The 115,731-nt window shown below is 46.0% G+C and overlaps 6 protein-coding genes and 1 non-coding gene across 17 annotated transcripts; 4 read left to right on the top strand and 3 right to left on the bottom strand.

The window, feature by feature from the left end:
• Window positions 1-31,878: 31,878 nt before the first annotated feature.
• LOC104368998 (prolactin-releasing peptide receptor-like) lies at window positions 31,879-36,304 on the bottom strand. 2 transcript variants are annotated; one of them, XM_032993129.2, is made up of 2 exons: window positions 36,155-36,304; window positions 31,879-35,124 (listed from the first exon to the last, which is right to left on the bottom strand). In XM_032993129.2, the coding sequence occupies exon 2, from the start codon at window positions 35,054-35,056 to the stop codon at window positions 33,965-33,967; it is 1,092 nt and encodes a 363-aa protein (XP_032849020.2). In that variant the 5' UTR covers window positions 35,057-35,124; window positions 36,155-36,304; the 3' UTR covers window positions 31,879-33,964. The 2 variants fall into 2 exon arrangements, with proteins under 2 accessions (XP_032849020.2, XP_032849019.2); XM_032993128.2 differs by having other exon boundaries at window positions 35,901-36,304.
• A 2,042-nt stretch (window positions 36,305-38,346) lies between these two features.
• Window positions 38,347-58,150, top strand: LOC104358173 (protein-L-isoaspartate(D-aspartate) O-methyltransferase). Of its 6 annotated transcripts, none has more exons than XM_032993110.2 (9): window positions 38,347-38,645; window positions 52,466-52,601; window positions 53,463-53,567; window positions 54,852-54,883; window positions 55,355-55,459; window positions 56,120-56,240; window positions 56,875-56,960; window positions 57,178-57,347; window positions 57,643-58,150. In XM_032993110.2, the coding sequence occupies exons 1-9, from the start codon at window positions 38,577-38,579 to the stop codon at window positions 57,653-57,655; spliced, it is 837 nt and encodes a 278-aa protein (XP_032849001.1). In that variant the 5' UTR covers window positions 38,347-38,576; the 3' UTR covers window positions 57,656-58,150. The 6 variants fall into 6 exon arrangements, with proteins under 6 accessions (XP_032849001.1, XP_032849000.1, XP_032849007.1 ...); XM_032993109.2 differs by having other exon boundaries at window positions 38,348-38,645; window positions 52,463-52,601; XM_032993116.2 differs by lacking the exon at window positions 38,347-38,645 and adding an exon at window positions 51,779-51,866.
• On the bottom strand, window positions 45,471-51,682 carry CCDC32 (coiled-coil domain containing 32). Of its 3 annotated transcripts, none has more exons than XM_042784624.1 (4): window positions 51,570-51,682; window positions 51,021-51,270; window positions 48,638-48,794; window positions 45,471-46,802 (listed from the first exon to the last, which is right to left on the bottom strand). In XM_042784624.1, the coding sequence occupies exons 2-4, from the start codon at window positions 51,259-51,261 to the stop codon at window positions 46,664-46,666; spliced, it is 537 nt and encodes a 178-aa protein (XP_042640558.1). In that variant the 5' UTR covers window positions 51,262-51,270; window positions 51,570-51,682; the 3' UTR covers window positions 45,471-46,663. The 3 variants fall into 3 exon arrangements, with proteins under 3 accessions (XP_042640558.1, XP_042640557.1, XP_042640556.1); XM_042784623.1 differs by having other exon boundaries at window positions 51,544-51,612; XM_042784622.1 differs by lacking the exon at window positions 51,570-51,682 and adding an exon at window positions 51,364-51,508.
• A 100-nt stretch (window positions 58,151-58,250) lies between the features above and the next one.
• On the top strand, window positions 58,251-63,716 carry RPUSD2 (RNA pseudouridine synthase domain containing 2). The gene is made up of 3 exons (XM_042784620.1): window positions 58,251-58,907; window positions 60,149-60,445; window positions 61,156-63,716. The coding sequence occupies exons 1-3, from the start codon at window positions 58,452-58,454 to the stop codon at window positions 61,945-61,947; spliced, it is 1,545 nt and encodes a 514-aa protein (XP_042640554.1). The 5' UTR covers window positions 58,251-58,451; the 3' UTR covers window positions 61,948-63,716.
• A 2,018-nt stretch (window positions 63,717-65,734) lies between these two features.
• On the bottom strand, window positions 65,735-65,816 carry TRNAS-GCU. The gene has a single exon. It is a non-coding gene; the product is annotated as a tRNA-Ser (tRNA).
• A 440-nt stretch (window positions 65,817-66,256) lies between these two features.
• KNL1 (kinetochore scaffold 1) lies at window positions 66,257-93,746 on the top strand. 2 transcript variants are annotated; one of them, XR_006164673.1, is made up of 27 exons: window positions 66,257-66,341; window positions 68,989-69,058; window positions 69,475-69,514; window positions 69,809-69,868; window positions 71,394-71,455; window positions 71,978-72,033; window positions 72,502-72,541; window positions 73,630-73,667; window positions 74,009-74,061; window positions 75,505-80,763; window positions 81,507-81,651; window positions 82,664-82,731; window positions 82,855-82,953; window positions 85,528-85,643; window positions 86,200-86,290; window positions 87,757-87,873; window positions 88,502-88,589; window positions 89,347-89,415; window positions 89,830-89,869; window positions 89,983-90,084; window positions 90,533-90,633; window positions 90,927-90,995; window positions 91,141-91,250; window positions 91,834-91,952; window positions 92,292-92,414; window positions 92,525-92,691; window positions 93,132-93,746. XR_006164673.1 is itself a non-coding variant. In XM_042785477.1 (26 exons), the coding sequence occupies exons 2-26, from the start codon at window positions 69,024-69,026 to the stop codon at window positions 92,628-92,630; spliced, it is 7,206 nt and encodes a 2,401-aa protein (XP_042641411.1). In that variant the 5' UTR covers window positions 66,257-66,341; window positions 68,989-69,023; the 3' UTR covers window positions 92,631-93,746. The 2 variants fall into 2 exon arrangements, 1 of the variants encoding a protein (XP_042641411.1); XM_042785477.1 differs by having other exon boundaries at window positions 92,525-93,746.
• A 5,171-nt stretch (window positions 93,747-98,917) lies between these two features.
• Window positions 98,918-109,937, top strand: RAD51 (RAD51 recombinase). 2 transcript variants are annotated; one of them, XM_042785658.1, is made up of 10 exons: window positions 98,918-99,002; window positions 99,952-100,063; window positions 100,540-100,677; window positions 101,658-101,775; window positions 102,301-102,392; window positions 103,274-103,368; window positions 107,214-107,327; window positions 108,094-108,223; window positions 108,439-108,560; window positions 108,839-109,937. In XM_042785658.1, the coding sequence occupies exons 2-10, from the start codon at window positions 99,977-99,979 to the stop codon at window positions 108,960-108,962; spliced, it is 1,020 nt and encodes a 339-aa protein (XP_042641592.1). In that variant the 5' UTR covers window positions 98,918-99,002; window positions 99,952-99,976; the 3' UTR covers window positions 108,963-109,937. The 2 variants fall into 2 exon arrangements, with proteins under 2 accessions (XP_042641592.1, XP_042641593.1); XM_042785659.1 differs by having other exon boundaries at window positions 98,919-99,022; window positions 99,951-100,063.
• Window positions 109,938-115,731: the final 5,794 nt, after the last annotated feature.

The raw sequence follows: 115,731 nt of genomic DNA on the forward strand, positions 1-115,731 counted from the left end.
GCCTCTGCAGCCCCCAGCCCTACAAACGACAGCTCAGAAATGGGCTTGGCTCTCCTTGTGCCTGAAACTTGCAGTTTCTGTCTGTCCCCAGCGATTGTGGTGATAATGCAGGAATGCTTGGTGCTGGAAGAGCTGGAGAGATCTCATGTTCTCCAGCCAAAGGCACCAGATACCAGCTGAGAATCTGATTTTATTTACTAAAACTGATGCCAACGGTGGGGTGGTCTGAGTTTTAATTAAGCCTGACCTTCAGGTCTCTCTAAGTAGACTTAAGCTGGTTAGACATTACTATCTTTGCTTCTGTGAAGCTGAGGGAACATTTCCTGCTTGTTTAGTGATTTGAGTTTTAATTAAATGTTTGTTTCTCAGTAGTTTTAAAGGTTTGTGCCACTTGCTTATCTGCTGCAGCTTCTGTTCTCTATATTAAATTTTTTGTCTCTTGTTCCCTTAATCTAATTTATTGCACACAGAAGGATTTTGCTTTTCTTTGTCTGTCTCTTACTCCTGTACTGGATGTCACTGATCACCTTCTTTAAACAAAAGCAAATGGCTTCCCCGCCTCCTTTTACCCTCCTATGAGGAGGGTTTTAACGCAGGCAAAAGTTTGTCCCATGCCTGGCAAAAATGTACGGAGTGTGAAAAAGTCTCCTTAAAGCTGAAGCAGGGGGCATTTTGTCATGTACCTCTAAACCTTATTTCTCTTACTTCATGGAGGTTGCAGACTGTCTTTGATTTTCTTATCGCTTTGCTGCAAGTCATCAAATACGAAAAATCAATGAGGTTTCCATTAGCAGAACTACATTTTATCCATGGCCAATAATACAATTTCCTGAGAATGCTTTTGGCCAAGTAGGAAGAAAAAGAAGTAATCTCCCTCAGCAGCTGTATCATTTCTTTCTTTTGTCAGGTGTTTCTCTGGTGTGGAATAAATCAGAAGCAAATTCCACAGCTGACAGCAACTGCTGGAGATGAGGGACCCAAAGCAGGATTCAGCCCTCCTCTGTGGGGACCTGGAGAGCGGGGAAAGGGGTAACGTCTCTGAAAGCAGGGAGGAGGGGATTTCACAGCAGCTCAAGTACAAATGAGGATGAAACCATGAAGTCATAAACTGTTTCAGTTTAATCTAAATGTTTAACACTTCTGCTTTCTGATCTGTTCCAGTTTGGCAGCTCCTTTCTCTACCCTTCTGTCTCCACACTTGCAGCCACCCAGCAGAATAAAAAGGTAATCTTTTCTCTTTTGAATTATTACATTTTATTAAGGCTCATGTCCACGTGTTTATTCCTCCTTCCCTGGTAACTCTTGGACCTCCACATCCACCAAAGTTGAGAGGAGAATTTATTTTACTGCATCCTTTCATTGCTAACAGCTCTCATGGTTTTAACACGGTATTGCAGAAAGGAATTGAGTGCTTTGCTCTCAATTCTGTGAGTGCTGGTGATGAACAGGGGACCCAGTGATTTCTGTTTCCCTTGAATCGGCACCTGCGCAATGCCCAGAGCCACGGGTGCTTGCCCACTGTGATGTGGAGCGATGCTTTTTGCACAAAGGTCCCTTTAGTCCCCCAGATGCCGAAACTGTCCCCTGCTCGTGTTCTTCTATCAGAGGAGAATTCAGCACTTTTCACCTCCTGGCCATTTGCATCACCCTAAGGCAGCTGAGGCACCTTAACAGTTGATTTTATCCTAGTGCTTGGCTGCTAATTGCAGGGAAACTTTCCCAGGTGTTTTACAGATGCTTTAATCACTTGTTTAGGAAATACAGTGATCAGAGAAGGCAATGGATGAAGAGTCTGGCAGGGAAAAATCTCTGGTAAGGTCAAGTTCCTCAAGTTCACGTTGCCAAATACCTGGCTCATGATGTTAATTTGCGGGTAGAGAGTCACACTTGGTGCACGACCAGTCCCGGGCTGCTTGCTGGCAACAGTTGTGCCTGACTCCAGGCAGAAATACATTTCTATATTGTGTTATATTATTATATCTGTTATGAGGAATACATGGATTTAACAGCGTGAGGTTTTGTGCTGGAGAGAGGATAGGGGCATAAAATCCTTCTTCTCAGGGATTTAATGGTCTAGCATCAGAAGGTAACTGTCCATCACTGCTCAGTGTATTGTCTTCCACCCTGTCCTCTGTGTCTCTGTCCAGTTCGCTGACATCTCTTTTTGCTGAGAGGATAAAAGTCCTAACAGCAAGCAAGCAACATTTTCCAGAGCCAATCACCAGCTTCCTAAATTGTTTTAACTCTCCATTATAGGATGCAATTGCAAAGAATTCCATATTTATACAGGCATGCATTTATGCTGTGCTAATTTCAATGACATCTCTCTGCTTTAGAAGTTCACTGCAGTCAGACGGTTTATCTACATATAAACATATTGTTGCCCTGCACAAAGAACTAAAAATAGGCAATTGCAACCTGTCATGATTTTTTTTTTTTTAATTAATTTCCCAGGGTTTCTTTTAGTTTATCTGTTACACCTGAGATGGATTTACTTCCTCACAGGAAAGTCTGGTTAGGGTGATCCTTCTGTGGAACGAGGCTCATGCATGCCGATCCTTAATGACCAGGGGAAAACACCTCAATTTCTGCAGTGCTGGCAGTACTGTCACGCTGAGCGCTCCCCTCAGGAATGACCACTGGCACGCAGAAAAACCTCTGCATGTGGGAGGGAAGGTTCCCATTTCCTGGTGATTAACCAGCATGTAGGGCATTTCTGAGTGGCCTGGGAAATCCATCCCTGTTCTGTCTCTGTGTTGTTTAAACGACTGCAGCGAGCATGCTGGACTACAGCAGTGGAGAAGAGGAGAGCCATTTGATTTGGGGCATTCGGAGCTGCTGGTTTGGTGTTCCCCTTTGGACGAGGGAGCGGGACAGGTCAGGATCCTTTGCTGTTTCAAAAATCTTATTTTATGTGTCATCTTGTTTACCGATTCCAATGTTACGCCTGCAAAGCTTCATTTCAGTGTACCTAAAACCCAAGGGGTTGGCTTTTTTCAGTGCAACGCTGGGAATGGGAATTGAAGCTTCAGCATGCTGAAGAAATTACTTTAACCTGGATGATTTGGGAGGGTGCATCAGCCACCAGCAGCAGAGCCAGCTCTGGTGATGAAGAGCTCTCGCTGGGCTAAAATTTGGCATCTGCAACCTGCTGTCTGGATTTCCAAACCGGGGTCACTGCAGCCAGCTACTTGCAGAAAATAAAGGGGTTTAAGCATGTTCCCTCTGGTCTCCACCCTGAGTCCAGAATGCATGTCAGATTTTTTCCTCTTTCCCATGGGGCTTTTCCTGTTGCTTTTTCAAAAATAACTAACTTTCTTGCCAGGCACTGGTGCTGAAGTAAATGCATTAACACTGCCAGTCGCCTTGCTGGCTGGTAGCCATGACCCCGTATCTAGCAGGAATAAAGCTTTCTGAACCATGGCAGGAGTAAGCAGTGCTGTGGACAGATACTTTAATGCCTGCAGTAGGCATAAAAACAGTTTTGCTTCAGCTCCTCTTTGTTTTCAGCCTTCTTTATGACAGAGGAGAATCACCACAGACCGTGTCTCTGTCTTACCTGCATTTCTTTTTCACACCAAAGCATGAGCATCCTTGTGATGTTTCTTTCATCACAGACAGGATTCTGCAAGAGCCAAAAGAAAATGTCTCCAATGGATCTCTTACATGTAACGAGGCTGAGATATTTTGGTGGAATTGATACTCCATATGTACCTGCTCAGGGCTTATCAGTAGTGTCTTATTGTTGAGGGTCTGAGCTGTGCTAGAAGAGCTCTTATAATAAGAAACTCCCACATTGTTTTTGAGGACTCGCACTAGAGCCTCTTGGTGGGGGTTGCCTGTGGCTTTAGAGGTGCTTGTTCAGTTGCACCCACTGGGAGCAGGGAGTGGAGCTCAGGTCAAACTGAGCAGGGTGCTTTTCCTAAGATTTTGGTGCCAGATGAAAGAAGCTTCATGAGATGGGTCTTCAATGAGATTTTTTGCCTTTGGGGTGCTTCTGAGCAGAGCACAGAAAGAGTTCTTGGATCAAAACCTAGCTAGAACCCCATGGCCAAGGACTGAGAAGTAAATAGAAAGGGTTTGTAAAAGCTTTTGAAAGCCTTGAACTAAGGCACTGTAATAATGCACCGAGCTATTAAAACGAAACTGTAGCGTCCCCCTTTTCTGGTTCACACAGATAAAATGCTCAGCCCTCCACATAACAGGGTGTGCATGAGCTGTGTGGGGTTTTCTATCCTGCAGTGGCAACTTTAGTTTAAAGCCTTCTTTACCACCTTGGCAAGCCTACCCTTTCTACCGTTTACCTACCCTTTCTACTGTTTTCTTTCTGCAGATTGATGTAAAAAATTTTATCACACGTCTGCTTTTATGTGCAAGGCTTAAATAGTGTCTGCATGCAACAGCAAGATGAAAATCTGGAGAGAACCACAGTGGTTTTTATTTGTGTGCTTCAGGCATGGCTTTGCTCTTTAACAGCACTATTTTCTGTGTTCTCTGTTGGTGAAAATGCATCCAAAAAGGCTGGTCCTGTGCCCAGGGGATGTCCACCCCTGAAATGAGGTAAACACCCCTGCCTGGTTTTTTGGTTAATTCATGCAGAGCATGCCTTGTCCTCTTGCAGTGCAGGGCCAAAGGGCAGAAAAGCAGCTAAAGACAAAAATGTTGAGTTAAAAAGGTGCTGGAATGGCACTTTGACATTGGACTGCTGTTCTCTCAAAGACCAGGCATCCTTCCTGGTTTGCTTTTGCTGAGATTGGGGTGCTTGGGGGAAAAAGAGAGCTGGAGATGGGTTTGAAAAATCATCTAGAGCTGACAGCGGTGCCTGTTGGGGTGGCCTGTGGAAGCCTCCGGGCCGGAGCTGGGGTTTCTTCATGGCTCTACGTACACACACATGCCCCAGCCACCGTGTGAGGCACGGAGGGGTTTATTCAGGGAAGAGGGGAAAAAAAAAATATACGGTCATCAAGTGAAAACATCACAGAGGATTTTAGAGCCCTTTTGTGGGTAAGGATGTCAGCAAAGACTTGCCAAGGTGGAAGGACTCTGACATCACCGTCAGACCCACAGAGGTCCCAGAAAAGGACAGTGAAGCCAGAGTCGAGGGCACTGTGAAAGGTTGTGGGCAAGGGTAGGATATTCAAAGCCTTCCTTTTTGAAGTCCGCATTTGCTAGGTCTTTTTTTTTTTTCTTCCCCTTGCAGGATTACAACTGAAAAGACGCCTCATCTAATTTCCCAGGCAGGCAGCAAGGTGGGGAGCACGGACCCGAGCCCCCGCCGTGCCAGAGCCTGCTGCTGCGGGAGCTGGGGAAGCCACGCGATGCTTGGAGCAGAACTGGTTTTCATGGTCGTTCTCAGTTTTTAAATGAGATTTTATGAAAGAGATTGACGTTTCTCTGGCCACCAAGAGACAGCTGCCTTTTGGGGAGCCCCTGGAAAGTCTGTGTTTCCTGCCACCAGCCCCGCTTCCTTGCCCCCTCATTGCCATCAAGGTTGTCTTTTCATTAAGGAGAGGGAGATCTCATTCAGGCCCATGCCAGCTGGGCTTGGCATTGTCTGAGTGCCCCAGCTCACGTTGTGGCTTCCAGTGTCAAAAGAGTCACTGGATGAGGCTCTTTCACACGCATAAACCAAGTAAAGGAGGAAGGGTTGGATGAAAAGCAACGTGCCCAAGCGATGGCCCCCCCACACCCCTCAGCTATTATTGCAGCTATTTTACATTTGAATGAGAACTTTCTCCTTTTGCAGCCCACATCCTTCTAGGGCTTGAATTGGCAAGTGGAGCTGTTAAAAATCTCCAGTCTTGAGACCTGACAAAAGATGGTTGCTATGGAAATAATGGAAGTTGCATCGTGAGCAAAATATCTTCAGGCCCAGAGCCAGTAGGAAGGAGGAGGGGACACCTTGTCGGTCACGCAACTTCTGCGGGAGCCTACATGCCTCCACGAGATTTTCCTCAGATAGCCTTATTCTTGGCAATTTGTCCTTTGGCTCAAAAGAGCCACAAATGGAGAAATCGGAAATATCAACTGGATGGAAAAGACTTGTACAAACCTCATCTGCTCTTTCTCCAGCGCTTGTGCCACCAAATTAAGCAAAGTTGCCCTGCGTCCTGATTTATTCCTCTGTATAGGTTTGAATCAGTTGATTTATTCAAAAGCAGCTCTGTTCAGGTTAACAAAAATTTTGTCTAGCAATACTCCAATTCTTCGATAAATTATCTGAAGAAACTGCAAAATGAGGACAAAGTCATGGCTAAAGCTCTTGCCTGCTGTTGTATGGTGTCCACCCACTGAGTTTGGCACTAGACCAAGCCATGAGGTGTTGACCTTGCTTTCTCTTTTCATAGTGCAAAGCTTAAAAATAGGCAATGAGTTCAAACAAAGAAACCAAATATATGTCTTGTGTCTGGGAGTGACTATCCAAGAAAATCAAACGTGCCAAAGTCAGTTCAAGTGCTTGGATTTCCAGCAGCAACCACTGGATGATCAGAAAACTGGATAATAGACTGTGGGTCCAAGGGTGGCAGATATGGGCTTCCCATTTATGGTAACACCCATATATTTGTGGGGATTTGAAGTCAAGATAAAAGAAAACTGTATTTTAGGATTGTGTATTTTAGAGGGAACTTGGTCTTCCCCAGGTTACAATGAATAAGAAATTACAATCCTGGTTTCAAGTGAGGTGTAAATTTGGGACCTGAGAATGACGTGCAGCTCCTAGACCGGATCTCAGAAAACTGTTTTAATCTGAAGAATTTAATCACTCTGAACCAGCACATTTTCATCAAGGCTGAATTAACTGCAAGACTCAGGTAATGGCAATTTGGAAACTGGGAATAAGCCATTGCCAACATGCAAAGAGAGGGGTCAGGTGGCTCTGGGATTAATAGTGTGTTTATGGGTTGTTTTACTACATCAGCTCCCAAATGTGTGATAATAGGGGGAAAAAAAGATACTATCTGGTGCCCCTGATCCCTCATTCCCCCCCACACAAGGAATTAGAGGGTTTGGCTTTGCCACATGTAATTGCAAGGCAGCCTGAAAACACATCTGTGGAGATGTGGCTTTGAGGGACATGACTCTGCCTGTGATGTTTAGTTGGAGGGGTCACATCCTTCCATGGCCTTGGGGAGGTCAAAGGTGGAAAAGGGTTCTTATGTCCCCTGGGATGTGTTTCCTGAAGGTGGAGGGGGAACAGGAATTGGGGCTCCAGCTGTGATGGAAAATGCAGGGTAGCACGAAGCCACACCTCTCCTTGATGTCAGAAAGAGATCAACAAAGGACCCTTGAAGATGCTGAAGGAGAGGAGAGGTCTGAGGTCTGGGAGAGAGAAACTTCCCTGGTAAGATCATACAGAGGAGAGGGAATTCACGTCGTTGCACATGCACAGATCCTGTGTACCTCAAGGTAGGCACGTTAAACTGTGCTTTTTTTGGCCATCTGCTAGAGGAATAGCCAACTCTCAGCAAGAAAGGGAGGGTGGGTTTGTTTAGAGGGAAAAAAAAAAAAGGTCCCAATGGTTAAAATCATGTCCACTGTTCCTTGCAGCTTTTTTGACTGGCTTGCTGACCATCAGCAATTAGCGCTTGGGTATCAAAGGCAAAATGAGGCCATTGGCAAAGAGCAAGAGTGTTAAAGCTTCGGCTTTCTCCAGCTCAGTGGCAGGAGCAGAGCCTGGAGCCTTCAGTGGGGTGGGCCCACGCAGGAGAGCCGGCTGCCGACCGCGGTTGGCCACGAACAATACCAGGAGCTGATGGGGACATGTCCTGCTTCCCAGGAAGCGCTGCCTGGAGAGGTTGCTCCTAATTATCTTCTCGCTTGCAGCAGGAGAGATCAGCGCAGCCCCGTGCGAGGCACTTGGTGCACCGACTCCTGCATGTCCCTTGGCAAAGGGCCTTCAATCCACGCTGGGAAGGGATGTTGGAGAACTGGCACTGGGCAGGTCGGGCTTGGTGCATCCCGGGGATCCGGTCTGAGCCAACTCCTCAAGTCAAGTCTGGATTTTTTTCAAGGTCTTCAAATAAATTGGTAAGCCATCGAAGTGGCTTTTAAGCAACAAACTTCCACTTGGACTCTTGAAATTAAGGTGGACTAGGGGAACTAATGCAGGACAGACACCTTCTTGGCTGTCCACCATCTGGTTGCTTCACCAGCACCACATGTGCTTTGTCCTCGCTAGGGACCCGCTCCCTCAAACAGCTTGGGCAGATTTTGGCCAAGAGCTCTGCTGATGGTGAAGCAGAGAGCGCCGCAGCCAGCTCGCGCACAGGCGGGCCCCTCTCTTGAATTCGCCTGTGGAAAACACCGACTTTTTCTCATTTCAGCAGATATGACCCCGGCGCACACACGGAAGAGATTTGAGAGCAAAGATGTCATTTTTACAACCTGAACGGAGTCCCAGTTTTGCAGAACGAAACGATCGTCGTGTTGGGGTCTCCAGGCACAGCTCCAACCCGAAGCACGGTGTGTTCTCCCTCGATGGGAATTACCCATCGCCTTGTGCATCCCAGCAGGAGTTACCACCAGCTGCAGTGAAGTAGGACGTGTTGCTAGAGCTTCCTCTCAAAGACAGACCGATAAAGTGGTTAAAGAAGAGAAAATATCCACATACAGCTGGAGGGAGGGAGGAGAGGGAGAAAGAGCATCATACTGAAAATCTGCTTTCTCAGGTTTTTCCATCAGCGTCCAGCGGCTGGTTGGCTTCTCCCAGCTTTTCTCCAAGTTGTGTGTGAAAAAAGCAAATGGGTCCCTGGGGGTCTGTGGCATCGTGTCCCCAGCACCCAGGGTGCCCAGCGTTCCTGTCTGGGGTATTTAATAGTGCCCCAGGAAGCATTTTGTAGGGGCAGTCCCGTGTGAGGGGTAAGAAATGCTCTGCCACCCTCCTTAACTCCTGTGTTTTCTCATCTCCTTAGTGCACATTAGAAGAATAGGCAGGAGGGTGATTTTTTCCATCCCTCCAAACTTCCTCAGCACTGCCAGTGAATGCTTTATATTAGAGCAAATGACTTCAGTATGCACTGATGGCGTCACAGGCTATTAAAAAGAGTAATAGAGAAGCAACCGTGGGAAAAGGGCTGTAATATTTTTGAGGCTCCCGGTGAGATCGCAGCTCGGATGAGTGCCTGCAGCTGGGGGGGGAGGTTCTGCTGCACCAAAAGCTCTTTTTATTTATTTTTTTCCCCCTTTGTGACTGCAACGTGGACAGGACTGTGGAGCTGTGCAGCTCTGCTCCGTGGAGATGCTTTGCATGCTTCAGTGCTGCGGCCCAGGGTTGCAACACAGAAATGTCTGTGCCTGGCATGAAGGGCCCCATGGCTCAGTGCAGGGTGACTCCAGCCAAGAGCTCCCTGCAGGCTCCCAGACCTGCCTTTCTCCGGAAAGTAAAGCCTATAAATCATTGCAGATCACTCCTGGTGTCCAGCACATCCGCCCGTTGCTGTTGGATTTTTATGCTTCATCATCAGCCACGGGCAGGTGCTGCCTGTGTGGCTCCTTTGGTGATGAACGAGCCAAAAAATCTCTATTTGCCCTTAAACTGCAGGCCAGGTCTGCGGAGCTTATCGGTCAGCTGTGTCTGATGGAGCTGAAAGGGCAGCCCTGCAAAGCTGGAGCAGCACCCAAGTTTTCACAGTTCTGCCAGAGTATTAGCAGACATTTAAGGAAGCCCAGGTTATTTCAGCTCTAAATCAGATCTGCTCCAAGGAGGTTGCAGGAAGCCACGGCGTTATGACACCCAGCGCTTCTGTGTGTGTTTTGGCTGCAGTGTAACAAGGAAAACAAAAAATTTAATGCAGATACAGGAAAAGTATTTGGCAAATAAAGCAAAACAGTGCTTGGAGCTATTTGCGCCTGCTGAAACGCGTGCTTAAAAACCACACGTGAGCAAACCTCATGCTTGTAGGGCCTGACAGCTCTTCTGGGGGCTGCATGGGGTGTTGTGAGCACCACCAGCAGCAAGACACCCTCCCGGACACCCCAGATCCCCCTCGGGGCTCTCCCGGGCTGGAGGCTGGTTGCAACCTCTGTGCAGCAGTACCAGCACGGGCAGGGGATGCTCTTTGCCCCCAGAGGTGCCACAAGGGAGGTAAAAGCCTCCCAGCTGCAGCAGAGGTGGATGGGGTGATGGATGTTAGCTGGCCAGGGGTGAGGAGCTTGTTTCAGACCCCAAGAGCACAAACTGATGGTTTCTGCCCTGCCTCATCAATGCCCAGCAGGAAAATCAGGGGATCTGCATGCGAGAGGGCGATGCCTGCCTGGGTGTTAGAGGTGGCTGTGCATAACGGTGCTCTGTGAGAAATTCCAGGGTGGAGAAAATGGAAATAAGACCAGGTTGCCTTTGTGTTGTGCCATCGTATTGCACCTGTGCGAAAAGCTCTGGTTAAAAGCATTGTAAGATTCTCCCAAATGGCATTTTTCTGCTCCAAGTTGGTACAGATGGGTGTAGCATGTCAAAGGACATCCCAGGGACTGTGTTGGTGCCGACCCTGTTTGGGTCTCTTTTGTACAAATTTATGTGCTTTGTGTAATTTGTGTATTTGTGCGCTTTTGCAGCCAAGAGGGCAGCTCACACCAAATATCGGAGGGGGAATAAGCCCTGGAGCAATTTTTGCGTTGCTCCTGCAGCATTTGAACCTCTTGTGCACGCAAGTCCTGCGCGCCCTGTAACAGGCAGAGGGACCGCGGTGTGCGCTGCCTGGTCGGGGCCTCCAAGGGTGTCCTTGGCAGGGTTGGGAACCAGAATGAAATCCCTTCTCATGTAGTAGGTGGGAATCTCCGGCCTCAGTTACATCCGACCTCCTCCTGCGGTCAGGGAATTTTCCAGGTCTGTTTTGCACTTGCCCATAAAGACATACGAGGTGGCTTCCTTTTCTTCTGGAAAAAAAAACCCCACAGCTTTGGTCTTTAAAATTTACCAACAGCCTTTTGCTCTGCAGACCCAAAGCACAGAATTATAAACTGCATCTTCTGTTTCCTTTTAGTGAAGCTTGATGCAATTTTGTGCCAAGAAGCTCAACGATTTTGCTTTATACCTCTCTGAAGCACCAACAGGAGCTACGGGAACCTTGCTGTGCTACAAGAGAAACTAAAAGTAAAGCACCGGCAGCGTTTATTTGCAAGCTGCAGAGCTCTTCAGCAAGGATGGGCTACCAGCGTGGGGAACGGGACCTTTCAGCACCTCCCGGGAGCTGTGCAGCATCGCAGCCGTGCTGGGCCACCTTGGTAAGTGGTATTTGCTGGTGGGAGCTCAGGTGGTGGAAAAAAACAGGAAACAACAGGACGCTTTGGAGCTTAAATGCATCCTTCTGCCCTCTTAAAAATGCTGGGGGTGTATTTCCCCCCACCCCCCATCCAACACGTGGGGGTCTGTGGCTTGGAAATCAGCTCACAGCAACTAGCAAAATCATGTTTATTGCTGTATCTCTGCTGGGGAGCATCAGGTGAGGAGGAAAATAGGGCTGCTAAAACCACAACCACGCACAGGCGGCTGAAGAAAACCCTGCTGAGGCTGTGATTGTTTGACAGACTTTTAAGATGCCAGAATAATAGTGAGGAGTGAAGGATAAATAGCTAAATAGCACGGCTGGGTATGGGCTCTGCCTTCCTGACCACAACAGAGCAGGATTGAGGCAATTCAGGCTCATTTGCAAAACAGCAGCTAAGCCAGGGGAAGGGCCGGGCAGGGGGAAAACAGCAAAAGCTTGGAATTGAAAACTTGAAAACATAATAAATGCACTTAAATATCTGGACCCCCACAGTCCTTGCTCGTCCCACCACCTCCGTCCTGCTTCCTGGCCCTCGTTAGCAAGTCCAAAGGGGTGTTAAGCTGATTAGAGACCTGTGAGCTGCCTGCCTGGCCTTTGGGGAGAATCAAGTTGTTCTCTACGATTGCAAGGCCGGGGGGTGATTTGGGGTGGGGGGCTTGTCACAAAGCTCACGACATGCTTGCTGGCAAGGAGGTGGGGACGGGCCGCAAAAGCATCTGGTTTATAGAAAAATCCCTCTTCTCACCAGGCAGGGGGGTGAATTTTTGTTGCCCTTCCCCACTGCGTGCTCACAAAGAGCGGCAGCGCTGCCGGGCGGCTGCTGTTCCCGCTCCCGGGAGCCAGGCTGGAGCTGGGACCGGCTCCAGTAGCAAATTCCCGGCGATAACAGGACGATTCTCCAAAGGCACAAAGTCTCCGCAAAGCACCGCGTCCGCCCCAAGTGCTCAGCACCGCACCAGATGCTTCCCCAAAGCAGCTCTGCAGGAATCCCCCCGGCCTTGGAAACTTCAGACAATTCCTTAAACTAATTTTTAAAAGAAAAAAAAAAAAAAGTCCTGCAATCGCGAGACCAAGCCCTGCATCTGATTTTAATGCCTGTTGGAACAGTTGCAAGCATTTCCCGGAGCGGTTGGGGGCACCTGCTGTTCCCTGGGGCTGTTCCCTGGCGGGGTGCAGCGTGGTCCCCACGCTGGGTGTGATGTTCCCCCCACGCCCCGAGGCTCCTCTCGGCCCGGCGGTTCGGCACCGAGCGGCTTTCTGGCGCGGTTTGTGTCGGTGTCTCGGTGCAGCCGAGCTGCTGCAGCGGCTCTTGGAGAGCAGAGCAGCCTCCTGGGCTCCCACATTGCAGTTGAGCATCCTTTCTTTTTTTCCCTTTCTCGTTTCCCCTTTCTTGTTCCCTTCACTTTTCTTTACTCTCTCTTTTATCTTACTTTTTTCTCTCTTTTTCCTTTTTTCTTTCCCCTTTCTCTCCTTTCCCTTTTTTTTCTTTCTTTTTTCCATTTCTTTCATTTTTCTTCTTTTTTCCCTTTAGTTTCTTTTTCTTCCTCCCTTCTTTCTTTTTCCCCCTCCTTTCTTTCTTTTTTCCCCCTACTTTTTTGTTTTGTTTTGTTTTTTCCCTTTTACCAGCAAAAATTATCACTAACTGCTGAAGGCCAAACCTCCCTCCTGCTTCACAATACCAAGTTCTTCACCCTGAAGCCATTTTGCAGCCTGCTTTGTGTGAATTTGGGAGCTGCCCATCTCAGGTGTTGCTTTTTACCCTATTTAAGTCCACCCCACCCCCCCCATTTCTCAGCGATATTACACCCTCCACAAGTCCCCATCTCCCGCAGGAGTTGAGCTGCTTCTACCCCTCCTTGAGTGCCTCCTCAAACCTGCAGTTTTCAGATTTTTCCCTTGAGTATTTTTGAGGCGACAGTGAAGACCTGAAGCGCCGCGCTGGGGGTTGCATAAACAACTTGTGTGCCAGAGGTCCTGCTGTTGAAGGTTAAACTTTTAGAACAACGTGGCAATATTATGCTTCAGTCTACAAAGATGTTCTTTGTGTATGGTGAAGCCAAAAGCATCCCTAATCCACAGAACAAGTAGATAGCCAACTTTGAGCAAGGACATCCTGGAGCCGTTAGACCTTGCCGGGGGCACATCACTGCCTTGGTGAGCTGAATCAAGGCCCCGGTATCCTTCGCTGAACTCCCCTCCTCCTAACATTGAAAATTATGCCTACAGGTCAAGAACACCCTTGCCCAGGTGAAGACCCTTCCCCGGAGCATGCACGGTAGTAAAAGCATCATGTCAGCAGTATTCGAATCGTATGCAAATAATGAACCAATCATCGTAGAGAGGATGGACCTGGCAAGTTATTAACCCTGCAAATTTTGTGTGTAAATACAGCGCGGGATCTCGTTCAGTGTGCTTGGTCGGTGGGATCACCGAGCCCCCGGGGCCACGAGCCGCCCGTCGCCCAGCACTGCGGCCCCAGTCCCGGCTACTGCCCCTCGCCGGGGCACCACAGCCTCACCGGGGTTGTTGCGGGTTTTACCAGGGCTACTGCATGTTTTATTAGGGCTAGTGCATGTTTTTGGGTCTGCTGCATGTTTTATCAGGGCTATGGCACGTTTTACTTGGACTGCTGTGTGTTTTATCAGGGCTACTGCATGTTTTATCAGGACTAGTGCATGTTTTTGGGTCAGCTGCGTGTTTTATCGGGACTATTCTATGTTTTATCAGGGCTAGTGCATGTTTTATAAGGGCTACTGCATGTTTTCTGGTCTGCTGCATGTTTTATCAGGGTTATTACATGTTTTATCAGGGCTGCTGTGTGTTTTATCAGGGCTGCTTCATGCTTTCCTGGGTTGCTTCATGTGTCACCAGGTCACTGCATGTTTTACTGCCATCGCTGCATAGTTTGCTGCATCTGCTTTGTGTTTTATCAGAATTATTGCACATCTTGCCGGAGCTGCCAAATGCTTTACCAGGGCTCTTGCATGTTTTAGTGAGGTTGCAGTGTGTTTTACCAGGTTGCTGCATGTTTTACTGGGACCACTACATGTTTTGGTGGGCTGCCACACGTTTTATCAGTTATTCCAGGTTTTGCAAAAGCTGCAGCACGTTTTACTGCGGTCAGTGCCTGTTTTGCTGGGGCTGCTGTGTATCTTGTTGCACATCTTGCAGAGCTGCTGTGTGTTTACTGCATGTTGCTGGCTTTGCTTTATGTTTTACCAGCTCATCACATGCTTTGCCAGGTTCACCACATGTTTTAGCAGGACCACTGCAGATTTTTCTAGGGTCTCCACACATTTTACCAGATTGCTGCCTTTTTTTTTTTTTTTTTTTTTTTTTTTTTTTAACCTTCCCATTGCAATTTTTGCCTAATTGCTGCATGTTTTCCCAGGTCAGGGCATTTTTCCCAGGCAGTTTCCCACGGATGCTGTGCACACCATCCCTGCAACCTCTCTGCTCTCCCCGTTTGGATCTGCCTGGCTGCAAAGGGGTTTAAGGCAAACATGGTCCCCTCCCATTGGCCCTGAATTGCCAAATACCATGCTGAATGGCAAATTATAGCATTATTTTTTCCAAGGGAGAGCGGAACACAGCGGTCTCAGCCGGGGGGGGGGAGGGAAGAGGCCTCAGCCAGATGCTCCCTCGGATACACGCAGCAGCCCCAGAGGGCTCAGCAAAATTTCCCAGCCCACAGGGATTGCTGGCAGGAAGCAGTCTGGCAGACAACATGTTTAGAGGAGAGACTAATGTCTGAAAGCCACTGAACCATTTAATTGCCAATAAATACAGCTCACGTGTAAATAATTATGGAGACCCAGAAGCTGTGTCGTCTTTGGTGAAAGGAAGGAGCTGGCAGCCTGAAAACTCCCTGTGGCAAGTGTATAAATTAAGATTTCTTGTTAATATAGGAGGAACAAACCCACCCAGATATCTCTGGGTGTTGCTTCGGGCTTGGGGTGGCCCCAGAGGGTGATGGTTCCTGCCAGGGTAAGAGAGGCCAGGCTGTGCCCTTGGCTGAGTTTGAGGGTAAATCTTAAAAATACATCCATTTGCCACATCAAGCTTTGTCCAGGCTCTTGTTGCAGCCCAGCGTGATCTCTGCAATACCCATTTTTGCCATGTTTTTGGGGATAAAGAACTGCAAGGATCTTAGTCCAAACCTTTGGACCTTTATCAGCATCATGTACATGCTGGCAGCAAGTGCAGACTGTCCCTTCAGAGCCCCGATAAAGCCTGCAGCGAACCTTCGTCCTCCTTATCAAAATACTGATATCTTCACTGCTGGGTTCTCTCATGCTGCTATCGTGTTTCTTTTTCAAATCCTCCCTTTTCAGGATGTTTAAGAAAACATCACCAGCGCTGGGCTTGCTGGCGAGCAGACCCCACTGCCTGTCACGTCCAGGCTGCTCTTGCATCAATCTTGTTCATCTTTTAGTTTAAATTTACCCTGCTTGGGGCTAGATGCAAGCAAACAAGCTGAATTTTGGCAAGTTTGGGGGCTAGATGCCTTTTTTCTAGTCTGAGTGTCTCAGCACAGGACCATAAGTGGCCAGGCACCTTATCCACTTCGTGGCATCTCGTGTGTTTGAGTTCATGTGCCTCATTTCCATGATGATCATTTTTATTAAGTGCTTCCCTCCAGCCAACTGATTTCTTAATTTCAGACACACCAGAGATTAGGAGATTTGCAGCTGGATTGTATTTTTTGGGTTTTTTTGGTCAGCCGTGGGAATTGGCAGAGCTGCCAAATTCTCATCCAGATTTTAGTCACAGATCTGAGGTCTGCATGGCAGCGGGTCAGCGCACCCCAAGTTTGGACCCGATCTTGTCTCTCCCCAATCCATTACAATTAACCAAATGCTCCGGGGTGGGATTTGGAGGGTTTTCCAACCTGTGTGCTGCAGCCAGGTGGGATGTTGCATCCATCGCTGAGCAAAACGTTCACAATCGTTACCACTCTCGGGGGGTCCTCGGGACTCCGGGGGATGTTTGCAGGATCAGGCTCAGTATCAGCGAGTGATGCATGCGGGATGGGGCTGGTGCCACACTTGCAGCAGCAAAGCTCTCACCCCCCTGAAAATGTCCCACAAGTGCAACTGGACCATTCTGTGCACAGTGTCTTTTCTGGAACATCAGGTTTTCTTTAAAGGTTTTCCTTTAAAGCAGCTGTATGTTTCACGAATTTAATTTCAGTTGACTATGTGATGACACAGAGCTTTTTCTCCATTAGTCACCTCATTCCTATCTCTCTCATTAGGCTTTGACCTGGTTTACCACATGGCTCCGGTTTCCTTTTATTCCAGCACTGGAGCTCACAGGAAAATACTGGCACGTTGCTGCTGAAAAACAGCTAGTGAGGAGTCACCATCCATCACCTCAAAATTCAGCCTTGGACCTATTTGTGTTCAGTAGATAAGTGCTGTATTATACCTCTGCTAAAAAAACCAAACCAAAACAAAACAAAAAAAACAACACCAAAACCACATCATCGTCTTTGTGCTGCAACATTATGTGCAAGGAGTGGGGGCTTCAAAAGCAGTCTGCAGCAAGCTGGTGGGATAGCTGGGAAGGCTGGGACCGATGCTGGGAGGCAAAACGTCTCTTTGCATCTCCCTGAGCAGAGAGATTGAAACCAGAGACCTGGGGCAGGGAAACGGTGGATATTGGAGAGCTGAGCTTCACCCTGTCTCCACCATAGGGACATCTCTTCATTTTAGATCCGTGCTCAACCCTCAGTCATCCTAACCGGAGGTTTCAGGGGAACAGGACTATCCCTCCCAGAAGAGGAATGGATTTTGCTGAATTTTGGGTGGTTACAAGAGACAGATACAGCTGAACGGGCTCTCCACGGTCTTTTAATGGCTGAGAGAAGGAGTGGGCACCTCCAGAGCACAACATCTGGGCAGGTTTAGACACCCAGGGCTGAGGCTATTTCCAACCAGGTATACGAAAGCTCAGAGCCAAGCACCTACGCCAGAGGGGCTGAATTTTGGAGAGGGGTATCTCAGGCTGCGTAAGTACGAGGTCTGTAGCGTGGTTATTGCCGTGTAACCACAGCAGCGCTTGGAGCAGTGCCAGAAGACCTCCCTGCCACTGCGTTTTGCCTCCTGAAGTTGTCCTGGTGCCGTTCTTGGACGAGGAGGGGTGTCACCAGAAAGAGCCCCCCCCCGTGCCACCTCCGAAGAAGCCACGTCAGTCCAGCAATTTGGCTTTTCCCCCCGGGGTTGGTGGGTTCCTATGGCAACAGAGAGCCGCTTCGACCTTTATGACAGTGAAAGAGCGCTCGCACTCATTTTCTGAAATTAGTGCCAGTCACCCCGCACGCTGCGGTGCCGCTTGCGTGTCATCAACATGATTAAACTAATCAGCAGCCAGTCCGTTGGCTGGAGCAATCCAGAGGCTGAAGCAGTTACCTCCTGCCTGGGGCCTTGCGGTCGGAGGACCCCAACTGCTGTAGATTCACCCCAAGTTCGTTGCTACCAGAGGCAACAAACCAGGGGGTGCAGGACAACCCCATCCCTGCTGCAGTAAATACGTGGGTCTTCCTTCTCACCCCCAAAAAGGTAGATATTAAAATGCAGTAAAAGTGATGCCTCAGTTGTGGGATTTTTTTGGGTGGGGGAGTCTCCCAGCCTTGCTCCATCCTCAGCTCATGGGAGAGCCCTGGACGGTGGTACCGGGTCACAAGTGCTTTGGGTGATGTGGCTTCAGGTTTTGGAGGACTGGCAGAAGGCACCCCATCTCTCATTGCCACCCTGGGGGCCAGTGTAGAATTAAGTACAGCAAATGCCAGATTTTTCTCTGAGAGGGGACGTGGTGACCGTGGAGCATAATTAAGGAGCTTCTTGCCATCTGCTAGAGGAGCTGAATGAAAGGTAAACTAACTGAATGAAAAGTAAACTGGGGTTTAAGAAATCTTCATTAATTTGCTGCAGCAAGAGCTTGCTATGCTTAAAGAAATTAAAATGTGAGCTCTCAAAATCATCTTGCAGTGAGCTGAGGAGGGGATACTGGGGGAATACATAATGAGACGGAAACGGGTACATTCATAAATCAGCTGTGGCACTTTCAATAATTCACCACTGCTAAAGGATCCAGCAGTTCATGGAGAGGTGAGACCTGTGTGGAGATGTTCCGTTTGCCAGATCCAGCGTGACCCTGGGTGCTTCGCTGCTGCCCTTTCTGTAGTGCAGAGGGAAAGGAGGATTCAGCTGGCTGAGCCAAGCAACAAACTAAGAGGTAACACCCGATGGTGGGTACAGCCCGTGTGCCCGCTGGAAATTGCCAGAAAGTTACCAGCAGCACCTTTGGTTTCAGCCCTCAGAGGGTTTATCATCACAGGCTCATAGCTTTGAGTTAAACAGAATGATTTGCTTGAGTTAAGCAAGATAATTACCCTAGCTCTCTGGAAATCAGGTTTTCAAGTGGTGGCAGAGGCAGCAGGGGTGAGGAGGAGTGTGGGCTGGAGGAAGTTCGTTTTGCAAGGCAGCAGGAGTTGTTCAAGGAATACGAATAGGCTATTCTATTTATTATTTCATAGGTTATAAACCCAAGGTGAGTATTTGGATGCTGTGATGCTGGGCAGGTGTTTTGCCTACAGATGATAGGTTGAGTTTCAGAGATGATTATCCAGAGGCCCGTGTGAGCCCTGCCAAGGGCTGAGCCTCCAGGGCTGTGACGGTGCCCAAGGCGCTTCCCGAGCCCTAAATCCACCAGGCAAAATACCGAGGAAAGGGAAGGTGGTGCATAAAATGGCTCGTTGTTAGAGGGCTGCTCTGTGTTACCTTTTGCATGTCACGATTTTTGTTCTCCTTACGGTGTAAGAGACATTGAGCGCGTTTTACACAAGCTGCATTTTTAATGTTGGTATGGCAAGACTCTCCACGGAGCGTCAGCACTCTCCTCCTGCCATCCAACTTGCTGCTGTCAGAAAAAGCAATAGTTCATCTTTGTCAGGTCTTTAACCCCATTTCTTTTAAAAAAAAGAATCTCTCTGGCGTGGGGTCAGCCACTGCTGCCTCCGTCGTGTCCTTTGTGAGAGGTGGGGGAAGAGGATGGAGGCTGAAGGGATGTGGAGGTGAGCAGAGGGTCTTGCAGTAGTAGCAAGAAGAGCAGTTGCAGTTTTAATGAGGCTGGGGAAAAGGCTTTGCTTTGAGCCAGCTCTTCTTCTGGCCAGAGATTTTCTTTTTATCGCTTCTGGAATTACAGTGTGTTCGAATGGAGCTTTTAACGTTTCATGAATCAGCAACGAGGAGGACTTCTGTATGAGATGGTGGGAAGCTGACCTCAGGTACTGCATAAATGATGTTAATGGTGGGTAGCAAAATACCCATTTAACTGCAATGGCTGAGCTCTCTCTGGAGAACAGGCTCCCCTTCCCCGGAGAGCCGCTTGTTAGGAAAAACCTCCCTGCTTTCGGGGGACGGACACAGGAGCGCTTTGCACTATGTGGGTGCTACAAACCACATCTTTGCCGTAACAACTTTCCTATGGAAATTCCAGGACTGTCGTTAGAAGCTGTCATTGAACTATTTGGTAATATCGTACCGGCCGGTCGGCGTCGCAGGGTGCAGTTAAGGCAGTCTTCATGTGTTTAGTGCTGTGATTTCAGTGGGTTGAGCCAAATGTTAAGGATTTATCTACTTGGGAAAGCCAGACTGCTTTTGGTGAAGTTGATGTGCTGTATGTGCATACACAGCTTATAAAAACTATTATTAATTATTTTTTTGTTTGCTGGGATATGCTTCTTGCAGTAGAGCTTCACTAAGCTAAGCATTGCTGGAGCTTGTAGGACGTCTTTTTTTAAGAGAAGGTATCTCTGTACAACTAGACATCTTTCTACAAATGTCTTTGTAGCAGTTAAACCTCCTAATCTAGTCTGAATAATACTAGATGAACCCCTTGTAAAGGGTTCTGCTACTTGATAAGGGTTTGTGAAAGGATGGGTTTGAAAGAAAGGGGTGGGCAAGAGATGCTCAGACCCCCTCAGAAAAAACAGCAAGCGTGAAGGCGGCTCAGGGATCAGCCACCCAACGAGCTGGAAGCATTGCTGCTCACACAGTGATGAATACTCTTAGGACGCTAAAACCCCTTGCAATGCACCAGGACCAGTGCAGCCACAGCACTCGCCCGTCCGGGGCTGCCCAAACACTTTTCCAAACCCCAGCAACCTCCTGCTGCCAGCCCCGGCCGGCAGCTCCACCGAGGGCACTGCAAACCCCACAGCGAGAGTGACTCAGCTGCGTTAATAAATAATTAAATAAGGAGCCCATAATAACTGTTTGTTTTGCTCGGTCCTCGGAGTACAATACAAAACTCTTAGCAATAAATGAAAATAATGGTGCTTAACGAGTGGAGCACTGCATCCTTGCCCACCAAACTGCATGCAGCCTGAGCTTTCAGGGTTATTACTTTTTGCAAAAAATAGACTTGACAATGGCTTCCTTTAGGTGCCCTGGACAAAAGAAGGCAAGAGGTGGTGTCATTAAGGTGAAAAGGTTTCCCTGCTTCTTTGCCCCATTATCTGTTCAACTTCCATATGGTCTGGGGGGGAAAAATATCCCATAAATTCCTACCTTGAGGTTACTCGAATGAAAAACATGAATTTTAATTTTCTCGCCTGTGTCAGACTGGCTTCAAATCCATGAATTGGGGCAAATCAGAAGGGAAAGAAACTCTTTGTTCCCCCTTTCTCTGGTGGATGCTTTGGCGAAACTCTTCCTTCAATGGCTCCATGCTGCAGAGCCCTGTGCAGCACCTCTCCCAGCTCCAGCCAAGCAGCTGTGTCCCTGCAGGAAGATAAACAAGCTAATAACTGCTTCTCTGAAGCACAAATATTTGAAGTTTGTCTTTCTGATTCCTCACTAGGGCAAGTGCTCTCCAACCGCTTCCTGCAGCAACCTCTTGGCCAAAGCTCGTGCTTCTGGTGCCGCCACCTCTCCCACCGGCCTTCGCCCCAGCACCGTAAGTCACCACCCACCCCCAGCCCCTCCATCCATCCCCAGGAGTACCTGGAGCACCCAGGAAGACACGCAGCTCTTGTTGCCCAGAAATAGGTATCTTATAAAGCTGTTGGAATATTTTAAGCTCTTACCTTTGCACCCCAAGGCCATGAGGGATGGTCTTTCCACTGCAGGGAGGTGCACCGTCGCCTTTTGGCTGTCCTGGAGCCAGCCTTTTTGCAGACTTCCTTCTGGTTTTTGGAGCTGAGCAGTGATTTAGTCAAATTTCCCTTCTCTTAGGTGTAGCTTTAACTTATTCTGGAGGTCATTTGACTTTCTCTTCCTGAACTCTTGGAAGTCTAAGATCCCTTTGGCCAAGCTCCAGCAGGTCTCTCTTCTCTGCAGCTGAGCCATTAGCACATTAACCCAGCGAGGGATAAAACACTTACTCCATGTAGTTTCAGCATGAAGCTTTTTTGTCCGTTGAACAGTACAAACCACGTGGAAACACAGAAGGCGATAACCGTATTTCTTCCTGCAAATTGCAACACGAGGTGAATAAATCCAGTTCCTTGCTAGTTCTTGGTGGAGATGGGATAAATCAGTTATGAACCGCCCCGGGTGATGCTGGATTCAGTGCACCTGGTTTCTGAGCACCTCTGGGAGGCCCCTCTGGGCTAGAAAAGCAGAAATAGCTGGGCATTGAGTTTTGTATGTGATGGCAGTTGGTCATCCCTGAATTATACCGTATGCTTGTATGGAAGGTGTTGCCTACCCTGGGTTTTCCTGAGTCCCCTTCTCTCCCCAGCCATTACCTCTGACTGAAAGCCCAAGCACTTCTGAAACTGCTGTATTATGGGGTGCCAGAGGGAGATGCTATTATGGCTTAGTTTTTCAGGATTTCAGAAGCAGCTCTGGCCCTTTCACAGCTCACCCTGTCAACGCAAGATATTGGCTTGCTGCCAGAAAGATGACACTGATTATATTGATGGGGAAAAATGAGGGTTGAGATAGGGAATGAAGATGCATTAGCATCAATTTGCTAAGTGTGTTGCTCAGTCTGCAGCTTGTTCCTTGTCATCCTGCGGCGACCTAGGGAGTAAGAAGCTGGATTGTGCTGTGGCAGCTCTGGTATTTAACAGACATTTCAAGAATACTTCCATCAGTGGTTCCCAAAGGAAAAGGTTTGACTCCAAGAAGCACCAGGGCAGGTACAGATGATGGGAGCAATCACCGATCTATTGCTTGTTGAACACGTTCATCCCTCTGCATCCCTATTCTGCAGCTGCACACTACATTACAGCATCTCCTCGAAGGCTTTATGATTCAATTAACCGAGAGCTTGTGGCCACAGGGGACAAACCAGAGGGCCAGGCCGGGTGGGTGGGAGACACCAACCCAACTGTGTGTGTTTTGGGGCTGGCAGTGAGCTCAGAACTTGCCCAGCAGCTTCCTCCTGGCAGAAGGTGTGTGGTGCTGAGCAGTTGGAAGCAGCGGGAGCTGGCGGTGGTGGGGCAGGCACTCTGCGTGCAGCCTGACCCAGCCAGCGTCCTCCACCAAAAAGAATGACTAATTTTTCCCTGGAGTAAATTACTTCTTATTTCTGTAGAAGTGGGAGCACTCCGGCCTGCCAAGCCCCACAGGGTCTGGCAGGGAGCAAACTGCTGGAAGAGGAGCTTGACAGCATGCGATGATTCGGAGCCAATTTGGCTGGTGATGCCAGCTAAGCAGAAATGGGGCCAACTGGCTTCTTTAGGGGCAATCTCCTGGAAGCTCCAGCACTTCTACTGCCTGAGCCTCTTGCTTGGGACCCTCACAACCCTTGGAAACTGGGGACTGTAAAGAGAAGCAAAGTGTTATTGTTTATATATGACTCTTTCCTCTTCACCTGTATTAGATGGGGAGAAATAACTCCAAGAAGCAAGTGCCAGTGGCCAAGGAGGGAGCATCCTGGCCAGCATTGCTGGTGGAACGGAAGCAGGACCAAGGCCATGACCTCCCTAGGTCAGGTTTAAGACACACAAGGCCACTGAAATTCATTTCCAGCAGAGCAAAATGACTCTTCAATCCTAAACAACGAGGGAACAGCCCTTCTCATCCAGTGGAGCGCCAGGGAGAAGTCACCATCGCCATGATGGACCCTTTCCTGGACCTCTCCCACCTGTGGGCTCCTCGAGGCTCTCCATGGCCCTGCTGCTATCCCGAAGGGAGTGCTATCCCAAAATCTTTGGGGACGGGACACCAATGGGGTCCTGCCAAAGCAGTCTGAGCCTCCCGAAAGAGCAGAAGGAGGGGCCATCACTGAACCTGCTGACTGTATTGGAGAACACCAACAAGTTGCTAGGACCCAGCCACTGCTAATAAAGGTCAACCACATGTGTCCTCGACTGTCCAGCATGCACAGAAGGTGAATCATCTTTAGAAAGAAGCCATTACTCCTTATTTCTGCAGAAATTGCTCATCCAAGCTATTCCCAGGGGCTCCAGGAGTGAGCAAACCTCTGGGAGCCTGACAGCACCATGATCATCGGAGTGATGATTTGTGCCAGGACAAACCGGGGTCAGCTCGTGTCTGGGGGGGGGCTCTTGTAGAAGTTCTGTTGGATGACTGTCTTGCGGCAATTTCCATCTCTGTAACTACTGAATGGAGCAGGGACAGGCTTATTTTTATTTTTCTGCAATTGGTGTAATAGAAGCAGAAGCGATGGGGCACCTCGTTATCCCTCCCATCTTCTCCCCGTCACTAGCTGCTGCTCACTCAATCTGATCCTCATCCCCAAGGGATTTTGGCCCTCAGACTTTTCCACTGACTTCTACTGAGCCCCAGGTACTTTAGCGTTACTGGGAAATGTCCAGCATTCACTTCTGGGGTCAACTGGGGCTTTCAGCTTCAGCCCGAGCTGAAGAGATGGGGAATTGTGTTTGTCTCCATGCGGGCAGCTCTTCACCAGCACCAGCCACCGAGGGACCCTGCCAGGGCAACTCCATCACTCAAAAACCCTCACCCCTGCTTCAGCTGACCCATCGCTTTGCCTTTTTGGCACCCAGGGGAGCACCGCAGCCCTACTCTGTGTCTTTGGACAAGGTCGGCAACAGGCCAAGGCAAATAGCATTTCCACCAGGAAAAGCATCACCAAAGAGCGTGACATTAAAGAAGTGTTTAAATCTGCTGCCTGGCATATTTCTGGGGAAGCCTGGCCGCCTGCCCCAGATCTCCTCAGGGGATTGGAGCCTTTGCCCCCCCCTCGCAGCACAGAGGAGAGCACAGGAGCTATTTATTCTGCAGCGCTCGCCGCTCGTGGTTAATAAGAAAGTCAAACTGGAGCTCAGGAGCTAGGAAGAGCCTTTAATATAAGACAACAGCTAAGCAAACAGACATTGGAGGAGGAAGCTTAGCCAGGAGGGAGTGGGATCAGTGTGTCTGTCTGCTAACATGCCTGAGCAACCACTGGTTTTGAACCAAACGTCTTGGGAAGGAGAGGGTGAATATTTCAATTTCAAAATGCCCAAATACCCGCCCAACTGTCCACTCTGCTCCCACGTTTCTTAATTTCCACGTTATTTATTACCTTTGGCTGTGGCCAGGAGCCCTCTGTAGAGGTATATATGTATTTCCCTTCTGCTGCTGCTCTTCTTAGCTATCCTTTTTTAATTTCAAAATAGTTCACTTTGTGAATATAGAGGAGACCCCATTGGAAAGATGACTGGGGAGAAGAGCTGCCTTTCTGCCAGCAAAAAAAAATCATTACTGGAGACCTGAGCTGTAGTAACTGTGTTTTTAGGCATAAGAAGTGAAAATAAGCCTAGTTTACTCATGTGCATGTTGCAGACCTACCTCTTTTGCTTAAAGGAAGAGATGGGCACAGTTTCTACAGCCCATGAAATCTGTGCTTACAGAGAAATGTGAAAGCTATTTTGCAAGACCTGTCCAGGAAATCAGAAATTAAGGGATCCCTGGCTAGAGTCATAGTATTATTCTTAGTAAACCAGGAAAGAGGAATAAAATAAAATAAATCAACATTTCCTAAGCGTTTTCCATCCAAGTTCCTGCATGAACAAAATTTGTCCGATGATCCTGGTTCAGCAGACGAGGTTCTCTCTTACTGCCTGTTTTGTCAACTGCAATCGCATTCATCGCTGATGACATCAAGACAAAACAACATAGCAAGGGGGCGGCGGCTAAAACCAGTGGAAAATTACCAGTCTAATTTTGTTTGCTGTGCCTGATTGGAAGACAAAGGAGGAAATTTCCAAGAGGTGATTCAGTACACATGAAAAAACTCAGTGATCTTTCATGTACATTTATAGCTAATGCTACATCTCAATGTATTCTGAAAGGCAGGACAAAGGATTTCATCATTTGCAGCTGTGGGAGAAACCTGAATGGTAATCAAATAATGGTAATAATACCTTACATGTATGTAAACTCATTCAAATGATAATCTCTCGAGTGCTTTCTAAAGAACAGCACCATAATAAATAATATTATCTTCCTCTTAGAGCTATAGACATCTAACAGGCTAAGGCTAAATAGCCTGGGCCTTTGCTGTTGCTAAATCCCTCTGTAGGTTTGTCTCTAATATTTTCCCTTTTGGAGGTCTGGGATAAGAAGAGCCCTGTTGGCAGTACCCTTCCATTTAAGCAAGTTTTCCAACTTTCTTAATAGCCCAAGGCAGAGGAAGATGAGAGTTGGGTGGGCTTGGGCAGGCTGCAGAGGACGTGTGGTTGCTCTTCCATGCCAGACATCTCTGCCCAAAGCTGATGCTGGGGGCTGCCCTGGAGAAAAAGGGTTGTGATTTGGGGGGGTGGCCCTTGGAGATGCCCGAGACAACTCAGTCTGGGAAACGTCAGGATCCTGGGTACCTGAGGGTAAGGAAGAAGCCACTCAGTCACCAGAGGTGGGGTGGAGGTTGGAGGGTGGGCATGGAGGACAAAACCAAACTAGCTCGAAACAGGCAGGCTAAAGTCACACACCTGACCTGTTGAAATCACTAATTATAATTAATTTAAGGAGGACCATGTGCGTAAAAAGAAGATGGCAATCCACCTAAATGCAATATTACCAGTTTCCAAGTCAACGACAACTCAAAACAGATGATCTTGAATGCTCCTGGGCCAGCAGATGGGAGAGCTACAGGCCACCAAATCTCATTAGAGAAGAGGATCATGAGGTCTTCTAATACCTATCTATAACAGAAATTAACTGTAGCTGAGACACATACAGTCAAGAATTGATTGGGTGTTTGCAATGTGCAAAGACCCCCAACCTGGAGGTCTCTATCAGTTTTACCTAATCAACTGATAAGACATTTAAGCAGGATGCAAATTGCAGGGAGAGCTGCTTTTGAAGGTCATACCCTGCGTACAAAGCTCTCGTGCTAATTAAAAAAACCCTTTAGCCATCTAACTTTTGGCTAAATTAGTACCTCTTCAGCTCCCAGCAACAGGCTATTTGTGGCTGGCAAGAGCCCTGGGTTATCAACCATGTTTCAACCAACAAGAGTTTGCAAGGAGGAAAATATTCTGCTTAGGCAGAATATTCAGCAAAAGTCTTAATAATGGAGGATGGTTCAGCAAAATTGTCCATTTTATACCCACCAGTTTCTGGTAGCAAAAGCAAAAACCATCTTCCTAAGGAAAGCTCTGCAGAATCAGCCTTCAGACATGTTTTTACCACCCATTTATCTAATTTACTTTTATTAAGTAAACAAATTATGTTCTTCTTTATATATTCAGTTTCTTTGAATTAGAGACTGTGGCTACTGGATTTCTGGAGTGGTTCTGAATTTATTCTCGGAAGACGCTTGGGTTTTAGCTCACACTTACAAAACAGTATTTTCCCATTTCCTGCACATAATTAGGGGATATGAGCAAAACATCTCAATGGGGAACCTGGGGGTGGGGATTTGTTCTCCTGGTGCTCAGTAAATGCAAATTCGAGTCTAGTCTGGAAACACGGAAGAGGAAACCTCATACTCTTTGTACATCAGTTCTCCAGGATTGAGAGAGAGGTTTTTTTAAAAAATAGAACACATAAATTGTTTCTGATTCTGGGAATGAACTGGTGGTGGGTCTCCTCTCTCAAAGCCACCCACATGATTGCATTAGCACCTCTGAACCTGAGTCAAAAAAAAAAAAAAAAAAAAAAAAAAAGACAAGAAGAGCTATTTAGGGCAATTTAAGGGGTTTTAATTAAGAGTGAGGTAATAGAGCTTGTGATGGGAGGAAATGAAGAAAGAATCAAAGAATCGTCACTGGATAGCAGCCCCTGATTTCCTCCAGTTTGGTTGGTTCAAAGGAGGACTAATAGCCCAAGGCTAGTAGTAAAAACACCATCCTTCTAGCTCAATTAAGGCTAAGTGGGAGAAAATAGTAGGTAGCATGGACAGACCCTGTGCAAGGGAAGGGCCAGGATCCTGCCCCTGTTCCTTCCATTTTCTAGGCTCGGAGATTCAACCTGCATCTGCTGTCTGTTCACAGCTATAACAGTTTTATAAAACAGACTCTGTGAACTCTGCCTATTCAGTAAATATCTCTCATGTAACCTTGAATTTAGAAGAGGCTTGATTTGACTTTGAAATTACAGGGATTTTTATCACTTGATGAAATTAATAAGAAAAGAAAAGGGACCTGCTGAAGAGGGACCTCTTATTTTAATTTTACTTGTCTGAACTTGAACAAACAGTGAAATATTATTTTCCTGTAAGAAACTTGCAAGGAGTTGGTCTGTATTTCTCAGCAGCCTTTGGGAAGAAATGGGTTTGTATCTCTGGCCACGTCCTCATCCGCTGAAGATGACCAGGGCATAGAATGGCAAACTTTGTATGATTTTGAAAAAACACAAAAAAGTTGAGCCTTCATTACTCTCAAGACTTGCTGGTGTGGCCATGGCTACCACACAGGCCCATTCCTGGGTGAAAGAACACGACCACGCAGGTTTTGAGCTCCGATTCTTTTCCTTTCTCGCAGTGGCTGAGTCCATCACACTCATGGGGGACAAGACCGTGCGAGGACGGGCTGTCACCCCTTTGGGGGACACGATGGACATGGGGATGAGCTTTGCATGGCAGCAGCCACCCCTGATCCCATGGGCCACAATGAGCAGACTGAGTGTGGTCTGCAGACCCACAAATGGCTAAAAAAGTGTCATTCCCAGCTCCCTGCTCCCACAACGCCCAGTCTGTATGAATTCCCCCCTTCCTCCTGGGATTTTGCAGGTCTTTCTCCACCACAACCAGAGCCTGCATCTTCTGTCACTGATGCTTTTGTCCCTTCTTGTGTTTCTTTTGTTTTGTGTTCAAGGAAAAAATAACTGAAACCGTTGGGGACAGAAGCAGCCCCAGCCTGTCCCAGCTGCATCTCTGTTTCTTTCCAGTTAGATCATTCTTAGAGTAATGATTAAATAAGGGCTGATGCTGGAGTGAATTCCTTATCTAAGACTTTACATCACAAGTGCTCAGACTCTTTGGTTTGTCTTCTCTGCATCTTTAGCCAAAGGTCAAAAAGATTCTGGTTGGGCTCTTGTTTGCCGTGAGACTAAGCCGGAGGAGAGCCTGGCTCGTAAAGCCCTGAGCGGTGTTAAATACTGTGCACCAATGATGCTCTCCAGACCACTTCATCCCACGGGAGGAAAGAATCCATATAAAGTCTGGAAAAGCTTCCTCCTGCCTCGAAACAACAGCAAGAGCAGGGAAGTGTCCATCTGGCGACGGATGCTTCAGACAGCTCAAGGTGACTTTGACTTGGAAGATCTGTTACGGCTGTGGGGTGCAGGTCCCACAGCCCCAGCAGGACCCAAAACTTGTCCCCAGCTGCTTCATTTGTTCATCTTGAAAGCAGAAAATTGAAAATCCTCTATCAGCAGGTACAGCCCAGCTTTGCTCCCAAGGTCTTGGCATCAGGAGAAGGGGCGGCAGGCAGAGTGTGCCACAAGCCCAGGCTGGGAATGGGGGAGAAGATCCTCCCCCACCATTCCCACAGCACTTAGTGAGGCGGGAACGTCGCCAAAAGGTTTAGCTCGACGTGTAGGATAAGTGAAATGGGGATTTAGGGATTTCTGTGTGGCGTTCAGCATGAGGAAAGCCTCATCCCAGCAGCCCAGCCGGGTGGACTGAGTTTTGGCAGGGGAAGGAGAGCCCTGTGCCACCCTTCCCTCTCTCCTGGGGACATTCACCTGGCACAGAAAATTGTTCCTAACGAGGACAAGTCTCTGTTTATTATTTTTTTTTAAGATGAGCCTCAGATGAAGAAAACCTGCCGGAGCTGTGTGTGCTATATGGCTGCTTATTTCCCTGTGGGGCAGGTCGAGGTGGCGGTGGGCTTTTTTTGGGGGGGAGGGCCTTGGGGAGCTGTAGGCACCAGGAGGGGATCAGGGGTGCTCCAGCCCTGCGGTTGGAAAGAGAAGAGGCAGGAAAAGCTGAACTGGGGAAAGGGAAGAGACACCCTGGTCCTCTGCCCAAGTTCCCAGGGCACCCATGCACCCGCAGAGCCCCCACGGAGCACCCGCTCGCACCGGGACCCCCCTCTAACCCCCCCCACCAGTGTCCCACCCCATCTCGATATTGAACCACTTGGATACTTCAAATCCAAACCATGTGCAAGCCACATAATACACTAATAGGAATATCTATTACAAAGTTGGATCAATACACCCCTGGCTGCTTTAGCTCCCTTTTTCTGCAGCACTGTCTCTTTTTTTCTTTATAGTTATTCACTCTTCCACATTTTTACAGATTTGTGTGTTTTTTCCTTCTAGGCTTTGAGCCTGATTTTATCTTGTGCAGCAGAAAGCTTTCAAGCCACGTAGCAAAATAAAATAAGCCACACAATGGAAGAATATAGATGCAAGGAGCTCCACGTTTCTATTTAAAACAGGGGTCACAAAACAGAAGATGAAAAGGCACGTTTGCATTCCTATTTGTGCAGTTTGATGTTGGCTACAGAATGCAGCTGGAGCAAGCAACATTTTAAATACTCTAGAAAAAATTCTCATGTATTTGGGCTTTATTTTTGCTATTGATTCATAGGCAGCAGTTGCACTTGGCAGAGAAACTGTGATTGCCACGTCCCTAAAAGCTCAACTCTGCAAAGCAGCGGAAACGGCCCGGAGAACATGATGTTGGCAGTTAATCCGTCTGTCCGTCCCCTCCCCGGCGCTGGCTCTGTGCTGCCGCTCTCCCAAGGAAACGTGACACACGGGTCTGAAAGCAGAGCTGCTGGCTTCAGAGAGTCAACATCAAACCTGTTTAGTTTGAAATGGGTTCATTTTAAAAAGCAGTCATGAGCACTTTGCCGATTCCTGCCCGATTTGCCCTCACTCGAGGCTTCCTCTGTGTTCAACAGCACAATTGCAGCTCGGCTGGGAAACGCGAGCCCCACGTGATTGAATGGGACTGGGCAACTTAATCACTTTTCCTTATTGTTTTTCCGAGCTAATTAAAGGTGGAAATTATCATATCAAGCAAGAGCTGTTCGGGGCCAGCCATCGGCAGCCTGTGTTGGCCATGTCCAGCCCTCGCTTGAGGAATTCCCGCTGGGTTTTGGCAGGCAGGTTTAGGCCCAGATTAGGGGGGATTTACCACCCAGGTCCGTTTTCCCGCTGAAGCTGCAAGAGGCAGAAATGCTTTTAGTAACCTCCAGGCAATTTTGCACCTTCCCAGTGCCTCTACCAAAATGCTGAATGGAGAAAAAGCTCTGTTTTGCCCAGTCCTGTGGAAGATGGGATGACAGTTCCCATCCTTAGACACTCAGAGCTCCTTTTGATGCTGCAGAGCACCGGAGACTTTAAAGTGGTGCTGGCTGTGAAGAAATTGTCTGCAAACTGCCCTATTAAATATGAAACCCCCATAGTTTGACCCTGAACAAATCCACCTTATGTATTCCAGCATTAAAAAATGGCTTTTAAACTTCATTACTGTTTTCTTTGCTAGGTTTTTGTGTTTCCTGCTGGCATGCTGGTACCAGTTTGGGCTTTATGTCACTAATGGGCAAGTTTATTACATGAGAATATGTCCCAAGATTTGGGGTTGTGCCTTTTCCTGTAATGCGGGTGTTTTCTGTAATTCACTCTGGCTTGCTGCCGCTGCTGGCAACACCCCACCCTGTGCCCCAACGTTGCTGTCCTGGTGGGAAGCATTCAGGAGAGAAGGTCTGTACAAAATCTGGCTTGGGGAGCCCACCCATTGAGGAGTGCTGCCCCAAGGGCAGTGGAGCCATACCCACAGCCAAAATAAGGCTAAAAAAGACGCCGTCACGGTTCGACCGGCTGTACCCGCTTGGTGAACACCCTTCCACTCCATCCTGAGCTTCACCCAGAGAAAAAACAATTTGGTCTGGGGGTTTGCTGGTTCGGGTGAGGGTGTAATGACCCTGCAAAAGTGAGAAGCAGGTTTGAGAGCAAACCTTACGAGGACCGAGGGGCACGTGGCTGGAGGGGAAGGTGTGGGGCCGTGGAGCCACCTTTTCCCTGCAGCTGGAGCTGTTGCGTTGCAGAGCTCTCCCAAAAACTCAGCTGGCCTCATTTCTGTAGCCCTGACCTCAGACTGAGCCCCAAGGATCTGCCACCACCAGTGACAGCAACAAACATCTGAGTTGCTTGTCTTCCTGGGATGTGATTAAGCTGCAGTCAAGGACAGCTTATTTGTGTTGACTTTGAATCAATACAAACACACGGCCTGAGCTTTTTAAGCCTTTATTAGAGGGAAGGACACGCTGTGCACCTTCTGGTTTGCTCTGCTCCCCCACGACGAGCGATCCGGCCCCTGCGTGGCCGTGGGAAGGCTGCGGGAAGCACAGCTACCTGCTCTGCAAACACGCAACGGAGGTCACAGGCATCCGCGTCACTTTGCATTGGATGGGTCCCCGTCTCCGCTGGCTGCACCACAGAAGGTAATATGGTCCTTCTAGGACCACCATAAAGGTCTCAGGAGGAAGGTGAGCAGGCAGCAGCTCATGCCTGGGCATAATGGGAGTGGAGTAGGGATCCTGTTAGGGTCCAACAAGCTGTGTCTGCACCAGGGGATGCCAAGCTGATCTCTGAAAGCATGAGTGGTGGCCAACGCCATGAAGAGCTTCCATGCGGCGGTGAGGACGTGCCACCCACGGGCTTTGAAGTCCTGTCCCCAGGCATGGAGAGCGGTGGGAGATACATGGCTCAGCCCCACAGAGCACAACAGCATGGCCTTGGGTGGCCAGAAGCTGTCGTGAGCCTGAGATTCAGTGCTTATGGTGACACTGGCGCCTGTGGGCTGTCCCCAAAGGCTCCTCCTGGAAAATCAAGAAGTTAAAACCAAGTTGGGCATCTCCCCACCTCCACTGAAAGAGCCTGAACGTGATGTATATGATCTTAAGCCACCCTGAGAGCAGAGGCTGAGGCATCTTCCCCAGCAAACACATCACTTGGGATCTTTCTGGGTGCCCCAGCCCCTTGAGTCCTACTCAGCTATGAAGAAAAGGGATATTTCCACTGATGTGCCCAGATAAATCTGCCTGGTTTGGCTGGAGAAACTGGGACCCCCCGGTCTGCTTACACAGGTGACTTCTTCAGCAAGTCAAGCAGGTTATGAAAGTTGCCCCTGCTCAGAAGAAGCCATCCACTTTCAGTAGCCGCATGCTCTCACAGCCTGTGACTGAAGAATGCACATTTTTGAATGTATATTGTCCTTTCAACAATGAACTGCAATTTAAAAGAAAAAACGCACGGCAATTTAACTGCTACCTGGGAGCCGGTGTTATTCCAGAGGCAGAAAGTGCTATCTGTTGCTTAGGAACAATCTTTATCCTATAAAATGAAGAAGTACACTCTCCAAAGAGTTTTTTTAAATGCACCTGATGTGTGTTTGTCTTGCTTAGAAGCTGGCCCACCTCCTAAATAAACCACGGGAAGATGTCTTTGTGCTCCACATACAGCCCTGGCCACCTACTATACCCAGCCACGAGCCGTGGTATAGGGTGTATGCCAGCTATGGTGTGAGATGTAGGTTATATGCTCTACACGCAACCATGGTTCAAGATATGGGGTATATATTCCATATCAAGCCATGCTTCGAGATATAGGGTGTTTACCCTATACCCAGCCGTGGTACGAGATATAGGGGACATACTCCATACCCAGCCATGATGGGAGATAAGGTCTGTAAAAGCCCAGTGGGAAACATGCTGGTCACAGGCAGCCCCTGCTTCCCTGCCCCACCTCCCCGGCACTCGCAGGGACGTGGCTTGGGCATCGCTCCTTGGCGCACGGAGCAAGCACAGAAATGGAGGCAGACTGCAGCCGTGCCTGTGCGGAAGAGTTTCAGAAAACTGAGGCTTATGGAGAAGCACCTCGGGCTCGTTGCGTGTCTGGTCTTTAATCTGGATACTCATCTGTTTTTCTGTTTCAACGAGCTGAAAAACTGCAGTTTCATTGGCACGTCTTTCCAGCTGTCGGTTGAACTGGGTCAGGTGGAAACACCTACTGCTGCTCTGGTGTGTCTGCACGTCCTGCTCTGAATTACTCTGCCATTGTCCTGCTGTGGTGTTTGTTGTGGCACTGTTTTGTTTTCCCCAAAGAACAGAACATCCTGGAGCTGCTCAGAAGAGCTGCTCCTCGAGGACACAAAGCCCATCGGTTTGTTCCCTTGCGCTCGCTCTCCTTGCCAGGCACAAGAGACCTCTCCTGGGAACAGCAACCTAACACCACGAGCCACCAGCTCCTCTGTCCAGCCTAAAGCAAAGTGCACACCAGGTCCAAAAGCAAAACTGGTCTCTTGAGGTCCTTCAGTTAAAATAATCTAGTTTGCAAAGCTATCTTATCTGAGGCCCCGGTAGGAGCATCTGCCAGGGTGGAGCAGGTATTGAACCGAGAAGCCTTGCAGGACAGAATGCTGGAGCTCTTCTTCTTGCGGTAGAAGTAGCTGCTGAGGTGGAACCAGAACTTGTCGTGGAGGGAGGCGTAGATGAAGGGGTTGTAGCAGGCAGAGCTCATGGCAATCAGGTGACACGAGACCTGGATGACGTTGACGTACCTCTTGTCCAGGATGGCGAACTCCTCGTCGATGTCTCTGATGAAGTTCACCACCTGGAGGGGCAGCCAGCAGACAGCAAAGCACACCACCGAGACGGCAAGCACCCGGAAGGTCTTCTGCTTTGTTTTGGTCCATTTGTCTTGGCAGGGATAGGCAGCGCCCGGGATGTTCCTCCTCCGCAAGTGGTAGGTGATGGCGCAGAAGGAGACCGATACCGCCAAAAGTGGGAGCATGTAGGACAAGAGGAGCATCAAGCACGAGTACAGCAGCCGCTCTCTCTCTTCGTGCTTCCAAAACTCTTCGCAGATGATCATGTCGTGGCCAATGGTGTTGAGGTCCAAGTAGTGGGTGTGCAGTGAGGTGGGGACGGAGGCCAGGATGGAGAGTAACCAAATGCAGGCCACGAGGCAGATGCAGGACCTGCGGCTTATCCTCCTGCGAATGGGGTATGCCACCACGACGTACCGGTCGATGGCGATGGCGGTGAGGGACAGCACCGAGACGAAGACGGTGGTGGCCTGCATCAAGGTGACAAAGTAGCACATGAAAATCCCGAAGAGCCAGCCCCGCACCTCGAAGGCGTAGGAGACGGTGAGGGGGACGCAGGCGAGGCACATGATGAAGTCGGCCACGGCCAGGTTCCCGATCAGGAAATTGGTGGTGCAGTGCAGCTTCTTGGTGAGCGCGATGAGGAGGATGAGGAAGAGGTTCCCCGTGCACGCCACTGCCACCAGCGTGGTATAGAGCGGGATGAAGAGGGGCTTCAGCTCCAGGAGGAGGTCCAGGCCGGTGAAGAGAGGGGCTGAGCCGTTCTGCCAGGAGTCGTTGGGCAGCCGACTGTGCGCCATGCTGCTCGTCCCGCGGCCGGCGGTGCTTCTGCACGCCTTGAAGTCAAACAGAGGCGAGAGCGTCAGCCCTGGAGGGGAAAGAAACGTGCTTTGGTTGGACTTTTGGGCAGCAGAACCCGTCCCCGGGGTCTAGGTCCCCTCGCACAGCCCCGTGGCGATGCGCTGGCCGACTGAAGGGACGCTGTGACTTTTTAAGAGCAAACGCTCCGTGTTCAGAGTGGAGCTTCAGTATGGGGAAAACAGGGAGCCTGGCTACGGAATGGTGAAGCAGGAGGGTGCAGGTCTGCAGGGAGCTGCTGGTTTGGAGCAGCAGGATGGGGAGAGCGGCTCGGGACGCCTCGTGGAGCGTAACCTGGGGAGCTGTGCTGACATAAAGCAGAAATAAAGGGCACTCCGGCGTTTTCAGCTTGCCAGCTCCCTGCCAACCTGCCAGGCCTGTTGCTGCCACCCCGGCCACCCTCGGCAGAGGGTCCCCTCCACCTCCAGCCCTCCCGCCTCTCTCTGTCCCAGCCCACCCCACCAGCCCCCCAGCCCCTGGGGTTATTTTACCCTGTTGGTTATCTCTCTACCTGCCCCAGAGCTCAGGATTCTCCCACTCCCCTGGAGCCACTGCAATGGGACGGGGGCACGAGGCCTCCCGGGCATGGCCACAAAACGACCGACAGCAGCCGGGGGGGCATGATGTCAAATATATTCTATCCCATTTCTCAACATATAGTGTCCTTTCAACAATGAACCGCAGTCCTGTAAGGAAATGTAGGGCCACAGTTGTGTAAGAAATTGTAAGGGAGTGAAGAATTACCCCCCAGGACCCTCCTCTCGGACCCCACGCTGTCAAATTTACCTTTTCATCCCCCTTGCCAGGAGCTGGCCAGTCTTCCTTCCCCGCAGCGGAATCAAAGCAGCATTAATTAGGCAGCCCCGTTAATGAAACTGAGAGAACTGGTTTCCCACCCCACTCGGGATGTGCAGACCCCGCAGCCGAGAAGCCGCCCGCTCATTCATTTCAATTTTAATTCCCGAGCCGCCCTCCCCGCAGCCCGGGGGGGCCGGGAACACCCCGACACTTGCTCGGGGCCCCCCCGGGGCCGCACTGACCTGCGCGGGGGCTCCCGGGGGGGTCCCGGCCCCAACCTCCCGCGGAGATGCGCTTCCTCCGCCGGCAGCCGCGGCTCTCACAGTGGCTCTCGCTCGCTTCTCCCACTGGCCTCGGGGGGGGCGGGGTGGGGTTTGGGTTGGTTTGGGGGTTTTCCACCCATGCCGGAGCTTTTAAGCCGAGGAGGACCAGGACGCGCCCACCCGCGACGCTGAGTGTTGCAGGTACTGGCGGGGACGCGCACATCCCACCCTGCCGTTCCGCGGGGGAAGCAGCATCCCCCCACCCCCCCCAACGCCCCCCGCCCCCGGGCCGGCTCCGGGACACCACCCCGTTCGGTAAGGGAGGGGGGACACGGGGAAAGGGGGGCAGCGGGGGGCACAGGGACCGCGCGGAGATCACGGCCGCCCCGTCGGGGGTCCCGTTTGGGGGGGGGGGGCGAGGGCGGCGTGGGGTGCAGGGAGCTGTGGGGTGCAGGCAGCTGTGGGGTGCAGGGAGCTGTGGGGTGCGGGCAGCTGTGGGGTGCAGGGAGCTGTGGGGTGTGGGCAGCTGTGGGGTGCAGGGAGCGCTGGGGTGAAGGGGGGCCGTGGGGTGCAGGGAGCTGTGGGGTGCGGGCAGCTGTGGGGTGAAGGGAGCTGTGGGGTGCAGGGAGCTGTGGGGTGCAGGGACCTGTGAGGTGTGGGCACCTGTGGGGTGCAGGGGGCTGTGGGGTGCGGGTGGCCCAGCTGGAGGGCGATGGGCACCCAAACACGGGCTGCTCGTGGCCCAGCCCTGGGGCAAGGGCAGGGTGGGGTGAGGGTGGCCCGGCCATCGGGGGCCACCAGCCAGCTACGGCATGGGACACAGTCGTGGGGTATGGCGTGTGCCCCACGGAGCTGAGCCCCCAGGGCACCCCAGCACCAGCCTGTCCTCAGAACCAGGGAGCCAGCACGGGCCGGGTGCGCAGGCAGCGAGAGCGAGCGGCAGTGGGGACTTGCATCCAGCCCACAGCCACAGGCAGGGGAATAAAAATCCCATTTTGCATTTTATTTCCTAGTGGAGAAGAAAAAACACCCGAAGCAGGGCAGGCTGCCAGCCGCAGGGAGCAGCCCTGGTACCACCGGCCCCAAAGGCACTGGGTGCCCATCCCCAGCCCCACTCTCCACACTGGGAAATTAAGCAGAATTGCCCCAAATGCAAAAGGGAGCCAGGACCAGCCATCGGCCGAGTGCTTTTCTCTCCAGAATACACCGGCTTTTCCCAAAATACCTCAGTTCACCTTTTGTCACAAGTGCACTCAGGAAGCTCTGTGCTTGCTGGCTTGGCGTGGACACACACCAGAAATATGTGACCTTTTCAGTCAGCAGGCATTTACCTTCAAGGGCATGTCAATATTGACATTTTTAAGAGCTTGGGAAAAAAGCTTCCACACTAAAATTCTCCTTGCACAGACACTTGAAGAAGTTTCTGCAATGCATGTTGAGCATTTAGGGACATGCAAGAATCAGGATTAGATTTTTATTTCTTGACTGTTCCCTCCTGTGTGTGTTTATAAATAATGCAAATGTCTTTAAAACCCATCTCAGGGTATGTGTTGGCTCTTAGAACAAAGCTGGTAGGTTTTAAAATGGAAGTGTGCGTTTCTTGTATTGATTCCCATCCAAGTTTGCTCCCTTTGGGCTGTGAGTCTCAGTTCTGGAGGGAGCTGGGTGTACGGGCTCAGGACATCATCCAGCCACGATCAAAGGGGGGTTTCCCCAAAAAAAAAAAAAAAAGTATTTTTGGATTTAGGGCAAGCAAGAACCATAGGGCTGAAGTCACTAAAACTATTCCTCTCTTAAATTCAGCGTATGCCTGAGTGATGTGTTCTATCCAGTTCAACCCAGGTTATCTGTATGGGCAGAGCCTCAGAGGGTGGTTTGAGTTATTTTAACGAGTTTTCTCATTTTTATCAGAGATTTTACATGCAGTCAGGGCCATAGGAGCAGGTCTTTAAACCAGGTTTAAGGTCAGGCAGCTCTGCCATGTGGAGCCTGGGCTATTGCTCTGCTAAAATACTGCGCTGAAAGCCCATGGAGCTGCTGGGGCAACGCGGCCGAGGCCTCAGCTGGGCCTGGAGCAGCCAGAGGTGCCTCAGGAGCTGAAACTAATTCCCTAATTAGATATAAAAGGTCACGCCAGGCCTCTTCTGTAGGGGATTATTCTTGTTCAGTAGTTCTTTTTGCTCTGCAGAGCTCAGCAGGCTGGGGGAGCTGAAGCAATTTGCTAAACTTAGATATAGTGATTTAAGTGCTTCACGGAACTTGAGGGGGGAAAAAAAAAGTACAGTGGGGAAAAAAGCCCAAGCTGGGTTTGTTCTGGTAGTTGAGAGAGGGAAGAGCTGCCTTTGTTGGTGAAGGGTTTTGCATCTCCTTGGTGTTACGGTACAAAGGTGCTTTTGTTCCCATGGAGGCGCCGGACTACACCGATCCTGCACCGAGGACAGGGCAGAGCGAGAAGGGGTTACCCAGAAATGTAAGTACCAAACCTTGGGGCTGCTGACCTGCCCGTCCTTCTCCAGGGAGCTGGGGAGTGTGTGTGTGGGGAAAACAGGGACCAGCAACCTCCTGAGCCCGTTGGGGCATTGCCCACGCTTGGGCTTTTGCTCAGAGATTTCCCCCGTGGGTGCATCCCCAAGCTGTGGCCAAAAGCAGCCTGCCCACGGGGTGCCTGTCCCAGGGGCCTTTTGTGAGGCTGAAATAAGAGGGGGAAGAAAATCAAAGCGTGGCTGGAGTCGGCCTCGTGCAGTGCAGGGACAAGCACAAAGCTCTTTGTAGCTGTGAGCTGTCGGGATGTTGCTGGGGCAGTGTCAGGTCCCCGGCTGATGCTCAACCACCTCGGTGACTAGATGAGCAGAGAAACAGCGGCAGCCGAGCGACTGGGGGGACCTGGGGCTGGACGGGGAGGAGGTGGCGGAACTGGGAGCTGGGGGAGCTCCTGCCAGCCCCGCTCTTCCTCGCCTTACCCAGGCCGAGGGCCGTGCGCTGGGAATCTGGTTTGTTTTCTGCCGGAATCGTGTGTTTCTAGGGCAGATCGTGCCGCCGGAGGAAATTCCAGGGAATTCCTTTTTTTAGCTTGAGGTTTCCCTGGGCGCAGCGGTGAGGGATGCAATGCATAAAGCAGGCGGAGCTCCCGCCGGCACGAGGGGAAGCGAAGAGCCCGCGGGCTGAAGCACAGTGTGGAGCCATGGGAAGCTGGGGATGTTGGGGTGACTGGTGTTGGGGTGACTGGTGTAGCTGCTGCTGTGTGCGAGTCACGTCTTTCCTTCCGTGGTACCTGCTCGGAGCTGCGGCTTCTCTTCCCTCCTCCGGCCGCATTTTCTTACAACCTCTGCCACATCAGCGGTGCTTTTTCCGCTCTGATTTTTCCCTTTTGGAAATGATTTCCAGTTTATTTCAAGTTGGTGAATTGCTACATGATCGATTGATGTGTGGATAAAGACTTTGGTTTCTTGCGAGCCTCTGTTTCCAGCCTTAATTGGGCATTTATTACTATAACACGGTTGCATTGTGTGATTAAAAAGAAGAAACGAGAATCGCTTCAATATTGATTTCAGTGGCAAGATGAAGTTAATAATGTACGACTCCTAACAAGATTTGAGTGGCAAACAATAATGTCAGTGCCCAGTGATTATTTGGTTTCCATTGCACTATGCACCAGTGCTGTGACAAGCCTGGTGGTAATGAGAGCTGAAATTAACCCCGGGGCTAATTACCCTGCTGACCTGAGTGACGGGCTGATGCGAAGACAGGGCAGATCGCCTCCGGTTAAAGGATTTTCACCCTTTGGTTTATTTTTCAGTGTGGAGGGAGCTCACAGCAATGGAGCTATGGGAAAAACCTTTTATTTCTTGGGCCCAAACGGCTCCAAGCTCAGCCGAGCGGGCGGTGTGGGGCCAGTGCAGACCCCGCTCCCGGCTCCGCAGGCACTTCCCATCCTGGCAGCGAACATGCCGTGGCGGTTTGGGGACAGTAATGTAATTTCCATGACTTCCCAGATTCAGGCACCTTTGATTTGCCTTGGGAATGGCAGGAAGAGTTGGCTGGGGGTTTATGGTTGTGGTTTCTGGGAGGGTAGGACTTGGATCCTGATCCTAGCTGGACAGGGGAGGGGTTGATCTTGGAGATATCTCAAAGCAGATAGAGTGAAAACAAAGCTGAAAATGTTTGGAAGCGCGAGTGGGGGACGAGCCTCCCTGGCCAGCCCATGCAGCTGAATTCCCCGTGGCATCTCTAAGGGGTTTGGGTCATTTGCTTCAGGGCAGTGGGTTATGAAGGCACTGGGAGGGCAGCAAGCACCCAGAAATCCCCCCTGGTTTTGCAAAGATTGTCCTGAAAAAAAATAAGCAGCTGCTTTCCCCCAGCCACAAACACCATCTTTCAGCTAAAACACTGTTATGAAGTTTTTATTAGAAGCGTCAGGACAAACACTGCAGTTTTAAAACTCTCAGCTATTCAGAAACATGCTGTCATGAAACTGCTTTGGAGCAGTAATTGCCCCTTGTGAAAAGTTTGGGGATTTGTGATTTTTGTCTTTTTTTTTTTTTTTTCTGTCTCCTTTGGAAGGAAAAACAAATCCTTGCTTCTCCACAGGCATCACTTCAAAGTCAGATGTATTAATTGCTGTATGCCCCATAATAAGGGGGTGTACAGCAACAGGATTGCTTGTTATTTAACGTGCCTCAGGTACCTGGCTGCCAGATCCAAAGCAGGTCATTGCCCATCAGCTCTGTTTTCATTGGAAAGCTCCAATTCCATGTGCAAGATCTTTTCAGCTTTTCCTTTATAGCTTACTTAAATAAGGGAAAATTAAAAATAATAATCATCATCAACTGGAAATTTTTGTTGTAAGAGGAATGGAAATTGTCAGATGTGTCCTAGGAGAAGTTCTGCAAAATTACAACTTTTGGTGAGAGAAGGCATTTAATTTGTCTCCATCTGATGGATGTGGGTTGGTGTTATTAAAGCTGGCTGAGAGCTGACTTCAGAGGCGAGTGCTCATCCCTGCCAAATAATCAGCAGGAAGAGAATCATCTTTGTCTCTGTATCACAGTCTGGTCGAGAGCTGCTGTTAATTTTAAACAGCAGAACAATCTGATAAGGAAAGCAGAAGTCTTTTTAAGGATCAATTGAGATGAGAGATGGAGTTTGGACGTGACAGCAGAATAAGGAGTCGCTGGGGGGCTGGGATGGAGCACGTCCACCACAATTCAGCTGGATAATTCCCCCATGTCCGGATGCACCATGGCCAGGGCAAGCCAGCAGCAGTGCTGGGAGCTTTTCCTTCTGCACGTGCTTATCCTGGAAAAACCAACCCTGGCCTCGTCTTTAGTGTTTCCGGGCCCTGTAGGATAAGTCACTCTTATTCCAGAGCATGTATTGCCCCGCACTGCAGGTTTCTCTGGCTGGAGACAAGTGTTGGACTCAAGAGCTGCAGCCCACCCTGCTGCCCCTGCCCTGGGCTGGCGACTCTTCTTGAAGCATCAGAGCTTGAGGCATCTGCGGTGACATCCCAGTGTCTGTCCTGCCCCATGCAGGTGATGACCAGGAATCAATTTGCTGTGGTCTTACCCTTTTCTTTGCATGTTGGTCACTAGGTTGGCTTTTAGAAATAACCAAAGGGTCCAGCACCTGCAAGACATCTCCAGAGAGCAGCTGGAGCAGGACTGCCCAAAGCCACTTCAGCAAATCACAGACTGGTTTGGGTGGGAAGGGACCTTAAATCCCACCCAGTGCCACCCCCTGCCCTGGGCAGGGACTCCTTCCCCCAGCCCAGGGTGCTCCCAGCCCCGTCCAACCTGGCCTTGAACCCTTCCAGGGAGGAGGCAGCCACAGCTGCTCTGGGTACCCTGGGCCAGCACCTCACCCCCCGCACAGGGAACAATTTCTGCCTTAGATCTCATCTGAATCTCTGCTCTTTCAGTTTAAAAGAGTCACCTCTCATCCTACCCCCACCCCCTGATCCAGAGTCCCTCCCCACCTTTCCTGTCCCCCCTTTAAGCACTGGAAGTCTCCCTAAGGTCTCCCCGGAGCCTTCTCTTCTCCAGGCTGAACCCCCCCAACTCTCTCAGCCCGGCCCCCCAGGGGAGCTGCTCCAGCCCCCCCAGCATCTCCGTGGCCTCCTCTGGCCCTGCTCGAGCAGCTCCGGGTCCTTCTGCTGTTGGGGGCCCCCGAGCTGGCCCCAGCACTGCAGGGGGGTCTCCCCAGAGCGGAGCAGAGGGGGAGAATCCCCTCCCTGGCCCTGCTGCCCCCCCTGCTCTGGCTGCAGCCCAGGGCACGGGTGGGTTCTGGGCTGTGGGCACACGGTGCTGGCTCACAGGCAGTTTTCCCCCCACCAGCACCTCCATTCCCTCTCCTTGGGGCTGCTCAGGCAGTGCTCATCACCTCTTCTGCAAAACAGCAAGTGCAATCACAGCGCAGACCTTCCCCTCGCAGCAGGTTGCAATTTTTCCTAACCTGAGATCCTAGAGAGCCTGTCAATTAAAAAGCAGGACAGAATATTCTCAGCATCATTATACGGTGCTGCCAGCTCATGCTTCGGTGGGATTGGCTTTGTCAGCTCAGGTACATGGTGAACCACCTTTTTTTTCCCCTCTGTGGGGGTGAGGGTTCTCGGGAAAGCGCGGGGAGGATCAGACCGAGTGTGTTTAATCAGCGTGCGTCAAGCTCAGACGAACAGAGCCGACCTTGGCACGTGGTGGTGCCGCTGGAGGCAGCTCCCTGTCCTCGTTTTCCCACGGACGTGAGTGAAGGCGAGCGGTGGGCTCAATTCGTGCATCGCCCTGCGCTCGAGAGGGATGTTTAACAGATGTTTATGGCCGGTTATATTCCACAGAGACACTGATCAGTCTCAGCCATTGCCTGAGTACTTTTTTTTCCTTAGTCACTCACTGGATTAGGTGCTGCTTTCAACAAGGTGCTCTGGGGCTCAGGTTTCCCAGCGCCCTTTTCCCCCTGCCGTGCCTTTCCTGGCTGCCCGCTGTGCTCCTGTAGCCCAGCTGCTCTTTTGGCCGGCAATATCCCTCATGTTGCTCTGACAAGGCAGCACTCAGGTTGTCTTGGATTTCACTTTATTCTGCCTCATCTTGAAAACAAATTACTGGCAGCCTGACAATGGTGATGGATCACACCGGTGTTGTAGCACATCTGTCTGGGGAGATTAAGGGGGTAGAGAAATGCTGGTTGATGCAGAGAAAAGGGTTGTCTGAAAGGTACAACCCGAGGTGGGGGGCTAACATTTCCTTGTGATTACTAGTTTCTCACACCTGAAAAATCATCTCCTGTATTTGGCAGCAGGCCTTTGTGTGTAACAGTGCAGACAGGATGCTTCCCAACACTGCTGCTGGGGGCCTGGCTGCACCTACTGAGAGTTTGCTTTTTCTCTGTAGCTGTGCTGATACCAACGGCTCATCTTTTTGTTTAGCTTGGCGCATCTCCCGGCATGCGAATTATTTCTATGTATAGGAAGGCTGGTGTTGCTGTATAAGCAAAAAAAAAAAAAAAAAAAAAAAAAATCCATAGGGAAAACACTGCTTGGACCAGCAAGAGTGAGTTTGACTGACAGGAGCTAAACAGCTTGCTCTGCCTAGAATAAACCCTAACAGCTTGAAGTAAAGTCCTCACTGGTTAAACCACGTGTAGCATCACCAAGTGCAACGCTGCTGCCGGGACGCGTCGCGCTTCCTCGCGTATTCACAGTTTAAGCAATCTTGTAAAGTTCTTCAGGGCCTTAACAGGAGAGTTCTTGCCACGCTTATGGTGATTTAAGGACAGGCCCATCCTGTGTCTAGTTCCCAAAGGGTCGGTGGCTGAAGGGCAGACCGTGTGGTCCATTCTTCTGAACACCTCCACGCTGCAGTGCCTGCACTGGATGTTGTCCCTTTCCTTGAGCAACACAGGGTTAGAGTGCTCAAGCGTAAATGTTCCTACACAGTGTAAGTGTGGTTAGGTTAAAACTAGATAATAAATAGCTTGTGTGCATACAAAACAGCTAAAAAAAAAAACAACAACAAAAAAAAAAACCACAACCAACCAACCTTTTGTTTAAGTGGACAGCTCAGGTCTGCAGCCCTTCTGCTCACGCCCTGGCTGGGCTGGGGGAGCGGGCCATGCTGCGGAGCACCCCTGGAGGTGTCGACCCCAAGGCAGCCCCCAGCTCACCGCCAGCCTCAAAGAGCTTTGCGTGTCCCCGTCGCTGCTGAACAGGCAACGCGGAGGCGCTTCGGGACCTAATTTACTGTCTTGCAGCCGCGTTACCACTGACAGCCACAGACGGAGGAAACTGATGTTTCTTCCTGGCTCGTGTCCAGCGTGACGACGGAGCAAAACCGCGCTCTGCTCCTGGTGCTCATCCGGCTTTGCTGGCCGTACCGCGGCCGGCGGAGCTGGTGCTGCGCCGCGGGAACCAGCCACCCCGGGGCTTAGCACTGCTCGGGGTGGGAGCTGGCCCACCCTGGGGCGTGGGGACTGTGCTGGCGGGTGCTTGGGCTGAGCTCCTGGCAGTAGCTGGTGTTTTGGGCAAATCAGGGCAGGTGACCGGCTCGTTCTTCAGTCTCCTGTCCAGCAAAGCGCCTGGGTGCGCCTCGCCAGGGCGTCGGTGCAGATCGAAAGACCTCGGCTAATGCCGCATTTGGACAATTCTTCCCCAGACCCTTTCCTTCAGCTCCTGAGCTATTGGTAAAACTGAACTGGTGAGAGCTACTCCCGGGTCCCTCCTCAAGAGGAAATGCTGGGTTATGTGGATGTAAACTGTGTTTCAGTACAGTTATTTTCAACATATTTTTCTCTGATAGTTTTAATGGGAATAGACAAAATAATGTAAAGCATCTTCACAGTTGTTGCTAAATCACAAGAAGGAAACGTATCAACTACAAACTAGGCTGAGTACAGACAGAGGAATTATATCTTTCTCTCTCTGCACACACCATTTCTGGTAAACAGAAGCATCTTTGTCACAGCTTGACATCACAGGTGCGAGACATTTACAGCACTGTATCTGTACAGGAAAGCAGACGTATTTTTTCAAGATAAATTAAAAGGGATGTTTAAAAGATGACTAAAACCACCCTCCAACAAGACACAAAACTTGCAAGTCTTGTATCACTGACGTTCAGGTGATTCATCATATTTCTCAAGTCTTAAAAAAAAAAATGTGTTTGTTCTAACGGAGAATCATGAGCGTGACTTTTCTGTGAGTGGTGAGCCTGGGTGGGTGGTTATACTGATAAAGCTGATCGTGGAAGCAAACACTGAGTCATGACACTGAAGGAGAAGCACCAACAGAGAAACAGCGGTCGGTGAATGAGATAATAGCACCATTTATAATTGTACAGACAGGAAACAAGGAAGCTTGCTCAAGAAACTACTTTTAAAAATGTATTTCAATACAGTTACATAATGAACATGGTGTGACTCTAGCGTGCACAGACTGCTAGAACTACCCCTATAAGTTCTGTCTTAATGAGCTTTTTCTGACAGAAGATGTATGCTGCTTCCCTCTACTGACCCTTAGTGTCAATGCCAAGACAGCACAGGTTCAAGAAGCATCATACAAGTACATGATTACAGATTCTTTGATTAGTAATGGGAAATAACACTCTGCAGAGTTAAACAGGATGAAAAACAAACACTAGAACATATTTAAAGTCAGATACTTCTACACAAGTCTGATGAAAACAAGTTATTTGTAGTCTCCCTGGTTATCGCTTTGTGTTTCCTGATACAGAATCTCATCTGACCCTCTTTTGGAAAGGCTGAACAGGTACAAAATGACCCACAAGAGAAAAAATACTCCCCCCACCAGCCTATTCTATACTAGAAAGTTTGGCCAATAAAGGGGGAAACTGGAGGAGGGTACATCACACAGAGGGGAATGTTAAATAGTTAGTGTCAGCAAGGCTATCCATTTAATGAGTGCAGCGATACCCTCCTTTAGGGTCCCAGATTCACACAGGTGCAAAATATCTGTCTTCCTCCAGGCACAGCTCAGGGGCAACTCAGGCTTAAACAGTGAAGATCTATAGAAAACACCACAGTGGACTTGGCAGGGAAGGGAAAAAAAAATGCCCAATTGAGTAATAAAAAAGGTACAAGACAGGAAGAAAAACTGATTCAGTGGATTTATCTGTTCTATCCTAGACCATTATGTTTTCTGATGCTTCTGAATAACTATTTTTTGTTTAATGTGTCTCCTGATGAATTACAAACAATTCACATTCAGACTGGAATGATCAGGTTGCTACAGGCTGGGAGAAGATGAAAGTAAGACTTCAGTTCAGCACACGCTGTGTCACAGGCGTCACTCTTGACCGCAACAAATGCCAGTCACTGTCTCTGGGGGTCCAGAGCTGGGTTTCTGTGTGTTGGGGTTGTTTTTATTTTTTTAAATGACTGATAATTGGCACTTTTGCTCTGTCCCCCTGGTATTACTGTTGCTGGATACAACTTCACTCGGGCTGGGCCAAGAGCAGCTCTGTGGCAGGGCTGGCGCGTACCTCACTGCTCGGCAGCTGGAGGGTCTCCCTCGGTCTCCTGCTTCTCTGGCTGAGATTCCGGAGGGATGAGGTACTGTACCTCCTCCGTATTGATTGCCACCTTGTCAGGCTGCAGCCATCGCTTTAGATGTTCTAGTGTGCTGAGGGAAAGCAGAGACACAAAGTGAAACAAGAGAGCAGCAAAGCCTCGCAGGAATGTATGAAAAAAATGTCAGGAAATTCCTCCATATGTATTTCTGGCACCTCTGCAGGTGTTCCTGTTGCCACGGATAAGGTCTGTCATGGGACCAAGCCAGGTGCCAGAGGAATCTCTCATTCTACAAAGACATTCTGCTTCAGCTGTGCTTTTAAAATTATGGTTAGAAAAGTTTTACGCTCCAATTTTTCTTGATGAAAAGAACCCTTAGCAGGTACATCAACCTGTACATTCTTGAACTACTTGTCTGTCTCTGTAGCTGAATACTGCAATTAAATTTCCAACTTTCTGGGCTGGAAGTACAAAAACTAGAGTTAAAACGAAACAAACAAACCAACCCCACAACTGCTTATTTGCGATGAAAATTAGGAAATATCGGGGGGAATGGAGGGGAACAAAACCAAAACAGGAAGCACATATGAAACTGTGTGACCATTAGTAACACCAGGAGATTAGAGAAGAAAAGGCAGTATGGGTACATTCTAGAATGCTAATCATACTATGGATTCTATAGATGTTTATAAATATATACTAGCTTAATTACTGTCTTACAGCCTATCTCATAATAACTGGTCCAACCAGAACAGATCTACCGGTCTTTGATTAAATGTTGACTATAATCCTAAAAGTTTAATATTATAATTCTTAAATGTGTGTGTGTATGCTCATCTTCTAGAAGTGTGATTTGAGTCACTCAATACCACCACAGCAAAACTAACTTGCCCTTGTCCTTTCACAAGGGTGGAATTTCACTTGGTAATGTCCTTGGAATTATCTGTGTGCTTAAAAGTTAAGGCTTGTTTAATTATATCGGTGAGTGCAAATCAAATACTTCAGCACCACTTGGGAGTGACCTCTAACTTCATAGTCAAATTCTAGAGAGGAAACTTCTTTCATCCCCAGTCTTTAAAACAGTAGAAAGAGCATATGTATTTACAAAAGTTTGTTTTTAAATATAAATCACATTGAAGTTAACTGGTCAAAGAAAGAATCTAAAAACTCCTTATAAACATGGATTTTTTTTTTCATAGTTAAACTCCCAAACTAGCTTAAGTAGATTTTCTTCAAGGGAGAAAAATAATCTTCTTCTCAGCTAAAAGCAATCATGAAAAAATGTCAGCTCAGAAAGAGGAAATATGGAGAGCATTATCAGTGATGGGGAATGTGAGACCGCTAAAGAAAAGCACTCTCATCTTAATTCGTGTATCATCTATAAAAGGATAATGGGTGAGAGAGCAGCAGCACTGTAAGAGGGGCATGGAAGGGAGAGCCGCCGGGAAATCTAATCTCAGGACTGGTACCAATCCTATAAAGACCTTGAAATCCCACAAGTGTCTGAAGCAGTGCTTAACTGGGCCCTGACAAAGATGTAGGGAATGGCCTGGGGTTCACTTTTAAAGTTAAGCCTTAAAAAAAGGCAATCTGAGACATCCCTCCTCCACTCCATTCCTTCCCTAAATGTGACAAGCGAAATTACAGAGTAGGTTCCAGTTGTTTCCATGCTGGATCGCTCCCATCTGAGGGATGCAAAAATCCATCAACAGCATTTGAAGTTCAAACCCTCCCTGCTCTGTGTCTCCCCCTCTAGTACGATGCAAATGGTCATTATCAAACTGTTTCAGAAAGCCTGTGACAGCCTTACCAAGTTGCACTGAGATGTGATTTTTGTCATAATGCCCTACCACAAGTCCTGACGAACCCTTATTTTAGTTTTTAAGAAATAAAGTCTGTTTGCCAACACGGTAAGTGGTAGTCCCTTCTCATCCACTCACTCATTACCTCTCATCAGAGTCATGTCCCTCTACGTAAAATTCAGACTCAAATTTCTCCTGCAGGAACCTGTCCCAGCATTCCTTCTTAGCCTGGGAGAGAGTGCGCAGCATGTCCTTGGAGGTCACCTCCTGAGACAAGCCTTTAATTCTCATCAGTCTTCTCTCTGTGAAGAGGCAAAGGAGGGGTCTTTGTTATCTGTATTATGTTTCTCTGAAAAGAAAGAAATGACGTATCTGGGCTGCTAGATCAAAAAAAGTTAAATTAACTTTTCAAGACTAAGTCCTATTTTAAAAGTATTTTCCCCCTGTATTTCAGGTCTGCACAACTGTATTTCTTGTATGTATAGAAGATGGTATTTTTCAGGTGATGCTTCTGAAGGAAATAAGGTTTATGCAATCAGTCAACTCTGCCTAGTTTTGAGTTTTAATAACTTTCACACTTCCTGTGTGATTTGACGGAAACTGAACAGTAGGGTGCAGATCTCACAGGCATTAAGTTCCTGCCATTTCCATGCAAATTGGCATAGAATACAAATCACAATAATTGCAGCATGAATCCAAGTAGTGCCCAAACTGAGGGGAAAAAAATATGAGTGCAGCAGTATTATTAGTTGGGTGTCTTTTAACAGAATGTGATATTGTGACTTTCTCAGCCACAGGGGACAATGAAAACGCCTCCTTACCTGATGCAGGGTAATCCAATTACAATGTACAAAAGCAAATTTCATTAATTCCTCTGGTCACAAAATCCCATTATAACAGTTTACTCCTTAAATTGGGTCAGGTATTGACATGTAATCACACTTACTGCAAAGTGTATCATCATTAGTTGAACTGGGCTAGTTCACAACACTGTGGCCCACCTGTTAAGCTTTCTGGAGGTTGTCCTGTGTCACAGAATTGAGCTGTCACTGAAAGCCTCTGGCCCTAGCAGTTCAGGAGATTTGAATTATCCTATCTGTCCAAACATACAGCCCGGCTGATGCTATGACTCCGCAATCACTAATCCTGGCCAGGTACAAACATAGAACAGGTTTATTTCTGTTGATGTAGCCAGACTATACAAAAGAAACTTTGTGCTCCTGTTACGCTTTCATCCTGGCTATGAGAAAACACACACAGATGTAGTCTGAAGCCTGCTTGTAAAAATTAATCCACTGGTGTTTTCTGAACAAGTCGGAACTGCAGCAGTAATTAATACCAGAAGAGCAATTTACATTTTGTTGCTGTGACAGCCTTCATCTAAGAACTCTACTTAGTGTTCTGTGAAATATTAGTCTAAAACAGCAACTAAGGTAAGATGGAAGCTCTAGCAGAAATAAAAGCTTAAAAAGCCACTTCTGCTACCCATTTCTCCTTGCCTGTTTCTGCATGCAGCCTCCTGCACAGGCCAAGACGACAAAGTGTGTGGCTGCACTGCAAACTGGGTTACAAACTTACCCAAGATAAAAATAACTCCATGGAAGGGAATGAAGGGGAAAAGAAGAGCCATAAAGCTGGAATATTTTGCTACGAGTGGAGGGAGTGACAGTCCAACTGCTGAACAGCTGGGGAAGCCCAAAGCTTCTGCTAACAGGCAAGAGGAGCATCCACCCTGGGGTTGAATGCTGCTGTACAGTGAGGCCTCTGGAGGGAGTAGGAAACACTTAAAAGAGGGTGACAAATTCCATGGCCTTAGAGCTAGATTGCAGCGTTTAGCTGTGCTGGGATGTTAACTTCAGTGCTGGTAACCTTACCATCCCTTGTATCAGCTGTTATGTTGCTCAAAATCAATTTATGGCTTTATAGATTATGCAGAAATTAAGAGAAGTAATTGCGCAAAGATGATTTGCATGATCCAGCATCTTAAAATGCAGATTCTACCAGGCGTGATTTGGGAAGGCATCAGAGCTAGCTTTCCCATACCTGTCCCCCTCCTCTCCAGCCAGAAAACAGGTCACACAAAGAAATTTTACTTTCCTCTGTCCACTCAGAACTGTCTCCTGAGACTCCACAAAAACAGTGAGACAAATACTGGCAACACAAAAACACGCAGGCTCTATAATGAGTTCAGAATGCATTTCCTCTCCCCAAGACAACTACTGTGGAACTACATGCTCTTCAGAGAAAAAACAGCAGTGTCCCTACCACACTTATTTTGAGGGAAAAACCCCAAAGTCTTTAGTTTGTACTTGATAAAAAGTTCCTTTTTGCGGCACACCTGAAGGAGCTATGACCGTGCTTCTCATTTCCACTAATGCACTTGCAATAAGCGAGTCAGATGCTCTTAAATAGTTGTAAGACATCTTTCCAACCAGAGCTGTGAGCACCGTCACCTCAGCCGCACAGAGCCGCAGCTGTCATCAGGCACCAAAGCAGATAGAGACATCAAAGCCGTCCCAGACACTCACCTAGGGATGCCAAATACACCTCCGAATCATTCAGGGGTGCCCAGGGCTTCAGGTCTCTTTGGGAAGAGACATCTGATCCACTGCCCTGGCTTCCTCCGTCGGTGTAAGAATCCATGAAGGAGTCTGTAAAAGCATCGCTGGCGTCCTTCAGGTCGGGATGTGGCAGACACGAACAGATTTCTGCCCAGAGGTCTTCGCTGGACTTGGCGACCACGGAGTCAACGCTCTCAATCATCCTCATCGTGAAGTCCTGAGCGGGGGGAATTAAATGATGAATACGGATCAGAAACCCCTCTCTCCCAGGCCTCTCCCTCTCTGCCCCCCTCTGCCCGAGTCACGTCACCAGATGGTTTAGGGGCCTCTCATCCCCCCGGGGAAGCGTGGTCCCCCTCCAGCGAGGAGTGAATCGCCCTGGGGTGCCGCATCTACCCCAGGGGCCCAGCGAGCCCCTCAGGGCCTGACGGACCCCGCAGGCCGCGCTGCCTGCCCGCCCTCCGCCCCTGCCCCCGGATGCCCCTGTCACCGCCGCTCCCCGGGGCCGCTCAGAACCTTGGCTGAGCAGCTCAGGACACACGGAGGGGCCGCCCCGGCCCCGATCCCGGTCCCGGTCCCCGTCCCCGCCTCGGCCACCGCCCGCACCGTAAACACGGGAAGCCGCGACAGCTTCTCCCTACGCACCGATTGGCATCCGCGCCTGACCAATCGCCGCGCTCCCCGGGGCGGTAAGAGGGCTCCTATTAGCCCGCGGCCCAGCGGTGGGCGGGGAGTCTGCCGGATGCCGTGTGGGAACCTGAATCCGCTGCGGCGCCACCTCGGCAAAGGGCGGAAGTGTTCCTGTGGGAGGAGGTGAGGAGCCGCTATCCGCGGCTGTGGGGCCCTCAGCGCGGCGGGTATCGGTATCACTATCGCAACCGGCTCCGGCTCGGAGGGGCCGGCTGGGCCCTGCACCGGCCCGGCCGAGCCCTTGGCGGGGCGGGGTGTGTGGGGGAGGGCTGTATCTTGTGTCCCCAGTGCCCGGGTGCGCTCCCGCCGGCTCCGCCGGGGCGCAGGCCTCGGGCCCTCCGCGGCCGGTCCGTTAGCCCATGTCACCCTGACCCGCACGGCAGCCTTGGCTGAGCCCGCGCCGGCCGGCAGATCCCGCTGGAAACGGCTTCTGCCCGGCCCCGGAGCGGCGTCCCGCGGCACTTGGCGTGAAGCGCCTGCTTTAGGTAACCTTCGTAATTTTAAATGTGGAGAGCGCCAGCCGGCCCGGGAATTATTTCTCACAGCTCTTGCCTGTAATCGGGGTAGTGTCGTTGATTCTCAGGGTCTGACATTCAGCCCTGCACCTTGTGCTCCATCGTAGTTCGAGTAGCATCACAGGTGTGAGACTGTGTTACAGCGAGGAGAGATGAAGCTCTGGGGTGCCTGTCAAACCGCTGGTTTTGAATTCCTCCTCTCAGCAGGGTGCTGCCCGTTTCCGGGGGATGATCTGTCTGCTGCCCTGCACTGTACTTACACTCATGGGACTGTTCTTTGCCAGAACGATGGCCTGGACGTCAAGTGGAAAAACGCACCCTGAGCTGGTCAACAACCTCTACAGTGAGTACCAGCGTGGTCAAAAGCTGCTGACTGGATCTGTTGGCACCTTGATGTGAGGATATTTAGTGTTAGCAGTGATATGTTGTGATGCTGTTCATTCTGAAGCATCGGAGTTGATGCTGCCTGAATTCCAGTATTTGTCCCCATCTGAACTTGTTCTCTTTATAATTGGAAACAAGATGTAATGCCAGGAAGGACTTTCCACAGCCTTCTTTCCACTCCTCTAGAGCAGTCAATGCCTGGCACCTTTTAAAATGCTGCACAAGGGGACGTCGTGCTGAGCCTGTAGCTGCTGAGCTCCCTGGCAGGCTGCGCTCCAGCTCTGGTGGGATGCCCTGGGGCTGGAGTAGTGCTTGGTGCCCCCGCTCCGCTCCAGGCAATGGGCTGCAAAGCCTTTAAAAACAGCTTTGAATTTCCCCTGCTGCTAAAGCTGTTTTTTCCATATAAGAGTTCACTCAGAGATGAGGTTTCTGCAGTCATTGCTCTTAGCTTTTAGTTTACTCACTGTGCCAGTGCTCCTGAAACCTGATCTGGAGTCTCAGCTTTCAGGAGTGAAAGTGTGACTCTGTTTACCTTCCATGACGTTTGGCAGTCGCAGAGACGTTGTGGGTGTATGTCACCATCCTCTGAGAGACACTGGGCTGGTGGTTGGGACTATAACCTGATTTTGTTTGGGGTAGCACAAACTGAAAAGGATGTTACTTCCATCTGTAGCTTTGTTTGCTGTCCCTTCTCAGATCAATTATTAAGGCTGAATCCTCCCAGTTCCACTACCTCCCTGAACTGTACTCCCCACTTCCAAATCTCTTCTTGCTACAGTATTGAGGATTTAAGTCCTTTCTGTCTTTTTCCTTCTCCCAGAAAAAGGGATAATTAAATCCCAGCGAGTCTTTGATGTGCTGCTGGCTACTGACAGAGGTCACTACATCAAATATTTCCCATACATGGATTCTCCTCAATCTATCGGTGAGTAACTTAAGGCAAAGTGTCACCGCTTTTACATTGTGCACATTGCTACGCTTGTCACACTGACAGAGGGGCACGACATGGCTTGGCAGGTCCAAGTTCTTTGTGCTAGGTGTTCCCTGCCCAGAACAGGGAGGCCACAGGAGGAGGTTTTCGGACAATGAAGTGCTTTAGTGTGGCAAAAGAGAAGAGTGTTTTCATATTTTTAGGGGAAAATAAAGAACTGCTCACATTGGTAATTTTAACTGTAATTTCTTTATCGCATAAAGAAAGTGGAGAACAGTGACAAGTGGCATTCCTCAGGGGTCAGTGCTGGGCCTGGTGTTGTTTAACATCTTAGTTGGGGGACATGAACATGGGATCGATGCACCCTCAGCAAGTTCCCCACTGACACCGAGCTGTGTGGTGGGTGACATGCAGGAGGGCAGGGATGCCATCCCGAGGGACCAGAACAGGCTGGAGAGGTGGGACTGTGCTAACCTCATGGAGTTCAACAAGGGCAAGGGCAAGGTCCTGCCCATGGGTCGGGGCAATCCCCAGCACAAATCCAGGCTGAGCGAGGAGCAGCTGGAGAGCAGCCCCAAGGAGAGGGACTTGGGGGTGTTGGTGGGAGGAAAACTGCCTGTGAGCCAGCACCGTGTGCCCACAGCCTAGAACCCACCCGTGCCCTGGGCTGCAGCCAGAGCAGGGGGGGCAGCAGGGCCAGGGAGGGGATTCTCCCCCTCTGCTCCGCTCTGGGGAGACCCCCCTGCAGTGCTGGGGCCAGCTCGGCAGCCCCCAATAGCAGAAGGACACGGAGCTGCTCGAGCGGGGCCAGAGGAGGCCACGGAGATGCTCGGGGGGCTGGAGCAGCTCCTCTGGGAGGCCGGGCTGAGAGAGTTGGGGGGGGTCAGCCTGGAGAAGAGAAGGCTCCGGGGAGACCTTCGAGCAGCCTCCCAGTGCTTAAAGGGGGGACAGGAAAGGTGGCGAGGGACTCTGGATCAGGGGGTGGGGATAGGACGAGGGGTGACAGTTTTAAACTGAAAGAGGGGAAGATTTAGATGAGGTATTAGGAAGAAATTCTTCCCTGTGTGGGGGGTGAGGCGCTGGCCCAGGGAGCCCAGAGCAGCTGTGGCTGCCCCCTCCCTGGAAGGGTTCAAGGCCAGGTTGGACGGGGCTGGGAGCACCCTGGGCTGGGGGAAGGTATCCCTGCCAGGGGCAGGGGGGTTGGCACTGGAGGGGCTTTAAGGTCCCTTCCAACACAAAGTTCTATAATGATAACTTTTGTCACCCTTTTCCTTTTAGGGTACAAGGCTACAATCAGTGCACCACATATGGTAAGATGAAACTTTTCAGAGAAATGGAGGAAATTATTTGCCATTTTTTATTTTATTTTTTCTTAAATACTAAAGTAGAAAGGTGAAAAGGATCCTATGGGCACGATTATCATGCTGCTTTCTTTAGGCACTGCATACGTGAAGCTTTTTCCTTTTTAAGAAGAGTTTGCCCTATACTCTAAGTTGCTTTTAAAAGTATGTTTAGACAGGAATTCTGTGCAGCTGAGGCTAGCCCTTAATGTCCATTTTTTGCATGAGACCTCTTTTTCCCTGCTGCTTCACATCTGAACCTCTTCCTAAATGCTATTCTGCAAAAATATTTTCCAGATCAAACACTTGAATTTCACTCTGAATGTCAGGCAAAATGCCAGGTGTGCTGTGTTTAAATCAGAGCAGATAATGCTTAGAACAAGAAGTTTTAGGAGAGGAGACTGAAATGGGATGTTTCACACCTCCTTGTTGTCCACCCAGCATGCCCACGCACTGGAATTGCTGAAGGATCAGCTTGTGGAAGGTGCAAAAGCGCTGGATGTCGGGTCTGGAAGCGGCTATCTTACAGCTTGCTTTGCCAGGATGGTAAGCTCGCGGCGCTCCACTTCTAGCTGGTGAGGTGCATCGGACGGGTCACTTGCTGAGCTGGTGTGTGCTTTTTGCAGGGAGAGGAGGAAGTGGGAGGAGGGGGTAAACTCCCAGACCAGCTTGTAGTAAACCCAAATTCAGTCATTTTTTGAATCTAAATGAATGCTGTATCTGCTGTGAGCTGTTTTGTACATTACCCGGTTCAGGTCAAGGGGAGTGTGTTAATCTACTGTGCAAGTCCGTTGTAGGTTCTTTTTCATTTCCTTCTTAATTAGTCACAGACTGTTTCTTTGTTTTCTAAACTCCTGAAATTATTTTCTAAGATAAAGCTGGTCAAGTTATTCTTCTTAGGATGTTAGTTTGTCAAGAACTGGCCCTGCCATGGAAGCTGCTAATTCTACCAAATAATTATTTATTTGGAAATGACAGATTATTAAGAATCCCCACAGGCAGTGTCTGTGTATCCCTCAAGTAACTTATACAACTGGGACTACTCAGCCTTAAAAGCAAAGGGGCAGAGTATTTGCAACTCCTGTTCAGAAACTCTGTTCTTAAGTTTCTTCCTGGAAATTCTCCAATCCCCACAGTAACTTGCCCTGTAAGATGCATCTCTGTACATATAGAAGGTATATAGGTGCTTGCTGGTTTTCTTTTCAGATGGGCCCGACAGGGAAAGCTGTGGGTGTAGAGCACATTAAAGAGTTGGTACATGAATCCATCAGAAACGTCCAGGAAGATGATCCAGCTTTGCTCAGCTCTGGCCGTGTCAAGCTTGTGGGTGAGCTCCCCGGGCTCTCGGTGCTCACTCTCTCCGGTGAACGTGTTAGCTCTGGCTGCCTGCAGAGCTCTGCCTCTCTGAGTGGTTGTTCCCGATTGTGTTGGTGCTTGCCACGGTGTTGCCAGAAACCACTGGCTAAGTGAGCACTGTGCCACACTGACCTGAACACTGCCATGTAAGCAAGTAGTATTTAACATTACAGGCAGTCTTACCATACACCTTGCTTCCAAGTGTGTAGTGACTATCTTGATTCAGTAAGAGATGCTTTTTGGAGGAGAGTGGCTGTACCACGTCTGGGCTTTAGTTTATCTGAACGGGTCTGCACACACTGTTGTGGTTTTTGGGGAGGATAACTTGAGTTAGCTTTTTCTGTATCTGGAGTCTCAAGCCTGCACAAAGCCACTGCATTGTTGAAAGGCCCTCCTGGCTTTGTTCCCTCTTCTAGCATGGCTCTGTTCCAGAAATCTCTCCCCCTTTTTAAAAAGCAAACCAACAAAATTCAAATTCCCGTCACAATCTTGTTACAAAGCTTTCATTGTTTAGATTTCAGTTGAAAGGATATAGGAAGAATTATTTTTTGCATGGAGTTGTTATCAGAACAAAGGTCTTTTCTGCACGCTTTTTCTTCCTGCAGTGGGAGATGGCAGGCAGGGGTACCCCGAAGAGGCTCCTTACGATGCCATTCACGTTGGAGCAGCAGCAGCAACTGTACCCAAGGAGGTGAGAGCGATCATGCTAGATGTCTTGTTGTGGGCTGCCTGCATCAGTAGCTGTGAAAAAACTAATTAGGGAACCGCTGGAAGCTGCTTTTTCTGTCTGTTTTATATGGAGCTGGCAAGTTTGTGCTTTTCAGTGTGTCATGACCTTCACAGCACAGCTTATTTCTGTTGTCTTTTTTTTTTTGGCTCTGCTCATTCTGGTTTCTCTTGCTTGCCAGTTGCTGAACGAATTGAAGCCGGGAGGTCGATTAATATTGCCTGTTGGTCCCGAAGGTGCAAACCAAGTTCTGATGCAGTACGACAAGACCAGCGATGGGCAAATCATTGAAACACAACTGATGGGCGTGATCTACGTTCCTCTGACTGATAAGGAAAAGCAGTGGCCTCGGTAAAAATTTGCTCTCCCTTGAGGAACGTTTCTTCTTCACAGCTGTCCCTGTGAGCTTGCTCTACTTCACTGCTGGCTTTACTGAGTCCTGGATTCTTAGCAGATGCTGCTTGTAAAAGAGAAGAGGCACAGCAGGAGAGCAGGATAATTTTTTGTTAGATAGGGCTTGCAGACAGAGGACTTGAGCTTTTATATTTTTTTTGGAGCCTGTGTACTTTCATAAACACCGTAGCTGTGTTGGTTGTTGCTGAGCTGAAGGCTGCGAATAGTAACTGTTGGTTTTTCTTTGCCTCAGGGATGAATTCTGACAGATGGATGGATATCTTTAAAGTGACCTCAGAAAGCTCATGAATGGGACTTATGACTGTAGATGGTCTGTACGGTTCTGCTTTTTGAACGGAAGCTTTATCAGTAGGTGTGCTTGCGACGGCAAGTCCTGTTTTAGTAAACCTTGTTGCGGAGGGATGGAGAAAAAGGTGTTTCTCTAGGAGCAGGGGCAGGCTCTCGGAGCCATGCCTGCTTCCAGACAGTGACTGGATCCGGGTGACTGCAGCTGCCCTCTCTGATAAGCTATAGATAACATCTGCTCACAGAGAATTCCAAAAGCAGGCAGAAGTACTTAAACCTTCACTAAAAAAAACGCTTTGACTCCTCTGCCTACTTCTTGAGTAAGACACAATTACTGTTTCAGAGCAGCGGTCTACCCTGATTTGTCAAAGTTTAATTACGAGAGCGTGTTCTCTTCCTGTCCTGCATCAACTAATTTAATCTTCGGTAGCAACACTGAGAATTCTGGGTTAAAATCCTGGTCTCTCGCTGTTTCCCGGCTGTGCCTTTCCTTCTCCCGCTGGCGCTTGGCCTCGCGGGCGGCTGAACCGGGAGGGTTAAGAGCGGCGGGTGGGCGGCAGGGAGACTCCAGGGGCTCCTCTGGAGGGGTGGGAGAGCCGCGTTCTGCCGGTAAATAACGCCGTTCCGGTAAAGAAATAAACCCGCTCTGCCCGCGCGCGCCCCGGGCCTGAGGGCGAAGGGGGCGGTGACTGCCCGCGCACGCGCTGCGGGGCGTGGCCTCGCGGCGATTGGCCGCGGCCACCCGGCGTCCCGCGCATGCGCCGCGCCATGTGGGCTGGGCGCCTGCGTACTGCGTCGAGGCGGGGAAGCAGCGGCGCCGCGCCGCCGCCTCAGCCCCGGCTCCGCAGCGGCATGGCGGCGGCGGCCGGCCCGGGCGGGGAGGAGGCCACGGCGCCGGCCCCCAAGAAGCGGCGGCTGGCGGCCGGGGAGCGCTACGTGCCGCCGCCGCGGAAGCTGAGTGCCGGGGTGAGCTTCGGCGCGGCGCATTTCGCCGAGACCTCGTACTACTTCGAGGGAGGGCTGCGCAAGGTGCGGCCTTACTACTTCGACTTCCGCACCTACTGCAAGGGCCGCTGGGTGGGCCGCAGCCTCCTGCACGTCTTCGGCACCGAGTTCCGCGCCCAGCCCCTCGCCTACTACCGCGCCGCCGCCCGCGCCGGCCGCCTCCGCCTCAACGAGGAGCCCGTGAGCGACCTGGACATCGTGCTCAAGGTGGGCACCCCAACACCCCCGGTCCGGGGCAGGCCCGGCCGGGAGCCCCCCCCCCACACACACACACCCCCGGGGCTGGCCCGGCCGGGAGCCCCCCCCCCCCGCCACACACACGCACTCCCGGGGCCGGGCCTGTGAAGCTGAGAATTCCGTCTCAATAGCCGTCATAGCTATTAAGCAGGTATTCTTTATTCGACGTGTTGGACACATAGGGGATCATTCCTCCTAACATGCATACCACTGTAGTGGAGTTTATGGTATTTATACACAATTCACTTACATAGTTCTGTAGTTTCCAAGAACTCATTACAATATTAATTACTTTTCCGATAAATCATTATAATATGTTGTAACCTACTTCCACATGCTCACTACAGTCTCTAGGTGGTCTTCTAGGACCTCCGGTGGTTTTTACTTCATCCTCCTCATCTTCATCACACTGTCCTTTCTAGGAACTTGGTTCTGTCTTCCCCTTTCCCTTACAGGTGAGACCACAAAACCACTTGCATCAGGTAGTTCTGCAAGCTTCAGCATCCTTCTTCCATTATCTTGTTTCTCCTAGATAGGAGCGTACCTAAATCATGTAAGCCAACAGGCTCAAGGCTCAAGCCTGTTAATCATAAATAAAGTGTACCTTGTTCCTTTGTTAGGCAGATTCCTAAGCAGAACTATGAACAAGATGTTATTACACTAAGCAGCCTTTTAAAGACACCTTGCTGCTACTGACAATTTGTATTTTTCCATATGTCTTCCTTCTTCATCCATCTGGGAGCCCCCCCCAGCCCAGGTCTGGCCCCCCCCCCCGGAGACATGCTGGTTAACGAGCGTGGCATAACAGGCCAGTAACCCAGCACAGGAGACCACAGCAATAATAAGTGTCACCCTGATGATCACCAGTGTGGTGAAATCACGCTGTGACAGTGCGAAAACCTGGGGTGTTTAAGGGGAGGTGGGGTTTCCCGGGGAGTCCTTCCCAAGGGGTCAGGAGCACACGGATGCAGCAGAGCCAGCGTGCCCCGTGCCTTCCTGCTCAGCCAGCGGGCGAGGCACCAAGGTGTACTGAAGGCAGCTCATCAGGTTCAAATGGTGATGCACAGAGTTGTTGTGCTAAATCCTAGGTTTCGGGACAAAAAGGCTTTAGTTTCCTTCCCCATTGCCTCAATATCAAGCCCCTATTGTGTGTGGTCAGGTGGGATAGTTGTGCAGGCTGGACTCATGCTAATTCTCTGGTTTTCTTGCAGAATAACGATTTTCTCAGGAATACAGTGCATCGCCACGAGCCACCGGTCACTGCCCAGCCTATCCAGATCTTGGTGGAGGACGATGAGGTGGTGGTTGTGGACAAACCATCCTCTTTGCCAGTACATCCCTGTGGCAGGTTTCGTCACAACACAGTCATCTTCATCCTAGGCAAAGAGCATAACCTGAAGGAGTTGCATACCATTCACCGGCTGGATCGTATGACCTCGGGGGTTCTTATGTTTGCCAAGACCGCAGAGGTGTCCAAGAGGATCGATGAGCAGGTTCGGGAGAGACAGGTGAGAGCCAAAGGCTGCAGTGGTTTTTGGAGTGTCTTGTACAGTATTTTCTTGAAACAGGTTAGGTCTGAAGTCAGCCAAATCTGTGGTCTAAATGAGCACAGGTTCACAAAACAGCTTGTGGTCATCTTACTGTTATTGTGTGAAGCATGAAAGGCATCAAAAGAAAGAGACTGAGTAAAAATGTAATTGATTTTGGTAATATTAGACTGACAGGATCCCCTTCCCTAAGGGGCTGTGCAAACTGACTGGGATTGGGTAAAACGTCTCTGTAAGTGTAAATGTGTCAGTCATCTAATAATTTTTCAATTTTAAAAGTTTTAGAAGTCTTTCTCATTTTTCCAGTGGCTCTAGACCCAAACGGAATGGTAGCTGTAGGGTACTGGCTTCCAGGATTTGCTTCAAGGCCATAAACTGAAGGTCGCTGAGAGATCTCTTGAATTTAATATGAGGAAGATAGGCCAGACCCTTGTGTTCTTGATTTCCCGACTACTTGGAGAAAGCGTGAGAGAAATTTGGCTTTAAATAGCTGATTTTATTTTTTTTTCCCTTTCCTGTTCAGTTGTAATAAAATTTGGGCAGTGTGTTGCCTGCAAATATATTTCATTGAAGAGAAAGAGAGGAGTAGCTAGGATGAGACTTGGGTTTAATCAGGATGGAGACAGTCTTTAGTTCTGCTTTCTGAGAGTTACTCTTGTGTCTCCCCATAGCTGGAAAAGGAGTATGTCTGTCGTGTGGTGGGGGAGTTTCCAGAACATGAAGTGGTCTGTGAAGAGCCCATATTGGTTGTTTCTTACAAAGTGGGAGTGTGCCGCGTGGACCCGAAAGGGAAATTCTGCAAAACCATCTTCCAGAGACTCAGTTACAACGGCAAGACCAGTGTTGTCAAGTGTCTTCCACGTACAGGCCGCACGCACCAGATCCGGGTCCATTTGCAGTATTTGGGGCATCCTATTGTTAACGACCCCATCTATAATATGGAAGCCTGGGGCCCCGACAGGGGCAAGGGTGGCAAGATCAATAAAACGGATGAAGAACTCCTTAAGGCGCTAGTAGAAGAGCATCGTTCTAAACAAAGCCTGGATATCTTGGGTATTGCGGAGGAGGACTTGAACTCCAATGCTGAAAATGAAGAGACTGGTAATTTAAGTGACTGCACAAAGTCTGTGCAGGCTGATCCTGTAAATGAGAACTCTTGCCCTTCTGAGGATGCTAAGGGTCCTGAGAGAAATGACATAGCAGTTTGTCCCCTGTACTCTGATATCAACTTGGAAGCGCTCAAAAAAAATAAAGAACTCGGTTCATGTGAGAATCAGGATGGGCAAACAGGAGAAAAGAGTTCAGAAGAGAAGGACCCTTTATGTGTGGAGTGTAAAATTACAAGGCGGGACCCATCTCCCAAGGAGCTGGTGATGTACCTGCATGCCCTGCGCTATAAGGGAGCGGAGTTTGAGTATTGCTCCAAGATGCCTGAGTGGGCAATGGAGGACTGGGAGGAGTGACTGCAGACACCTGACACCTACGGACGTTGCTGGCCAGGAAGGCATCTTGTAAAGACCTAAGATTTACTTGTTCAGTGTGGTGGAGGTGAACAACCTGTCTGTGACTTGAGATGGGGTGGGAGGGGTTGGGGCTGGAGAACTGTCCTGACTGCCAACAGGCGCTGCAAAAGGTGGGCAGGAAGATGGGACTAGGACACGGGATTTATGCTGCCCTTCAGTGAACTAGCACTTCAGGGCAACAAACACCACTCGGCACGGGCAGCTTTGCCTTTCACCTCAACGTATTCTGGGTCTGCTGTCGATTATCTACACAGATAATTAAGTGCATGCACTTAAGTCAGCAACTGATTTTTCTTCTGGCCTGCTGTGTTCTTGTATGTTACAATAAGAGCTGGTGGAATATCATTCAATATGCTGGATGTCATGTCATACACAAAACTATTTTTACTGTATTTTATTGCCAGACTGATTTTAAAACTCAAACATTATCACTGACAACACTGTAAGGTAAAACCAGAGCACTGTGAAGCTGATCCATTTTGTGCTTGCTGTTTGTCAGCAAGGTAGACTTTGCTTTGAAATTGCTTTTTCAGTATTCATTGAAATAATTACTTAAAGTTAGTAACTCTAGGGACTGATCTCTTTATATTGGGTCTATTTTTGGAGGTACTAGTCCCCAGATTTTGTCTTTATGAGATTTATAAGGAGACTGATTTAGTAGGCTTTTTGCCTTTCTGTTTTGTTCCCTCCCTGTGATGTATCTCCAGCCCTCTCAAAAAAGCTCTGGCTTCTCTTCTGAGAACCTATCGATCTCTGTCCCTTGTGCCTCATTGAAAAAATCTTCATGCTTGAGGAAAAAATCCAAAGTAGAGGTCAGTCTGCCAACTTATATTTTTTTATTTCTTTTTAAACTGTACTATAGGCAGGCTGTTTCTGATTGGTATGGAATTGGTTTTAGTATCACTTCAGTGTGACAATCAGCTTTAAAGAAAAACAAAAGCTGTTTTATGAACCAGAAGACCTTTTTTAAATACACGTTTTATAGTGTTTCCAGAATGATAAATCTCACTACAGTTCTTATTTTCATCAGTGTTTATGTGGTCACTTCTTGGCCTCTGGGAGGATTATTATAATTCTGCTGTCTCAGGTTCTTTTTTATCTTTTTTTTTTTTTCTCTTTTCCATATGTGTCACCAGTGGTAATGACACCCCAGCTCCAGTGACTGCTGCAGACAATCAGACCCTTTACCTGGGAAGAGCTGTGCTGTTTCAGGACCGTTTGCAGACAGTGCTCTCCAGCCCTGTCGTTCCATAACCAGCTCTCTCCACACCCATTCCTACATAGGGTGCACGAATAGCATTCTACACATTTAAAATATTACAGAAGCCTTTCTAAAAGTGAAGAAAGGAATCCAGAGGAGCTGATAGTGTTCAGCAAGTGTGGCAACAGAATTGCTGGAGTGTGGTCTGGTCTCATATGCTCTGTCTTTGTTGTACCGTGCTCTGAGGAGCTCTGGCTCTTTCTCAGCCTTCCAAGACATGGTTTTCATGCAGATCTTTCGTTACTGGTTTGCCCATTTCACACAGGTTACTGGAGAACTCCCTGCTTCCCGAGGGTCTGAAAGTGGAATGCTGGGCAGTGAAGGTTGGCCGGGCCCGCAGGAATGACTGCCTTCCTCCTTGGCAAGGCTCCTAGAAACACTTGTTGATGATACCAGGATCAGGACTTGTGTACCAAAACAGAATAAACCAGTGCTTCCTTCTCAAGTAGCCAAGTGTTTTCTTTCTCCCCTGGATCATCCAACTGATGTGTTGAATGTTTCCATGAAAGTTCACTCAGGCTTGAGCTTTGCTCTTCCACATCTTGCCAGGGGTCTCATGTTTATAGTTTAACTACAGATCTTATTTTATTTCTTGCCATTACTTATTGAGGCCAGGTCTAGTACTTAGCTACAGACAGCTTGTTAAACAAAGGTGATAAAAGGTCCCCTGTGTTTGAGAGATGATGCTAAAAATTAGTGTCACCCAGATTTTTCATGTACTGAAACATTTCATGTATCTGTAAATGAAACTTGGGCACCTTCAGTGTATAAATAAGGGTGTCTGCAGCTGTAAGTAGTTTTCAGGGGCAAGGAAAAGAGAGTAGATTTAGGGGCAAGTTTTAAATTTGGCTTTGAGGTATCCCAAGTTACATTGGGGATTTTGGGGGTATTTTTATTTCTTAAGAAATAAGCATCTGACATGGCTTTTACTGACTCCTGCCACTAGATGGAGACTGAAGGGCCCGGTGTCAACTGGAGTTCAGTGCTGTTTTTCTGGCTGTGGATAATGACTGCAGTTCGCATCTTTTAATTATCACACCTTGCTGGTCAAGAAACCCGTGGGCTTCTGTTTTCAAGATACTTTGAACAATGAAAATTTAAGGTTGATTTCAGAAGGAGCCTACCACCAACTGTATCATATTTCAGTTCAGTGCTGTACATGCTGTGAACATCACAAGTCAACATTTGCTGTTTTGCTAATACGGAAAGTGTTAATTTTAGAAGTGTCTTGTGATAAATTCTCTTGTAAGAGTACATCTGAGGTAAATACCAGGGCCTGGTTGTGGGGTGATTGTGGGCATAAGGTATCTGTTGAAAGTGTAGGTCCTAGAAGTCCTTTCTCAAATACAGTTTTATTTTGATGCATCTTTTTATGATACAGCGAAGGACCGGGAGGCTGTGCATCTTCTGGCAAACCCTGACGGGCACTTTGCTGTGCCTCGTCTACTCATTGTGTAGCATTGGCTGAGAATTAACTCCTAAGACATTACCAAGGTGTCCATCTTTGGCACAATAGCAATTTTCCAGCTGCATTTTTAACTGGTTCATTTTGGGTGCTGTTTGTGAGGCTATGGAGTCATGATCCGGCCATTCTCTGCACAAGATTTAGTATAATCTAATTTCTGCAAGGATTTAAGCCTAGTTAAACCTGCTGCAGACTGTGCCTGGAGGGCTCACAGAGCTGTTACAGCAAATTATGTGTGAGAGGCCTCTTCCCCAGCTGCTGTGATTTGTTTAACCTGTCCATGGAGCAGGGCAGTCTCTCTCCTGGGAGCTCTGTGTTTCATTAACTTGTACTTCCAGACTTTTAGAAAGTTAACTATGGACGGATTAGGCAAAGAGGAAAAGCTTTCCTGTATCTCTTCAATACAGTGATTTATGCTTTTCAAATCATTGTAACTTCAAGAAAAGCAAGGCCAAGTGCAATAATTACTTTCCGAAAGCAAACCTTGATGTAACTTTAAGTGCGGCTCTGGGCTCAGTTTGGCTGGAGCTCCCTTGTCTTGCAAATATTTACCCAAAGCTCACAGTAAGGACGAGGCCACCCCAAACACGACAGTTTGCTGGGACTGCAAGAGGAGAATCAGAAGTTTGTTGCCAGCATCATCACAGCTCGTGGCTCCACGCCGCAGCTGGTTTCTGAGGAGAAGAGAGGGAAGGCGGCCTGCCCTGCCGCAGGCAGCGATCCCACAAGGATCCAGACTCAGGGGACGCTGCCCTGGCACTGCCGCAGCCCTGGGCAGCAGCTTTGCTTATTCTTATTTCGGGGAGGGTTAAAGTATCAGCCCCAGGGAGGCGGGAGCCTCAGGGGTGTCCGCGCTGCTCCTCACACCTTTCCCTTCGCCGCGGAACGGGGCTGCCGCGGGAGGGAGCTCCCCTGAGCGCCTCAATCCCCTGACAGGTGGCGGGATAAAAAAAAAAAAAAAAACAAAAATAAAAAATGGTGGCGAGAAAAACTTAATTTCTCGACGAGGATGGGATTCGAACCCACGCGTGCAGAGCACAATGGATTAGCAGTCCATCGCCTTAACCACTCGGCCACCTCGTCACGACGGCTTGCTTTCTCAGCCGACCTATAAGGAAGAAGGCCCACCGTTCCTGTCGTCTCCTGCCTGCCGCTCCCGTGGCAAGATGGCGGCGGCGGCTCGACCTTTCGGCGGCTCAGCGCGGAGCGAAGCCGCGGCGCAGGGCCCAGGCAGCCCTGAGCGGGCCGGGCGCTGCCTCCGCAGCTTCACGCCTGCGGCCGCGGGGCGCGTTGGAGAGGGCGCACCCCGAGAGGGCGGGCAGCGGGCCTGGTCCCTCGGAGGTCGCCATGTTGTACGGAGCGCCGAAGGGGGGCGCCATGCTGCACGGCGGCGCGGCTGTGTCGGTGTGACGACGGCGAGTTGGCGCGGCGCGCAGGCGTGGCGGGCGGCGGTTAGATTTGAACAGCGAGGAGGCGGCGGCCCAGCCCTATGGGAGCGGGGGGCAGCGGCGGAGGGGAGCGGGGAGTCACCCGCCCGCGGCTGGGCTGAGGGCTGTGGCCGGAGCGCTGGGTGAGAGCGGCCGAGGACGGGTCCCGGCGAGGAGGGAGGTGAGGAGAGGCCGGGCCGGGGAGCGCGGGAGGCGACGGCCGTTGCCTGTCGCTAGGGCGGATCCCGCAGGGTAACGACCGGTGAGGGGAGACCGAGGGCGGGAGGAGAAGGTGGGTCCCCGGGGGCGGAGAGGCTTCCCCTTCCCACCTGCGACCCGGAGCCTCCATCAGCGAGGTGGGAGGAGGGCTGGGCGGCCTCGGGCCGGGGCCTGAGGGCATTTCACCGGGGGTAGCCGGCGTCGGGGACGGCCTCGATGCGTGAGGGGAATCGCCTGATAAACTGCCACGTAAATGCCGTCTTGATCAACGCGAAGTAGTTCACCTTTGGGAAGACAGCCATGTAAGCGATAATGAGGTGTAATTTGGCACCTGGAGATCGTTCTGGACGGTGCTCCCAGGCTGTCAGCCCTGTTAAAGGGGTGAAGCAAGCACAGAGGATCGTGAGGGAAACAGCTTGAGAACAACAAGGAAGAGTAGAGAGAGAGACAATAGGTGCTGACTCTTAAGGAGGGGGACCGAGTGGGCATCAATAAGATCATGAGTGAACTGAAAAAAAATTATGGAGTGATTCTTCTTGTTGCCAGTGTGGAACTGGAGGGTATGTAGTTATCAAACATGAGAATAAAAAGAGATGCTTTTTCATAAATAGCATAACAAAGCATTTCAACTCGACACCATGTGCTTGTAGGTCAAAGATAGGTAAATAAGTTCAAAAAAGGATTAGAGAATAAGTACTGAATTTATTGATTGGGCTGTGAATTCCAGATTAATAGACCTCCTAATAACAGACTCCTAGCAGACTAAATGGGGCTTTCCATAGCCCCGCTCTGCTCTTTTGTTCTCCTCTAGACACCTGTATGCACGGGCATATTTTATATCACTTCTTAGTTGTGTTTAGCCTGATCCAGTGCAGCAATTCTTACATCCAAAGCATTCCGTGGGGATGCCTGCCTGAAAGCTGCGCCTCAGTTTTGTTGCCTCAGAGCTGCCGGCCCTGAAAGCCAAAGCCTCTCGGGCTGCCTTTTTGAGCGGTACTAACCTGCTACATCTCTGGTGAGAGGAATTACTCTGCAAAAATAAAACAGTCTCTGTCTCCTGTTTGTTATAACTTAACATTTAACGGTGTCTTCAAAATAGCAGGTTTTTCTATTTAAGCAAACAGAAATTTACTGGGGAGAAAAATCTGTTGGTTAAGTTTTCTCATCATGCTTTCTTGCCCTCCCTAAATATCATCTTTGAGCAAACTGATATTTCTGAAAAGATTGTTCCTTTTACCTTCACCTGTAACTCAAACTCTTCTCTGCCTTGTGAGCAATATGCCAATAATATGCAGTAGCATTTTATCTTTATTTTTTCTACATAAGACTTAGTTTTAGCTTGGAAAATAAGAGTCAGTTTGTGGTTTAAATCACTGACAATGAGGTAACTGGCTTGGTGGACAAGGAAGAGCAGTGGATGTTGTTTATCAGAGGGAAATTATCAATGTGTGTGAATACCTGATGGGTTCAAAGAAGAGGGAGCCTGGCTCTTCTCTGTTGTATCTAGTGAAAGAACAAGAAGCAATGCGCACAAATTGTAATACAAGAAATTCCGTTTAAGCATAAGGGGGGAAAACAGTGAAAATGGAACCAGTTTTCCAGAAACACTACAGGGTTTCCTCTCCATAGACACTCAGTATCCAGAGAGATCTGCTGTAGCTTTGAGCAGGGGGGTGGGCTACGTGGTCTCCAGAGGTCCCTGCAGATCCGAGAGATCCAGTGAGTCTGTGAAATGCAAAAGCTGAGCACTTCTGCGCAGACCTCTCTAATTGTAAAACTTAGTTGTCAGGTTTGCAAATCACTTAATCCTTGCTTAGGCAAGTGTTTCTCTTACAACGTTGCTTCCTGAGGTTTAGCGAGGAGAGAATAAAGTAATGTGCTAAATGCTGTCAGACCATTTATAGCTCTCCTGTAAGTATACCTTGTGTAGTTATTGATGGAGGGATGCATGTACATAAAGATCATCACTGAAATCTAGAAAATTGCATGTATTGATCTTCTACTGTTGATTCTGTGGTATGTTCTTTTGGTGGTCTTTGTCAGGTCCATGGGAGACTGAAGTTAAGAGGAATATTAACCTGGTATTCAAAGCCCTGAATTTTGTTATGGTTTACAAGAAATGCCAGGCAATAAAAAAAAGTCTGTGTTAGCACTGGCAGTTAACATTGTCAGTGTGGGTTAACTGATTTTATGCCCTTATGCAGCTTTTGGTAAGTGGTGTAGTTTTCTGTGCTAGTGGGAGTTATTTGCATTGACATAAGATATTCTTGGGGTAGGGGGAGAATTAGTGATTGAAAATTGTCTTGTGTGTCAGAGCAAAGTAGCAAACTTTGTATTGTATAAGGTTTGATCACATTTATCTCCAACAGTTACCAGAACCGTTACTTTAAATAAAAGGGCACCTAACCAGTAGGGCTCAAACTGTTAGCACAATTGTTTTATAATATGATATGTAATTGAAAACATGGACTTGAGAGGCCTGTTAAACTTCAGTGCATTCCTGTGACAAGAGAAAGATGGAGAGAAAAATTATAGCATCTAAGGATAGTATCTAGTTGTGGTTGTAAGCAGTTTTCTTACTGAGGTTCATTATTATTTTTTTATTTCAGTACTGTATTTTATAGAAAAAGCACATCCTTCAGAAATGGACAAGATTTACGCAGACCCTAACATGGAAAAGTAAGTTGAAACCTTCTAAGAATTTTATTGGGGTATAAATATTATCATTTAGAGGCAAAACTTTTCTTAATCCCTGCAGTATCTCTTGAAATAAATGTGCTTTCCATTGTGAAGAAAAACAACAGGGATTTTCTTTGACTGTGTGTGGGAAAGCTCTGAGGATATTTCATAGCAGCAAACTGGCTAGAGACTGACCATGGGGTTTGGAGGGCAGTCTGCTGAATTTTCCAAAGCTTTTTTGGGGAACTAGTGCTGGAATGAATTATCTATTCCAAGCAACCTTGTTTATTTAATTTCACACTTGTAAAAATAATGGAGAAATCAATTTAAAATTGTACCATGGCAGTTCTGTTCAAGAAATACATCTCAGTTCAGGTTTATGCCCTAATACCCATTTCCCTTTTTTCTCCCTGCAGTGATAATACAGAGCACATCAGAGGGAAGCGACTGTCCTCTGTGAGTAACTTAAGGCATTTCTCAAAAGAAAACTGTGGGAGTGAGTGAAGGAAAGAAAGGGAAGCTGTAAAGAGGAACTTGCTTCTCTTCAGCTGTGATAAGAAAACATTCCAAAGCAAAGAATGAGCCTGTTAGGTTGATATGATTGACTGGGGTGTTGGTGGGTCTTAAACTCGCTCCAGCCAAGTAATCAGTTCTTATAGTAGGAGCTGATCCTCTCAACTCTTGGGTTTGTTTTTGTTTGTTTTTGTTTTTTTGTTTGTGTTTTTTTTGTTGTTGTTGTTTTTTTTTTAGATTTTAAAGGCTCCGCGAAATCCTCTTGATGATCTGGGAAATGGGAATGAATCGACACAGGTAGGTCTATCAAGTACTTTCCTGGCAATGCTCTTAACGTCTTCAGTTTGCTCCTCAACATCTCACTGATTAAACTGTTTTGCTAGAATAATGCAGGTGTAAAAACTTCTGTAATAACTGCTTAGGAGCTTAATGTAAGAACTCCATCGAGTTTTTCTTCTATTTTACATCAGAATATTTTTCCTCTCAAGAAAAGAGGAATAAACAGGATCAATAGGCATAACTTGCTTCTGCTGTAGTCCTTTTAACTTGGTTTGATCCACCAGTGTACAAACTGGTATAGTCAGTAAGATGGTTTTACATTGGAAAAAAAGCCAGCCTGCCAATTTATTTAAAGTAAAAGCTAAAAAATAGTATTTTTCTTCCAGAAATAGATACAAAATAGATTTTAAGTTTATAGTGTCTGTTGTTTCTAATAAATTGTAACTATAGGCCTGTTCAGTTTCGATTTCTTTTAAAGTGTCATTTCTACCTAGAGTGTGTTCTATGGACTAATGTTCTAGTTGCATTATATATATATATATATATGACTTATCTGTTGCTGATTACAGAGCTTGAAAACTCATTTTTAGCATATAAGGCTTTCAGTGAAAAAGCCTTTAATAATTTTTTTAGAATACGAAATATAAGCCTGGAATATTTATACACAAAGCTGGGTTGAGTATGCAGAGCAGCTCACGTTCTTCATTTAAACTGGTAATACCTGTTAACAGTGATGACAGTACTGCTAATAAGCAATACAAGACTATTGTATACAGTAGTGTGACATCACTCATAACTGCTTGTGTTGCTGATGTGATTTTTAAAAACAAAAGGTATGTGGCAGGCTTTGTTAGTCATGTGCATATAATGGGTTGTGTCTAGTATGTTAATACTTTGCATTTTCTTAAACGAGTGTTGCACTGTCCTGAGACTGAGCTATTTAGTTAGGGAAGCTTATTGCAGTCAACTTCACAACAGTGGTACAATGAATCAGCTTTCCAGTATATATAATACTGCATCGTTAAATACCTTGAGGCACTGCATTAGTATGATCATGGAGTCAGTGACACCACTTAAACATTTTGATAGGAAAATGGTGGCTTTGATTCTTTCATGAATCTTTTCTCCCATAAAGACAAACCGGTATTACTGGCTTTTTTTCAGCTCTTGTAATGGAAAACTAAAGAAAAAAAAAAATCTGCAACTCTCTTGCTAAACAGCTACATATATTTTCCCTAGTATGCCAGACAAAAATCCTTGTAACTAGTATTCTGCTTCTTGTGTTTGGAACCAGGCAGCACTCACAAAGCGGTCTTTAGACCCTTCTTCTTATGAGATGGGTGTCTTTATGTCAGGAGAAGTTGGAGATCTGTAAAGTAGTTTAAGGAAGTTGGTAAATATATGTTGTTGGGCTCAGATTATTATTTTGAGGGGGAGATGGGTTTTTTATTTATTTCTGTGTTTCATGAAAAGCTATGCTTATTGTGGCTTATGGATAAAAATATATCTCTGTATATCAAAGTGTTGTGTTCTTTCTTGTCAGGATATCAATGTAGAAAAACGTAGGAAAAACTCTCGCCGTGTCAGCTTTGCAAACACCATAAAGTAAGTTTGATCTGAAGGATGCAGATCTACATCTTTTATTTAAGTATAAAATGGACACTGTAGGTAATATTTGGTACCCCCTAAAATGCAGGCTATAGGTAATGATCTGGTACCCCCTAAAACTGCTGTCTGCATATGTTTGTGAGTATTCAGTGAAGGCAAACTGGTGACTGTTGTTATACAGAGTTGATTTTGATTAATTTTCTCTTCCTACCTAGAAAAAAAATAGTTCAGTGAATTTAATGTAGTTAGAAATTTTTGTTTCCCATTACATTTTTTAGTGATTTCCATCATAAGTGTGATAATGGCATCTTCCTGCTGGAAAATATGGTTGGGTTCAGTAAGCTTCTGGCTTTTGATGTCTCATTTCAGAACACAGCATGTAGAAAAGATTGAAATTAGGGCAGGTTTTTTTTTTAACCTTCTTTTAACTTTGATTCAAAACAGATTGTCTTATGTTTTTCAAACAGTGGGTTGTTTTGTGTTTGGTTTTTTGTTTTTTTTTTTTTTTTCTTTTCTTAGCTGCAGAGTCTTCCAGCGAGATCTTAAGAATAACACGGCAGAGAGAGAAAGTACAGGTAAAACTCCTTTCTATTTTCCTGACAGGATTTGCAGACTGTTAGCAACAAGATTTTAGCCTGAATTTAAGATGTCAGGCCTGTCAGTCACAGGTAAGGAACAATGTGATCAGCTGCTTATAATGGACTGGCTGAAACCCATTAGTTACTTGTATTGTGGGCCTTGTAGCTCAGAAAAGGAGTTATTTTCTTAGACAAAATACACCTAGAATAAAATCTGCCTTGGGGATTTAGATCAGAAGGTGGCTAAGCAGAATGTCATATTCACTCTGTCAGAGATTACCCAGGAAGAATCTGAAACCTTAATGCATTTTCAAATACTTCACTTCGCTGGGTTTTTGTCACGATGAGGAGGCACATCAAAAGTGAGAACTTCAGAACAGTCTTTTCTGTGCAGTTCACTCTTCTCAGTGAATGGTTTGATCATACTTCTGACATTGTAATGTCTAATTTCCTTTCAATTTTTAGAGTGTGCAGCAGTTAAAAGGAATGATGTCCTGCTTAATCAGTAAGTTGGAAAAAATTTCTCATGAATACAGAGTTCTGTCCTGCAAATATATTCCTTCACATGACATGCAACCATCAAAATATTACTCCTCAAAGAAATCCAGCATACCTATGTATTTAGATATAAGATTGCTCAGTGCTCTTGATTGGTAAAAGAAGGAATACAGCAAAAAAAAGCATGTAACTGTGTTGGTCACTCACAAAAAGATAGCAGTTTCTGAAAAATTGAACAATTTATGGCTTGAAATTGCTTCCTTCCAACGCTGACTCCTTGGGAATGTTTTCCAAGAAAGACCTACCAGTTTCCATATCTGATAGACATAGTCTTTGATATTTATTACCGTAACTTTTTTCCTCAGAGGTAGATAAAGTGATAGTCTGGCCTCAAAGTTCTTGTCTAGATAAAACACAGTGATGGGATTTTTGAAGTTAAAATGATCTGGTAAGTAAAATAACAGATTTAGACACTTACTATGTGTGAAAAGGAATTTCTTACATTTAAAATATATAGCAAGGAAACAGCTTATGTACAGCTGTAGTTAACTGTTGCTTTTAAAGGTATCAACCCAGTATAGTAATGTGCATGTGCATGCATATAGATATAGATATAGACATATATATGTAAGCCAGTACTCTAGCCAAGGCTCCTTGGTCTTGAAAGATCGATCAATAAACCAGTAAAGAGCATAAGGCATTAAAAGTTAGGCAGAAAACCACACAAGTTGGACATTTTATCTGGCTTTTTGTTTTACAGAGAAATTATTTCAGGCTTTAGGAACACAGCTTCAGCTTCCTACAGGGAAAGGAATAACTAAAAGTGGAAGGTCTGAGTTAAAAATAAAGAATTAATCTTTCTCTTTTTTTACTTGTCAGTGAGGAATTACAATGCCATCCTTATGCTGAACAATGGCTTGTGGCATGCTAAAATGAGAGATTAGAATATACAGAAGACACATAGGTAGTGTCTGGTATCTGCTGCCCAGTCCCATGTGAGCTATGCAACAGAATTTTCTGCCTTTTCAGCATTTTGCTGAAGCTTTCTGTTTTGAAATCTTTTAACAAACTGTTTATCTAACCCACCTTTTGTAGAAATGAAGAACCTGAAGCTGTTCCGTGTGAAATCACTGGTGAGTTTGAAAATAGATTTAATAACAAATTACTATCTTTATTCAAAACCATTGATTCTGTTTGAGTAATTTTAACTTGCCTAGAACAATCTTCCTGACTGACTACTGTATGAACGGGCTTTGTCACATGAAGCTGTTTACAAGCATTGTATTGCAGAAGCATGGGTGGCTCTTCCACATGCTCAAGGGAGTACTGAAAATATTTTCCAGGAAATATTAAGTTTTAATTGTACTTCCTTACTCAGCAGTATTTGTAAAATGAGTGCATAGATCTTCTGCTCAGTGGGTAAAACAATAAGAAAACAGTGCAACAAATGGAGTATTTCTTTTTATTTCAACAGGGATGAACACTTTGCTTCATGCCCCTATCCAGTCATTGGTGCAACAGACTGAGGTATTTGAAGGCTTTTATTTTTTTAGTGCTAAAAATATCAGTGTCCAAAATACAATCCTGTAACTCATGTAGTAAAGATGAAAAATGTAACTCAACTGTCTAAAAAATAAATCCTTGTATTCACATAAAATTCTTCCAAAAGCTAATCTTCTGTATTTTGAAGTATTTTTCTAATCTGATAGGGATTATACTGCAGTATTGTTACCTCTTGCTTCTAAAATTGCTTACTAATTTTTCAGTTCCTCCATTCTTTTCAATTCTTATCTAAGAATAGGCAAAGGAGCTTATGTTTCGGAGCGGTGTGGTTATTTTTCTCATGTATTACTCCCTGCTTGTGTATTTTCTTCTATGGGTAGAATGGATATGCACAAATGTACTTTCTGTTCCTGCTGTTTAAAAGCTTTAGACAAATTGCAATGATTAGCATGAAAAGGCAACTGAATTTCTTCAGTTGAATCAACTGATAAAACACAAAATTCTTAGCTAAGACCTTCACAGGCACAATTGCACAGAAATCCTGAACTATGTTACACTCCAGTGATGATGATGTGGTGCTGTTGTTAAACAAAGCAATTGTTGAAACTATCTCCTTTACCAATGGCTTCTGACTTTTGAGTTTAAAGACATGACTTAAAAGCCATTTCTTGTTAACAAATGCTTAAAAAAAACAAACCAAAACCAGTTGAAATCTAGTATGGATGGGAAGGTGCATACCATGAGGCTATAAAGGTCAGACTGAAACTCTTGTCTCTCCTCTTGGGCAATGTTTATGGCTGTGATTTATCTAATATATTTTATTTCTTGCATTTATAAAATAGCATATGTAATTTGAAGTAAACATGGAGCTGTTCTTTATCAATATAATCATTATATTTGATAAAATATAGTACTGTGTCTTGTTACTGGCCAATTTTTTCCCACAGCTTTAAAACTGTAAATCCTCTCTACTAAAGAGACAAAAATCTCCCTAGTCAGTGGTGGAAAAGTCTTTTAAAACATCCAACTTGGTGCTGCTGCTTTGGGGCACATGCATGACAAGCTGGGCAAGGTTTTTGCCTGCGGTTGAGGAGGGGGAAAGGTGGAAACCACTGTAGAGATATAGAAAATACTGATTCATAAGACTCAGTAATTGTTCCATGCTTACCAAGATATACCTAGGTAGGCAGTCTTTGCCCAACAGTAAAACTGAGACACATTCTTTCCAAAAAAGCCATTTCAATAAGACATGCTCTAAAAATTATGTCATCATCCTTTCCTTGAATGTGTTATTGCTTATCGAAAAGGACTGAAATCAATACCTTTTTTTCCAAAGAAGAATGTAAAGATAAAGCTATAACCTTAGTTCTGCACTAGATTACTTGTTTTAAATAGAATAAACCATTGTATCATTTGTTTGCTTTAAGTGTCAGTAACTGCAATTACTTCCTTTTTCTTTTTCCTTAGTGGCATGATGCAGACAGTGCCATTCAAAGAACAAATAAGCATGACACCACCCTCATCTTTTCAGATCAAAATGAAATGGATATGACAGCTAGTCATACTGCAGTGATTACACGTAACCTGAAAAACAATCAAGCTGACAAAACTGAGAAAATAGATATCACGTCATTTCTGGCTGGGTTAAACTCTGACAATGGAAAGGCAGAAATGAGCAAAGAATTTCATTTTTTCTCTGACCCTACAAACTATTCGAGGCCATCCTTTGAACAGAAGGAAGATGCTATGGCGGAAAAAAAAATAAATTTCAATGAATTTTTGATGAGCTTGAAGTCATACGAAAAGCCACTTAATCCTATTGAAGGACCTGAAAAAGAGAATGTTGTTTTTGTCCCTTCACAAGTCTCAGAAGACATGGCACAATCATCAGTGGAATCTGTATATTCCCATGAACCACTGGACACCTGCAATGTAACAAAAGTCTTTAGAGGGCAAGATGATGGAATGGAAATGACAAAATGCCAGGCATCTGATGTTAAAGCTGTGTTTTTTGGTATTTGTGAAGGTCCACCAGAGCAACGATTGTGTGCGGATGTTACTGAGCCGTTTGTAGATGATGGAATGGATATGACAACTAGTCACACTGCAAAAATGTCTTTTCCCTTCTCCAGTGTCAGGAATCAAAGTCTAAACTTCAAAAATGATTTCCCACCCACAGAGTTAGATAATTCTATGTTAAAGAGGGCTTCTAATCAGCACTTAGTTGTTCAGCATGACCCTCAACTTTGTACAGACAAAAAAATAGTAAATGTTGAAGACAGACAAGATCCTACAGTGCTGCAGAATGTTAAACAAGAGGCCAGAACAATGTCTGCCATCCCAGGATCCATTTCTTCTGAGACTGTCTTTCGAGGTGCTAAAACTGTTGTTTTTTCTAAATGTGATGACATGGAAATTACTGGGAATTATACAGAAGTAATCTATAATGACAGTACCAAAGAAATGAACAGTTCATGTCATAAAACTTTTGAAAAGCCAGTAAATACAAACTCTTTGCTAGCAGAAAACAGATGTCCAGCACATGGTGATAGGGACGTTACAAAGAGTCTGACATCTTTAGATAATCGAGCTTCTGTGTCATATAAAAATAGCACACCTGAACTATCTTTGGGCTCAGGTGAACGAATCAAAAAGGCAACCCAAGATCACAGGACTGCTTCAATGAATGTTGGTTTTGATTCATGTACAAATTCAGTGTCTGCTGGTGTTTCTAAGAGTAGACTTCAGCACAGAGAAGCAAACTCTCAACTAGTTTCTCTGCCAGGTGAGAAGACGGTAATATTCTCAGGAGAAGATATGGACTTGACTAAAACCGATGTTGTCAAGGATGATGGAAAGAATGTTGAAAGTGAATCTCCTGCTGCAGTGTTCACCTCTGTCACCTGCAAACCTCACTTTCTTGATAACAGATCTACATCTCCCAGTTTGAATGAACAGGCAGAAATGGAAATAACTAGATGCCATGCTGTTGTCATTGACGATCAAAGCAATGGAATAACTGCAGAAGCAAAACAAATGCATTGTAAAATAATTTCAAGAAAGAACCAGAACGGAAATGTCAGTGAAAGTGCAAATTCTTTAGATCTGGACAAGGAAAATCTTGAGGTGATCAGTGTCAATGGGAATATTAAAAGAAGCCAGGCTTTAGAAATGAATACTAAAGATCTTGAAGTGATAATGGTTGATAAGAAACTTGGAAAAGCAAACTTCCAGGCAGGTGGTCCAAGCTCCTGTGCAAAAAATGTGTGTTCATTACAAGAGCAAAAGAGAGAAGTCCCTGAAAACTTTGTCACCGACACCTGCGCATTCACATCTTCGCAAAGTCAAAAAGTTGATATATCTCAGCCTTTGGGAAAAAACCTTCTAAACGCTTCAGTTTCCTGCACAAATGACAAAGCGGTCATATCTTCAGATGATGAAAACATGGGCATAACTAAAACTCATCCTGCTGCCTTTGATGTTGCTCCTATTAATACAATACAAGAATACAAAAATAATCTTAATCAAAATAATGTAATATCCAAGCAGCTGCAAAATCAGACCTTCCAGTTTTCTGGTAGTTCTGGTGTAGATATCACAAGTCAGACAGCAGCAACAGAATGTGGGGATTTGAAAATGAACACAAACAAGCAAACTGCTACTCCTTTGGTTCCAAATGGTTCATTTATTTCCCGTAATGAGCTCACTCCCTCTGGAATGAAAGAAAACGAACAACTTGGAATATTAGGAAGAAACGCAGATTGCCAAAACTCAGACAGGCAAGAGAAAACCCACACTATGGAGGTAGTAAACAAAGTATTGCCAACTCAAGTAGATTCTGGGAGAGATTTTTCAACTGGTAAACCAGTTTCTTCAGAAGAGGATTTTAAAAATCCTCACTCAGTTGATGGCCTGCACTTGAGGGGTGCTGAAGAGCCGTTACCAGCCGATAGGTCTGAACCACATAAGGGGAGGTCCCAGGTGCCTCCACTTTTTGAAAAGTCAGTTGTGTTTCCCTCTGGTGAAAACATGGACTTGACTGGAAATTGTGCGGTAATGGTTCCTGATTACAACATCAGTGCTGTTTTATCAGAAAGAAAAGCAGTACCTGGATACCTTGTTCAAGATGAAAATAAAATAATGCCCTTAAAAAAAGGCGTTGTAATGACAACAAATAGTCAGGAGCTGCCTGCATGCAATGTGTACTCCTGGGTACCTGGCAATAAAATGTTAACCACGAGTAGTTTAAAACTTTTGCCTTTTGCAGATGAAAAAACTACTGTATTTTCAGAAGATGCTGATATGGACATCACCAGGAGTCATACAGTTTCAGCAGAAAACAAAATCATTTTGCAGCGTAAAAGTTCAAACAATGACATATCCTTAATTTCTGGAGATAAAACTTGTGTTTTTACCTACAATGATGACATGGAAATAAGTAGATTTGATACTGTTGCAATCGATAAATCTATGGAAAAGGCGGCATCTCAAGGGATGCTTAACATGGCTAAAAGGACTGGAAGGAAAAGCTTGAATGGAACAACAGGGGAAAAGACTGTTTTATTTTCACTGAATGATGAGAATAATGACATGGAGATCACAGAGAGCCATACAGCTGCAATCGGCCATGAAGTTGCCTCACAAAAAAATGAGGGAGGGCTTCATTCTCTCTCTTCAGCTCATCCCATTAAAACTGTTACGTTCACTAGTAGCCAGGCTGACCTGGACATCACCAAGTCTTGCTCTGCTGATAAAATTACCATAGAAATTGCATGCGATGATAAGCCAAACTTGGATAAGGAGGCTGGACAGCAAGCACTTTCAAATAGCGAAGCTACCGTGTTTGCTATGGATGATATGGAAATCACAAAAACCCATAATGTAGCTTTGGAAGAAAATTCTCTGCAATGTAGGCAACCCAGTCAGCCTGTTCCTTCAACATCCACAATTATGTTTACGAGTTACCAGGCTGACATGGAAATGACTGAGTCTCACTCTGTTGATGAAAGCACTGAAAGAGTCTTTTGTGAAGATAGATTAAACCTACCAAAGCAGGTTGGACAGGAGGCTGCTTCCGGTAGCAAAACTGTCATTTTTACTTTGGCTGAGGATATGGAGATCACTAAAACGCATACAGCTCTAGTAAGCGGGGAAATTGATGTACAGGACAGAGAATCCATTCCAGCTGTTTCTGCAGCTCCTGCTGATAAAACCATTGTGTTTACCCACAACCAAGATGATATGGAAATAACTGCATCCCACACGACTGCTGTTAATAACAACATTAATGGATTTGAGAATCAAGAACTGTCACATAAAAGCAATCGGCAACCAGACTTGCATAGTGCATTGTCGTCTTCTTGCAGAGATGAAATAGATTCCCCACATACAAAAGACCTGAATGATGAATATCATACAAAATCTGAAGATAAGCCCAGCATTCCCTCTTCTGCTTCATCAGAGTTTCCTAATGAGAAAGGAGCTATCAAAGTCACCAGTGGCACAACACCAGATTCCGTTTATTCTGTCTCCCCTACAGAAGAGACTGTGGATGTGCAGGCACCACAGGATCTTGACCTTCCCACAGATAATCCTGTCCCTGTAAACAGTCAGCAGGATCTCGCACCTCCAGAAAACCTGAAATCAAAGAGGGAATCTTTCAAGCTTCCAAGTAATGGGCCCATGGATGGCAGTGAAGAAAGTGGTGATTTGGTGTCCCATGTTTCGCTTCCCATCCAGCAATCAGATTCTTCGAAGGGTTCTCCAGATGCATGTGGTACTCAGAGAAACCAGGTATTGAAAGATGATTCATCTAGACATGAAGGTTTAGCTACAGATTTAGGCTTGGCTGGAGCAACTCTTGTTCCAGTTTCTATCAAGGAATCAAAGGAAAATGAGGGTCTGTCAGCTGAAGGGGAGACACCTCCAAAAGACTTTCAAATAAACTCTGAACAAACTAAGCAACCTTTGATCAATGACAGTCCAAGAGATCAAATAGATCCCACTCTTGCACCTGAATTATCAGGAATTTTAAATGTTTGTTCAAAACTGAAAGATATTAGAAGGAAATCTGCAGTGTTTTCTGTTTCTGAAACTGCTTTTTCTGACCAGTTGCCCAGATCATCAACTCAGCCAGAGAATAACTTGAGGTTAGAAAAAAATACTGTAAATGAACCAAGTAATTTATTTTATACCAAAGAGCAGGAGAACACATGTCTTAAATCTGGAGCTGTTCCCACAGATGCAAATGTAGGCATGGCACTTAAAGATAAATATCAAGGAATAAATGTCCCTCTAGGTATCTTCCGGCCCAAATTACCAAACAGAAGAAATCCTTCTGTTTCTAGTGTACAAGACATAAATGCAAAACCTTCAGACAAAGGAGAAGCACCAGTTTCAGAAATAAGCATAAACACTGGTGAAACCTCAGGTAACAAGAAGTCTAGTAGTCAGAACTTCAGCCCTTCTCAGTTTATAGCAGAAGAATTTCTTCCTGTCTGTCTAGAAGAAATGGATTCAAATGAATCTGTAAGCTCTGAGCTTGTGGAAAATACTTGCAATGAGATAAGCAAAAAACAAATCTCCTACAATGAAAAGAATCAATGTGAAGAGACAAAAACTTGCAACACAAAAAGAGCTTTGGAACAAGATGAGGAAGACATTCAAAGTCCAAAGAAAGTCAAGAGGGATGGAAACTTGGATGGTGAGGCCTCTCAAGGCTTGCAGGTGAGCCTAATCACTCATCGTAAGGATACAGTCAACACTAACAGGACTTTGGGTTAAATGTTGGGGTGTAAGCAGATCTATCAGTGGGTTTTCTTGTTTCTCAACCACCAGTTTGCTGTCATTTTGCTATGTCATCCCCTGTATTTTTCACTGTTTTGCCAAAATAGAAGAATCAGGTCGATGTGCGTAACTTTCCTGAACCGTGCAAAACAGATGGAATAAGGGATTATTGTCTCCATAGTATCCTTTTAATCCTTTCTCAACTATTCTTAGTCCTCTGAACTAAACTAATTGCCAGTTGTTGCTTAGGTACAATGGTAGAGTAAGGCCTAAAGTAATTATTTAAAATTCAAACATGGATGTTTAGTTTAAATTAGCTTTTTTTAGAGCAGCACAAGTTGCAGTTGAATCAAGAAAATCTGTGCAAATATGGAACGTTCATCTGATCTTAAAAATAAGTTTGTAATCATCAGTAGAAACTTTCTAGTTTCAAAAGCTGGAAGAGCATGCTGTGGTAGCTACTGCTTTGATTGAGAAAGGAGTGAAGGATTTTGCCACTTTACTTCCTATATGTCATTGTAGAAAATGACTTAATGAGCCACACATTGGTTTGGCACACTAATTAGAAATAAAATGTGCCGATACTCAAAATTAAGCAATTCTGAATGTCAAGAAACAGCTACAGTAAACTGATCAACTTAAATTGTTTCATACAACTTTTTTTTTAAACTTGCTAATATTAGGTTACTTTTGGCACTGTGTCTCAAAGCCAAGCAGAAGTTCATGAAGGTGAAGATCCTCCAAATCTGTCAGCTAAAAGCCCTGACTGCACTCATGCCAGCACCAGCAGCTCTCTGGACTCTGTTAAGGCTGACACAGAATTAACAAGTAAGACTTCCTTTGTGGTAAGGGTCTTAAAGCTTGTGTTCTTTATGCTTAATCAAGGAAGAGCCCCACCTGCAGTATATATTTAATTTGGGAAAGGCCTTGGATGCCTGTGTCACAGCTTCCCACCCAGCCAGTCAACATGCTTTTACGTTCTGTTGAAGAATCCAAGCTGTTCAAGGAAATCTGAGATGGGAAGAAAGAAGGAGCAGAATTGCAGTACAGCTTTGTTTTCAAGAGCATTTGGGCTGATGAGGCAGTTTAGTTACCTTAGCACAGAGCAAAGCCCCATTTTAAACTCTGCTGGCCCCAAGATGACTTTAAGCTGGTTCTGTGCAGAATGAGTCTGCGTGTCTCAGCACTGTGCTCTTGGAAGAAGACTTCTCAGAGTGCATTGCAGGGACAGGCTCTAAGCAGATTCAGCCCCCAAGTTTAATAAGCTCTTTCTAATTAGCTAATACCTAACAATGAGGCAGAAATCTGCCAATTATCTGATAAGTGATATCTTGCCTCTGTTTACAAAACCAATTCCAATTGTGGCCCCCTGCAGCCATGAAAGCGTATGTCTTATCCAGTAGAAGCTGGTCTCTCTCCTTTGAGTGAGAAACTAGCTCTCATTGCCTCAGAACTGCAGTGCCATGTTTTTACCTTGAAAGCTTGCTTTCTCTATGTTGGATGACCTCTGTGAACTGGTTGGAGTCTCCTCTTCAGTTTTTTTACTTTTTTAGTACGTTACATGTGGATTTCCTCCCATAGAAAGGTGAACCTGTCATTTTGTTACTGCTCTAACCCAGATTTTATTTTACGTTAGAGTTTTAATCTAGTCCTCCTTATTTGTCCCAAGTAGTTTCCTCAGTTACTTCATTCAGCACTGGAAACACACAAAAAGGTCAAACTCTACATGAAAATTGTTTTGTTTTTTTTTCCTAGAGCTAATGAGTTTAGGTTCATATTTCTGTAAGAATATTATTAACCCCAGCGATATCCCCCTCACCCCTTTTTTTTTTTTGGCTAGTTCAACGAAGCAGTCAGATGGAGTCCCAGCTTCTCACAGATAGCATTTGTGAAGATAACTTACGGGAGGTAAGTAGCTGAAAGATGGTAATTTCTTGTCCTCACAGGAAAAATACTTGTGTCCGTACATGCAAGTAAGCGTTCTTGCTTGAAAAATGTAATTATCTGTACATTTTTTCCTAATCTTTACAGAAATTTCAGAGTGGTGTTATCACAGTTGGGGAGTTTTTTACACTTCTTCAAGTCCATGTCCCCATTCAGAAGCCCCGGCATAGCCATCTTCCAGCCACTGTGAGTATCTGGCCTTTGATATGCGTTACATAATTGACCTTAAATTATATTCCTTCGTCTTTTTTTTTTTAATCAACTAACCTGTCTGTATTAAAGGCCTTTAAATGAGTTAAGCCATAAGTCCATTTCACCTTGACAAGTGGGTTAGATACCGCATGCTTCCTCTTGTCTCTTTGTTCACGTCTGATAAATCTGATGCTTTTTTTTTCCTCAGCACTGAAAAATAGAATATATTTTAATGTCTTCCAGGAATACCATATATTCAGGTTTATCTGTTCTTGGATAAATATGGCAATTTTTGCTTTTTAAACTTGTTTTAAGGATAAGTTTGAAAGTAAGAATCAGAAGCTCAGTCTAACCTCTTCACTTTAATTTCTCACTATGTCCATCAGTCACTGAAATCAGAATCCTGAAATGCTACTCTACTTTCTACTACCTGTTCTACTCTCTTCTTCCTAAGTGCTTCACCATGCCATTACTACTCTTTATTTCTTCCCCTTAAATCTGTTCTGCTGAACCCAGTTTCAGTATCCTCATCCTGAAGGGTTTCTGCTGAATTCCTGCAGACATGGGAACAACTTTGGGGTTTTTTTTGCATGCAGACAAGTACCACTCATTGGGAATAACTCGATGCTGAACAAGGCAATAATCTTACTTTGCAATCATCCTGAAAACAGGGCCTTGTAATTTGTTTTCAGTAAAGGCACCTTATTTCCATATATAAGCTTTCTTAAGACTAGTGTTTGAGAGTTGGTTATTCGTACACATTTGTGTGACCAACTGAATTTCTAACTGGATGCTGGGGCTGGTCTCTCCTATCTGTCTGGATTCTGCAAATAATCTTTAAGGAATGGTACTTATGTAATGTAGTAGTGTGAATGAGCTGCTTAGTTTTCTGTGTGTAGGCATTATATTGACATGGAAAAGTTTCAAGCTTCACAAACAGGAAGCTTGTAAGTTCATAATGCTTAGCATTTATTTAATAAAATGTATGGGGTTTGGTTTAAATACTTCCATTTCCTGCTGCTTACTACAGTTTCTACTGGCACAGTGAATGATGCACTGAGGCAATGGAAAAGCCATCCTGGAAAGTGGAAAACCGTAGCAGTGTCTGCATAATTTTGACACTGCTTTGGGAGTTTCTTCTATGTCTGTAATTCTAGAGTGCTGGAGAACTTTTTCAGTAGCCTGTTCAATGTTAAATAAGTTCTAATGAGATTTCATCTTCCTTCTTTCAAATCGGTGGTGACACACCTGTTTTGGTAGGAATTTTTATTATGTCTTTAGGATAATAAGTGTAAGAATTAAGTAGTTACTATGTATGAAAATGTGTGGTCAGGATCATATTCTTCACATGGAAAGTGGTATGTTTGTGAAAATTCTTGTGAAATTCATTCTAGTACTTCAGATTAGTGAAAAGTGGCTCCTATATAACCAAGTCTTACTGCTGTAAGATGTCATGTTGTCAGGACAAACGTCTCAGTAGAAGAGTCACATTAGAAGTTTAGATCTCTTCTTGGTAATAAGGACTGCAACTGCAGACCTCGTTTTGTTAGTTTGCAGAAAGCCAGTGCACACAGCTGGTTTGGTGTGTGTGGGGCACACGTGGTGGTGTGGTGTTCTGCCATTCTTCATTGTCTCACTGCTGACCAAATAAAATTTCTGTGTCAACTTTGCAAGCGCAAGTAAAAAGTCTGTCCATTTTAAAGTTCCTTAAAACTTTTATGATAAAAGAACAAAAACTGATTAAAAAGAATCACAGCTGAATTACAATTTGTATTGATAAAATTTCTTCCTTTATGACTTTGAAATCTCTTCCCTTTTTGTTTAAAATGCCATACTCTTAGTTACAGTTTAGTTTACACTTTCAGTTTGCGAATGTATTCATACTGAGCTGTATGTATATATACTAAGCTCTAAATATTCATCAGGCTTATAAAACTCTGATACTATTCATTAGTGACTGATCTCTGATAAAAAACAACCACCACCACCACTACGCACACACCCCCCAAAAAAGCCTCTGAAAGCTTTCTCCAAAGGGATGGAATTAATGTCAGTTATTGATGTGCTTCAATATATAGGTAGCTTGCTGAAATACCCCCACTGTATTTATTTGATGTGCCTAAACCTTGTTGAAAATAGGGACCTTTGATTCTTAATCAAGCATAGCTATCTTGTTTTATTCTAGAGCATTCTTGTTACCTGGGTAACATATGCATGTTTTTCAAGTCTTAATCTGAAAGGAAGCTAACCTCTTTCAATTTTTTTTTTTTCCTATTGAGCTCTAGTGTGAGGTGTATGTCTTGAGAGTGAGAAAACATGGGGCATAGAAGTGGAACGGGCTGTCTAGGGTATATGACTAACTTGTCTCGGAATGAAACAGGACAAGTCCAGAGTGAAAACAATCATTTGTCAGACTGCCTCCATTAGAGATTCTTGGGTTTTTTCTGTTCTGCAAAAATAAAGCTTCCAGGCCTTTTGCTGATTTCTATACATGAATTGATTGGAAGTTACTGTTTCTGAAAAATATGCATCTTTTTTTCTTCACAATTTTTCCCTGTTTTTCCCCAGTGTGCAGTCAGTGCACCACCTACTCCAGAAGACCTCATGTACAGCCAATACGTGTATCGCCCCAAGCTGCGTATTTATGAAGAAGATTGCAAGGCCCTTTCTCAGATGATAGAGGAGTAAGTGTTTTTTCACTCACATAATATATTAGCAATTTTATTTTTTCAGCTCTGGTTGCATGCAAAATGGCCTGAGGAAAGTTAATACATTACATATGGGAAAAATAAAAAATTATCATTAACCTACTTTCCTCTGGGAGCCAGTCTATTACAGATTTATATGGTATAGGGCTAACTCCTGGGGAGGAGTTGTAGTTCTAGTTTTGAATTTTATAAAATTTGGTTTTGCACGCCAGTAGTAAGATTTTTCCCAGCTTCATTAGCACCACGTTCTATTTCTTTGGCACTCTAGCTGTCTGCTCTTCAGGCCTGCCTTCAAAAAGACTATAGGAAATGAGCTTTGCGTTATGTGCTAGAGTGTGACAAACATGGCCCCCATTTAATCACGGCTTTAGAGGGTCTCTCCAAGATGTAAGACCCAACTAAATTAAAATATTTACATTTCCATGTTTTAATTAAAAAAGGGGAACACACTATAGATACCAATGTGCTGCTTTATGTGTTTGGCACAGTTGCAACAAGACTTTCTTTCAACTTTTTTTTCTCCACATTTCAGGTTAAAACCATATGCAAATGTCCAGGATCAACTCCTGGTGAATGTGAATAAGAGTTTGTGGGAAGTAATGAGAACCTGCTCTGATGAAGAGGTAATACTGCATGGAGAGATAATGTTGTTTCTTACAAAATGAAGAAGTAAGGTTAAGTTACGTATTTGAATAAAATAAGAACCAGAATGGTCACAGAATAACAGTAGGGAGGTAGGTGATACAAGGCAAAATATTTTCTGAATGGAAAACTGCTATGAGAACTTCCAGTACATCAGATACATGCAAGGATATGTGCCCTTTAAAATATATTAAAAGGAATATGTTGCTATAAAACAGAAAAACTTGATAATTCAAGATGATTAATTCAAGTTAGTTGGGGGCAGAAAGGAGAAGAGAAACTTTATATTGGCCTAAGCAAACAGTGCAATTTTGGCAAGAAAAAAAATGAGCGGCTCTTACTGCTTAATTGGTCCATTAACTTAAATGCTTATTCAGTTCAGAAAGACATGTCATGATGCAAGACATAATGAACAGAAAACATGTCATTACACAAAAATAAAACTGCATACAGGATTTGGAGTGCAACAGTGGTGTCACGTGCCAAAACAAAAGGTGAGACCAGAGGATATTTAAAGGAGAATGCTAATGGGCACAAAAAGCATTCCAAAGACATTTGCATTTAAAAAGCAGAAGCATTATAAAAGTATCCCAGCCAGAATTGAGAGGGTAGATCAAGAGATTCTGTTTTCCTGGTTCTAATGCCAAAAATAATCATCTATTCAATGAAAATAGAGTCAAAATTGATAAAAGACAGTATTTTTCATAGTTCATAGTTAGATTGACACAGGATATCACTGAGGCTACATTATTAACTAGATTCAGGAAGAATTTTACTTACAAATAATGAAAGCACCTAGAGCCCTTAGCTAAAAGTACCAAATCTGAAAGCTTATTAAGCAAATCTCTACATACTGCAGTTAGGATGATACCACCTAGTGGAAATAGGCAGATGGCAAACATGGTAGAAAAAGGATTTTTGTACATTCTTCTGCAGCTTCTGGATTGACAGCTGTCAGAGAAAACATTGAACTGCATCATCTGTAGCTATGTTCTGTTAGAGCAGGTTTTAAGTTTAATTCTTGTGGTTTGGGTTCTGCCTGGACTTCTGTGAGAGTTTCATTTAGCCTCCTTAGCCCTAACAGGCAAGTGTTCTAAACACATCTCGGACCACTGGGACGAGCGACACCTGATGTACTTCATGAAAGTGCTCTGGTTTTTGATAAAAGTATCTCTTCAGTTATTTGTGTAGCTTCCTATTTGAGTAAAGATCTTGTAGGATCTTTGCAAGAAAAATCAGTTACCTTAGTAGGTGACTGTACTTGAATTAACAGGGACTGTCCGATCTCAAATTTGATTTAATTTGCAAGTGTCATGTAATAGTGCTACTAGAGAAATGGGGTGTTGGGAGGAGCAGAGAAGGGAGAGAGAGTCTAACAGGTAGATTGAACAATCTGTTGTTGCACATTCCCATTCGCTTTCTCTTCTGTGTTTTCCATTCATTGCAGCTGAAGAGCTTTGGAGCAGAACTGAACAAAATGAAATCTTACTTCACCAAGGAGAGTAAAATCTTGGCTCACAATGAGAAAGCGACATTGTATAGCAAATTGCTGCAGAGTGCGCAGGTAATGTGCCACAAGGCTGCAGAGGTTTAGCTTTAAAAAAAGGAACTTCTACCCTATTTTGTCTGTCTTTGACTGTCAAGTGTAGGAGCCTAAGCACTATGTAAGTGTGCATTCTCTTGAAAGTTTCCTTATTGTATTTCGCTTTTATTTATATGCAGACATAAAACACATTGGGACAGTGACTTTCTTGCACTTATGCTATAGGAACCTTCTGCTTAGGGGTTTTGGCAATTAAAATAACAGTGAAAAATGGGAGTATTAAAGGAAATGCCACCAGAAATTAGGTCTTTATACTGCAGTAATGTCACTATTAGTCACTAACAAGGAAATGCAGAAGTAATGCATGGTGATAGGTATTGAAAATTTGTACGTGTTAAAAGCTCTAGAAATTTATTTATTTCCATGTCTTATCTCACCCCTTCATAAGAAAAGTCATTAGGAAGATACATTGTTAAGTATCTAGTACTTTTTTACACATGGCTACTGCCTTAGTGTTTGTCAGTCTGCCTCCTTGTTCTACTGACAGTTATATCAGCTTCTTTAATTACTTTCTTAGCAAGCAAAGATCCATGTGGTGGTCTCAGAATTCAGCTTTTTAAAAAAATGTCATTGACTTCTCCCATCTTAGGAACAATATGGAAAGCTACAGTCAAGAATAGAAAAGATGGATGAATTGCTCAAGGAGGCAGAGAGTTGTCTCGTTGCTCTGAAAGCAGGTATGTGTTTCCAAACCAGTGACCGATATGCTGATTTCTCTATTTTTCTGCAGAACTGCTGTTTAAATGGTCAGTTCAAGATTCTGTGTTTGGCGGTTGCTTGGAATTTTACAGTTACTTTGTTACAAGTAATTGCAAGGCCTAAATGCCTTCATTTGTGTCTGCAAACTTGTCTGGGGGGAATCACTTAACGCGTCATATGAAGACTAGGGGTATATCTGTGCAGAAATACAGAATTATAATTGTAGCCCATGAACATGTAACCAAGCTGGCTAAATCTGCTAGCAATAACTACAGCTGCTGGCAGCACGCAGCTCAAAATGGCTGTGAAACCTGCCAGCCATCCTGCAGGTAGGCAAGACTAAGCTTTGCACGCTGGGACTGTGCTGTGTTCAGCATGACCGTGATGGTTTAAAACTTGTTCAGCTGTGTTCACCCAAGCTGCAGTCAGTACTTGGCATTGCTGCATAACGATGCTCTGTGTATTTTCACTTACTTTCTTCCAACTTAATTTTCTTCCAATGCCTTAAGTAGAAATCAGATTGCATAGCAGCAGCTTTGAAACAATCCAATAAAAGGAGTTTTCCTTGTTATCTGTTACTTTTTGAGGTTTTTGGTAAATATCCTTCTGGCTCTTTGTACATTTGTCTTAGTTAGCTTTGAAATACTAAGTTTTATAGAACCCACAAACAAATAAAATAGAACCTACGTATTGAATCTTGGAGTTCTACAGAGACCTGATACTTCTTTCCCATAGATTCTGATTGTGAAGAATGGGAATCAGACTGCAGTGACGAAATGGCAGAAGGAAAAAAACTAGAGGAAGGTAATGGTACCAGCTGAATGGCACTTGGTTTGTTTTTTAAATTCTGGAGAGGGTAATACTTAACCCCCACCCTGATATATTAACACTGATATGGATGCAAACATGACTGCCTTCTTTTCTGCATTGGATATAGCTAATTACACAGATGTTCAAGTACGAAAATGACTGTTTCCCCTGGAAAAATGGAGTTCAGAGCCTGGTACAGTGTGACTTGAAGAGTGTGTGCTGGCTATCATATTCAGCAGTTTAATTGTTCAATAATTACTAACCTTTGTTGAGTGTATATCTGTACCCAGGTAGGAGTAACAGCCAACAAGTTGAGATCTCTCATATCGTTAAGAACAGTGACTTCACAGAAAGTGAGGGCTTTCTCTGCTGCTCTTTTCTCTCATAGCTTTTTTCCCTTTCTCTTAGAATTGGAGAGCATCAAAGCTGAAGAAGAGGCACTTCAAAGGTAAGATTTCAAAGAGGATCTCAAGACTGTAACGTGTGCACATCCAGGTTTTAGAGGGTTGGTGTTTTTTTAACCAGTGTGCTGCACCTCATACGGTTGGTTTATTTTTGCAGAGAACTGTCAGATCTGGAGACTCAGAATGAGCAAATGCTTGTTCAGATGAACCAGCTAAAGGAAGAAGAAAAAAGCTGCCGGGAACTCGTGGAGAAATACGAGTAAGAAAAAGACCTTCAGGTTTTCTTTTTATCAGCTAGTTCTAGGGCCTCATGTTTGTATGTAGATGCTTTGGGGTTTGGTTTTCCTTGTTTGATTTGGGAAATCTCTGGATGTCCATCTCCTCGGAGCCTAGGACAGGCAATAAAGCCTCGGTGAACTTTTGTGTGATGCACTGTTTTTCTGTTAAAATCTTTGCGGTGATACCCTACGTTCAGTCTTTGTACGTCCCACTCTCCTCCAATTCCAAAATGAACATTTATGTAAAATGAATAGTATTATGCTTGTGTTTCCAACAGATTCTTACATCCTATTGAAAAGTGAACATTTTGTTGGTATACTATGTGGTAATAGCTTCAAGTGCACTTAATACTCTGATCGCTGTCTCTCAGATAATTGTGTTGGTTGGTTGAACCTTATGGTGATGATGCCTCTTCCCTCCTTTTTTAGCTTCACTGAGTGGGAGATTACCAAATGGAGTGAACAGCAGGCAGTCTTTAATTTTCTTTATGATTCTATTGAACTCACTGTTGTGTTTGGACCCCCAATAGGTAAGTCGCAAAACTGGTAGCTTTCAGTTTTATGAATTTGAAAGGTTAAATAGTTACATAACAGAAACCTAAAGTTTCTACATTTGTGGAGATCTGTTAAAAGGAAATAGAAAACATACTACAGCAGGAGTGTGTAAGCCGAGAGAGGTGTCTTTGAACATGTTTATCAGTGCTTTGTATGAAAAATCAGAGAAGTACGTAATAAATGGCTGTTTCTGGAGAGGAAGAGCTATAAGTCTAGAACTAAGTATGGAAATAACTATTGTCTGGGTTTTTTTTCCTTTCCTTCTCAGATGGTGATGTTTTCGGTGAAGATCCTTCCAGAAAGATAGTTAGCCTGAACTTTGAATCTCTCTTGGATGGTAAGATTTTGAGAGTAGCTTGAAAGTAGCTGCCCTGATAATCTGTTCTTGGGAAGTCATCTGTTAATTTGTGCTTTATCTGCTAATGCATTACTGTATGACTTTTAAAAGATTCATGGCAATGTGTTTTTCTTTTGCATTGCAGAAGAAAAAGCTCCGCCCTCCTCATGTTTAGTCCAAAGACTCATCTTCCAGTTTATTGAAAGTCAGGGATGCTGGCAGGAAAAGTGTCCCACGCTGTACTACTTGCCCCAGGTAACGTTCCAGGAAAGCCTCTAAGACTCTGGAAGAACATTAAATCTTTTCTGTCACAGAGAATAGGGCTGATACTGAGAACAAAAGCATCTTCATGAATGCTTCATCAATGCAAATCAAATCTGCTTCATGGATGCTTTGAGATGCGAGGGGAAGTACCTGTCCTGGAAGGCAAGAGTCCTAAAAGCTGTGGCTTCTTCCTTGTTTTCTGCATGAACATTTGCCTGCCTTAGTGATTTCTTAAAATACTTTTTTTTTTTTTTCTGATAGTAGAAATTAAAGGATTTAGCTGATTGCCATTCTGCTTCCTAAAGAATTAATGGTTTAAACTGCCAAGCCAAACTCGGTGTTCCTGCCTGTCTGTGTACCCCAGCTGACAAAGCTGAAGGGAGAAACTTAAGGCAAAGAATGTGTATTTGTTGTTATGCTTGTACAATTCCATTTTCATGTCCAAACTGGCATAGCAGTCAAACTACTTTTTTTTTTTTTTTTGTATACTTTCTAGGATAAGCTGCGTTTTTAAGTGTCACATAGTTTACCAGCCTGAGTGCCAATGTGACTGCTTTTCTTACTGCCCACTTAGGTTCTTCTGGATGTTTCTTTGGTGGTGAGTCGCTGCAAGACCTTAGGAGAGGAGATTGAATTTCTGGAGAGATGGGGTGGAAAATTTAATCTTCTGAAGACAGATATCAATGACACAAAGTGAGTAACTTCAGATGGAGTTTACATCAGTCCTTCAGAGAGTGTCTCTAGATAACTGGGAACAGAACACTGAAATACTTTTGTTTCTCTTGAAACTGAGATTTTATGCCAATATTTTCAACAACAATCTAATCTATTTTAATTCAATTGCACTGTAATATTCAAAAGCATGGAAATTAAGCTGTGCTTAGATTACTGTTAGTCCATGATGGAACTTTTCAGAAGTTATTGAGCTTGTTGCATCAATTACATTTGTTTTCACTTCTGGAACCTAATTCAAAGGCGGTAGCAGTACAATTAAATATTCTGTATTGATCTTTGTGGTTTTTTTGCATACAGAGTGAAGCTTTTGTTCTCCGCTTCCTCAGCTTTTGCAAAGTTTGCGTTGACCCTGTCTCTATCAGCCAACTACCCAACCGCTTCACTGCCTTTTACAGTCCAAAACCAAATTGGGAATATTGGGTGAGTTGAACAAAGAACCACTCCATATGACTTAAGGTTCAGAGCTAGGGATGGGGAATTAAATGCTCCATAGCCTCTCAAACGCATGTGATTCATTTTACCTTTTGCAGGGAGGAGGAAATTTCTGCTGTTCTCTCCAGTGTACCGATTGGTTACCACTATCTGCGGAGAATAGTCAGCTTGATTCATCAGAATTTGCTCCAGGATCCCAGATGATTCACTAGATCTGCATGCAGGACTGAAGAAGTCAGACTGGATACTCTTTCATTTTAGTCTTGTAAGAATTCCAGCCATCTCTCACCAGAATGGGAGTGCTGTTAGCTACTCAGCTCTTTAGTAACCTTGTCTAATAATTGGGTGATAGCCAGGATGCTTGGTGTTGGCCACAAGTTTTTATAAAAGCAGAGGTCTCCAAAGAGGTGAAGGAAGAATTTCTTATGACTGCTATAAATCCAGTCTGCCTTTTATCTTCTTTGTCACCCATGGTCTTGGCCTCACTGTATATATATAGTCTTTCCTAGTATGGATGTTCTTCTGACATAGCATGTTAATTTTGTTCTGGGATGACTTACAGAGCTCTTGTATAAAGCAATGATGAGTATTCTCTAAATTAACATGACTGGAATTTATTTTCACTATCATTACTTCACTACTCTGTGGCATTTTAACATTATCATATCATGTTTGATTTTTTTTTTTTTTTTTTGTTCCTACCAGTTTTCTGGAACCCTTCCCAAAACACAGAAACTATAGTCCTGCTTCTGATTAACCATATAAACTGCAATAATTAACCAGGTGGCCAAAGTCAGAAATCCTTTTGTCATGAAGACTAAAGATCCTTGTGCTTGACCACGGACTGTGGTGCAACAGACTCGGAGCCATCAGGTTCCCTCTGTGTGACCCTCTCCGCTACACGTTTGTCCTGATATTCAGTGTCTTTGTCCAGTACAACCTGCCCCTTGGTTCTGGTACATTGTCGGAGTTTGTGATGCGTGACAACTTTAGTGAGGACACTGAGCCATTTAAATTTAGGAGTTCTATGTAATGTTGGTGTGGTCTAGATTGCTTTTGTTTATATTTTGTATATTGTGTAGGTTGAGCTGTTGGAGCTGATCTAACCCGGATTGAGTTTCTCGTGTAGAAGTGCCCACCGTTTCTCAGCTGGCCGTTCTGTAGGCAGATGCCAATGTTTGTATCTCTGTAAAATACGTTGAATTTTTAAATGTTTTCATGTGTTTAAGTGTTTATATATTTTTTTTGTCTTTTTACAAATTTTCCTTCTATTTGGAAGGTGGAAGTTCATTAAACGTTTGAATTATTGCTCTTCCTTCTTCCAGTTGTGATTATTGGCTGCTCTATTTAAACTTATGACTGAAAATTTGCCTACTACTATTGAAATAACTTTGTTAGCTGTTTGGGAGAACTTTTTGTAACATGAACTTGTGGTGGTTTCTTTCCTTGTGTTTCCCTGTGTTAGCTTCCTATGGCCTGCCTTTTGCAGAAGAGTTTATTTTATTTTAATTAGGAAAATGGTGCTTAAGTTGCAAATGACTTGGGTGTTGCAGCTTGAATTACTTTTAAATTTCCTCGGGTTGTTGTATCAGCGTTATTGACCAGTGGAGGGTGCTGCAGCCGCACACCAGGAGCGGTAGCTGGGTTTAGTTTTCTTTCATCAGGTTTTTACTTTTATTTGGTTTAGTTTTCTTTCAGCTTATTTAGAAGCTGAAGAATCAAATAACTGTGAAGACTGAAGTGAGTTTTTGGTAGAGTTTATTATATTGACTCAAAGTAGCAGATGAAACAAAGCCATGCATTTGCAGTAGAAAAAAGGGGATTAGGCAGAAATTAAGCAGTTCCAGGTTTATATTGAATTTATATTTGTACTTCACACCCTTATTTAAACTCCTCTCAGGGCATTAGGACTTAAAGATCATAACATCTGTTATCTACAGCACCTGATGTATTACTATTAACATCTTCACAGAGATAACACATTAACAAAAACTATATTATTTTGCAAGCCAAATTTTGATGAGAGTGCCATTACTAAAGCTTTTCATACACAATGCTTATTGTAACCATTGCTCAATCATAAAGCTGGATATATAATATTAGAAAACTCTGGTTTCCTTCAACAATCCATTGCAATTCATGGAGTAAAGATCAGAGCTCAAGTTATGGCTGTACCACTTTTAAGTATGGAGGAAAAGGTAAGGCAGAAGAAATTAATTATGTTTCAAGAATTACTTTACTTTTCTAGGAAAAACAAGTTTATAGGGGATGATTTTTATTTGATAATATACTGTCTGTGAAAGAATGAGCACTGTTGTGTTTTCATAGTAACACAGTTGGAATGTTGTTTTGACTGTAGCTTTAATGATTAATTTATGGATATCAGTATAGTGCACATTGTTTTATTGCATTTAATTTAAAGCACTTGTTCTTGTAAATTTGGAGATCATCCATAAGCCCTTATGCCCCAGCATAAGTGTGACTTCCAAGAAAATGTCAACCACATCCAAGTTCTAGTAAGTTATGGGAAAGGAATCTTTTATGGACCATCAGTATTGCAAAGTTAAGACTGATCTCTTTCTGTATATAAAAATGCAAAAGCTTCTTGTGATCCCTGTTTTGTCATCTTAAAAGCATATTAAATTCTTTAGCTCACTGGTCAAAGGTTAAATAATGAGGATGCACTCTGCTTTCGTGTTCCCAACCTTAGTTTTCATGGGAAACATTCCAAAATCTGGTCAAGAGATAGGAACGCTAGTGGAGAATGCAGCCATGTAAACATATGGCAATGCTTTGAGGAATGCCTGAAAGTAAAATGAGTGATCAGTTTTGCAATTAAGAGTAAGATGAAAGGACAGTCTAGCGCTAAGGGAAGTGTTTGCTAGCTCAGGAACTGAAATACAATTCTGGTATTGAATCCACTTACTTGCTGTACCTCTCTGTCTCTGAGTCCGGGGCGTCTGCCATGTGCAAACCGGGTTGTGTAAAGGCATTGGTGCTTCACGTTACTGAAATCACTTCATGTTTCTAAACTTGAGCTCTGCAAAATACCTAATCGTTTTTCTCCTTGCAGCTTTAGTGCTACTTTAGTTGCAGCAACGGGAGCTACTAAGACCATTTATCCCAGTGTTTCCAAGAACTATGGGGGAAAAAGACTTCTGGGTGGAAAATAATTACTAAATAGGATACTTATACAAGATATGCCACTCTGAAGATAGAGCAGGTAAATTCAAATTAACTGTCAGATATGGAATATTTAGTTATGTTTAGCTGCTTAGACCTGTACACAAGGTACACTCATTTGCTTGAATTCTATTAGCTTTTATTTATGAAGTTTTAAAATACACAATAATTGGATTTAAGTCAGTAGAGGGACTATAAAAGCTATTTCCTTGGGTATGAGATTCTGAAGTGCCCCATGTATTTCAGTTTATACTGTGCACTTGGATACCTAAGTATACTTTAAGTTCTATAGAGCCCAGTAAAATTTCCTTTTGATACTCTTTTAGGGAAAGCTGACTCTGCTGTCCTGTTAAGTCACTTGAAGTTCTCCTCAGGTTGAATCAGGATCCATCTTCTGCCAGAAGTTGTAAACTGCTCTTAACATTCCTTGACCTTATAATGCAAATAGTTGCAGGATTTCAGTTAGGAATGCCAAAAGCTTGCTGCTCCACCAGCTGCTGCCGCTGGGTTAGCAAAGCTCAGGCATGAGCATCACAGCTACACTATTCCAGTGGCATGTCCACACCCTGAGCTGGGCTTGCTTCTGTTGGAAGAAGAAAATTATTACTATTTTCTGAACGCTTCCTTTTTCTAAGTACTTCTCATTCCCTGCTGCATGGCCCATGACTGCAACTAATGGTCCATTTTTCTCTGAACTTGAAACCTAGTTTTGGGAAGAGAGATTTCTGTAAAGAGACTCGTGCCTTCCACAGTGCTTGTTCCGAAACCCCCCCATGTGGCTTTGTGGTGCTAAAATGTACTGTGCAAATACTGCTTACATTCACAACTCTCCAATCTAAATATCTATGTATTTTGAGTGCTTATTGACACATGTTGCCATGCTATAGACACACAGACCTTGTCAGTCAGGGCCAGCCAACTCGTATGTCCTCCTGTGGGCCCTGTTAGTGGGGGGGAGATGGTTTGTGCCTGCCTGCAGGCCCTGAAGCTGGCGCTCACTAACACCCACAGCCCTCCACTTCTGGGCTCGTGCCCTGCCGCGAGCTGCCTTCAGCCCTCCCTTATGTCTGATGACCCCTCTACCCTCCAGGATGGATTATGGAGCTTGTCAACGGATTCTCGTAGAATTATTTTTCATCCTCGTGCAGCCTGTAAATACCAAATCTCTTGCTCCCAGCCCACCCAATCTTGTAAACATGGATCCATGGCAGACTGGGATGTGGAGCTGCAGAACTTCCTGCTAGGCGGCTGTGCGGTCTCATTTGATTTGGAAACACTCAGGTATCACAGGCTCATGCCACCTACCTTAACCTTAACCTGAAAAGCCCTGAATTTATCAGCCACTGTGTTCCAGTACTAGGGGAGTGAGTAAAAACCACCTTTACCAGTAGAAACAGCTTTTGCTCACCTACCCACTTACCACCGGGGGACTTCCCAACTTCCACACTGCTTCCTATCTTCTTCAGCTGGGCAGAATATTGCTCCTGCATAAAATAATCAGTAATCTTCACTGATATAATAAAAGTCCTGAGCCAAGGCAGCATTTTCTAATAATTTTCTTCACTAACAGGGCAGCACTGCACCCGAGCCTGCCCTGTGGCCTTGACCAGTTATTCGCTCTAACAGAGGAGCTACTGCAAAGTCAACTTCTCAAAAATCCTGGGCTGGTTTAATCCTTGAGCTCTAAGGACCAACAGGAACGCCCTTGGGCCATGCGGGGTAGTGAGCTCTCAAGTACTGAGGTATTCTGTGCAATTACTGGGGCCAGGCACTCGAGGAGGGCAGGAACCAGGCTCTTGTCACCTGCTAGCAGTTCCTGTCCAGCTCTCCACCTCTCTTCACTGGCTCTTGGTGAAGAGGTGATGGAGGACAATCAGTGCACTAGTTCTGTGCACTGTAATGACCATTTGCAGGTCTCAACCCTCAGGGCTGCAAACACACAAACAATCCTTACCTTAATTTTCTTTTCTAACTGGTCAGGATACAGCACACATGTATGTACAAAGTGAACCTCCTGTCTGTACCCTTCCTCCTCCCCCTGGGCTGTTGGACTGTTTCCCTTTCGAGGTGTTAAAAGGCCTTTTTAAAGCTGCCTCTGTCATATTCTCATATATTTAAGGCTTGGCTGATACCTCTTTAAAACATCATGTCCTTTATCTTTGCATGATGCTCCCAAGGGCTTGCCAGTACTAAAATGGGTTTAATAAACATTTTAATGAAAAGCATAAAAATTCTGCAGATATTTCTAACAGGCCTGGCCCCCAGCTATTTTGATTACGATGCTTTGTCTAGTGTCAGAATAGTATCCTGTCAGCGCCTGTGATGAAAACGGTTCTGCTCCGTTTTGTCCTAATGCTTGGTCCTAATAAACAAAGCTGGGGGGAGGAGCAGTTCCTCATAAATCTTGGTCAGCTGAAGAAATTAAAAGCACTGGTGAAATGCAGATTTTCCTATCTAGCATTCCCCTTGCTTGCACACATAAGTCCATCTCCCCTGGTATTTTGCTTCCGAGTGTGATGGGGGGGGTGAAGGCTGGAAGAACCATTTCCTGCAGGTGGGGGTGACCCGGGGGTCCCCCCCACAGCACCCAGGGCTGCGTACGAGATGCTGCTGGTATTTCAACAGATGCTTTTGTATACGGGAAGAGCTTTCACTGCTCAACCAGGATTTGGCTGGAGATAATTTATTTTTATGGAGACGCAGGGGAAATAATGCAGCCACTGCTTCGTACCCATGCAATGCATGAGGGCAAGTCCCCCCGCCGCCCCAGCTGAGCTCAAGCGGGGTTCTTCCCCAGCGGTTACCCCACAGTTTCATTATCCTTCTTCATCCTTAAAAGCTACTGCAGGGCGCTGAGAATCGGAGGCTCCCACCCTTGCCCAACAAGGCTTCGAGGCCACGAGATTTCCTCAGGGTCGTTAAATTGAGATTTAATTTGGGCAAACGCCCCGAGGGGCGGGGCTGCAACCCCGGCTGCAGCTCCAGCCCCGCCTTCCCGGTCCCAGCCCAGGGGGCCAGCGCGGTTCAGCGCGCAGAAATGCGCCGGTGCCTTTCCAACGGCTTTGCTTTAATGAGCAGAGTCACAGGTTTACGCTTATCTTGGAACAACAGAAAAAAAAAAAAAAAGGAAGGACAGCCCTGCCATGTGTGCTTGATATTTGCGGCCAGACCTTCCCTCCCCTACTCCACTCACCGCGCTCTCACCTCACGCGTGTGTCAACAGCCCGCGCTCCTCTGGCGGGAGGGGGGCAAACGGTCCCTTTAAGGCACCGAGGGGCGGGGCGGTGCTCGGCGCGCGCGCGCCGTCACGTGACGCGGTGGCGGGCTCCTCCGAATTCGGCGGCGGCTGCGAACCGGGAACGGAACCGGGAGCTGAACCGGCCCCGGGTCCGGGTAAGCGAGCCGCGGCCCCGCTGTCGCCCCCTCCGTCTCCCCTCCGTCTCCCCTCCGTCTCCCCCTCCGTCTCCCCCTCCGTCTCCCCTCCGTCTCCCCTCCCCCGACTCCCCTCCCCCGACTCCCCTCCCCCGACTCCCCTCCCCTCTCCCTCGTCGCTCTGGGGCGAGCGAGCGGCCTGGGAGGGCGGCTGGGCCTGGCGAGCAACCGCGCCTGGCGAGCAACCGCGGGCGGCCTGCGGGACGGGGAGAGGCGTCGCCTGCGGCGGTCTCGTGAGGGAAAATTTTAAAAAATAATAAAGTTAGGCTAGGTGGGAGTGACTGGCGTAGGGAAAACAAGGGAATTCTGAAACGCGGTGCGCCGAGGAGCCGGTAAAAGGGCCGGGCGAGCTGCGGGCGGCGGTTGCTTGCCGCGGCCTGCCCGGGGGGCTCGGCGGCGGGGGGGCCGCCCCGGGAGCGCCGCTGGCTGCTGCCACAGAGGCTGAATTTCCCGGTTCCCTTCGGTTTCCCGGTCCGAGGAGGGCGGCGCGGGGCCGGAGGGAGCCCAGAGGTCCCGCCCGGGCGGGCTCGGGGGCTGCAACACCAAGCGCCCCTTTCAAGTCATGCATCTGCTAATGCGGCTGCGGATCTGCTGGCTGAAATGGGATGTAATAGCAAATTTAATTTTGTTATGCTCCTAAACGCTGTGGAGCTCTGCTAAGCCTCTTATTCCTCACTAGGTAGCACGAGAGTTGTTTGGGGTTTTGTGGTTTTAATGTTCAGTACGACATAGGAAAGGGCACAGAAGATATGTGTTACAGCACTCGTGTACCACGAGCTAAGAGATGTGGGAGGGGAGAAAACCATCACATACTACTTAGGGTGATCTCTTAATATATCTTAAAACACTTTGCACATGTATCCTGTTACAATGGTGTATGGTACATCACAGTTACTTGGTTTTCTTCTAGTGGACTGTACTGGATACCTGGTGCAATGGCTGTGCAGATGCAGTTGGAAGCAAACGCAGATACATCAGCAGAGGAAGAGAGCTTTGGACCACAGCTGATATCAAGGTTAGAGGTGGGTAAGGAGTTAACTCTAGAGGAAGTTTTCAAGAAATCTGCTAGTCTTTTTCCTTAAATTCAAGCTGCATCTGAAAACTTTGTTGCTAAGTTCTTGTGTTCTATCAAAAAATTCCAAAACAAAAACCCCTACGTGTTAACAGTTATGTTTTATATTATGTTGCCTTGCTGTGTACCCTTTCCTGCCGTGTATTGGTCACCTCTGGCACCTATCAAACCAAACACAGTGTGTTATCTTCTGCCTGTTCTATGCCATTTATATAGTTAATAGCTTATGCAGACACTACGCTGCTAAAAGGATTTTATTTCTTATGGTTCTTTGTGTACAAGTGAATAGGGAGGCAACGTTCAGTATGCTGACTTGTAATAATGGAGTTTGATCTGAATCTGCTGGAACCAGCTGAAGGTATTCAGTGGAAGTTAGATTAAGGTATTTGTGTCTTAGTGTGTCCTTTTTTCTCCCCTCCCTTTCAGCAATGTGGTATAAATGCAAATGATGTGAAGAAATTGGAAGAAGCTGGATTTCACACAGTTGAGGCTGTTGCTTACGCCCCAAAGAAGGAGCTACTAAATATTAAAGGCATCAGTGAAGCCAAAGCTGACAAAATCTTGGTAAGGGTATATGGAAAAGCTCTAACCCAAGATATTGAATAAGCTTTGTTTCTAGTGGCTTGAAGTGTTCTGGTGATTTTGGAAGATCTCCGTTAATGATGTACTGAGAAGGGCAGTAAAGGTGATGAGAGGTATGAAATGACTTGATGAGAAGAGACAAATCCCACTAGGACCAGCTTCGGGAAGTGAATAGGAAGGGACTATTAGAAGAAGGCTTATGATGAGCCTAAAGCAAAGAAAGTACCTTTTCATACAGGTTGTAATTAAGTGCTGAAACAACTTGTCCCAAGACACGGTGGCCATCTGTAGCATAAATTGGTTTAAAAAGGAGCCAAGTGCAGTGTTTGTGGGGTCTTTCCCTAAGCGTCCACTGTTGGCAGTTGTCAAGGCAGGGGATAGTGTGTTGTAACAACAGGACTGAGCCAGTGTAGCTCTTCTGTTGGGTTGTTCTTGAGCATGTTAATTGTGTACCTCGGGCAGGTACTCACCATGAGACCTGGTTTACTCTTGGGACCAAGAGTGAAGCCTGAGTTGTAACCTCACAGCATCTGCTAGTTCAGAGTGTGGAGTTTCTGCCAAACTGGTTCTCATCTCTCAAAATCTGACCTAGCACAACGTATAACTGCGATACTTTTCTTCCTTTGCATATTTATTCACTATTAGGAAGACAGCATTCCTAATAGGCTGTATGCCCATCCCAAGTATTTCGGGTTTCACAGGGACAGAACTGAACTGAAAGGGGCAGAGGGAGGGAAGATTTCGATAAAGTATGCAAAATGGATGTTGAAGTTTTTTCTTTGACCAGAATTTCAGTTCTTTTCAGAAATACCAACTAGCATATAGTCTATAAAATAAAACGTATGTCAAATTGTATAGGTGCTTCTCCATTTCACAAAATAGCAAATGACAATATTAATTACTAGAGGGGGTAAGTGAATGGGATGAAAACTCCTTGCACTGCTTAGTTTGGTTTTCTTTAGGCTGAAGCGGCTAAACTGGTTCCGATGGGTTTCACCACAGCAACGGAATTTCACCAGCGAAGGTCAGAGATCATCCAGATCACCACTGGCTCCAAAGAACTTGATAAACTTCTTCAAGGTATTCATTTATTGATTAGCCTTCGTTATCTGCTTTTTTTTCCTAAGAACATGATCGTTGGACATTAGACACACAAGTTCTGATTGAATCAAGTATCTCCACAAGTATTGCTCTCTTGTATCACAATTTATTTTCTTTTAAAAGCTGTAGAAATAATTTTAAAACCTTTTAGTCATATGCAGAACCCAGAGCCGTTCATTTTGGCTGTTTCTAGTCTATTCTAGTCTATGCTGTATTTCAAGAAAACAAAACCAGGTACCATCTTCTTCCCATTCCTACTTGTAATCAAAAACCAAAATAAGTCATTTCAGCTTTTCAGCATCTTCAAAAATACACTTACTTAAAATTATCTGCAACATGAACAACCCTCAGTATGAAAACCAGTTTTTGCAATTAGAATTTTGAAACTTTTAACCAAAGTAAGTTTTTAACTGAGTCTCTGTAAATGTAATACTTTATATGTGGTCTTTGTTTGAAGTATGTGACCTTTTTAAAATTATTTTTTTATTATTATTTTCCCTTCAGGAGGAATAGAAACAGGGTCCATAACAGAGTTATTTGGGGAGTTTCGTACTGGAAAAACACAGTTGTGTCATACCCTGGCAGTAACCTGTCAAGTGAGTAGTCCACTTTATTGAAATCGAGTATTCAGATAACATGGCTTTTGGATATTTGCTAATTTGTGCACTTTTCTCAACCAATACACGTGTGATGTGTATAAACATCTGCAGAGAACATGCATATTTGCAGCATCCTTGGCTGTACTTGCAGCTTTCCAGGATCTTTTGCTTCATGATTAATCTGCCTACTGGGATTACTTCAGCAGCAATTAGGTTTGTGATGGTTTTTGCCTGTATTTGACATGTTCTGTAGCTTCCCCCCCACACCCCCCTCAGTATTCTGACAGCAAAATTTAACACATATTAGCCTTATAGCATAATTCTAGGTCTTAAATGCAGAGAAGTGTTTGATCTCTCTTCAGGTGCTCTAGATTGCAGAGAACTTTTCTCATCACTGAGAGCGCTGAAAAGAGAGAAGAAACTGTTGGGTTCAACAAGCTGCTTTGACTAGCTGCTTTTTTTTCCTAACGTATCCTAAGCTTATTTCACTTGATTTTTGTAAAAGCTTTCATCTGGCTCTTGCCATCACACCATAGACCAGTTTGGAGTAACCTCTTTTCTAATCTTAAACAAATAGTAGTGTTTATTACTCTCTAGAGGTTGCTATTTCATAAAATATTAGAGGCTTTGAGCTTAATTTGATAATTTAGTTACTAGCCTTAGGCACCTAAACTTACCAGCTCGAAGTTAAGCACTTGTCCTCTTGGTGTAGGTATTGGAGATTGAAAACAGGAATCTTTCTTCTCACTTTTCCCAGGTAAATGTGGCTTTAACCACACTAGCTTGGTATGCTCATTATCTCAGTTGAGGGCATAAGGCAATACCTGAATTATTTGTTGTTGCTTTATTTCATGTTCATTCATTTGCTTTTCCTTTAGCTTCCCATTGACCGAGGTGGTGGTGAAGGAAAAGCAATGTACATTGACACAGAAGGGACTTTCCGTCCCGAACGTCTTCTTGCTGTGGCTGAAAGGTCTGTACTCAGAGCTGGAGTAATCTGGTGTTTAGTTGACGAAAGAAAAGGACTTACTCATGGGGCAACTTAGTTAATAAGGAGGACTCTGTAAATCAGCCTGACTCCTTAATTTCATGGGACACTTGTAGTAAGAACTCCTTAAGACAACCAACCAAACAAAAACCTTTCTGTATTCTAGTTGTCTGCCTACCTACATGCATCTTAGACCACTTCATAGCTGTACTTTATAAACAAAGTCTCTAGTTTCACTTAGATGTGACAGCAGCTAACATCCTTGTCCCCTGGAATGTGATGTCTTCTTACTAGCATCTCTTTCAAATGCAGTTTTACTCTTAGAGAAAAAAATTCAGATTTTTTTTAAATTCTGCCAACAGCATTACCTTGAAACAAAGATTGTTTTGTAAAAAGGTTTTCACAACAGCATCTGGAAAAGTTTTTTAGGAAATATGAGAGTATCCATTGACCAGTTGAAAAGCTGTTTTCTCACCTCCTGTCTCTATCTCTGAATATTCTGATGTGTCTTTTATACTAATCAGAAAGTAAAACTTAATTACCCAAATATAAGTTCTGCTGTCTACACAGAGGTTGTGGTTAGACTTAAAAGCCTGAAGTACTGATACTATACATTAGAAAAAGGAGCTATTTTTGCTCTTGTGATTCTTTAGACTTTCTCAAAATTAAAACTGCTTTTATGGGGCTTAATCATCTGTTACTATTCTTTCAATTAAATATCAAGGTGTATATATATGCACCTTTAAGTATTTATCTATTTTGCAGTGCTCATCGATTGCTGAAATTGTGTCAGCTTGAACAGGAAAGTAGGCCAACACTTTGGGAAGGGATGTGAAGCATGTCATATCTGACTGAAGTATGTGAGGAATTTTAAGGATGCGGAATGCAATTATTCAGACTGGAATTTGGGCCTAAGCTTCAGATGAACAATTTCAGTTATATGGTAGTTTTAAAAACATTTCCACCCACATACCAAATAGCATTTTCACGTCAGTAAGGTGTACACTTTCCTCTGGAAGTACTAAGATGACAAACATTGTTTTTAAGCTGCAAACCAAAGTCCTGCAGAGTACAGAGGCTCAGATGTTCTGCAAAGATAAAATCAGTTGGCCTGTTTTCTACTACACTTTTGCTAGTCTGATTTAAGTTCGTAGATTTTCAGGCTGTGTATATGGGGGTCTTTCAAAAAGTACTTTAAAAACTTTTGTAGAAACTTCTGAGCTTAAAAAGCAACTGTCCTCCCTTTTTTACCATGCGTTTACAGAAGCAAGACTTAATTGCCAAGTGACTGTGTTTCCTTCAAGCAGCCTTCAAGTATATTTCAAGGCCTGGCCTATCATTACAGATGTTTTCTCTAAAGTTTCTTTGGTTCTACCCTTTGTCATTCCTCAGCATAGGTTTGTTGGTTTTTTTTTTATGAAGTTATTTTTTTGCCAAGACCCCATGTGACCTATTATGCAAAGCTACCTTCCTTATGCTGTAGGCTGATTTTGCAGCATGTCTGCTGTGTAATGTCATGCTGCATAGCTAACAGGCTGGATGGGGCAGAAGCTCAAGTTTTAATTCGGTTTAATGAGGCTCAATTCTGTGCCACTGCAGGCAGTCCTGCCATTCCTTTTGCCCCACGGTGCTGGCATTAGTGACTGTTGGGCTGTAGCTGAAGCAGAGCAGTTGCTAATGTGGTTCACTGCAGGGCAGCATAAATTGCTGGTGCTGGAGCTGAGGAGTGGACAAGAATGAGCAGCTGGAAGCAGAAAGAAATAAAGAGTAGGACTGCTGCCTTTGAGTAGTGCCACAGATTTCTGGGCCTTTCCATGACTGTAGGTAGAAAAGTCAAGTAAGATTTAATACCAAACCAATATGACATGCCAGCCCACAAGAGATGCTTCCTTTTCTTTGTATAGGGAGGTGACCTAGTTGCCATACCATCCTAAATGAATGAAGTATGGTCAAGTTATTGAAAAACAGTAAGCTAAAGGTTTGTGTCAGTCCTGGATTTGGTTTGTTACTGAAGGACAAAAAAAAAAAAAAATCTTTGGATGACATTTTACACAGGTCCTAGAGGTTAATTTGACACATGTTCACTTTGGAAACATCTGGTATTACTATTCCTCTCCTCTCTCTGCTGCTTCTCTTTCCCCACAGCTATTGGGTAATTTTCCCTCCGCAGGAAGTAATTTCCCTCCCTTATTTTTGCTACTGGAAGGGAAAGTGTGCTTCTTAATCAGCTGGGGACAGGAATGTGTGCTTCCTAATGAGCTGGGGACAGCACCAGCTAAACCCTGTTAACTCTCTTTGAAGACAATTTGATCTAAACCTGCTGGCTCTTTCTGCAGCAAGTAGAGGAGCACTCCCACATTCCCTGTCACCAGAGGATATCTGGCAACAAGCACCAATATCAGCTGTCAGTTCTGTGACAGCAGAAAAGTTTTGCACTCTTCTCCCAGGACATCTCATCAACTGAACATGCACTTATGTCCACTGACGTGCTGCTGCATTCATCATACTGTTGATATATGCACTCCGTTTAATTTGCTTTATGTAGACGTTTTAAGTATTCCTCTCCAAAGTGCCTGCATGCTCACGCCTCCAGAATGGGCGACACGCAGGAGGAGCTGGACATCTGAGCACAGGTTCAGGGCTAAAAGCTCATTGTGATCACAGAGGTGCAGTGGCCCTGAGATGGTGGAGCTCAGGATCCGGAGGTAGGCGCGAGGAATTAAGTGGGATCACAATGCTAGATTTCAGGAGAGTGGACTTGAGCCTCTTCAGGGATCTGCTTGGAAGAAATCCATGGGACACACCCTTTGAACGAAGAGGGATGTGGGAGAGCTGGCTGGTTGTCAAGGATATCTCCAAGAACGGCCCATCCTGTTGAGCAGGAAATCGAGCAAAGGCAGTAGGAGGCCTGTATGGGTGAACAAGGAGCTCCTGCTAAAACTTAAGCATAAAAAGGAGGCATCAAGAGGTAGAAGCGGGACAGGGGACCTGGGGGGGAATACAGAGGCGCTGCCCGAGCATCCGGGGATGGGGCTGGGAAAGGCAAAGTCATCTGGTGCTGAACGTGGCAAGGTGTGTGAAAGGCAGCAGGAAAGGGGTTTGGTGTCCAGCATGGGCAAGTGTTCGACAGGCTGCCCACAGCGTCCCCGATACTCAAACCCCGACAGACCTGGTCGTGAGCGACCTGCTGCAGCTGATCCGTGCTGGGAGCGGGGTCGGGCTGGCTGAGCCACAGCCATCCTTCCAGCCGCAGAGTCCGCAATTCAGTGAAATGAAAAATGAGACTAAATTATGTATGTTCTCTCTCACTGGAAGAAAATATTACTACGTATCAGATGCAAGGAGGATAATCAACTGGTTCTCCAAATTCAAAGGGATTTCTCAGAGTGCCATATAAATAATTTAAATGCAAGAGGTTGAACGTAACTGTCTTTTATTTTGGCAGTAAAACAGTGATAGAGGTATTGCAGGTGGAAGGCTGTTTATCATTAGTTTTTATTAGCAATATACTGCTTTCAGAACATTCTGTTTCAGAATAGTAGCTTTCCTTCCCTGTGGTTTTATTGTGAGGGAAATGCCTGGTGTTCTAGTTTACTACTGTTCCTAGGTAGGAAAATATTCCTTAAATATGCTTTCCAATCATTCTATTCTCTTTTCATCACCAAGTTGTGTTGTGTGTTTTGATGTCTGTTTTTATCTCTAACATTCCCAGGAATGTGAATTTGTATTCTAGTCTTTAGGTATATCTGCTAGGTAACTTCTGTTGATGAAGCTGTCACTTAGATGATTTTTTTTTTAATTTTTTTTTTTCTCCCCACTGATTTCTCCAGATATGGCTTGTCTGGCAGTGATGTTCTAGATAACGTGGCATACGCTCGAGGTTTTAACACAGATCACCAGACCCAGCTCCTGTATCAGGCATCTGCTATGATGGCTGAATCACGGTAATCAGACTGATTGAGATGGAGGGATTCTTGTGCCGGCACATAATCATGTTATAAAGCTGCCTGCAGGTGATGAACAAGTGCAAGAAAAGTATAGATTACATAATTGTGAAATGTCAAAGTAATTGCTTACTTCAGAATTTAACTTTTTTGAAATATACTTGCTTTCTTCAGTGCTTAGCTCCATCAGATCAGGTTTCGTTACTCTGGAGTTGGATGTGCTGTGGCACAGCCAGGGACAATGTGAGCTCTTGCTGCTGAAATGTTGGGTGACAGCCGACTTGAACTGCAACAACCAATCTTACTTTACAAAGAAGTGCCAGCCTGGGGAACAACTTTAAAGATCAGTTTATAGTTGCTTTCAGAAATAGTGTTGATTTAGAGCATGCCAAGCACCGAAGAAACCTGTGCAGACAGCTTGAGTTTGAAACTAAGATTCACGGGCCCTTTGGAGGGAAGGAGATGGTGGTATGAGGGGTGTAGGAACTTGTCCGCAGAACGTCTGGTGTCAAAGCATGAAGTTCTGGGCTAGTTTATAAGAGTACAATAAATCTAAGTTTTTCATCATGGAGCAACTTTCTTTGGGTGTACTGGGTTTTATTGTATATTTAGGAATCTGAACGTTACAGTGTTAAGAATAGTAATTCTGCTAACTGCCAGGTTGAGAGGAGCTTACATCCACATCTGTCCCCAGCCTTACGGTTCGCTCCAGCGGGGGCATTGTCCGTGCCTGGAGTCTTTGAGAGAACCTTGTGCTCTTCTCCAGATACGCGCTGCTGATAGTGGACAGTGCCACAGCCCTCTACCGCACAGACTACTCGGGACGAGGTGAGCTGTCGGCCAGACAGATGCATCTGGCCAGATTCCTGCGGATGCTGCTTCGGCTTGCAGATGAGGTAAACTGTGAGCTTTTGCCTAAAGGACTGGTGATCGGTTTTCCTTCTCTTTTAAAGCTTAGCAATTTTGTACAAATGCCTTTCTGCCCGCTCGGTGTCTGCTTCCATTTTGTTTTGAGAGGCGTGATAAGAGTTGTTATGGACAGCAGAAGTGCACGCATGTCCCTTTTCCCAGTTGTGGCAAATAAATTGATTTGTTGCTTTTCTCCTTCCAGTTTGGTGTGGCAGTTGTGATCACTAACCAAGTGGTAGCACAAGTAGATGGAGCTGCCATGTTTGCTGCAGATCCTAAGAAACCTATTGGAGGAAATATCATAGCACATGCTTCTACCACGAGGTGAGAGAACGGATTATCATTCCATTTGCCTTGTTTTGGAAGATTGTGTGAAGCTAGCGAAGTACCTTTTAAATTCTGGGTTTCTACATGGTCTGTCAATGGGAGGTCCAGCCTGCTTCTCAACACACCTGCAGAAAAATTCACACGCTTTCAGAAGTTCTTACAGCTCCACAGTGTGCTGTATTCATGTACTGACATAATGTTTTAACGATTGTGATAATGATTTACTGAAAGTAGGCTTTTCGCCCTCACCTGTTTTCTTTCCTTCTCCCTATTAGATTGTATCTGCGAAAAGGCCGAGGTGAAACCAGAATATGTAAAATTTATGACTCTCCTTGCCTTCCTGAGGCTGAAGCAATGTTTGCCATTAATGCTGATGGAGTGGGAGATGCTAAAGACTGAAGATTCCATTTAATTTCTCGTGTAACCCAAGATAGGTGTTGGTAAAGGCTCCTTTTTTGTGGCACCTTAGAGATGCTTTCCCAACACAGCTGCTGTTCAGATGCTGGCGGAGGAATCTGTTGTATTTCAGCATGGGAGCCCATCAGGGGAACACACTTTGGGACACATCTGGAGGTGGTGTTCGGAGAGATCTGCCCTCTTGGGCTTTAGTCGCATGTTAGATTAACGTGGTTTCTTCAGAACATTTTCAGAGGACCACGGCCTCTGGATTTTTCCTCATGGCTGTTGCTCCAGCTGGATTCTAGTGGTGGACGTAGCACAGTAAAATCTGAGAGCATGTGGCCATAGTTCATGACCTGGTGAATTTGAAGTAGCATTGATGGGTTTGTCAAATAAGAAAAGGGGTGACGTAAATACTCAATGGATTGCTTTAATTATAAAATAAAGCAGGATGGTATTCCACAATAAGAATTTGAGGATATTGCTGGGATTGATGATAATCACAATCCATATTCCTTATGCTAATTTTGTTTTGGATGCTGCAACATGCCAGTGTTTGGGAACTGTTAATTTACATTTAAATTACATTTTTTGTATTTCATTAATTCTCTGTGGAAATCTGCTTTTAATAAAAAGAACCATGAAAATATTGACGACATGACAGGTTTCTGGGATTCAGCCAGGCATTAATGCAGACCGAGGTATTTTTTTATCTGCAGGTAGGAAGAAGATGCCTAAATCTTCAGTGAATCTCAGTCTGGATTATTTTTTTCCTCCTATTGCTAACAAAATGCATCATCTCCTTCATTTGTGTGATGCGGCTGTGCTCTAAGTGCCCTGTAGATGTCTATTAAGGGTTTTTGAGGTTAAAAACGTTCTTTTATATTATGCAATATTTTAATATAAGTTGTGCTATTGTGAACTACTCTAAACTCAATTAAAGTAAATAATATAGCGGTGGTTGGCATCAAAAAATACTTTCCTTGGTTTTTTTTCTCTGGCACGATTTTTGTTGGACAAATAAAGAAGAACACGTACAGTGGGATCCCAGAGTCTTCTACAGGCTAGCAGACATGAACTACATTTATTCAGGTAAATACTCGTGCTGCACTGACTACTCGGTCTGACGTGGGGCGTTGTCTGCTGCCGCATTTCTAGCTGAACACCTTTGTTCTTAAAATTCTGCGTGGCCACGGAGTGTCTGCTGGTTCTGCTCAGATGATGTGCACAGCAGCCCTTGCTGTTGCCAGTGCCTGTGGCTGAGCTTCAGGAACCAAAACGCACGTTAAAATGTTAACTAGGGGATTGAATTGGGGTCGAAGTCCTCGGTTAAGCCGAGATGTTCAGTTTTTTAGGGACGGAAGCTCGGCACTTGTTGCTCACGCTTGCCCCGGGGTAGGTGGAGCTGGCACAGCGTGTTGTCCAGCATGACCAGCTGTAGGATCCCGTTACTGCCTCGCCTGTGGTGGATGTTCTGGCTGTGACCCGACGTGGCTGGGGTCTGGAACAGGCCCACATGTCTGCAAGGGTGTGGAAATCTGGCAAAGACTTTCAGCCGTTCTCAGAAGCGAGGCCGGAGCAAAAGGAGAGGTTGTGCCCTGTCGAAAAGGTCCAGGTGTCTGCGAAGTTCTGGTGTGAGTCCAGACCTGGAGCCTGGCAGAAGGTGGTCTCGGAGATGGAACATCTGGCAGGCAGTTGCTTCAGGTGACCGCGGGGTCTGTTCTCGCCTGTGACCTGCCAGACCCTGGCAGTGTTTTGGGGGGCCGGGGGTGTGCCCCACCGATGGCACGGCTTGTGGGCTTCCCGCTTGGCTACTTGGTTCCAGTGCATGAGGGGAAACCCCTGGGGCTGCGGGGACCGGGGGGAGATTTCATCCAGAATTCTTGATCCAGTGAAAATCAGGACAGGCTGGGAAAACAGTCTGAGTAGTGGGAGCAAGTGAAGAGAGGAAAGGCAGGGCAGACAAATACGAGGAAGGAGATGTGGGACTCCCTGGGCAGAGGGCCTGGAGAAAGAAGCATGAGATAAGGGGACACAGAGAATTGGGGTAAGGGAACAGGTTGAGAAATGGCTCAGAAAGAACAGGCCGCTGCGGAGATCCCGACGGGCGCACGCCTCTCTGCTCTTTTCTTCAATGTGACTGTGCGTAATGCAGCTCCAGTTGCCCCCCATATAAAGCAGAACATTAAAATCTCACTCCAAATTGCAGATGGGGTTTAAACGAGCTGTAGGTGACCTTTTAATGTGGTTAAATATTCCCCGGGGCAGCCCGGGGTCAGCACCCCGGGGTGCTGAGCGGGGGATGGCAGCAGTGCTGCCCCTTGAGCTGCGCTTCTGGCCATTTCTCCCAACTTTTACAAGTTGTTATTTAAGATGAAGGCATTGCAGCAGGCAGCTTTGCTGGAGCTTCTAAAGACCAACCGTGCTGGGGTGGTTGGGTTGGTTTTTAAGCCCCACTTTGTAAACGTGCACGTATCGTGGGGTACCATTTAGGTATAAATGACACTTCAGGGGACGATGGAACGGTTTGTTTCATTGCATTTGGATACACTGAAATTGAAAGTGTTATGTTTATTCTCTGCTCTGTTACTTCTCTTCAGTGTCCTTCATGGATAGGGAGTTTTGCCATGCCTGTATCATAATGCTGTCTGTGTCTTGGAATTATACAGCATTAACATACAATCAAATAGAAACTTTTTTTTTTTCCTCCTTTTCAAAGCCTGCTTGGGTCTTTGAACAACTAAAATTGCATCTGAAATCCTCTCTGTTCATGTAATGCTCAGCATGGAAACGGCTTTTTCTAGCAGCCTGCAGTAGTTCCTGTAGCTGAAACGTTTGTAACCTCGGGAGCGCGAAGGTGAAGAAACTTGGAAATATTTGTTCCTCTTCTTTGAGATCTTATGGGACTTCAGCTCTGAACTTGGGATGGATTTGGGGGGGGGGGGGGGGGGTGGTGTGTTTGTTGTTTCTTTTAAACACAAGAACCTTTTTTGAAAGATCTTTCCCAAGTCATCTTGCGATGCCCGTCGCAGCTGCACAGCCAAGTATTTCCATGGAGGGATTAAGCTGCGTAGGACTCAATGCTATGAAACGCTAATTAAATGAGCTTATTGTCAACGTTGCTTTAACCTCAAGGAGGCATAATTAATATTCCTTTAGTGAATGTTTTTCCTGCTGTCCCCTTGAAACGCTTCTCTCAATCTTTCCCCCAGAGTTCCTCTCAAGGCGGTGGAATATGATTAGAAACCATGTTCACTTTCAAATTTTAAAGTGTTTTTGTGTGTGTGGTGGTGCAATCGTCGGGCTTGCGTTCATCCAGCCACGTTCTGCTTCGTTTGAACCCGGGCCTCGAGGTGAGGAGGAAATTACAACCGCCCTGGAACGCGTAGAGAAATTCGTGCGTTCCTCTGGGCTACTCCCGCCCTCGGAGCGGGTTGGGTCATTAAGCTGGCCCAGGCTCTGGGGCCGGCTCCCCAGCTACCCCCGTCCAGCAGCAACCACCGAGTCCTCCCAGCAGCAGCCGTGGTGGGGCCGGGGCCGAGCTCCTGCCCCCCGCTCGCTCTGCAAGCACACAAACCCGCCGTGGCTCAGCAGCGCGTCCCCGGGAACCTGTTTTTAATTATGGGGAGGAATCTTCGCCACAGCTCAAAACCCCGACCGAAGCCCAGCGGATCTCTGCCGGCGGTTTATGGCCTCGCAGTTCCGTCCCACCGGTGCCTCAGTTTCCCCCCGAGACCTGAGGTTGCAGCCCCAGCTCACATAGCCCTGTCTGGCCAGAGAGGAGAAAAACAACCAAGGGTGGAAGTGCCCGAAGCCGAAGGTAACGTGGTTATTTTCACTGCGTAACTCTGGTGAATTAAACTGCACAAACTTGTACCTGAGTGTTTCGTTATGCGCAGAGCTTGGCCGGCAGCGCATCCGTCCTGCCCGGGGGGTTTCCCCGTGAGCTCCACGTGTGTTCCTGCTGCTGAAATGCGGCTTTACTGCCCCGTCCTCCCGGCACAGACCTCGCCCTCGCTGGTGGAAAGAACAGAAAGGACAAATTGTCAACTCCTGCAGCGACTACAAGCGCCGCGCACGAGCTACTCGTTCCCTTTCAGGTGGTTTCAGCCTTTATTTTCAGGAGAAACTTCAAAATCTAAATTGTTTTCCCTGTGCCATCGTTCATTGCTCTGTCTGGCTCCAGTGGGCTGTGCCCCCTTCCAGGAAAAGCAGAAAATATCTGCTCAACCCAGCCATGATCTGGGGCTTTAAACAAACATTGGAGCACTCAGTGTTTGTTTGTCCAGTCATTAAATACAAGACGCAAAGGAGGTTTTAATAACTGTAACCTTGAGGCTTCAAACAAATGAAGAGGAAAAGTAAAATGGAGAGAACGCTGCCACTTAAAGTTACAGCCAGAACATTTTGAATGTCTTGCCAGAAGTGAACGGCGAAGCCAAAGGTTTCATCACCAGTCTGAAAACAAAGGCCCTGGTTTTGTTCTTGCTGTGCAGCAGCTGAGGGCAAGTTGGGGTGTGGGTCACTGGGGGGGGGGGGTGGGGGGGTGGGAGTGTTGAAGGGGTTTTGGGGAGGGGAGAGGAAGAGGAGGGTGGTGTGTCTTCATACCTTTTCAGGAAATGAACTGCAAAGTTTCAAATTCCACTTAAAATCGTTCATTTGTATTAAATTACTTGTATTCTGCTGCTGTTTACGTTTATCCTGAGGCCTTTTCTTTAGCAGAAGGTTGTTTGTAAGGTAACTTGTCCATATTTGGTATAAAATATGATCCTTTAATCACTGATGGTTCATCACAGATTTAAAAAAAAACATCTAAATCTACTGGAAAAAGAGAAAAGTACAACTGTGTGCAAATCCCACTCCTATCCTCCTGGGAAAGGCTTTGCAACAGGGAAAACTCTCAAATGAAAGTGGATCTCAGACCTGGCTGCTCGGGGTTAATGGGCTCCAGCACTTCTCTCCATTAAGACCATCAAATCCAGCCCGGAGCCGTGGGGTCACATTCATGCCTTGGACAGAAAAGTGAAATTAATATTCTTAATATTCAGTTAAACCACTCTGGGGACAGAAACCCCAGTAAAAGTCAGTGTTATAGAGGGTTTGCTCCGTGACTTTGCTTAAGTAACCGGTTTAGATGCTTGAGTGGGTGAAACAGAGGGGAGAGCCCAGCGACCCCCCCCCCGAGCAGCTGGGGGGCACAGGAGGGGTTTGGATGGGGGTCGGCGGGGCTGAAGGTGATCGGGGGGAGCAGAGGATGGGGGGGGGGAGCAGAGGATGGGTAGGGGAGCGTCCAGCTGGGCTACGAGCTCACTTAACAGCTCTTTGGGTTGAGTCTGAGTGGATGTGGCTAGAGCCACCAGCTCCAGGGTGTAACGATCCGCTGCACAAACTGCTTCCCCCCCCCCCCCCCAGCCCCAACCTGCTGCCCCCCCCCAGCTCCACGGCTGTGCGTGTGCCCACCCCAAGCTCTTCCCTCGCCCACTCCCACCCTCCCCCAAGTCGCCCTCCGAAGCCAGCGGGGGGACAGGGACGCGCTGCTCGTCCAGCCCCAACCGCTAACAGATTTGGTTGCTCAAACCAAATCGTTTCCCCAAACCTCCGGGGTGGGTTTGAGCGCCCCTCTGCTCCCAGCTTCGCCGGCGGCGTTCCCAGCTCCCTTCTGTGTAGGTTTAACTACATCTTAAGTGATTTCTGTCATTCAGGTTTACGATAAAGAGAACGACTGTTCTGCCCTCGTTGGGTTAGTAAATCCACGTCCAATTCCCTGCAGAGATTTGCGCTGGGGAAGCAGAGCCGTGAAGCGAGCTGAATGCTTGCGTTTTGGGGGGGTAAATGACGGGGGTGAAAGAAAGAAAGAAAAAAAAGGTGGGCTCTGCACTGTTCTACAGCCAGGTGATTACTATCAAGCAACGCATCATTTATTTTTAGATACTGGGGGGGGGGGGCAGTGGCAGAAAGAGGACACTCGGCATCAGTTATCACCCCGGGGGGGGCAGAAAATAGACCAGCAAGAGTTCAGCGAGGAGCAGAGAGGGGACCCTCAAAAAAGCCACTAAAGCCAATTCCGCCGGGTTTGGTGTCCCCCCCCCCACCCCGCGCTGGAAAAAAATTAAAAAATAATCCCAGTCCAAGGGTCGATGAGGCAGCGGGTGGATGTGCCCAGCGCCGGGGGGGGGCTGAGCCCCCCGAGCCGGCCCGGGGCGCGCTGCAAGGCCGCGGGGGGCTCCTCCTCCTGCGGGGTGTCGGGGCGCTCAGGCGGCTGCGGGGTGAAGGGGCCGGCCCAGAGCCGAGGCGCGGGGCGAAGCTCCAGCCGTGCCGGTAACCGGGGGAGCCCCGCCCCCCCCGCTCACCCGGCATCTTTCGATTTGTGGGCGGCGACTTCGCGGCTCAGCCCAGTCCCGGCCCCCCCAGCTCACTTCGGACGACGGGACCGTATTGGTTAATTGTAGGGAGCATTTAGGGAAATAAAGCTAAAAAAGCAAAATGTGGGGGGAAAACAAAAAAAAAAAAAAGAAACACCACCTGCTGAATTTCCCTGAGAAAGGGCTATAATAAATAAAATAAAATACAATAAAATAAAATACAATACAATAAAATAAAATAAAATAAAAATAATATAAATAGTATAAATTATAGATAAAATAAAGTATAATAAATAAAAATATAAATAAATAATATATTAAAATAATAATTAATATATAATACATACATAAATAATTAAAAATAATAAAATAAATAAAATTTAAAATAAAACCAAACAATTTATAAT

The sequence above is a fragment of the Tyto alba genome, unplaced genomic scaffold (genome assembly GCF_018691265.1).
Source record: "Tyto alba isolate M040663 unplaced genomic scaffold, T.alba_DEE_v4.0 Super-Scaffold_8, whole genome shotgun sequence".
NCBI lineage: Eukaryota > Metazoa > Chordata > Aves > Strigiformes > Tytonidae > Tyto > Tyto alba.

Bases quoted from the DNA above. Each gene is read 5' to 3' on its own strand.
- LOC104368998 (XM_032993129.2), bottom strand. From the start codon at position 35,056: ATGGCGCACAGTCGGCTGCCCAACGACTCCTGGCAGAACGGCTCAGCC.
- LOC104358173 (XM_032993109.2), top strand. From the start codon at position 38,577: ATGGAGGCGCCGGACTACACCGATCCTGCACCGAGGACAGGGCAGAGC. The intron at 54,884-55,354 runs GTAAGATGAAAC...TTGTCCACCCAG, and splicing joins CAATCAGTGCACCACATATG to CATGCCCACGCACTGGAATT. The intron at 55,460-56,119 runs GTAAGCTCGCGG...TTTTCTTTTCAG, and splicing joins CAGCTTGCTTTGCCAGGATG to ATGGGCCCGACAGGGAAAGC.
- CCDC32 (XM_042784624.1), bottom strand. From the start codon at position 51,261: ATGAGGATGATTGAGAGCGTTGACTCCGTGGTCGCCAAGTCCAGCGAA. The intron at 48,795-51,020 runs GTGAGTGTCTGG...GCCTCTTCACAG, and splicing joins GGTGTATTTGGCATCCCTAG to AGAGAAGACTGATGAGAATT. The intron at 46,803-48,637 runs GTAATGAGTGAG...GCTTTCCCTCAG, and splicing joins GGACATGACTCTGATGAGAG to CACACTAGAACATCTAAAGC.
- RPUSD2 (XM_042784620.1), top strand. From the start codon at position 58,452: ATGCGCCGCGCCATGTGGGCTGGGCGCCTGCGTACTGCGTCGAGGCGG. The intron at 58,908-60,148 runs GTGGGCACCCCA...GTTTTCTTGCAG, and splicing joins ACCTGGACATCGTGCTCAAG to AATAACGATTTTCTCAGGAA. The intron at 60,446-61,155 runs GTGAGAGCCAAA...GTCTCCCCATAG, and splicing joins AGCAGGTTCGGGAGAGACAG to CTGGAAAAGGAGTATGTCTG.
- KNL1 (XM_042785477.1), top strand. From the start codon at position 69,024: ATGGACAAGATTTACGCAGACCCTAACATGGAAAA. The intron at 90,634-90,926 runs GTAAGTCGCAAA...TTTCCTTCTCAG, and splicing joins TGTGTTTGGACCCCCAATAG to ATGGTGATGTTTTCGGTGAA. The intron at 91,251-91,833 runs GTAACGTTCCAG...CTGCCCACTTAG, and splicing joins CGCTGTACTACTTGCCCCAG to GTTCTTCTGGATGTTTCTTT.
- RAD51 (XM_042785658.1), top strand. From the start codon at position 99,977: ATGGCTGTGCAGATGCAGTTGGAAGCAAACGCAGATACATCAGCAGAG. The intron at 102,393-103,273 runs GTGAGTAGTCCA...CTTTTCCTTTAG, and splicing joins CCCTGGCAGTAACCTGTCAA to CTTCCCATTGACCGAGGTGG. The intron at 108,561-108,838 runs GTGAGAGAACGG...TCTCCCTATTAG, and splicing joins GCACATGCTTCTACCACGAG to ATTGTATCTGCGAAAAGGCC.